Genomic DNA, 144,179 nt, shown 5'->3' on the forward strand with positions numbered 1-144,179 from the left:
ATTTAATCTGCTAAAAGGTTGTCGACCATTCTAAATCAGACAATTTGGTTTCCTCTTCCTTTTTGGACCACCGAAGAATTCGGCGTTTACTTCGTCTTGATGTGTAGGACTTCAATTTATTTCTAGTCTCGAGGGTGGTTTTTCTGTCCAAAAAAATGCCCCACACTCTGCTAATTTCTATGTGAAGAGTATTACTTGGTGACACAAACTCCTTAACATATGATAATTTTCAACATATAAAACATGTGATATTCTAAATTTGGACATAAAGGACACATATATACTAAAGTCCTTTATTCATACAATTTAGTAGAAAATGCAATTATTTTCATTTATATTCAAATTTTGTGTTGATTTAACTTTTAAAGATGTGGTTTACATGGTTGATGATGTGTTTGCAACATATAAGCAAGTTTTTCAAGGGTTTCAAACAACAAGTGGATACAATGTACCAAAAATTAACGACTAAAAAAACTTTGTTTTTACGTCAAAATAAAATGATCCAAAGTGTGATCACATGCAAAACCATGTTTAACACACATTTTAAGCCAGATTGAGTAAATACAATTTTTTCCTTTGAATTTTCAACAAGATTTTACATATAGTTGATAGGATTTTTTTGTTTTCCATTGATAGTCAAGCCATGTGATAACTTGATCGTATTTGAACCCTAGTCCCTTCATTGATAGTCAAGCCATGTGATATGTCTGAAAAATGAAAAGGATGAAAATTACAAAAACAAAGAAATTTATTAAGGCATGTCGATAAAAAAAGATAATATGAAACAACTGGGAAGACATATAAGCAAAATAATACCATGAAATTGCATATAAAACCAAATTACAAATTGCAACAGAAAGTGATCAATCGAGTTCGTTTAAATTTTTTATCGTGATTCTTGTGTAGGCAATGCCTTCGATCTAGGTTGGAAGGTAAATGTGAAAAAAATCTTTATTGACCAATTAGGTAGAAATTGATTAAAATTACAAACTCAACTTGAAGTCAGTGTCTATGTTTTATCATCTGGTGGAACATTAGTGTGTTCTATATGACCGGCATAATCTTGAACTTTTGTGATCTTTGAATCTCCTACTAGTAGAAACGCCTAAACTGTTTTTGGGAAAGATTTTCAGCAATATCTATAGCCTATAGGATAGTATTGACTGTTCTTTTATAATAACCAATGTTTTCCTCAAGATTAATCTTGTTAATGATGGGAAATTTGGGTTTTAATCGTCATCCAAGTAAAACCTAACATTGAACTTCATATCAAAATCAAGGGCAGCCCATGATTGGTGTTGTCTAAAAGCAAAAGGATAAATGGCCAAATTCGTCTACGTTAATGGAAAATCTTTTTGGCCAATGGTTTGGATTTGTAATTGATAATTATATTCTTGGCCATCATTATGTCAAACTTTAAAGATACTTTGGTGTTATTAATATTTGTAGGGTGAGAAGTCTTAATCAGAACAAATAAGTCCTTGGAAGACCCTTCTTCCTCGAAAAGTTATGGGGAGTTGCCGAGTTGGGACAAGATCCTGTTCCCATTAGATCTCTAGGATGGGTGGTTCTAGATTCTATGTGGGATATATATGGATAGTGAATTGTTAAGACAGCCCCACAAGATCATTGCTGAAGATTGGCATATGTCCTCAACAGTACCAATCTAGCGTTTTACCGTCGGTGGCTTCTCAACAATGAAAACATTGAAGGCACACATGATGGCCCATACGTTACGTGCTTGTCAAACAATGTGATGTTTGATGTTTGTTAGGTCAGACTTTGCTCTATATAAAATACTGGCTCTAGATTTTTTTCACACGGGCACGTCATGTTTAGGGGACAGGACAGGGCACCACACATCATGATAAGTTAACAATATTTTAATATTATTTAGTATTTTAAAAAGTATATTCAGTAATAAAAAAGTTTTTTTTTTATAGTTCAAAGGAAAAAAACCCGTCAGTGGCCGCACATCCGGATCGTAAAACCCTTGAGATCTCCCTGCCCACCGAGGAGTACACCCAGCGTCGACCTTGATGCTACCCATAGTTTTTGAACTTGTGATGTCCCATCAACTTGGTGACATTCATAAGTCTCCCTTACTAGATGAGCGAGTCTCAGTTTTTTTATATGTTTAAAAATAAAAAATTATATAATGTTTAATAAAAATCCCTGTCCTTGTGTCTTAGTTAGCATCCTAGTTAAAGAAAAGGAAAAAACTCAAATTCATATCGAGTCCCGGTCTGTTTTCGTGTTCGTGTGACAGTTTCTAGGTTACAAATGGCCGCCATTTTTTTTTTTTTGTATCTCAAATGTATTTGTGATCCCTTGGAACTTGATCTGTTTCATAAAAAAACACATTTCAAGGGGTAAGCCTACAGAGCTTTACGCTGCCAGGACAGTGATCGTAAGTATGGCAGGCAAAGCCATCGCGGCTAGGTCTCTGATCCTTGGGGAGGTTTCTTCATCTAAATATCAAAAAGTATAAAAGCTGTCTTCTAGTTCCCAAAGGAACTAAGTTGGATAGGGCCCCTAAATGGCCACATGTATGTTTCTAACCACCGTAAGGAATGCCGGTCTGGGGTTTTCTTGGTGAGGGAGAATCTTGCCATTTTTAAAAAAAATATATATAAAAGGAGGGATCTACAAATTCTACAAAATTGCAACATATAAAAACAAGAAGAAACAATATAAAAATGAAAAAAAAAATGCCGTAATAAAATTATGATTTATCTTGAAATTATCTCATCTTTATCAAGATTTTGCCATTTTTTCAAACTTATTGTGATAAAAGCAATTTTTTTTAAAGTTTTTTTTTTTTGACAGAGAAAGCTGGGGTTAGGCAAACCCCTATCAGTTATACAACCGTACCATTTGGATTCCAACTTGCAACGTCCCAACACAAGGTGACGTGCACTAACTGCTTCTGCCGGACAAGGGGAGCCCCGTTGGTATTTTTTTTTTCAAACTTAGTGTTAGCAATACTTGTGACTATGGTTTCGTGAAGAATGAAGCCATCCCAGCCTCTGTCCTCTGGCAAGAGATACAAACGGTTGAAGACAGACCCAGGTCCAACATTTTATAATGTGCCTAGGGATGTCGGTGGATCTGAATTTTATCCAATATCTGACGGATTTGGTAAGCTAAAACCGTATCCAATTATAATTGGATGCAGATATGGTTTTCATTTTTTGTTGAAGAATCCAACAGATATTCATATTTGATGGATGTCCGGAGCTGATTACATGTAAAAAATTGGATCTGGTATGTGCTTTTCACCATTCGAATAAGAATCTGAACCCAAACTCATATAATCAATACCGGATTAATCAGATCTGGTATTGGCAACATCTGACCTGAATCCAAACTGTTTACATCCACAAATGTTGGATATTGGATCGGATCTAGGACAGGCTACCAGTTTGAGCATGAATGGTCCCGTGAGATTTAAACCGGCCAATGAGTAGAGATTGCGACAAAGTATCGCATCTGATGTTTCTGCTCCGTACGCTAAACACTTGGGTTTGGTCCACTTTGTCCACTAGATCCAGTAGAGGTGTAGCTGTATTCTTAGTTTGACACTCATAAACATAGGGGTGGACATGGAGTCAAACCAACCTGGCCCGCCGAAAGCCCAAATCCGCTCTTGTCGGATTTGGGTTCTGCCGGGCCTTGTCAGGTAGAGTTTGGGTCAGGTCAGATCGAACCCTTTTAAAATCGATTGTCATCGGTCAGGTAGGTCAGACTTCCACTGTCACGGTCATCTGTCCCCTACTTGAATCTAGGCCTATTTTCTATCCAGGCTGGGCTAGGGCCAAACACTATCAGCATTCCTGCCACACAAGGAGCCCAAACCTGGCCCATCTCATTGGGTACCCTCTCTCTCTCTCTCTCTCTTCATGATGACGAGGAACCCTTGTTGAGACTCAGGTTACTTAATGGGCCCGTGGGAGTTGAACCTAGAACAAAGAGGTCAGCACCTTCTCCCCAAGCCTGCCACTCAGGCGACCTGGACGTGTGTTTGAGCATATGCACGTGGACTGGATGCACCAGGACATCCACTGCCGTCGAGTGCGCGGTGGTGTGTTGCTGCTGCCCGTGTGGGCTCGTGAACTTGGTCTTGCTGGCCGTGGTGAGGCTGTCGATGGGGCTCTGCCAAAGGGCCATGCGGAGGAAGAAGAGGCGGATGGTGGGGAAGAAAAGGTCGGGGCTCCTCCACGAGCGAAAGTGCGACGACTCGGCAACATGAGGGGGAGGTGGGGATCAATTTTTTTTTTAACTTCGTTCCCTAAGTTCATGTTCCTTTTGTAAAGGGGGGAGGTGGATCGAAAATAACATTCGTTAATGAACACGGCGGACATGCGAAACGCCTTCCGCCGCATTCAATGTTTGTGAAAAGTATTGTTCTCGACATCTTTTTTGTCCCGCGGGATGCACCAAATCCTTGTGAGTGTGTCCCCGCTTTTGTGTATGTGGGGACATGCATGGAGCCCGCACTAGGTGCTTCCCGCGGACGAGAGTGGACGGGGATTCAAACGCCAATGCATTTATGTACATTTGCGGATTTCCCGAGCGTGCCGTCTGTACTGCACATAACGACACGAAGCCCGCCCTCGTCTCTCTCTCTGCAAAAAGAAGTCCTTGGAGTCCTGAAAAAAAAAAACACTTGCAGTCTTGAAATTCCCAATCGTCCTGGCGTGTATTTTCTTCCTTGTTGTCTTCTTGCTTCTTTGGGTCACCCACCCGAGATCCGTACCCACCATGAGCCAGGGTTGAGTCCTTTGCAAGCCTGTAATAATTGAACGTGACTTCAGGACCAAGGTCCTCCTTCGCTCTTGGTGGGGCTCATTTGGATCAATGTCCATTAGGACTGTCAACGGGGTTGGGCTTTCACCAGACCTGGGCAGGTCGGGACCCGAAACCATAGGGCAAACCCATACCTATGTCCTATAAGGATAACATAAACAAAACCTAGTAAAATACTACTTTTTTAGGTTTTTAAATTAAAATTTTATATATCTTAATCCGAACACTTTTTGGACTTGGATCTGTTGTGAAGTTTCATAAACCATACGCAGCTCCGTATATAATTGGACCCTATGAGTCAACCCAATTTATTAAGAAGACCTCTTTTTTTATTGCAAACCCGAATCCTGTGGATCTAGTACGGCTTTTGATTGAGTCATGCCTGATTATTGACACCCTTAACATCCGTGTAAGATTAGTCAGATATGGACATGGTCTGGGTATTGGTTGGGTGTGCTTAACACTCTGGTGAAGTTAGTTTGGGCATCTGAGCACTTTCGCCGGAAGGTCTTCAGACTGGTGACACGCCGCCCACCATGGTTTAAAAATTCCCCGGATTGACCCGGTGACTCTGTTGACTTAGCTTTAACAAAACTGGGCCGAGTCACGGAAGAGTCATGCATATATACATACATAATATATTTTATATATAATTATATATATTATATAAAATATAATATAAATATTATATAGTATATATAAAAATATAATTATACATGTATTAATATAATTTTACATTAAATATATTATAAAAATATCATATAATATATAATATATATAATATATTAGTAAAATACTATATATACATATATTTTATATAAAATAAAAGTTAACATAACCCGGCCGAGTCACCCAGTTGATCTGGCCGAGTCACAAGTCACTCAAGGACGAGCCAAGTGACGAATCACTGAGTTTTTAAACATTGTTGCCGACCTTAAGGCACAAATCCCTCCATGGAGTAACCAAAGGCTGATATTTTGGGAACCATTACTCAAGCATATGTGTGGAGAAGACGTATGTGAAATCAAATATCGCATTACAATACTTTCCTGGTCGTGGTTTGATATTCTTCTGCACAATCATGTGGGATCACTTAGTTCAGTTCATCCTACCACCGGTGGTGCCTCACCGAGCATAACTTATTATGTCTTAGTAAACGTTCAACTTAGTCCATCGAATTGTGAACTTGTGAACCACTTGATTATTTAATGCATTCCTCTATGGATCTGTATGTGCTGAAAATGGACCGGAAACCAAGGAAGACTCCTAAGCACTGTTTGGATTTTAATATTCCATGCACTTGTGATCTACAGCTGAATCATGAAGCAGGTTGGACCCGGAGCACTGAATTAGTAGGCTGCATATTAATTGGATTTGGTCCATCAAATTGAAAGCGTATAAAGCACCTTGACCTCCCAGGTTTATCCTCTGTGACAAATATTGCAAGATTTTTAAAAAAAATTGCCATAATATCATGAGAAATTGCTTGAAAGTTTAAAACGTTTATTTTTTGTGAGATTTTCAAAGCCTGACAAATATCATGAGATTTACATTTTTAACAGATATTGATCATGAAAAACTTCAAGATGTTCAATTTTAAATGTATTTTGTTTATATTTTTTTATAAAAAAAAAAAGTGCATGTTTTTATGTTTTTAAATTTTTTTTTATTGTCAAAATTTTGCCAAATAATGTGAGATTTATGAAAATTTTCAAAATCTCCCAAGTTTTTAACTAACTATATTTTATCATTTTTAACTTTTATCACTATGAGTCTATGGAATCAAGCCGAGTGTTGCATGTTCTCTCAAGAACACGCACTGTATGTGGTGCCGCGGCGCTCAGTTGAAACCCCAAAACATGCAATGTAACTACAGTGCATGTTTGGGAGGAGGGTGAAAGATATAACATGTCCCCGTTATAGGCCTAGTCAGGCTTTGTCTGCCATAAATTAAGGTTATTGTCCTGACAGCATAAAACTTCGAGGGCTTACCTCCCACCCCCGTGAAGTCACTAGAAAACAAGTTAAAGAGTGTTTAATTGCCTTGGATTGCAGATCGGATTTGAGAGATCTTAGGATCTGAAATCGCAATAGATCTCAGATCCGGTGTTTGGAGAGGGGAAAGAGGGAGACGTAGAGAGAGTGTTTGCGCAAAAAGTAAGTCAGAGATTCGTGTGTCTTTGGTCAAGACCCGATGCACTAAGACTAGGGGTGGCAATTTCTGACCCGACCCGCCAACCCGCCTCTTAGGCGGGTTCGGGTTCGGGTTCGGGTTGGGCCAACCCGTTTAATAAATGGGTCGACCCGCGTAACCCGTTTATTAAATAGGTCGGGTTCGGGTTGGGGGTATGCCAACCCGCCAACCCGGCTGACCCGTTTAATAAATGGGTTAGGGGGTGGGTCAACCCGTCTGCCCGACCCGTCAACCCGTCAACCCGACCCACCAACCTGCCAACCCGATCCGTCAACCCGCCAACCTGACCTGCGAACCTGAAAACCCGTTTACCCGACCCAACCCATTTATTAAATGGGTTGGCGGGTCGTGTCGGGTTACCCGTTTATTAAATGGGTCGGGTTTGTGTTTGCCACAGCCGACCCATTTTCGGGTTGAGGTATGCTGACCCGCCAACCCGACCCGATTGCCACCCCTAACTAAGACCATGCTCCGACCCACTTAAAACTGTACGGACATCCGCCAAGGTTCATTGAATAAAACAATTAGTAGATGATTATCTTGGTTGACTACATTGTTTGAATACTCACTGTTCTCATGTATCACAGTCTTAGTCAATTAAAATATAATAAAATAATAATAAATAATAACGGCTGCTGTAAAGATTACAGAGGCACTAGTTTTGCTTTTTTTCAACAAATTTTTCTGAGAAATTGCGTAAATGCAATGAATTCCAGTTTCTACCCCTAACTTTTTTACAATGACGGTATTGCCATTTGACTGCTTTGAACGCCCGATAACGCTTACATTGGGTTAATTGTGACTGCTTCGAGTGCTGCTGGATCATTTTCTGACTCTTTTGCCCTTCACAAATACAAAATGTCCAGTCCATCCTAAAGATATCAAAATGTCTTTTTGCCACGATATACAAGTGATTGAGACTTGGGAACAAATTAGTCATTTGGTAATTTCACTTTTTTTGCTTTTTTATTTCAACTAAAAAATGATCTCCATCAAGCGGGGCGTTTGCACGTCACGGCCGTGGATTTCACTGCCACAGAAATGGAATTGGACCTCCACCCCCACCGGAACCTTTTCTGCGGAAAACTCACCTCCAGCGTGTAAAATAGCCCATCTGCCCAAGGTTTTCCACAGAAACGCACGATTCCAGCGTTTGTGTTGGCACTGTAAGCCCACAGAAATGCACGCCCATCGATGCATTACCGCAAAAAAAATAAAACCCACTTTCTGTGATTCAAACGCACCCCAAAACAAGTGGCAATCGGTTATCACCTTCAAGCTCTCAATGCCTTGGCCCTTGATTACCAAAGGTAAATGGGTCGGGTTTGTATCGGGACCTGAATATTATTGTGATCAACCCAAACCGACCCCAATAATATGCTCGGTGGATTTGGGTTATAATTTTTGCTGGATATCCGTCTTGACCCTGTTTTTGTCATTGGATGTTCAACCCGATAGGACATTTTATATATATTTTTAGCAAAAATAAGCTTATGAGATTATATGAATCCAGGTATAGAATTTCATTTTATTGACCTGGTAAAACCTGATCCTGAACCGGACAATTTATTATTTGGGTGGATTCTGATACACATTGAGTGCAAGACTGCAAGTAGGGGTGTAAACTGGTTGGAGTTTTGACCCAGGCGTGAATAAAATATGATCCAAATTATCAGATCCTAAAGATATCTGAATATGGGTTGGATCCAAAACAAACATGGACGTTCTCATCTGGGTTGGAACCAGATAGCCAAATACTGTTGGTCGGGGTCAGTGATTCAACTTTTTCATTTCATTTTCACCTGAAAATCAATATGTTTTACCCCTTTTCCGTGCATGATGCAGCGACGATACTGCCACTGACAGCCACCATGTCAACATTTCTCTTGCTGGAGACCACGCTCATCTCGATAAATGTCAAGATGGGTGGCTGTGTGTGCTATGCATGATGTCAACATTTAATATGTTTGGTTGCATCCAAGTTTCATTTTGAATCTCATTTGCACAACTAATCAAACATGTGATTTTTAGCAAAGAATATATCACATTTGATTTGAAATCATATTTGGGGCATGGTTCAATGACATTAGATTTACTTTTTAATACACTTTGAAGTGAATATAATTTGAACAATACTTCAAAGAATCGTAAAATTTTGTTTGGATAGAATTTTAAAATCATACCTCGTAAAAAGTGACTTAATATATAACTCAAAAGTGAGTTTTAAAAAGTCAATCTCATTTATGAAAGATTTGCCAAAATGAATCTCTTTTAAACAATATTTTCACTTTTCAAAAACACAATCAAATCAACCCTTAAATTATGTTTGGTTGCTCGCGAAGTGTTGTGCAAATGAGATTCACTTTATCATGATGATACTTTTTAAGTTTGGTTGCTTTTGATAAAAAAAATCAAGATCGAACTGAAAGTTGTGAATCCAGAACACTTGAGATGCAACCAAACATACCCCAAATTTATTTTTTATAAATAATATTTATTGTATATGCAACATACCACTTCCAAATCTAGAATTTGGCATGGTGCACTGAGAGCTTGTTTGGAATCAAAACGTTGGGATGAGCGCTTATGTGTTTAGTGTTCTCCGGGCAAAATCTTGGTCAAATGCCCATGATGATTCGGTTTGAAATATCGGCAATAAGATGGGCATTTATGCATTTGGTGTTCCTGAGGCAAGGGTGACTGCCACTTACAATATTGATGAAGATAAGGGAAGTCAACAACCATTGTTTGTTAAGTTTTCTAAATCTCTCTATCCCCCTTTTGGGATAAGATTGAGTTTCCTCTTTCCTCTCATAAATATCCTCTTTCGGTTAATTAGCTTTGTTATAAATATCATGATGTACCTCATATGATATAATTGAAAGAAAAATAAAGAGTTGCAGTGGTTGTCTATCATGGACGTTGGTCTTAAAGACCGAACCACGTAAATCGATATGTCTGCAAATTGTGATAGTTACAAATCGCAGTGCCAGTAAATCGTGATGCATGTAACTCGTAGTGCCTATAAATCGATGTGTCAGTATATTGTGGCATCTGCATATCATTGTGTACCTATAAATCGTCATGGTATTAGAGTGACAATTGTGATCCTATCGTTCGCTTCGTGCTAATCACCACAATGTGTTGTCTGCTTCGTCATGGCCAACACATCAGAAAAGATCGTCATTCAGGAGCAGGTATCTCCTTCTCTCAATATATCCTCTATCTTAATAAATGGTTTAAACTATATTTCTTGGGCCAAATCGGTGACTCTATTCTTAAGCGGTAATCCAAGTTAGGTTTCATTAATGGGAAAACTCTCAAACCAGATAAAGATGAAACACAAATCGCTGAATGGCAAATACCAGTCAATGACTTGGTTATGTCTTGGCTTCTTAATTCTATGGAGCCTAAAATCGTTGAGAACTTTTTGTTCCTTCATACCGCTAAGGAAATTTGGACTACGGCTAAGGAGTTGTACAATGAGCAAAATAACATAGCTCGCATATATAAACTCACCCAGACCCTACACAAACACAAAAAAAATAAATCATCTGTGAGTGAGTATCTTAGAAAACTCAGAAGTATGTGGGTTGAATTAGACTCTATGGCCATCTCTTCTTCAAATGTTTGCACTATTCAAAAACTTAAAGAACAAGGAAAAAAAAATCAAATTTTAGTTGGGCTTGGATCAAACTCTGAAACTATTCGAAGTTAAATTCTCGTAGGGCAGGAATTGCCATCTCTTAGTAATGTTTGCTCTATCATCTTGAGGAAAGAAAGTCATAAAAAAGTAAAGATGAACAATACCAAGCCATTCACCGAAAAATTGGGTGAGAGAGTTGCCTATAACATGTACTCCACACCTCAAAATACGAAGAATAAAATCGATCGAATAAACACAAAGGAAAATGTCTTGTTTGCTCTTATTGCAAAAAGAAAGGGCATCATAGAGATAAGTTTTGGGTTCTTCATGGTAAACCTAACAACTATAGGGATGAAAAGAAATATATTACTAGAACTAAAATGACCTATCTTGCTAAGGATGGTAATATATTCTCTCTGGACTCTTTACGAGGTTTTCTGAATTACATCGAGGGAAGCAAGAAGGATGTCTCTACTGTTGTTGCATCAGTTGTCATGTCTGTCGAAACAAGTATGTGTTCTTCCTCCTCAAAACAAAAACCAAATATTTGGGTTATAGACTCAGGAGCTTCATATCATATGGTTCAATCTACAACAAATATCCAAGACATGTGGCCAATATATGAGAAAGGTTCGGTAACCATAGCCAATAGATCCTCCATCCAAGTCGGGGGAAGAGGAGAAACATATCTATTTGATAAAAAGAGTTCAGTCCTTCACATGCCCGAGATTTCTTCAAATTTATTATCTATCTCTAAATTGACACATGACCTAAATTGCAATGTTGTATTCTCTGCATATAATGTTATTTTTCAAGATCGTCTCACGCACAGAAAGATTGATGAAGGGTGTCTTAAGCAGGGCCTCTATGTGATAAATAAAGAAAACTCGACTGTGATCTCCAGTCGAAGCGTGAATAATGGTTAGATATGGCAACTCAGGTTGGGACATCCTTCCAACATGTCTCTTTCAGTCTTGGTTCCTGATGTTACTTTTGACACTCATATGTGTGATGTTTGTCGATATGCAAAGATGACTCGACCTCCATTCCCAATATCTCACAATATTGCTAGTAAATTGTTTGATCGTGTTCATTCAGATGTCTGGGGTCTTGCACCCATGACATCACATACTGGTTTTAAGTATTAATTAACATTCATTGATGATCACTAAAAAATGACATGGATATACTTGCTCAAATCCATGGATGAACTTTTCAAAAATTTTAAGAATTTTTACAATATGGTTTACACGCAGTTTGATACCTGGATTAAGGTTTTGAGATCTGACAATCGGATAGAATTCAAAAACAAGAGTTTTGAAGAACTTGAAGACCAAAATGGCTTGGATCATCAGTTTACATGCGTTTAAACTCCACAACAGAATGGAGTCGTCAAGCCAAAAAATAGGCAGCTTCTCAAGGTAACTAGATCCTTACTTTTCCAAACTCATATGCCAAAAATATTTTGGAGTGATGCTATCATGACAACATGATATATTATAAATCGCCTCCTGGCGATAAAACTTCAAGGAAGATCCCCATGGGAACTGCTGAAAGAAAAAAACCGAGTGTTGAACATTTGTGAGTTTTTCGTTTATTAATCCCGAAAGGTGACCGAGACAAACTCAGTCACTGAGCTTGAAAAGATTTACTCTTGGGTTACTCCATGACGAAAAAGGGATACAGGTGTTATAATTTAGAAGAAAAATACTTGTACATCTCGCGTGATGTCAACTTTGATGAAGATACACCTTTCTTCAAATATGTTCCTAAAGAAGAAGATCATGAGAGGGAGGTGGTTCTCCCCAATATTGATGCCTATGATAATATGTTGATAACCAAAGTTACTAGATCCATTAATGAGCCCCAAAGAACGGATGATCTACCCCCCAAATTATACAGGCTAGACTTCCAATGAACAAGTAGTGGTCCGCCATCCAGATGTAAGAAGATCTAAGTGAGTCTATAGACCTCTTGATCACTTGAAAGATTTTATTACCTTTACTGCCACTAAACATCCTATTGAAAAATAAATTAGCTATGAGCATTTGCCAAAGGCTTTTGTGGCATTTCTCAACTCTATTGATGTCAGTCATGAACCGACATCATACAAAGAAGCCAAAAACGAGTCAGTTTGGGTTAAGGCAATGAAAGAGAAACGTGGCGCTATGCATAAAAATAAAACAAGGGAAATTGTTTCCCTTTTAGAGAAGAAAAAAATTATAGGGTGTCGATGGATTTTCAAAAATAAATTTAAAAGTGATGGATCTATCAAAAGACACAAGGCAAATGCTCATAGCCTGTTTGTTAACTTTCCTAAATCTCTCTATCTCCCTGTTGGGATAAAATTGAGTTTCCTCTTTCCTCTCCTAAATATCTTCTTTCGGTTAATTAGCTTTGCTATAAATATCAAGATGTACCTCATATGATATCATTGGAAGAGAAATAAAGAGTTGCAGTGGTTGCCTATCGTGGATGTAGGTCTTAAAGACCGAACCACATAAATCGATGTGTCTGCAAATCGTGATAGTTACAAATCATAGTGCCAGTAAATCGTGATGCCTGCAACTCGTAATGCTTATAAATTGATGTGGCAGTATATTATGGCACCTGCATATCACTGTGTACCTATAAATCGTCAAATACTCCATTGCACTGCAAAAAATCCAACATATTGACCTAGAAAAATTACATTTCAAGGCTACTTGCGTGACTCATCTACCACACAAGAGATCGCTAATGATGTGGGCTCTTAGGAGCATGAGGCCCCTACTACGGGTCTACACATGGATGGCAGAGACAAGCATCACTTTTTATCTTGGTAACTTAGAGGCATTCAGTCATAATCCAGCACATGCTAGCTTCGTGCCACTGGCTTCTCAACCAAACACAATTGGGTGATAGATTTGGTAGTGGTTGCCACATCCTCAAATGCATAAACTCTATGAACGCCCATCCCAACTACCTATCTCAAACATGTCCTAAGGCATGAAATTGACAACTATCACCTTTGGGTAGGGGTGGCAATCGGGTTGGCGGGTCAGAATACCTCAACACGAATACGGCTCGTTTATTAAACGGGTCGGATGTGGCAAACACGAACACGATCCATTTATTAAATGGGTAACCCGACATGACACGGTTAACCCGTTTAATAAACGGGTCGGGTCGGGTCGACACGACATGATTACACGACACGGCCACCCGTTTATTAAACGGGTCAACCCGATAACATAGATACGATAACCGCACAGGCACACATTTCGTGTAAACGGGTTGACCCGATAACATAAACTCGATAAAAGAAGGTTAATATATATATATATATATATATATAAACGAGTTGCGGGTTGACGGGTTTGTGTAAACGGGTTGACCCGCCTGTCTAATCCGTTTATTAAACGGGTCAAACGGGTTGGCGGGTTGGCATACCTCTAACACGAACACGACCCGTTTAATAAACGGGTTAGGCGGGTCAACCCGTTTACAACACGAACCCGTTTAAGCCAAACCTCAACCCGGCTAAGAAGCGGGTTGGCGTGTCGGGTCAGATTTTGCCACCCCTACCTTTGGGAGGAGGCAAGTCTGAAATGCCACTTCCCATCCCAGCTACTGGTTTCCAAAAGGGCCTTATAAACCAACAAATTTGCATATGGGACCAGAGACATAGTTACTGTTGAACCTAGGACTCTCATCCCTCGGGCCTTTTGAATCGTATTTGGGCCGATTGCCAATTCAGGTTGATTTTGACAACATTGGTAAAAACCATATTCTTTTTCATTTTTTTTTAAATTTACCATGACTTTGTATGATTTGCATAATGTTTTTAAAAAAGGAAGTGCTTTTAATTATGCTACTGTGATGTATATTCATATTTTCAAGGAAAAAAAATTGATGGCCTACAATGTGTTAAAGTTTCACTATCCAACAAATCTCGATACAAAAATAAGCTCTCAATTGCCAAATTCATTAACTCCTGTCCCAGTTCTTAGATTCTAAACAGGGCCTAAAATAAAAAAATGCTAATAGATACTAAGAGCTGCAAGGGCAATCAAATGCGCCTTGAAGGTGCAACTGAATCCCTCATATTCAGATCCGACCCATCATCTTCGACATTGAGACTACACCAATTATGAACTTGAACCTTCCATCCTCGAAATTTGAAGGATTTTCCAATCAAGATTAGCAGATCTCTAGCCCAACCACCCGAGGTCAGGTCAGAGGTTAATGAATCTTATTTTCAATTCCAATCTCTTTAATTTAAGACTAGGGCTAGTAAGCAAACTGATCAGCATATGATTTGGCTCGGTTCATCTCATGACGAACTTGTTCGTGATTGATTCGTATAGCTGGCGTGCTGAGTCACAAGCAGCGTGTTTAGCTTAAATGTGTTGAGCCCGAACACAAGGTGTTTGTCTCAATTCAGCTGAGCTCGTACTGATAAAATTATACATATTTCACGTGTGATCTCTCTCTCTCTCTCTCTCTCTCTCTCTATATATATATATATATATATATATATATATAAAGAAAAAATGCATTATATACATAAAAAAAAGATGCATAAAAAATACATGAAAAGCTATATTTTAAGTATGATATAAACAAACATATATTATATGTATAAATAACATGAAATATTTTTTATACGAGCCAGCTTGTGGTTGCCTTCTCTTATTCAAGGATAAGCCGAGCTCGAGTGCCGCTGAGCTAAACACAAATACAATGATGTAGGGCCTTTGCTGAACGGTAAAATTATTTTATGTTTGGTTTGTTGGGATTGTTTACCAATCATTGAGTAGGGAAGGATCACAGGGACGCGTCGTGTTGGTAGTGTGTCTCCAATGACACGAGCGGATATGCTCGCAGACACATATCAATATTATTTTAATATTTGTAATGATTTTAAGTATTATTTTAATAAAAATCTGTTTTTTAATATTAAAATAAAAAAATATTTTTTAATGAAAATTTATGTGTTCTCGTGTTCTATTTTTCAAAAAAAAAAACCGAACTTCCGTGTCGAATCTGCATCACGGGTCTGTACATAGATTCAAAGTATGCGCAGAACGTACCATGTCTCTACACTTGGCAGCGAATCGTATTGTGATTTGATTTTAAGATGCACAACGGAGGTCACCACAACTCACAGTAATTAACCAAGCCACAAAAAAGAAAGTAGCCTAGTGAGAGTTCGAGAGAGTCCTATATCCGTAAATTAATCAGGAACGGAGGGCGCTTTCACAACCATCAGTCCTCCAGGTTCACTCCTTCACCCGCTTCCCTTACATTTCTCCTCGATTCTCAGTTGCGAGGAAAACAATTAAAACGAAAAAAGGAGGAGGGAAACAAAGAAAAAAAACTGAACGATCATCCATTTCTTTTCACCCCTCTCATCTACTTCAGATCTGTTTCAGTCTCCCCCTTCCCCGACTCTGCAACTCTTCCCCTTATTTTTCTCCTTTTCCGTCCGTCCGCCCGCTCGCCGGCGAGAGGAGATCCGAGAGGAGGAAACCCTAGCGCCGGCCGGAGAGGGGTTGCGGAGATGGAGGAGCCCTTAGAGATGGCGAAGTCGAAGGACACGAAGATGCGGATGGCCGGCGCGGAGCGCCTCCACTGTTACCTCGAGGATTGCCGGAGGGGACTCTCCTCCGGCGAGGTCACCTCGCTCGTGGATTGCTGCCTCGATCTGCTCAAGGATAGCAATTTCAGGATCAGCCAGGTCGCGCTGCAGTCGCTGGCCTCCGCGGCCGTCCTCGCCGGCGAGCACCTCAAGCTCCACTTCAACGCGCTCGTTCCTGCCGTCGTCGAGCGCCTAGGCGACGCCAAGCAGCCCGTCCGAGACGCCGCCCGGAGGCTTCTGCTCACGCTCATGGAGGTTCTTCGCTGTGGCCCTTATCTCCGTGGCGTTTGCCCCGATGGGTGTGATTTGTGGTTAATGATGTGCGAGCGAGTTAGGTTTAATGTTTTTTTGTTTAGTGTAGTGGTTTGGATCAGCATTGCCGTCTTCTTGTTCTTCTTCTTAACGGCCGTCTTCGTCTTCTTATAATTGCCGTTGTTATTGGATAGGGCCGATAGGCTGATTCAAATCCTAGCTTTACGGGAAACGGAAGCAGTTTCTTAACGGGCGAGCACTCCTTTTTATGTTTTTTTCTGTTCCATCCGAGTAATTCGTAGATTGATCTAGGGTTTACAAACGCGGAGAGCTTTTTCATGTAATTTTCTTTCTTTTTCGTTTTATCTTTGTATGCGTTTCGGAAGGAAGAAAAACCCTCGGTTTAGTAGAGAATGACTTCCATATAGTTAATTTCAGGAACTTCCGTGTGATTTCTTATATTTTTTTCTGAAAGATCATGGTTTCTCTCTCGTTTTGCTTCATTCTTAATCGCGTTTGTAGGGAAAATTAGGGTCTTGGAGCGAGGAGTGTTTCTATACACGTCTCGGTTCATCATATTTGCTACTCCACACAAAAGAGAGGGAACACAGTAAATACTAAAAAAAATGAAACTAATTTGGCTATTCGAGAACTAGGTGTTCTCATTTCATAGTAAGATTCTACATAGAGTTCGATCCTGACAAACTCCTGCCGTTCTATGGGCGTCTTTGGTTCTGTAGAATACTTGTGAGATATCTGATCTCAGGGTGGCCCTTGTACCTGGATTTCCTGAAGAATGAGCAAAATTCGCCTTTTCCTCACCTTTATAGTCGAGCTTTGTACATTCTGGTCCGGGTAATCTGATCTTTTATTTTGTTAATTTATTAATTCTTCTTCTTATTATATAGCCATCTGTGGGGTGTTGATGCCCAAGTGGCTTAGGTTTTATTAAGTCGCAACTATTTGCTGATGATTTAGTTATGACAGCAGGGGAGTGACTTTTCTGGATTGATCCTGCTGGCAAGCAACTAAGTACCGCGCCAACTCAACTCCGTTGACTTCACTTCATGCCTAATATTTAAGACATTATGTAGTTATTTGGTCAAGGCATTTGATATTGTTTATAGCATCACATGTTCATGTTCGTAAGGGAATTTGGTTTTTAGTTTTTGTTATTTTCAATTCTAAAGTGCTCATGGGTCTTTACAAACATGCTTGGAATTGAGTATTTATAGATGTTAACTATCACACCAGCTTGAAGATTGATCTGTATCACAATGCTACATCTTTGTAAAAATGGTGTTCTAAAACTTCTTGATTACAGATCATGTTTCCATTCGCTTCATTTTTTTTCCTTTTTTTTTTAAATAAAATTAAGTGGGCTGGTATGCAATTATTAGGTCTCTTCGCCAACAATAATAGTTGAAAGAGCGGGAAACTATGCTTGGACACACAAGAGCTGGCGTGTTCGTGAAGAGTTTGCCCGTACAGTTTCTTCCGCTGTTGGACTTTTTGCCTCCACTGAGCTCACTCTTCAGCGTGTCTTACTTCCTCCGGTATGGGGGTGACACTCTTTTCTTTTTTACTTTTTTTTACTCCCTCACCCTGGTTAGAAAAGGGGAAATGAAAGGGAAAAGTTGTATTTTTTTTTTCTTGAAAATTTTTATTGGACTATAACAGATGTTGCAGCTGCTAAATGACCCAAATAATAGTGTAAGAGAAGCTGCTACATTGTGCATTGAGGTCAGTGATTGATTTTGATCTCAGACACTATGGTCAGTTTCTTTTTAGCCACTATTTAATATTTCAATCCTTTTTGCATCCTTTCTTGTCATGTTTTCCCTACATTTGAACACATGCTCTACATTTCTTCTGCATGTGTCATCAGATTGACCTGCTTAGTTCTCCAGTCTTAATTGTATTGGTATATCAATAGTCTTAGCATATTCATAATTAGAATTTCTGTCTCCTCTTGGATTTGTCTAATGAACTTGAAAAACTTGTATGAGAGCTGATGAAAGAAAAAGGAAGAGTATGCATCTGAATGAGAGGGGGTCCTCTGTCAACGTTTTCCACTGAAATTGCAAAATATTACATGTAGCTTAGTAGCACACAGCCTGAATTTAGGTATGAAAACCTTTTTCTTCTTATATGGGGTTGGGTTCAATGACTATTCATGTTTTTTTTGCTAACTCAGGTTTACATTAGATGGGAAAAGTTGGGAATTACTTAAAGCAAAGAGGAAGAACTAAAAAGAATGAAATGTAAGGGAAAATAAACTAAAGAGCCATAAGCTCAAATGCACGCATGGAAAACAACAAAAACAAAGTGCAGCCACTTTATACCCTGCCAACTTCTTTCCTAGCTTTTCAATAATGCACTTGTGAAAATTTTGAGGCTTCAACCTTATCAAAATCATCATGGTCACCACGTCAAGGCTGTGAGGGCTCGATCTCGGCATCCATATCTTTGTTTTCCTGTTTCTTCTTGCTCACATCCTTCAGCATTTGTTGGCATTACCACTTCATGGCTTCTGGTAGGTTTCTCGATGGGTAAGGGGCAGCATTCTGGTGTGGTCCAGCCAAAAGATGCTTTGGCTGAGAAATTCACATGGGAACAGGCTTTGTGCAAAAGTTACATTGAATTTTTAGTCAGTCACCCCTCTTGATCTGGATTCTGGGTTGCCATGCTGTTGTTGGAGGCCATCTCACCCAAAATATCAAAATACTAAAGAAAAATAATTTTTTACCTCAAATGATTTAAAGAAATTGTGAAAGTTGTGAAGATCACCTTTCTTCACTTGAATGGTTGGAAATAAAACCCCTTTATACAAAATCAGTTTCTGCAATACAAAATACAAAAAATCACGAATTTCTTGCTCTTGAAACTCTCAAATCCCATGCTAAGTTCTTTCAAATGCTCTAGGGTGTGTTTGGGGGTCAAAAAGATCCCTTCATAACTTTTGGTTGGACCTCGTAAAAAAGAAAAGTCAAATTGGAAAAACACGTTTTCAATGGTACATCCCATATTTGTGTTTATCTTACAATATATTTGTATACTGTATGACATACGATGCAGAATCGATGTACCCCTGAAACTCATTTCATGTGTGTATTGTATCGGTTAAGGCCCGATAAATTCCTGTATCATAATGTATTATCCTGTACAATACTTGCAGCCATCTGTTAACTAACAATTAATAATTAATTAATTGGTAACAGTGGAGACTTGTGACCTTGCATGTTGACTAGATCATAAAATGGATAAAACGGGCGGGTCTGCTCTAAAACCTAGTTAACCTGTGCCTAGGAATACCCATTACCTCTATGTCATTATGCGGGCTGGGGTAGAACTAGAAGTAAATATGTTGCATAAGAAACATAATGGTATGTGCTTCTTGGTTTCTTTCATCATATCACTAAGGAGAAGGTGTTTTTTTGGTTTATGTCTTCAAGAATTTTGTGTCTACTTCTTCCCTTTGTATTGGAACTCTTGAAATTGATTCAGGCTTGTCTTCTTGATGGAAATATTTTGGGAGTGCACCTTTTTTAATAACGTTGCTTTATACAAACTACTCATGGAAGAACCAATTAAAATTTTGAAAGGGCCTGTAGGCTGAGTTGGTGTCTCACTCTCTTTTTTGCCCCCACCCAGGAGATGTATACTCAAGTTGGGCCACAATTTCATGATGAATTGCAGCGGCATCATCTTACCCCATCTATGGTAAAACTCTAGCAGCTAAACTCCCCATGAATTGATTAGAATGCATGAATGCATGTCTATATTCCGATGTCAGGCTTGTTAACTGAATCAATGGAGATATACTGTTAACTGAGGTGTTTAGGACTTGGGGGTTTAAATCCTCCTGGAAGCTGTTTGCCAGCTTGATTAGCCTCATCATCCCGACCCCTATATGGATTATTAGTGGCTCGGTGATTGATTAATACCAATATTCCTATAGAAGAAAATTTGGAAGTTATATGTCATTGTGAACCTATTTGTTTTTATTTCCTTGACTATGTTGTAATATATACTACAGGTTAAGGAGATCAATGCAAGACTGGGGAAGATTGAGCCCAAGGTTTGTTCCTCAGATGGTCTTTCCAGCCATTTTGGTTCATTAGAAATGAAGCCTGCAGCTCTACCTTCATTCAACCAAAAGAAAAGCAGTCCAAAAGCGAAGAGCTCAGCGCGTGAAAATTCTCTGTTTGGTGGTTAGTGATGCTATGTTTCTTCCCTATGTTGTTCTGTTCTTTTAAATTGATAATATGAAATTATTTAAAATGTAATGCTGATTTTTTTTGGGGCTCATCTATCATCATCTGTTATGTAGCTTTTTGGTCGTGCTTCAGCCTAGCTTTTTCCGTATTTCTTCATTTGTAGCAGTTTGTTAATTAAGCATTTCATAGATATTAGTTGTGTTATACTGGCCAATTGTAAATGTATATGGTAGATCGTGCCTTATAGTATTGTTGTTGCAAAGTGGTAAAACATCTTATACTTTTTGCAATAAATGTACTGAAGATGCACTTCTAAATGAAAGAAAAGTTAATTAAAGCAAGTACAGTTTCAATTTGTATGACAATTTCATATTTTAATTGCTGTCGTTGAATTTCTTTTGTTTGGCCATTGATCTCCGCTTTAAATTCTTTATCATGATCTTGGTGGAATTGCTTGGTCTACCTTATCTGAAGTGTGGTAGATTGTTGTTTATGGTTTGTGGGACTTGCCCTCCCATCTTTCATTGTGGGAGAGTGGCTGTGTGGCTACTAATTTTAAGTGGTTCTTATTTTTGTATTTTCTAAATTTCTTAAACTACTGCTCTCTTTTGACGCGGACATGCTGAGTTACGAGCTTGGCTCGGCCCAGTTCGTTAGTTCGTATTGAGGTGCTGCAGGTGGTCCGGTGCCGGTGGTGGTGGAGCGGTGGAGCCTGGAGGAGCTGAGTCGCCGCCTGAGGAAGGAGAAACCCTAAACCCTTCTGCTAAAGGGACCTTAGGGCTAAGGGATCAGAAATATATATGTTGTCTGGACTGTTGATCCGTTTGTGAACAATGGTTCAGATTTAAAACTTTATAAATAATATTTTAATTAATAATTATAATATATATTTAATATTTTTTACGTAAAACTGAACCCAGCCTAATCGAGCTACTCAAGATCAGTAGGCTGACCAAGCTCTGCTTGTTTGCTCGACAGAGCCTCAGAACCATGTTCGAGCTCGGTTCCTTTACTGGTTCGGACGCGTTACCGAGCTGAGCCTGGACCAGCTCAGTTCGTTGTGCATCCCTAGCCATAGCTGCACAATAAATAAAAAAAATGATTTTGCAACGTTTTAGAGTTGATCTTCTTAGGCACACAATGAGCAGCAAGAGGTTGTTGAGGAAAAATTAAAAATAGTGCAACCGAATGACAAACTGAATTTTCAATAAGATGATTGAATAATCACATCGATTAACCACTTGTGGCTAAAATGTAATTCAAACAAAATAGTTTTCATGTACTGATTGATAGTCCGTGTTGTCAATCAAGTAGCCTTGACAGAGGACCTTTGCTGCAATGGAACTCAGAATACATATATGAGGTAGGAAACAAAATCCACTTGTTTTTTATTTCCAAGAAATAGTTATAATCTTAGGAAGTACAGAAGCCATTGGTAGGCTACATTTTTTGTGGCACTTTTTATCCAGTTCTCTGCTGGCAATAAACTCCATGGGAGAAGCAGTAAACATACTTTGAGGAATGTACTCTCTAAACTAGCATCATGTACTGAGACTGAATTACACAGGCAGTGTGTATGGTGTAGTGTAGGACCTAAGCTGTGGTAGTGATCCTATTTGCCATAGCAATTCCAATTACCTTGTAATCAACCTATTTGCAAATGAGAACCAGCAATAACTTTCCTATCAAGATAGTGAATGCTCTTGGGAAGGTTTAGTAGTCTTGCTACTTGGAAATACTCGGAAATGCAAAACCGAAGATGTAATTCCTCGTTGGTTATGGTCACTGATGAAATTATCACTTGGTGAAGATAATATCTATATAGGTGAGGCAAATATCCATGTCCTATCGAAAGTGTAACTGTGTTGATGTGGCTATTTTCTCTGCGTCATGAGTCAATGACTTGTCAAAAGCTTCTCTTGGCTCCAGAAAAGAGGCTTGGAAAGCTGAACATGGACTTGGTTCCCTGAGAAAATATTGTAACTATGTTTGAGCAGCACTCATGTGGGTCAGTTAAGCTTTGCTTGTGTTGATTATGCTTTTAAACGATTCAAATCTATATAGTAAAATGCCAACTATATCTTGCATGTTTGGTTGAGGCATGTGGCTGTTATACAGATGGTTAGAGCCTCGACACTTGTCACTTCCCTTTGGTTTTATAACATCAAAATGTTCTCAAACTTGGCTTGAGCAAAACATGCAGTTGGTAACAAGCAAAGCTTCTCAAACTTGTCAACTCAGGCGAGTGCTTGAATGCGCTAGCTTCATCTCTCATGTACTGCCCTATTGTGTTCCCTTTTCTCTATCGTTTATAAATGATCACACTCATAGTTGCAAAAATTCTTGAGCTTTCTTGTGCTCGTGAATCTATGTTTGTGTCACCTCTCAATACTTGTATTGTTTTGCTTAAGATATGTATGCATATGTGCATGCATGTGTTCTTAATATTTTTTGTTGCTAATCATGGGCTTTGGTTATGCTTACTCTCTTGAAAGCCTGTGGTGAAAGCAGCAACTTGATATGCAAATGAGCTCAAGCTGATTTAATGATTGTTTTTTATTTTATACAGGTGAAAATGATATTCCAGAGAGGCCTATTGAGCCGGTTAAAGTTTTCTCTGAGAAAGAATTAATTAGAGAAATTGAGAAGATCAGCGCTACGCTTGTGCCAGAACAAGATTGGTCAGTTAGGATAGCTGCAATGCAAAGACTTGAGGGCCTTGTTTTTGGAGGTTTGCACCATGTTTGTACTCAAATGCTGCATTTGCATGACTATTCATGTAGATTTCTTGTTTCCCAGCTCCTATTATTGTTATGATTGCCACAACAATAACATTTCAAAATTTTAAGGGAATAACAAACGAAAAATTTGGAGAAGCTTTATCTTTTTCTCAAATAAGGAAAGACTAGAAACACTTTGAAGTCCCATCGTATTTGTTGCATGGCTTTTATTTTTAGGTGGTGTGCATTTTTTTGGGGCGAGGGTCGGTGATATACGTTGAAAAGTAATATAGTTTTCCATATTTCTTTTGTGCTTCCCCTCATAAGTGTAAATATCTTTAGTTATAGGGGTATTGTATTTTAACTTTCATTTGTTTTGCACAGTCAACAAGTTTTGTCCTGCAGTGTAACAAAGGTAACATCCCCTTTAAAAGAGTTGTATTCTCTCATTCTTTTCAATGAAGCTTTCTTTGGCTCCTCTCTTTGTTTCCTTCTCCTCTTGTGCCCTAACCATCTTGAGAATATATTTTCTTCTTAGGAGTCTTGGTAATTGTTAAAGAAATGCACAATAAAATAGCATAAAAATATTTCTTTTCTATTGAACCAAAATCTAGAGCTAGTGAAAGGTTCAACAAACTGATGTCATTTTTCATGGGGATTTAAAATGCGCAAGAATGTGTTAGAATGTTTTTTTTTTTTTCTTTCCGAATACTGGTGCATGTGGATTTATGAAAATACACTATAACTTACATGTATAAAACATATCCCTGAAGTTTGAAATGTTGATGTAAGTTGGTTGAGGAGGGATGTAATGAACTCGGTGTCTCTTTTGCTATCTTATAATGTGGAATAGAACTGAAAACTGCAATCAGCTGCATAAGACGTGTTCCATGCTATTCAGTTTTACAAGGAGTCCATAACCTTATAGACACTTCATTGGCATTCAGTCCTGTTAGATGGTAAGGGTAATGTAATTGATGACAAAATTTAAAAGAAAAAGAGCTCAAGCAAATGCGAAATAAGTAAAAAAATCATAAAAGAGAATAGATGAAGCTAATGACACAATATTGACTGTGTGAAAAACTGGTTTGACTATGTCCATGAAGTGTCGTATCGTGAAGTGCCTAAGTGTCGTGTTGTGCCGATACAGGATACACATGCTAAGTGAAGTGTCCGTGTGACATAGCCGACAATATGAAGTTATATAAGGACATGTATATTATGAAAAATATATACATTTATAATATATAAATAGATTATTAGATACATAAATAATGTACATATGCATATGATGTGGCTGTCATAAATTGACCCAACCAAGTCATAGCCGAGTCATATGAAAACTAGGCTGACTTGGCTTCAACTTGTGACACGGCCAGGTCTTGTGAAAAATCTGATCATTCAGCTTTTTGACCACGTAAAGGGCTCAGTCGAGCCTGGTCAACTGAATTCTTGAGTTGACTTGGCAAGTTTTTAAGCTTTGGTTTAGAATGCTTACTTATGCATCCTTGCCTTCGACACCAATTTCCTTTTAAGGTGTTGGGAAACTTTAGGGCAAGTTTGCTTTGGTTATAGGTGAGACAATCTATCACACTTGAGAAAGTTCAAGCTGCGATTGTTGGTCACAAGGTCAGTCTTGTGACCAACTTTCACAAGTTTCAACTTTCAAGGGGAGTGTTCCGCTGGGGGGTATTTCCCCCGGGGAAAAAGTCGCGTGGTCCCCCACACAACTTTTTCCCCCTTTTTGGGGGAGAAACTCCCTCCAAAATGGTGCAAAGGTGGGGGAAGTTTCTGCCAAATTTGATTCTTTGTGTGGGCCCCACTTAAAAAAGAGCGGGGGGGGGGGGGGGGTCAGAATTTCCCCTCTGGGCATCAAACGTGCCCATAATGTCCAGTGGTTTGGTTTAATTACCGTCTATTTGATTTAGATCATATTGATAATGGTATCAATTTATTTCTCTTTTTATTTGTTTAGATCTTAAATAGAAATGCATAACGATTAATGGCAAGATGTCCATGCTTAAATTAGAACATCTCCTGTGTGTGCCATACTTATGTTGTCATGTCGCATTTTGTGACAAATTAGCTATTTGAATTGATATCTATTTTTTTCTCCTAGTATAAGTGCCTGTAAGCTTGTTGAAACTGCTGCTCATTTTTTGGGGTCACTTTACCATCTTTGCCAGGTGCTACAGACCATGCCTCATTCCCAACCCTGTTGAAGCAGCTTGTTGGTCCTCTAAGCATTCAGCTATCTGACCGACGTTCTAGCATTGTGAAACAGGTTTAATTTTTCTCTTGCTATATCCTTTTGAGAACAGGCTTTTTATAACCATATTCAAATAGTGGTTTCCTTAAGAAAGAAAAAATTCAATGGTGGTTGTGAATTTATGGTATTCAACTGTTCATGAAAGCCTGTCAGTTGTTACTGGCTAAAAGGTCATGCAGAGACACACTTTTGCTTGTTGCTAATGGATCTTTAATTGCCAAAAGTAGTCCATCATTCAAGTGTGTAATTGTGTCTGTAAATGATTGATAATAAAAGCAGCAGAAATGTTAGTGGAGAAGTGATTGTTTCTGTCACATGTAGAGGTACATTTCTTCATTCTGGTGACTGTCCGTCATTGGTCTCCCCACCTTGATGATTAATGACTTTCGTCATTCTCTAGATTTGTTGTCTTTTCATCACTGTTGACCTTTTTTTCCAGTTTCTGGATATTTGGAGCATTTGTTTCATGATGATTTTCATACTCATGTTTTCCAAATATATATCCAGCAATTTCTTGTTTTTTCAAAATTTTACCAGAAATTTAAAACTCCTTGTTTTCTGTTGTCACTGGGGCACACACACACAAGCAAATTACTAGTGTGATATGATGATAATTGTAATAGGTACAAGTGTTAAGTTGTGTGTATGTGTGTACCTATATATAATAGGTAAATACCCATTAGGGGTATTTTTGTCTTTTCACAGCATTGTAATAGGCTGTGCCCATTAGGGGCACTTTAGTCTTTCTTTCTTTTTTATTTTATTTTATTTTTGTCTTTTTGATTTGAGCTAAGGGCATCATTGTCCTTAGCTCTTAAAGCCATTGGGACCTCCCCAACGGCTGTATTTATAGTCATTGGGGGTGGTCCCAAGGGCTCTAGTGCTCTCCTTTGTCTATATAAAGGGGCTAATCCCCCTTCTTGTAACTAATGCTTCTCTTAAGCATTCATGCTCAATAAGATGTATATTTTTTATGCTCTTGTGTTCCTTTTTTGACTGTTTGATGTCTTGTATGCACTTAGTGTTTGTGTAGTGCCTTAGTGCTCTTGTATTGTTCCTTAGTTTGACTTGTGTATGTGCATTGTGCACTTTGTTTTGTAATTCCGCATACTTCATGACATGATATCAGAGCGAGGGATTCTTGATCTTGGTATCTTGTTTGAGTGTGTGCTTTGAAAGGTAAATTTAGATTGATATATGACTTGGACTCGAGGCTCTCGAATATCGGTATGTATCTCTTGTTTAACCTTTAAAAGGTATTTATGATATATATTTTTCAAAATTTGTTTGAAATATTATGGTTATTTCTTGGGTATGTAAAATGTGTTTTTTTTTAAATCAATTGGAATTAAAGTTTGTGAAATTTCTTTTAATAAAATATTGTTTTATTGGCCCTTGTGTTTGTATTTTAGCATTAACTCGTAAGTAGTCTATTCCTGAGCTGTTTATGGTAAGTTCTCCATTGTTATTATTTAATTAAAAAAATATTTTTTATGCTCTTGTGTATGTCCCTTAGTGGATTTGTGTATGTATTCGTTCAAAGTATATATATTTATTTTGGGGATTTTAACACCTTTATGATTATTGGTGACTTCATGCATGTGTTAAACCATGTTCTTTGAATTCTATGTGGTGCTTTCATTAAGATGTGCTCCTTAAGAATTTTCAAATTTTTGTATGTTTTATATCTCGAGTCATCATTCTATGGATGTTTTGTATGCTCTATGTATCGTGCACATATGTCTATGCATGTTTTCATGTGCCATTAATGATTGTGTGACATGAAGGTTTGACTTTAAGATATTGCCCTATTAAATAATATCTCATTGTGCAAAATTATTTTAAAAGGCACCCTTCATTGGTTATGCTTGTATATGTTTTTGGATTTTTATATATGGATAGTGTTCATTCCTCCTTGTCCATAGTGTAAATTTTGGATTAATGAGTTGAAAATGGTTCTTGCATTTTGTTGAATGAATAAAATATTTATTTTATATTTGAGCCTTCTTGTATATGCCCTTTAACAATGCCGGTCCCAAGCCCGGATAAAGGAGGGTTGCCGTAGGCAAGTGACAACCAACATAAAAACTTAGTCATACTCTATGAATATGAACCATTTTGAGAATTTCGTTGGGGCGTTCCCTACTGAGCGACGCGCTGTACTCTATAGGCCCGAAGGCAGTGATAAATGGGCAAGGGTTGCTAGGTCGTCGCTCAGAAGCGACGCGTCACACCGATGTCCGGGCGTGGTGTCAAATAGGCAAGGGTTCCCTCACTTTGTTTGACGGGTGGGGGTAAAGAAGTTAGTCCAAGACCATAAAATTAGGTTAGCCACTTGAAACACAGGGTCTTTAACTGGTAAGTTGGTAGAGTTAGTAGATGTTATGTGTAGGAGAAAGATTGATATTTTATGTCTACAAGAAACCAAATGGGTAGGTGAAAAAGCAAAAGTGATAGAACCTTGGAGATATAAGATTTGATATATAGGAATAAATAAGAATATGAATGGAGTAGGGATTGTTATGAGTCGTGAGTTCATAGATAATGTAGTTGAGGTCCGTAGGAAGGGTGATAGGATTTTACTTATTAAATTAGTATTAGGTACGAATATTATTAATATTCTTAGTGTTTATGCACCTCAAGTAGGTTTAGATGATTTCATTAAGCGTCAATTTTGGGAAGATTTAGATGGAGTAGTACAAGGGATATCTTATGGAGAAAAGCTTTTCATCGGCGGTGACCTTAATGGACATGTAGGCATTAGTAGGGATGGATTTGAGAGTATCCATATAGGCTATGGTATAGGAGAAAGAAACGAAAGTGGAGAATGGATTTTAGATTTTGGTTTGCCCTGTGATATGATCTTAGCAAACACTTGGTTTAGGAAGAGGGAGTCTCACCTAGTAACATTTAAAAGTGGGGTTAATACGAGTACGATAGATTTTTTCCTACTTAGAATGAGAGATAAGAGTTGTTGCATCAATTGTAAGGTTATACCGGGAGAAAGTGTAGCTACACAACATAGAGTCTTAATTTTAGATCTTAGAATTAGACAATGTCGCAAAACAGATAGACATAGGATAGATCCTAGAATTAAGTGGTGGGCACTGAAAGAAGCTAAACAAGGAATGCTTGTAGAGCAAGTAGTTAAGGAAGCTGATTGGTGTCTCGAGGAGGATTCAGAATCAATGTGGAATAAGATAGCGGGTGGCATGAGAAAAGTGGATAAGGAGGTATTGGGTGAGTCTAAAGGCGATGCACCACTAGGTAAGGATACATCATGGTAGAACGAGGATGCCAAATTAGCTATTAAGGCTAAAAGAGAGTGTTATAAAAATCTAATTAAGGGTCGTGATAATGAGAATTTGGAGAAGTATATGATAGCAAAGAAGGAAGCTAAAAAAGTAGTTTGAAACGCGAGAGATAAGGTATATAAAGAGGTTTATGACAAGTTGGATACCAAAAAGGGCGATAAGGATATTTATAGGCTTGCAAAGATGAGAGATAGAAAATCGAGGGATCTAGGTATGGTTAAATGTATCAAAGATGAAACGCAAAGGGTTTTAGTCAAAGATGAGGAGATTAAGGAGAGATGAAAAGATTATTTTGATAAGCTATTTAATGGAAGTCATGCTCAAGATCTTGGAGACTTCTCCTTTCCTTTTCAGGAGATCAATCGTGACTTCATGCGCAAGATTCAAAAGGCGATGCACCACTAGGTAAGGATACATCATGGTAGAACGAGAATGTCAAATTAGCTATTAAGGCTAAAAGAGTGTTATAAAAATCTAATTAAGGGTCGTGATAATGAGAATTTGGAGAAGTATATGATAGCAAAGAAGGAAGCTAAAAAAGTAGTTTGAAACGCGAGGGATAAGGTATATAAAGAGGTTTATGACAAGTTGGATACCAAAAAGGGCGATAAGGATATTTATAGGCTTGCAAAGATGAGAGATAGAAAATCGAGGGATCTAGGTATGGTTAAATGTATCAAAGATGAAACGCAAAGGGTTTTAGTCAAAGATGAGGAGATTAAGGAGAGATGGAAAGATTATTTTGATAAGCTATTTAATGGAAGTCATGCTCAGGATCTTGGAGACTTCTCCATTCCTTTTCATGAGATGAATCGTGACTTCATGCGCAAGATTCAAAAAAAAAGAAATTGCAGAGGCTTTGAAGAAAATAAAATCAAGAAGGGCAATTGGCCCAGATGGTATACCTATCGAGGCTTGGAAATGCTTGGGAGAGAAATGTTTAGAGTGGTTGACAAATCTTTTTAACAAGATTTAGCGGACAAATAAGATGCCTAATGAGTGGAGGAAGAGTACTTTGGTGCCTCTATATAAGAATAATGGTGATATATAGGATTGCACAAACTATCGTGGTATAAAACTCATGAGTCATACTATGAAACTTTGGGAGAGGGTGATTGAGTGTAGGTTCAGGAAGGTTGTCATGATATCGGAGAATCAATTTGGTTTTATGCCTTGAAGATCAACTATGGAAGCTATACATCTTCTTAGACAACTTATTGAGAGATATAGAGAGAGGAACAGAGATTTGCGTATGGTTTTTATTGATTTGGACAAGGCATACGATAGAGTACCTAGGGACGTTCTCTGGTGGACAATGATGAAGAAAGGTGTTTCTCTCAAGTACATTAGTATAATTAAAGATATGTATGAAGGAGTAGTAACCAATGTCCGCACTTGTGGAGGGGTGACAACCAATTTTCCTATAACGGTTGGGTTACATCAAGGATCTGCTTTAAGCCCTTTCCTATTTGCTATAGTGATAGATGAGCTTACGAGATCAATTCAAGAAAATGTGTTGTGGTGTATGTTGTTTGCTGATGACATTGTTTTGATTGATGAGTCTAGAGTTGGGGTTATTGCTAAGTTAGAATTATGGAGACAGACATTGGAAGCAAGAGGTTTTAAGTTGAGTAAGAGTAAGACAGAATATATGGAATGTCGGTTTAGTAAGCAACGAAGTAGTGATGAGAGTGTAGTGAAGCTTGGCGAGCAAGAAATGCCGGTGGATGATTGTTTCAAATATTTAGGATCTATCATTCAAAAGTATGGAGAAATTGATGGAGATGTAAATCATAGGATAAAGGTTGGGTGGATGAAATGGAAAAGTGCAACTGGAGTGTTGTGCGATCGTAGAATGCCATTGCGGTTGAAAGAAAAGTTTTATAGGACGACTATTAGACTCGCTTTACTATATGGTACAAAATATTGGGCTGCCAAGAGACATACAACAACAACAACAACAACAACAACAACTACGCCTTCATCCCAAAACAATTGGGGTCAGCGATATGAACCAAAAAAGAAATTCATTTTGGGTCTTCCACATGAATCCTTTTCCTCCAATCATTTCTATCCAACGCCATGTCCTCGGTGAGGTTCAAAGCATTCATATCCTTTCCTATCATCTCCATCCAAGTCTTCCTAGGCCTACCCCGACCTCTTTTAACTAATATATTTTCCCATTTCTCCAACCTTCTAACTGGAGCATCATTAGGCCTTCGCCGAATATGTCCAAACCACCGTAAACGATTCTCTCGCATCTTATTTTCAATGGGTGCAACACCTACCTTCTTACGTATCTCTTCGTTCCGAATCTTATCTTTTATTGTATTTCCACACATCCATCTAAGCATCCGCATCTCAGCTACACTCATTTTTTGAATATGATGTCTCTTGGCAGCCCAACATTCCGTACCATATAGTAAAGCGGGTCTAATAGTCGTCCTATAAAACTTTCCCTTCAACCGCAATGGCATTCTACGATCGCACAGCACTCCAGTAGCACTTTTCCATTTCATCCACCCAACCTTTATCCTATGATTTACATCTCCATCAATTTCTCCATACTTTTGAATGATGGATCCCAAATATTTGAAATAATCATTCACCGGTATATCTTGCTCACCAAGAGACATCATATTCAAAAAATGAGTGTAGCTGAGATGCGTATGCTTAGATGGATGTGTGGAAATACAATAAAAGATAAGATTCGGAACAAGGAGATACGTAAGAAGGTAGGCGTTGCACCCATTGAAAATAAGATGAGAGAGAATCGTTTACGGTGGTTTGGACATATTCGGCGAAGGCCTAATGATGCTTCAGTTAGAAGGATGGAGAAATGAGAAAATATATTAGTTAAAAGAGGTCGGGGTAGGCCTAGGAAGACATGGATGGGGATGATAGGAAAGGATATGAATGCTTTGAACCTCACCGAGGATATGGCATTGGATAGAAATGATTGGAGGAGAAGGATTCATGTGGAAGACCCAGAATGATTTTCTTTTTTTGTTCATATCGCCGACCCCAATTCATTCTTGCACGACTGCAAACTGGAGCATTGTCAGTAATGATTTGCACCACACTTTCTTCACCCACTTCTTTTATCACTTCGACAAATAATCTCTTTAAATATTCAACATCTTTATACTCTCCAGATGCATCAACAGTCTTCAAAAAGATTGGCCCATTAAGTGAGTAAGCAATGAAGTTTATCAGTGATCGCCTTTCTATATCAGTCCATCCATCAGAAACAATCGACACTCCATGTCGTTTCCATGCAAATTTTTGGGTCTCTAACAAGTCTTCAATTCTATTTTTTTCCTCTGCAAGTGTGATTGTTCTTAGTTTTTCTGAACTAAGAGGCACATAACCACTCAAATTACAATTAGCCAAAGATATAATCATATCTTTCCAGTATGGACTTCTAGCTACATTAAAAGGAATTGAGCTTGAGTAAAAGAATCGATCAATCTTTTTATCAATTTCTGCTCTTTCCATGTTTTTGAATGACGCTTGTATTGTTTTATTGCTTTTCAGTTTTCTTTTCCTTAAAAGCTCTTCTTGTATATCACTAGCAATAGGAAAAAACAGATTAATCGAATCATTTCTGATCTCTGCAGTTTTCTTCTTTTCAGCTTCCTCTTGTTCTTTCTTTAATTGCTTTAACATGTCTCTGTCAACCCCAGAACATGCCCTAATTCCTTGACCACGAATATGCAAAAGATGTGCTTTCACACGCGTATAAGAACCTGTGAAAACAGTCTTACATAGATTATAATGAAACTGCATATTCCCTCCACCACCAGCAGCTTTTATCCCTTTTGTCACAAGCCTCCAAAGTGGTTGAGAATCTTCTAATTCAGGGTTAGAACTTGAACTAAATGTATTGACACTACCGCTAGAACTTGCCATTATATCTGAAAAGTGAAAACTGAAAAGAAAATAAGTAAATAAAATAGAATCTTCTAATTCAAGCCCCTGCTGAATCTTGCCGAGCCCCTCTTCTGCGAGCAGAGGGTGCAGGGGGGGGGGGCTGTCGAAAAATAAGAACGAGGTAGGGGCAGAGCCCGCTGCCTCATTATTTTTTTTGGCAGGGGTGCCCGACAGGTGTAAGAAGGAGGAGTGGGGGAAGGAGGAGGCTCGGCTGACAGGCCGAGCCGAGCCCCCTCCTTCCCCCACTCCTTCTTACACCTGCCAAACAAAAAGGAAACGAGGAGGGCCCCAACCCCTCCTCGTTTCCCTTATGTCCGACAGGGCAAGGCTCGACCTGTCAATCGAGCCCCCTACTTCCCCCACTCCTCCTTACGCCTACCGAACAAATGGGAAACGAGGAGGGGCCGAGCAAAGGGTGCAGGGAGAGGGGGGGGGGCTGCCAAAAAATGAGAATGAGGCAGGGGTTGAGCCCCTCCTCTGTGAATCGGAGGCACATAGACCCCTCTTCTGCGAGCAAAGGGTGCAGGGAGAGGGGGGGGGGGCTGCCAAAAAATGAGAATGAGGCAGGGGTTGAGCACCCTGCCTCATTTTTTTTCCGGCAGGGGGCGGAGGCAAGGGGCTCCGCCACCTGCAGGAAAATGAGGAAGGGGGAGCCTCCTGCCGGACGAAGAGGAGAGAGTGGGAATGGGGGGCATACCTGTTGACGGAGGAAAGGGGGAGACGGTGGCTGGCGTCGCCTGCAGCTACGGTCGTCGGAGTGGATCGCCGGCATGAGGAAGCTGCAGGGGATGGGGGGAGGCAAAATCGACAGGGTAAGCCCCTCCTCCTGTCTTAAACCCCTTATAAGGTTTGAAAGAAAATTTGGATTTGGGTCGGGTCCAGATCCAGACCCGACCCATATCCAAAACATATTTCAAAAATGGACATTTTTGGACTCGGTCAACATTGACCGAGTCCAAAACGAGGACGGACTCGACCTCGACTCGTTGATCGAGTCTGACTCAGCGTTGACCGAGTCCGGGCCGTGTCCTAAGCCGCACCTGTGTTAGGGCGTGTCGACTCGGGTGCGACACCTCCCTAGCCGAGTCCGTGTGACACACACACACACACATATATAAATCATTGTAATAAGTAAATACCAATTAGGGGTGTTTTTGTCTTTTCACAACATTGTAATAGGTCACTTTAGTCTTTCTTTCTTTTTTATTTTATTTTATTTTTTGCTTTTTTTTATTTGAGCTAGGGGCATTATTTTCCTTGGCTCTTAGAGCTGTTGGGACCTCCCCAACGACTATATTTATAGTCGTTGGGGCTATGTCACACGGTTACTCCATTTTTTCTTTCCATACCCATGTCGGCACGCGTGTTCCCATGTCAACACACGTCGACACCTTGACACGCCATTTTATCCTCCGTAGATAAAAGTTTGTATTCAATTTATAATTATATTTTCAATATATAATATATATTTTAAATATAGCATATATATTTAGATTATATTCAGTTTATTTTGAATTTATTTTGTATTTATGTGATATATATATATATATATATATAGTTGTGTCCCTTTACTTGCATTTTTTGTATATATATATATATATATATATATATATATATATATATATATATATATATATATATATATATATATATATATATATATATATATATATATATAGTTGTGTCCCTTTACTTGCATTTTTTGGAATTATTGTGCCGTACCCTCCGTACCTGCACTCGCACCCGTACCCAGGTGGCATAGCGTTGGGGGGACTGCAAGGGCTCTAGTGCTTTCCTTTGTCTATATAAACGGGGTAATCCCCCTTCTTGTAAGTAATGCTTCTCTTAAGCATTCATGCTCGATAAGATGCATATTTTTTATGTTCTTGTGTTTCTTTTTTGACTATTTGATGTCTTGTATGAACTTGGTGCTTGTGTAGTGCGTCAATGCTCTTGTATTGTTCCTTGGTTGGACTTGTGTACGTGAATTGTGCACTTTGTTTTGTAATTCCGCATACTTCATGACAACAAGATGGTGATAACGTTATAAGGAGTGGAATTTTTTTATTTTTCATTAATATTGGTTTAGAAGGTGATCTTGGTGCTTATCTCTACTTGCAGTTATTGGTCGATCTAGGACATAAGATGGTGTTGGTTATGTTTGGGTGTATTTTTCAAGCAATAAGATCTAGGAGCCACGGGGCTGAGGAAAAAATTTCGAGCCTTTGAAAATCTAAAATTTCCACATTGTAGTGAGTTGGCCTTAAAAAAGATTCAAATTGTTCATTCTGGCCTTATTTGAAGATGGTATACAAGATGGGTTGAAAAACATGTTTTTAAGTTCGTTAATTGCATGCTCTCACTTTTTTCTTTTTCTCCACCAATACCTTTTTGGTGGTTAGGATGAACATGGAACAGAAAAAAATTGCAGATGGACGGTTGGATGACTTTGGCTATCTGGTTGTTCTTCTGGCACCATGGTGTTGATTCTGGTGTGATATCTATTGACACTGATAAAGACCCGAGACTTCTGCTAATAGCTCAAGTCCTGGCATTTACTACTTGTGTGCTTGTGAATGAGTTATGGCTTTGTTACTTTGTGTTATTATATACAATGACAACACACCTTTATCATTTAAGTGGAGTGTTCTCCATTCAATAGGAGTGTGTTGCCAAAATGGCTGTTCTGCTGCTGGCAACATGGATGTAGGTCCGCTGCTGGTATCTAATTTCCATTCTGATGGCCATATATCTTGTAGATGGATGACTTTAGGTGGTGTTCACCCAAAGTAATAATATGGTGGTTCAACTGGGTAGCGGGGGTTTTATGGGTACTTTTTTCTTGGTGATTGCATGATAACTTGTATGCAGTTTTACCTTTCAAATGAATCATTATGATATTTTAGTTGTATTGTAGGTCGTTTATTAAGAATTCTCCTGTTCAGGCATGGTATTTCTGCTGCTTCTTGGTGATTGTGTGATAACTTCTATGCAGCATTCTTACCTTTTCAAGGGAATCACTATGACATTTAGTTATATTGCCTCATTTTATGGGTAGCTTGTTAAGAATACTCTTCTGTTCAGGCATGTAATTTTCTGCTTTACATGACAATGATGTTTGAGGCAATTCTTGCACTGCTTAACTATAGTTTTTCCTCAGGCGTGCCATGTGTTAAGCTTTTTATCAAAGGAGCTTTTGGGGGATTTTGAGCCATTCACGGAGATGTTTATTCCGGTAGACTCTTGGATTTTTTTCTTTTTTCTTAATTTTGCAGTTTAATTTTTTATTTTGCTTGAAAACTTCCGGTATCTGTTACAACCTATTGAGCTTACTTTTGATGTGCTATCTTTTGATCCCCCCACTTCGTGTCTAATTTCCTGCAGGTGCTTTTCAAGTTGGTTGTGATAACGGTGCTTGTTATAGCAGAGTCTGCGGATAATTGCATAAAAACGGTAGGAGTGAGTCTTTTACTTGTGTTATTCATTTTTGTAGGCCTTTTTAAGAAGTTTTGCAGCTTACCAGATGTTGCGCAATTGTAAAGTTGCTCGTGTGATTCCTCGTATTGCGGATTGTGCAAAGAATGACCGTAGTGCAGTGCTTCGTGCTAGGTACGTCTTTTCAGTTCTTTTCAAGTTCATATTACAGTTGTAATTTTGTTTCTGAGATCAGTTTTTTTTTCGTGGTGTAGGTGTTGTGAGTATGCACTATTGATTCTCGAATACTGGGCTGATGCACCTGAAATACAGAGGTCAGTTGACCTTTACGAGGATCTTATCAAATGCTGTGTAGCAGATGCCATGAGTGAGGTATATCTTCGATTTATTCCCTCTTGGTGAAATTTCACTAGAAAGGTTGGCATGTTAAACTGGCTAATCAATAAATGCAAAAAAAAAAAAAACATGGGTATTTGATGAGCGATAGCTGGTACCATGGATATCAGAAATCCATAATTTTTTGGTGAAGCGAAGCTTGAAGAATATAAATGAAAGCAGTGGAATTGTGGATTATAGAACAATCAGTTTGTTCTAATAAAAGGAGCGTCTAAGACTCTAAATCAAGTTGTGAGGTGGAATTGTGGTCTGAATCCCACTTGATTGTTTGAGCACAATGCATGTAACACATATGAAAAGTAAAGTACTGCATTTATTATTGTTTTTTATTAAAAAGAATAAAGAACATGGCAATTCGTCATGTTATGCATTTAGAGTTACTAGTTTATAGATTTATGTGGCAACTGGTTTGCTGTTTTTCTCAGGTGAAGTGAACCATCAGTGCAAAGAACTTAACATAATTCTGTTTATCAATCTATGCTGATGTTTAACCAATGTGCATGCTTGGACACACACAAATATGTGCATGTATGTGTGCGAACACATGCAGATTGCAGACACATGGGAACACCTGATTTTCTTGCCTTTTATGATCTCTGATCCAGAAAATGAACTTGGGGGGTCATGCTGTTGTTTATATTTGGATGTGAATGATTCCTTTTTTAGTATGCCCTCAGCAAGGAAGTTTTTGTAATTCTGGTGGATGCAGTATGTTTTCCACGTCCATGTTTGGTGAAGCATTTTTGCTGAGGTTCGGCCATGTTTATGCCTTTTATCTGATGTTTCCTGTCTCATTGTGACTGTACAGGTGAGATCCACTGCAAGAACATGCTATCGAATGTTCACCAAAACCTGGCCCGATCGTTCCCGGCGCTTGTTTTTGAGTTTTGATCCCGTGATTCAGAGAGTAAGCCTGCTTTTATCAGTTTTGATGCATTCAAGTAGTTTCTTCTCTTGTTTCTGTGATTTCAAATTTGTTTCCTGCTCTCTGAACTATATACAGATAATCAATGAGGAAGATGGAGGCATACACAGAAGATACACATCACCTTCCCTTCGCGAGAGAGGTGCACATCAACTGCGTGGTTCGCTGCATACATCTGCCCAATCAAATGTTCCAGGTTTTGGAACTTCCTCAATTGTTGCGATGGACCGGAGCACAAGTTTAGCTTCAGGGACATCTCTACTCTCTGGAAGTCAGCTTTTATCACAAACAAAGGCAATAGGAAAAGGTACACAAAGGCGCCTCGAAAGTGTTCTGCAGGCAAGCAAACAGCAGGTTACGGCTATTGAAAGTATGTTGAAGGGTTTAGATATCTCGGAGAAGCATAACCTAGCAAGACGTTCAACTAGTCTTGATCTAGGTATTCAAGGATACACCAAACAAAATGGTGGATGCAGCAGTCATGTCTTCTATTTTTTGTTTTACCCACCATAACAGTAAATCTGTCGTGAATGACTTCACAATAACTAAAAGAATAAAAATTACCATATGGAATGACTATATGAACGGCTAAATCCAACTTTTGTTGTCCCTAGTGCAGGAGTGGACCCTCCATCAGCTCGTGATCCTCCATTTCCATTGGCTGTTCCTGCATCTAATCACCTGTCAGCACAGAGTTCTGTACTAGCCAGCTCAGCTGCAGGCAATATAATTAAGGGTGGTCTTAGAAATGGGGGTTCCATGACATCGGAACTTATAGTGCCCCAGGTTTCAGCCTCCAAAGACACAAGCAACTTGTTGTATGCAAACAATATGACTACAGATCCATTGTCAACCCTTTCTCTCGCTCATACAGCAAGGAGGATTCCTTTGTCTTCTGAAAGATCAAAAGAGGGAGTTGAAGATATTATTGATATTAAGTCAACTAGGCGGTTTCCTAACATGAAAATTGATAGACAGTACCTGGATACACCTTATAAAGATCCAACTTACAAAGACACACAAAATAGTTATGTTCCCAATTTCCAGAGACCGCTTTTGAGAAAGTCTGCTTCTAGCAGGGTTTCTTCAAGTGGTAGAAATAGTTTTGACGAAAGTCATCTCCAAATTGGAGAAATGTATAGCTACTCAGATAGTCCTATATCATTGAATGAAGCTCTAACTGAGGGACTAAGTCCTAGTTCCAATTGGTCAGCAAGGGTATCTGCTTTTAACTATATCCATGGTTTACTGCAACAAGGACCTAAAGGAATACAAGAAGTTATGCAGAGTTTTGAGAAAATTATGAAACTATTTTTTCAGCACTTGGATGACCCCCATCATAAAGTGGCCCAGGCAGCTTTTACAACACTCACCGAGATGATTCCAGTGTTCAGAAAACCTTTTGAGGGTTATCTTGAGAGGATCTTGCCTCATGTTTTCTCACGGCTAATAGATCCAAAGGAACTTGTGAGGCAGTCTTGTTCAGCAACCTTGGAAATAGTTGGTAGCACATATGGAATAGATTTGTTGCTTCCTGCATTTCTTCGTTCATTGGATGAGCAGCGGTCACCAAAGGCAAAAATTGCAGTCATTCAATTTGCTATTAATTCCTTCAATGCCTACACAATGAATTCTGATGGTTCTAGTTGTGGTGGAATACTAAAATTATGGCTTGCTAAGTTGGCACCAATGGTTAATGACAAGAATTCAAAGCTTAAAGAAACAGCCATCTCAGGTATTATATCAGTTTACACACATTTTGACTCTGCAGCTGTATTAAATTTTATTGTTGGGTTATCTGTGGAGGAACAAAATGCAATGAGGAGAGCACTCAAGCAGTACACTCCTAGGATTGAGGTGGATCTCGTGAACTTCCTGCAAAATAAGAAAGAGCGTTCACGGCCAAAGTCTTCATATGACCAGTCAGATGTTGGAACATCTTCTGAGGAAGGTTATGTAGGAACAACAAAGAAAAATCATTTCTTCGAAAGGTATTCTGCTGGTTCTATTGATAGCAATGGTGGGAGGAAATGGAGTTCCATGCACGAATCCATGTTGATGGGATCTTCTGTTGGTCATCGATCTTCTGATGAGCTGCAGGAGAACTATCGAAATCATGAGGCTGGTTCAAAGTCCGGTCTACATCTTAACACCTTCAGTAAAGTTTCAAAAACTGTTACTACTCTGGAAAACAAGGGTTCCTGGAGCAATCCATTGAATGCTGATAGTGTAGATGGTGAAACAGACATTAAAAATTCTGGTGTGACTCCTTGTTTAGAAGTTCATGGACATCAAGGGGCACAAGAGGCAGGACCTAACAGCGAAGGATGTGCTGGTACAGAGGTAAATCAGGATAAATCTATTGTTCTTAGGAGCACCTCTTTGTTGGATTCTGGTCCTAGCATTCCTCAACTTCTTCATCAGGTATTTTCTTGAACTGTTTATTAATGATGGTGTCATTTTTCTGAAGCCTTTGGCAAGTTGAAGTCTAATACTGCTAGGGAATTGATTGCAGATATGCAATGGCGATGATGAAAGTTCAACTGAAAGAAAAAAAGAAGCACTTCAACAGTTGGTTCAAGTTTCCATGGAAAAAAATCCTTCTATATGGACCAAGGTTTGACTAGCTTTTATGTGGTCTGCCATTTTCAAATGATTATGTGAGATAGCATTCAATATGAAATATGTTGGTGGTGAGAATATCATATACTAGATCTGCTTTTCAGTTACTTTAGTTGGTTTCGTCCATGCTTTTGTAGAGAAATGCAGTGCTTACTATTTCAAGTTTTAGTGAATACTGAATAGTAAGTCTTACGTACTGGGAGAGCCACTTTGGGAATATTGTGTTTGCTTCTTCCCCGGCGGGTACCAGGTCTTTCTGTGTAGGAAGAAGTGATGAAAATAACTTTAAAATGCAGAACTGTATAAGCCTGTTGCTTTCGGTGGTCTTGTTTCAATTTGGGCGCTGGTGGGAGAAGTGCAAGGAGAAACATTTTGAAAAGGTTATCCAACCTGAACAGCTTCAACCAGCGAGCACCTGTGTTCCATTGTACTATAAATGTGAAGCTTTGCAATTTTTGCAGTATCATTTATAATACTTCATAAGGACTTCAACTGGTGCTTATTTTCTGTCTATGGTTGTGAAACATAGTTCCTGTTTTACTTTTTCATGGTGTCCCTTTTCTTTTCTTAGAAAGATATTTATGAGATTTTTAAAATTAAAGGCCAAGCAAATTCTTCTGTTTGTTAACCTGAAAACAAGTGATTTTCCATGTATTTGGCTCCTAAGTGTTGCAATCCATGTTGGTTCATTTCTGACCTGATGGCTCACATCAATATTGTTGTTTACAGACTAAGAGCAACACATTTCTTGGGGTCGGGCTAGGTGTCTTTTATCTCTTTGAAATTAGTTTTCTCATTTCAATTCGCATGACAGTGTGGGAGTGATGACAGTTGATGTGTGTTGCTTTGGTTGAAATGGCTGGGGTTCTTTTCTGATTTTTGATATTTTTTGTGTCTGCAGTATTTTAACCAGATTCTAACAGCAGTACTCGAGGTGATTGATGATCAGGATCCTTCTATCAGAGAACTTGCACTTTCTCTGATTCTTGAGATGCTTAATTACCAGGTTGGTGGTTAGTTGGTTTTTTGTGTTTCTTTTTGCCTGCATGCTCTATGTAAGCCTGGCCTCCTTTTAGTGCCGTTCAGGCATTAATGATGGATATTTTACTTCTCTTTGATTATTTTCAGAGGGATTCAATGGAGGATTCTGTTGAAATTGTTATTGAGAAACTGCTCCATGCCTCCAGGGATGTGGTTGCAAAGGTATTATTTAACCTATTTTGAGGAACTGTTACCTTGTCAATCTTCTATTCTTTCAATTGTAATAAAATGTTGCTTTTACTTTCAGGTTTCAAGTGAGGCTGACTGCTGTTTGTCAGTTGTATTGTCCCAGTATGATCCATACAGATGTCTTACTGTGAGTGCTTCTTAAATAGAGCATTTCCTGAAGTTAAAAGAGTATTTTTGCAAAGATGCTTGCAATTCTTTTCTACGATTAGTTCATTCTTTTCTTTTTTTTTGCTTTTACAGGTTATTATACCATTGTTGGTAAGTGAAGATGAGAAAACACTTGTCTCTTGCATTAATTGTTTGACAAAGGTACGGTTCTCATGCCTTCTGTTTCAAATTCCATTGACTTCTTGATATGTCTGCATTTCAACTTCACATCTGATGATGTTGCATCTTGTTGCTGAGGTAGTGTATGCCTAGTTAACTTCTAGGAGAGCCATCAATGTCCATTGTAGAACTCATCTCCTTGAATCAAGTTTTCTTATGAGCACGAATTCCTTGGATAGTCTACTCTTGCTTGTCTGGAAGTTGGACAAAACCTAGGTTTCTATGTTTTGGCATCTGTGCTAGTGATGATTAAAATGATCAAAGGTATATAGTGAAACAAACTCAGATCTTTTGGCAGACTCTTGAGGCAACCATTGTTTTGAATTCTTCCATAATATGAGGTCTTCTTGGACAGTGAGCCTAGGAACACTAACTGTCAGATTTTTTAATTACATTTCAAGTAATTGTCATCAGAAGATCAATTTTCATTAGTCTAAGAGATGAACAATTATAAATATGGTGGACATAAAGTTCAAAGGGTCTTGGCTTAATGACAAAAAACAAAAAGGTAGATATCATCTTGAAGATGCCGAGGAGGTTGGTTGCTTCTTGGTTAAATCTTGCTACATGTGATGGCATCCCTCCCTCAAAAAGTGCTATTTTATTAAAGGCTTTTTTTGCCTAGGGCTGCTGGCTTCCTCTGGATATTATCCTACTTTGAACTGCTTACCAAGGGATCATCATGTTCTAAAACATTATTTCTTATGCCATCAGATTGTTGGATTGGTGCCCTATATCTTTGCACAAATTCCCTTTTCTATTTAACTTTATGGATTAGCATGGTTAGATGAAGGGGAATTCTCTCTTTGGACTTTAGTGATAGACACCTTATATTTTCTAAACAGATTCAGAGGAAGAAATGGTTTTTCAGTTTTGTTGCAATGGCAATTGTTGCTATCTGGATGGTTTGTATATCTAAAGGAACTATTGAACACTTTCTGGGTATGTGTCCAGTGTCCTTTGGTTATCTTGGACAGATTCTTCAATAAAACGAGACATTTTTCTTTCCCTTTCTTTTTTGTTTGCTCTTGGGTGTGTTTGTCAACTTGTTGCTTGAATGTAAATAGATCTTTCCTTTTGACTGGAATGTATAAAAAAGAAAGTGAAAAAGGAAAAGAGGATCCTGGGGTATAGGTAGAGGTGACCATGTATCCGTAACTCGTGTAATCATGGAGTTTATCTCATTTATGTCATTCATAGTTTCATGCTTTCTTGAAGCTTCAGAAGAGAACATCTTCAAAAGTTTCTTGGTGGGCACCATTGCCACTCTGTAACAGATCAGAAAAAAGAACCAGGTGTAGAGTATAAGAAGACCCATAGATCATCACGAATTGACTTACTGATAATCCAATTTATTGCACCATTGTAGGTAAGGGCCGTCAATTGGTTTGCTTGCCATGATTATGAAGCATATCGTCACTACTATTTGCGTACTTTGCTAATCTTTGTGTTTTCACGGTGCTTGTGGCCATTAGATAAACAATGCAGCCTATCAGTCTGATTTATGAGTCGACTAGATTTGGCATGCCTTCTATATTGGGGATGAAAATGCAATATTTGGGAAAGTCCTTTAGTTTCTCAACACCTAGAGTAACATATTTGACATTTTGCAAAATTCTTCAAACTGATTGGCATTGAATTATATTATTGGATACCTATCCTGAACTGGATCAAATCTGTTCTATGGTCAAAATTTGAATCATAATCCGATTCTTTTTTGGTACTTCCTATTTTTGATTGATAAGCATCTTGATATGGCTCCTGGAGTTTACTATGCTCATTTATGAGATGCTTCTTTTGTCTGTTCAGCTTGTTGCGCGGCTTTCACAAGAGGAGTTAATGGCCCAGATGCCATCATTCTTACCTGCTCTGTTTGATGCTTTCGGGAATCAGAGTGCAGATGTTCGTAAGGTGAGCCTTGATGATGTCCATTATCTGTTCACCGTGGTGTTATTTACTTACATAATATGAATAATGATGACCATTCAACTGGAATTTTTGCAAAGCATGATCAAGAAATTTTCAAATACAGATAATTGAAAAGGATATTTGGGAGTTCAAAGATGTACCCATATCTGGCTTTCATTTATTCTCAATCCTTTATGTGAGCACTTTTTCTAATTGCCTTGTTTGGTCTTGATAAAGACATGTCCGGAAGTAAGCCTGGCAGGAAAAATTGAAAATGAAACCGATCTTTTTGATGTTGTGGCCCTTATATAAGTTGACAGGGGACCTGATATGAATCAAACTTATGCAAGTCCCAATAAGCTCTGCCTTCCCAAAAACCCATCCAAATTCCTTTAAAAAAATCTCATCTGAAATAACTTTAGTTTTGCAATTTTTTATGGAAATATCCTGAAGATTTTTTTTTATAACCAAAGTGCCACTTCTTGTGTTGACTTTTCACAAAGTGGTACTTTTTAACTGAACTTCATGTAGCTTTTAGATTGATCCTTGTTTTTCTGAATCAACTTACGTCCTTCAGCGTGAAGTGTTTGTCTGCAAAATATCTTACTGTCTAGTGGTTTCTGAACAGCCAAAAGACAGCTTCCACACGTTTCTGCTCTCTTGAATTCCTCCATGTTATTTGCTTCCATTTTTGCGGCTGGAAGTTGGTGGTCGTTGATCTGTTACACGCATCTTCTTGTTGGTTTTGCAGACTGTTGTCTTCTGTTTGGTTGATATCTATATCGTGCTCGGTAAAGCCTTCTTGCCGTACCTTGGCGGGCTTAGCAGCACCCAGCTGCGGTTGGTAACGATCTATGCCAACCGCATTTCGCAGGCGAGATCAGGAGCTGCAATCAATGCGAACCAGGGGTGAAAGGCCGGTGTTGGTTGAGTGGATTCATCATTGTACTCGGGGCGTGTATGAATTGGTGGTGGTGGTTCATTTGTGTATTTGTATAGTCATTGTTCATTCATACGAGAGTGGGCGTTTGGTTTTTTTATTTGGGTGAGTGATGGGAGGTGTCCTCTTGAGGAATTATTATAAATGTGAAATTGTACCTCTAGCGAGATGTTTTTTCACGCGAAGTTGATGCCAGCCACAGCATTTTTGTTCCATCAAGGGGAAAAGTTGGAGATTTCATGACATTCTATTTCCTTTAATTACAAACCCTATCCACATGTCCTCCAAATGGCTTCCTTGTTGGGCTCTTTGGAATATAAACTCTAATTCGGCTCGACATCTTGCTTTTTTTCATATTTACACGGAGAAACTACCCCTAGGATTTGAGACATAGCGGCCCTGGCTCTGCCTGCCTTTCTTAGGGTCACTGTCCTGGTAGTGTAAAACTCCGTGGGCTTACCTTTTGCCCTTGGGAGTCGTCATGCTTTGGCTTGCTCAAGTTTGTGACCCACATGACATTTGAATCTAGATCGCCTGCCTAGCGGCTTAGGCCCCATCCCACTACGTCAAACCCCTTTTGAGAGCCTTTGGCGAGTCGCTTTGTTTTTATTTTTTTGATGAAAATTTGCAGTTGGTCATTCTTGTAGGTGTATATTCTTAGTTTAGAATATATTTTGTCACATGAAAGGGAAAATTCTATTTAGTGTCCTACCTTTGCCCCTAGTTTCAGTTGTGGAATCTGCCAAATAGAGGCATATCTTAACTCAGGTTAAATAATAAGTTAAATCACAATAATAACCTTCATACTCAATTGTTTAAAATATTTACCCTTTTCTTTTTTATGAGGATGATTTTTTTTTTTTGAAGAACAATATCGGAAACCAGGGAATCATGTTTTTCAATATGATGGATGTTGACCGAGGTGCATGCTTGACGGTTCCCATAAAACCTATAGTCCATTTCTGGAGTTTCAAAAAAGTGAGGTCCGTTCTTTTAATTAGAAGCAAAAAGTTGGCCCCTGAATGGAATTTTCTCCAACATGAAACGTGTTTAATAATGAAAAAGGCTCCAGCATGAGCGATCTTGGTGGGAAATGTGCGAATTTGGTGTAAATATTTGGAAAATCAGTCTGCCACTAAGATGAAACCGTCGAGCTGAGTTAATGCTAATATGTAATTCGTGGGTATGCATTTTCATGGGAGACTTAGAATGGACAATGGTTCCAATATTCCCTTTGATTTCCTGGTGGTTGGACATGGGCTCTGGAAAACTTACCTTTAGAGGTGCTTCTGTGAAATCCACAACTGCAATAGAAAGTGGTGAATTCTAGCAGCTCCCACTGGCTTGTTTGGATGAACCAGTTGTGGATCCACCAGTTCCCGCCTTATGCTGTTTGGGATGGAGTATGATCAGCTTGTGCCTTACTGAAAGAGACCACCTCTTCACAGTGTTTGTTGGTTTGAGGAACTGGCGCTGGCAAATGCTACGCTGGTTACTCTTTTTCTCATAATTCCCTACCTCCCAAACACAGTAGGGTGGATTTCGCAAAACCTCTCTGGTGACCTCCAATGAAGGGTTTCCAAACAAGAGAATTCTGTTGGCAGATGAAACAAATTCTTCATGCCCCTTTTGCTAAACTTATTTATGGTTATCTATGTTTGGTTTGAAACTTTTTTTTTCCACCAAAACATTGGAAACAAGAAAATCTCCTTCTCTCGAATGCAATAAAAAGTTCATTCTTTTTGGAGAATCGTTTTGAACATGAACAATTATATTTTAAACCCATAAAGACCTAGACGGGCACTAGCCTTTGGACAGAATACCGAGATTGATCTCCAATTAGAAAATATGACAAATCTGGCCAATTATTTTTTTTAATGATTTTGCCCTATTCTTGCCTGAATAATTAGCTGCCTTGGTTAAAACTATTTTTTAAAGTTTCTCACCTAAAAAATCAGGCGCCATGTAAGTTCTCGCCTGAAAAAAATCAGACACCATTTAAACAGGTGCCATGATAGGATCATTGGGCAAGTGGTTTTGATCAACGTGTCTGACCTTAGGCAACAAAAGGGCAAAAGTGTGAAGAAAAAAGTGAATTGGCTAGATGTGTCATATTTTTTTAGTTTGCTGCCAGTTTCAGTATTGTGCCAAAAGTTGATGCCATTTACTATTTTGAAATGACTTTTGGGGAAAAAACATTTATACTATTGGATCTGTATTTTGTCTTCTATGTTCTTTCTAAATGGAAAAATATTTTGATAAGGAATTATACCCTTAACTTTTTCATGCATTTGGTCATATTAGCCATTTTTGGCTTCTACGAATGTGGGAAAGTATCCTGAAGGCAGATTTCACTGGGGTATACATATCCTCGGAAAATTTTATAGAGTTGCAACTTTCCCAACATGATGATTAGAACACTGAACTTTTCCAGTAGGGGAACGTGCTCCAATATGCAACTATGGGCATTTCTACGTACGATCGGATGAGAATAAAGCACCCAAGTGTCTAGTGTCTTGTGAATAATGGAAAACCAAAGGACCTTTCTCATGAACCAAACTTCAGGTTTTACTACAAATGAACAATTACATTGGTTTGCCTCACTAACCAAAACTTCAGATTTTAGTAGTACAACACAACAGTTTAAATTAGTTTGAGCTCGGTGGTTAGGTGGTGCTTGGTAAGATTGTGTAACGCCATCTTGTCCGGGATCGGTTCCCGGAAGGATCATACCGATAGCTTACCTCATGGGTGTCTAGGGATGCAAATGGATCGAACCTTCTTTTTTTTTTTTACATGAAGAAACACCCTCAGGATTAGAGACCTAGCTGTACTGGCTTTGCCTACCGCACTGACGGTCGTTGTCCTAGCAGCGTAAAACTCCATGGGCTTGCTCCTTGCTCTCAAGGAGTCGCCATGCTTTGACTTGCGCAAGGGCTGACGCCCATGGAATTTGAACCACCTGCCTAGCGGCCTAGGTCCCATCCCACTATACCAATCCCCTTTGGGCCAAATGGATGGAACCTAGGACGGAGGTTTTGTAATTTTTGGCTGTCCCAAATCCAATTTGAATATGAATTCTCATGTATTTAGCTGTTCTGGATCTGAATCCTTATAAGGTGTCCTTGCAAACTAGGGCTCTCATTCTGGGTTTACTGTCTAGGACTAGAGGAACACCCACCAAGCCAGACCTGTTCCTTGGCAGGTTCCCCGTCATAAAAAAAGACAATAATTACATCTGTTTACAACATTGGTAAATGACCACGTTATTTGCAGTGTTGCTGCATGGTGAAGATGGTTACAATGTTCATTTCGAGAAATGTCAAGATGGATGGTTAGCAGTAGTGGAGCTGCATTTGCAACACCATGGCAAGACCTCAACCTGAGTATTTTTGTATACATTTTTAGTGAAAATTATATATTTCTTGTGCTTCCTAAATTATGTGGATTGGGTTTTGGCTTCCATGCTTCCATTATCTTGTCTGGAGATGTAACCTGAACCTGGGTGCAGTGGCAGAGCCAGGAAACTAAATTAGGGTGGACACTAATGCACAGTAAAAAAAATGCAAAAAAAACCCTTAAAATCTAATTAAATATTTATGTTATATAAAAATATTTAAATATAATACCTAAATCATAACAAATATCATTCATATGTATAATAATTTAAAAAACCCTAAAATTCTAAGTTTAGATCTACAATCAAGCATGCGAAATCAAGTTTAATGGTGATTAAAAATAAATAACAAATAAGTACCTAAATGTTAATTAGAACAAAATACAGAAACCCTGAAACCTAATGAAATATTAATGGTTCATGCTATTTAAAATAAATAAATAAATAACCTAAATCCTAAACAAACATCACTCTCATGTACGTGCTATTTGAAAAAAAGACAAACCCCAAAAATGTTAGGTTTCCAACTTAAATTAAGCGTGTAGAATAATGTTTAATGATGATTACAAAAAAGCAAAAATACCTAATTAAATATTCATCTCATTTAAAAAGCTAAAATCAAGCACCTAAATATTAATTGAAAAAAACAAAAAAATCTAAAACCTAATTAAATATTCATGCTATTTAAAAATAAATAAATATAAAACTTAAATCCTAACAAACATCATTCATATTTGTAATAATTAAAAAAAAACCATAAAATTTTAAGTTTATGACTAAAACCAAGTGGAATCAAGTTTAATGTTGATTGAAATGAAAAATACGAAAAATACCAAAATGCTAATTAAAAAAAAACACAAAAACCTTAAAACCTAATGAAAGATTCATAGTTTATGCTATTCCAAAAATAAAAACTAAATAAAACCCTAAATTCTAAAGAAACACCATTCACATATATACCCTAATTGGAAAAACATAAAACTTAATTAAATATTCATGGTATAAAAAAACTATAGGTTTTGTTTAGTGGGAACCAGCTTCTGGATAGATGGAATCTGACTTGTATATAGGTTTTTGGGGTTATCCAAAATCAATGGCTATGAAGGTGCCAATTTTTCCTGACTCATAAAAATATGTTTTTCACCGAAAAATATGATCCAAGAATCGATTCTCACTAAATCGAGCATGCTAAACACATCTAACGGTTCATATCTATCATAAAACACTTAAAACCTATGGGGAAGAACGAGAAATGGGGCCTAATATGTTCAATTCTCTCTCTATATATATAGTAATGTGTTTCTTAGGTGCCCTCTTTTTCGTTAGGTCTCGTTAGGCTCCTTCAAAAATCATAGTTTTAATTATTTTTTACACTTAGTGGAAACCAGCTTCTTGGATCACCCAAATCTGATCTGTATACACGTTTTTTCAGTTATCCAAAATCAATGGCCATGAAGGTATCAGTTTTTATTGGCTCATAAAAACATGTTTTTTGTCAAAAATAAAAAATAAAAATCCAAGAGTAGATTCACACCAAATCATTCATGCTAAACACATCTAATGGTTCGATCTATGCATAATAGGGCAGAACGAGGGCCAAGCCTGATATGTTTAGTTCTCATATGTATATATACAAGCTCTCTCGAGTCGAGCGAACACAAAGTGTTCAAACTTGACTATTTGGTAAGTCAAAACAATATCCGATTATAATCAATTTCAGATATGGTTTTGATCTTTTGCTACTGAATCCTAAAAATATCTAATTTTGACAAATAACCAAATTTGTTTACATGTAAAAAAAGCGGATATGATATGAGCTTATCACCATTCGAATCCGATTAGCCAACATCCAATTAATCGAATATGGTACTGGCCACATCCGATCCGAATCCAATCCATTTACATCCCTTACAAACATTGTTCTCCAGTTTCTTTGGCATTTTATTTAATAAGTGAATTTCTAAACATTAGAATGACAATAAATTTATTTCATTAAAAAAGAATATCACTAAATTTCTCATTAATTAACCAACTTGGGTCCCCCAAGTGGTAGCAGACTTGGGGAGAAAGTGCATGTACCTTTCACTGATGGGCTCTGTAAGGGCTTGGGTGTCGGTAGGGGTGGTAATTTATGACATAACCCGCCAACCCGCTTCTTAGGCGGGGTTGGGTTTGGCTTAAACGGGCTCGTGTCGTAAACAGGCCGACCCGCTTAACCCGTTTATTAAACGAGTTGGGTTCGTGTTAAGGGTATGCCAACCCGCCAACCCGTTTAACAAATGGATTAGGCGGGCAGGTCATGTCATTGATCCAAAACCCAAAAAAAACACCTCAGCGTCATCCTACCCTAAACCTTGTGCATTTAACTGCCCCCTTTTGCGTCTCTCTCTCACTCTTTCTCATAGAACGATCACCTCCGCTAGATGCCCTCTATCCCCCTTGCCCTTCCCTAGTTGCACCCCTAACCCTAACCCCAACCATCGTAGACCCTCCATCGTCGTCCTATGCAGGTCGCGATGGCTCGAGTTGGAGACCCTCAAGGCTAAGCCAGCCCCCGTCTTCTCCACCGTTCGATCCTTCGCTCCTGCCACCATCGCTAACCACGGTTCGGGCTTCGACTTTCTCGGCTGCGCTGTCTTGGGGCTCGGTGACCATGTCACTGTCGTCGTCGACTATCCCGACCGTATCGCGATCGCCACGTCGCGGTCGCCGCCGTCCACAACTGCACGGGGATCGCGGCGATGGTAGCCCTCTGAGCCATCAGTGTTCGGTCCGTCGGCATCTCGGTCTCGCTTGAGAAGGGGCTCCCTCTCGACAGCGGCCTCGGCTCGAGCGCGGCCAGCAGCACCGCCGCCACCTTTGCCGTGAACGCCCTCTTCGACAGTCGACTCTTCGGCCTCAACATCATCCTCGCCAATCCATTTACCCGAACCCGACCCACCAACCTGCCCGCTAACCCATTTATTAAACGGGTTAACTGTGTCGTGTGGGGTTACCTGTTTAATAAACGGGTCAGGTTTGTGTTGAGGTATGCTGACCCGTCGACCTGCCACGCCGACCCGATTGCCACGGTCCCATCCGGAGATTAAGAGAACTACGTCATAACAAAATAAAATTCTTATTAATTACATAATAAAAATGTGTAATGTCCACATTATACTGAAAAAGCTTGCCTTACATTGCGGTACGGTTGCGTTGGTGGATGTTACATCACTGTTTTCAATCCAAGGCTGTTGTTTTTTATAACCCCAAGAAACTGTACCCAATTTGAAGACCTGGTCGCACTGGATCAGCCTGCCATACCTACGATCACCTTGCCGGCCCCGAGACTAGGACCCTGTCCCCCGGGCTGCTTCCTATTCAATTGAGTGGTCATGCAAGGAATTAGATTCAGTGTGTGTGTGCCATTTCCCTCGCACCATGCTGCCAGATGTCACAAACCTTGATATCAGGATTTTCTCGGTGAATAATTTAGAGATAAATTAAAAGTTTTAGTTTTCAGCAAAAATATTAATAAATGAAAAATATAAATTAAATTGGCACTTTGCTTTGAAAAATAAAAAAATGCTCTTAAACTTTGTTATTGTTAATAAAAAAAAGTCCCAATAAATTTATGTCGAAAACTAAAATACGACCTTAACATTATATTAAACATTTTTTTTTTCACATCTCTTTCAAACTTCAAACCGTATTTTCTATAAGTGGAAACAATTTGAAGTAGCATGATGGCAATAATGATCTAAAACTAAAAACGAGGGGAAAAAATATCAGATCAAAACCCAATTTAACATTCATAAGGTTTGTAAAACTAAGTTGGGAAATAAGGCCAAAAATATGTTCTAATTATTGAAGGGTAAAATAGTAAAATATATTCATACTAATGCAAGATAATTTAGTAGTAACTGCAACTAATAAAGTTTTTTATCTGGTCCACCAAAAACAAAGCTTCGGTGTCTTTTTGAAAAAATTACACACTCAGCTGATTTTTTTAATTTGCCAAACGGTGATGCCAATTTGGAAATTTCTCAAGATATAAAATTTAAAATATATTAATAATATGACAAATAAAAAAAATTAAAAGTGGTGTTGATCAGAGAAATATCAAGTTAATATCGTTATATTTTCAAGATAAGAGTTGTTTAGAAAAATTCATGATATTTTCAAGATTTTATTGAAGTAGGAAATATCTGTGTGCAAAATAGCCAAAGGGGATCTTACAGAAACAAACTTACAAATTTTGGGCGGCATATTATCAATCAGGACACGATTAAGAACAACAATAGATGCAAGTCTGTCAAAGTTCTCAGACCCAGATCTGAACCAAATCCGACCCGTATTTTCTCTCTCTTTTTATTTTTATGATGAATAAACTCTCACCAAGAACCGGGTCACTAGCGGGCCTGCCTCACTGCAAGGTAAACTCCGGGTTGGAGACACGACCACCCAGCCTTACGTGCCCCCAACCGTGTAAAAGCAACAGCAGCCTCATGTGACAGCGGGGTTCGATCCTTGGTCTTCAAAATGACTCAGGACCCCGCTTACCACATGGGATACTACCTCGGTGGTTCCGACCCATATTCTCAGTCAGACAAGTACACATCCAAATCCGGGTTGGATTCACAACAACCATCCTGGGGTCCAGCTGAGAATCGGGTTGCACTTGGCTCTCATTTCATCTTTCCCAAGTTAAAGTGGATAGATTTTTGCCCAATTTTCATGGATTAAATACCCAGAAACTCGCACCATAGATCTGGGACTTTTACCACGATACCTGAGTTGGATCAAAATCTTGAACCGGATCCATTTATTTTAAAAAATCGGATCCAGTTTCCGATCAATCATGACCTGACCCAGATCTGACCCGTTATGAACATATCTTTCTAGATCCAATTCTGAATCCAAAATACAAATAGTAGATCCGATGAAGTAATGTTGAATGCAAATCTGAAATACATGTGGTAATACTGGATCCGAAAAAATAGAAAAAACTATTTACATGTAAAAAATGCAACCGGGTCGTATTCTGATTGGGAACAATTCCAGATCTGACTTGAAATGATGATCAAGCAATCCGATTGAACAGATCGGAATCCAATCCGAATTAACATCCGTATTTTACTTAAAAGATCCAACCGGAAAGAACATGTCGGACTCGGATCGGATATCCGATCGATCCATTTGCAGCCCTAAGATTCGGTAGGAACAATTTTGTAAAATTACACGATTTGAAGGGTATAATAATCATTTTTCACAGTACCACCTTTGCAATAAATGCGACCCTTTTGCCTTTTTGGTTTTCGGTTTCTCTCTCTCTCTCTCTCACGTGCCTATATAAAAGGCGTAAGGCGGGAAGATTTCGCGTCAAGGTGGGCGATCAATTCGAAGAAGGGAAAGCAGATGTAGAAATATGGCTTTTCTCGACGATTTCTTAGCTCGTAAGATCCCTCTTTCCCTCTCCATCGATGTCTTGTCCCTTCGTTTTTCTCTCGAGTAACCCTAAATTCCATGCCCTAGAATTCTACTTGATTTCAAAATCTACGGTGGATATGGTCTCGTCTTGCTGAGTTCGTGCGGGTTTCCTTTTCCGTTTCGTCTCTCGATGCCCTAGCACGAGATTTCTGTTTGAAACCCTGGGAATTCTTGTTACAATTCTGTGAAAATTTCTGCGATTGCTTATTTGAATGGGTTCGTTGACTTCCTGATTTGTATCGGCAGGTCTTTTGTTGAATTTCGTAGTTACTTGATACATTCTTCTTATTTTAGTTTGTAATCTTTCCTTTTTGTGCTTGATCCTAGGAATTTTTGTTGCGATTCTGTGGAAAATGTGAATAATGTGATTCGCTGCGTGCAATTGCTTATTTGAATTAGTTCGTGAACTTCGTGGTTTGTATCAGCGGATATTTTCTGTATTTTTGTGTTCGCTTGATGTGTTTTCTCGTGTTCTTGTCATGTTGCTCTTATGACTTCCTCTCTTTTTCGTTTTCTTCTTTGTTTATTTCTTTTGATTCTTTACTTTTCCTATTTGATGGGATTGGCGGAACTGAAGATCGGCTCTCGTGGTTGGTTTCTGGATGTGATTTTAGTGCCATGCTTTCCCCAAAAGATTATCTGGTAAATGATGTCATTTGAAAACGACAAATTCAATTGAATTTTGATGGTCTCTTAAAAGTAGAATGAATGATTTGTAACGCAGAAAGCAAGTTTTTTAGAAAACGATGCATAATTGCAAGATGATTTCAGAAAGTTGGAAGGGTTCGTGAACAAGTGGAATTACATATATTTGAAAACGTCGTTGTTGGTTTGTCATAAGCTTCTTCATGTATTCATTTCTGTGAGTGCCTCATGTATGTGCATGTGCCTCTGTGTCATTGTTTTACGGGGCATGTTAGCATCAGGATCATTTTGCTCTTTCTTCCATTCTTGAAGTGTTATTATGAGCCTGAGCATATAACAGCATAGTCGTGTAAACTGTAAAGTGCAAGACTGTTGGCTTCAATAGAAATGGTAATTAACCAATGAAAGCCTGCAGCTTTGAGTTTCCTTTGTCATAGTTAATCCATTTTTTAGGCATGGATGGTGTTTTTCATTCATGAGGTGAATCTGCCTCTTCAGTCCACTCCATGTCTATGGCCTTTTTTGGTGTTGATTCACTAATTTCCTTCAAGTTTAATGTCTTCTATGTATTTCTGGTTGAAACTTTCATGATAAAAACTCAATATGTTGGTTGGAAAAGTTACAATTGTAAAAGTTGAATTGTTTGGAAGTTAAGGCTGTGAAAGAAACATGGGGAAATGGAAGAGGAGATTTTTAAGACTGCAATATATGTTAGCCTGTATAAAACTTCCCCTGTATCTGTTTGTTGCCTGACTTCTTGACTTAGTTCCGAGTATATCTTTTTGATCACAAATGGCAGCCATTATTCTTTAACATACTTCTACATCTGTATATTCTCCAATGTTCACACCTTATCTGTTATTGCTGTGGGAATTTCAGATTCCTAGAAGAAAGAACTACTATGAGAACAGTATGTGTAGTATAAGAGAAAAAATAGTGCTTGTCTATTCCTCTGTGTGATACATATGCATATATGTAGTTATCTCCATTTTTTCAACGCTTTAATTAACATTCTGTATGTTTGAAATTGTGCACAATGTCACTTCATCGTGGTTTTATGCAGGCATAGACTCTTTACCATATGATCTCTACTGCAAATACTCCTTGATGCAAAATTTGGATAACACTTTGCAAGGTATAATACAGTTGGTAAAGCCATTTATACTTTGTGAGTATGATGATTTATTGCAATGGTGTCATTGTGTTTTCTTCTGAGCTATTAAATGCTGATTTTTGCATTCTGATGGCTCCAAAAAATAACACAGTTAGATTCTTTGTCTTTGAAAATGCCAAAATAATTTATTTTTTGGAAATCATGATCTGACCATGTTTCCAACATATGATGCTTGTGGAATCGGGATGCCTTTATACTATCTGTTTTTATATGAGTGTTTTTTTTTTCCGTTGTCAGAATGTTATCAATTGGACTGTAATAATGACTGGCAAGCTTTAAGGTCATAATGGTGTCATAGTCATGGGAGTTCAATGCAATATTAGTATAACATAATGCAGTATTTACATTTTCCTTTATTTGTTTAACAAGTTTTTTTGGTACATCTTTCTCGCAGTGGTCAAAGTCCATGATCACTTTAAATAGTGCTCTTTTGTTCATAGAACAGATCATTGAATGAGCACTACACTCTGTCACCAATATCAGTGTTATTATGGAAATATTGCAATAAATACCGATACTTTTAGGTAGCCGACAATATCGAGAAAATCTCACGTTATTTTCAAAATATCTCTAAAACGAAAATATCGTGATATTTTTGCAATTTAAAAAAACTTATTTTTATATATTTTCAGTTCAGTTTTTTCCCTTTTTTTATGTTGTAATTTAAAAACTTGTTTCTTTATTCTTTTATAAGAAAAATAATAGAAAACCTATTCTTTCTTACTAATATTTATATTTTTCAATTTTTATTCTTCCGAGATTTTCCCGATGTTTTTTCACCTTTTGAAAATATCTTTGAGAAAAACCCTCGCTGAGAAATTACCATGAACAATACAGGTGACTATGACTCTACATCAGTGTTGTTAAAAGCACGCCTTGAGGTGCAAATGGCGCGCCTCAAGGCGTCGACCTAAGGCGTTCTTCATAAAAAAATATGTTTTTAGTATTTATTTTAGATTTTCTATTTATTATTTCTTGTTGCTTCATCAATAAAGCATTTTATTTATTTAATTGTATTTTTAGATATTTTTTATAATTTAATCATTACTTTTTTTCTAAGTTATATAATCAGTTTCATGTTAATCTTTCATATTTTTTAGTATTTATTTTAGATTTTTTAGTATTTTATTTTAGATTTTCTATTTCTTATTGCTTGTTGCTGCTTCATCAATAAGGCATTTATTTATTTATTTGTATTTTAGATATTTTTTATAGTTTTTTCTTTAGTTAAAAAAATAATTTGAGGCATACATTTTGCGATCAATTTCTCAGTTACTTTTATATGTTAATCTCCTATTTTTTTAGTATTTATTTTAGATTTTCTATTTCTTATTGCTTGTTGCTTCATCAACAAAGCAAATTATTTATTTATTTGTATTTTTAGATATCTTTTATAGTTTTTTTAAGTTTAATTTTTTTTTTAAGGCTTATGCTTTGCGATCAGTTTCTCAGTTACTTTTGCATGTTAATCTCATATTTTTAGTATTTATTTTAGATTTTGTATTTCTTATTGCTTGTTGTTTCATCAATAAAGCATTTTTTTTATTTATTTGTATTTTAAGATATTTTTTTATAGTTTTTTAAGTTTTCAAAAAAAAAAAAATGAGGCTTACGCCTCGCCTCAGTTTTTGGTGTAGCATCTCTCTACGCCTCAACGCTTTTCACAACATTGTTCTACATACATTTTGTAGAAGAGGAGTTCTGTTGCAACAAACTATTTAACACTTTGTTATCAAGTTTTTCAATGTAATAGGAGGAATGTCCCTTTGGCATTGAGGTTCAAATTCACAATTTAAACGTTGTTTGGTGACTGGTTTTAGTTCGCATATGCTCTTAAATATACTATTGATACACTCTTGCTGTATATGTAGCAACAGATGAAAATTTGGTAATGCACTTTTCAAGTGTACAAGTGCTTGCATAAGAAGTGTGAAGATGCTTCTGCTATGTCTTCCAGCCTTTGAGATGGTTAGCTGCTGTGTGTGTTTGGAAGCTGGTTTTGGTTGCCATATGCTCTTAAGTGTACTAGTGCCATTGTCGCACTGCATGTGTACAAACAAATGAAAAATTCAGAATTCACTTTTATAATTATAAGGTTGTGCTTGCACAAGAAATGTGAAGATGGTTCTGCTTATGTGCTATATTTTCCAGCCAATGAGATGGGTAGCTGCTGTGCATGTAGGATTGGTCCTTTGAACTGAGAAGTGTTCTATGTAAGTATGATACGAGCAAGGACTGTTTACATCAAGCGGTGTTGTGAAAAGCGTTGAGGCGTAGCGAGGCGCTCCACCAAAAACTGAGGTGAGGCGTAAAGCGTAAGCCTCAAATTTTTTTTGAAAACTTTAAAAAATTATAAAAATTATCTAAAAATACAAATAAATAAAAAATACTTTATTGATGAAGTAACAACCAATGAGAAATAGAAAATCTCAATTAAATACTAAAAAAATATGAGATTAACTGTAACGACCCCAACTCATACCCCTGAAAAGTGTATTTTTTTAAAATCAATTGTGGAAAGTTTCTCAGAAACCCGGGGCCTTTACAATTCCATTTCATATCCATAAAACCACAAGAGATCTTACACCCCATCTTTCAAACCAAACCCAAACTGAATCAACTTTATTAATTCAAGAATCCAATAGTAGGAGATAAGTGCAAAATAAAAGAATCAAAGTAAGCAAATGAGTAAGTGAAGGAGTAGAGCCACATTGTCTCTAAGTGATCTGTCCAACAGTCGTAATGCACTCGTAGCTCTCCCAGAAGCAAGTCCCGTAACTGGGTGTTAGAGGCTGCAAGATATAAAAATGTGGGTGTCAGAACCAACGATTCTGAGTGCAAGTCTCTCTAATGAAACAAATAAGTATAAAGAATATATATATGATTCATGCAATAATTTAAAGGGATACTACTAGAATAATTGAACCATATCAAGTAACCAGTAAGAATATTCATCATGCAACAAGATGCAATATCATGCAATTAATCTTACAGGACAAGTAGAGAAACAATTAAATAGTCTTGATCTAATGCATAATAGAAAAATGTATGATGTCAGTGTACATGCATGAATAATTTATTATCTTTAATCAATTTCTCTTTCATATGTATGTCCCTATTAAGATGTAAACATATTTAAGTTCCACATTTTATTATTACCATTGTTCGTGGATACTCAAAACGGGTAAGAATTCTCGAGGTTAAGTAGGGTTCTCAGGGTAACTTAGTACACAAGTTGTATTCTAATACTGAGTTCCAAACTTAGTCCTCTACTGATAACAGGAAACAACACCATCCATCAGAACATTAGAAATCAACATCTAATGTTGGGACACTAGAAAAATCAACATCAACAAGTACCACTTTCTTGGTATACCAAAACAATAGCGGTATCTACACCCCCCCAGGCAAAGTGATGAAAACTCTCTAAAATCGTGGTCAGGAGAAGAACCCCAATATCAGGTTTAGGAGAAACAACAATGCACATAGAGTTTTAGTATCCTCACGATTATTCAAAACTGCAATGTTCAAGATTCCTACACTATAGAAGGGATATCAAGAAAATGGAGATTACACTGTTCTTTAAATTTTTTTATCTTGTTATTAATTCATCTTTTTTAATTTGCAATTCAACATGCAGAATTAATAACACAAACTCGCATATCCACATGCGAAGCTTTACACGGGACCACAACCCGCGACAAATATAGAACAGTGCAATTAAAACAATAATATTATATTTGATTTTTGCAATGTATAAAACAACTAAAACAAAGAATAACTCAAGCTCAAGGCTCACCCGGCCCATGATGAGTCATTTTGATCATCGATGCATTCATATGCAAAAATCATAAATATCATGCCGCTATGCATTTCTTTTTAAATGCTTCTCATTGTACATTTATTCATGCCAATTTAGATATGTGCTTGAAACAATAATATTCATATGCATGCGCATGATTTCACGTAACCATACCAAGTGCATCTTTTATTCATGAACCATTTCAATTAAAACATGCTAACAATCACACCATTTTGATCATGCAAAAGCATCTCAATTTCATGTATGTACATGCACAGGTAAATATGCTTACAACAATATCTCGAAGATGCGTCACATAGCAAGTCTAAACACATGAGAAATATCACCCCTTTGTATGCATAGGATTAAGTCTAACACACTTAGCATATTCTGAATATTTACATGCACCTCTATACTAGTTCAAGTAGGTGCCAACGGTATGCACATGTACATGCAACAATTTTGTAATAATACCATGAACATGCATAACTTAACCAGTTTATTTCCATGAGCAAAAATCTGAAAATATCATGCCAAACTGCATATACTTATTTTTCTTTTCACGTTCACATAGGCATACTACATGAGCACAAGAAGAGATTTGCATATATCCAACCGATTTCCACCAACGCATACCTGGCCATACCAAACCCATAGAAAGTCTGAAATTTTTTCCAGACAAAGCACGACATGCATAAAACCCTTTTCTTTAAAAAGTTTCCTTTTTTTTTTTGTAAAGCATAATCCAACACCCAGTCGACCACACGGCCCAGGCTTGGCCTATGCACCACCTGCCAGGGCCTGGCAGTCAGCCAAGTGCCACTCGACTGGCTGCCAGCCAACCGACACAAAAAAGTTTGCTATTTTTTTTTTGAAACAAAGCCCAGCAACCACCCTACACAGGCTGATCCTATGCAAGCCTGCCGTGTCATGATAGGCTTTAAAAAAAATGCACAAATACTCATGCTTAACTCTGATTTTGCATGCATGAACCTAATACACATTTAGGTTGCAAGTATACGTAGAGCTTCTTCTTTCAAGCATGTATCCCTATTCATATTTTCATCCGGTTTTACAAACATGTACAGATTACTAAATCAACAAGCATAAGCAGTCGGAATATTACTTTAAACCCATGCATCACATTCTCGTTTAAGCATGAATGACCATGGGATCTCATAATTTAATAATACATGCTTGTGAAAAGTGTGATACCACAGCCGATTCATATGACCAATATGCTTACATATTCAGATTTAAGAATGCTTGCAAACAACATTGATTTAACATATTTTTATATGCATCTAATCGGTTCATAGCATGATCCATCCATGGAAATCGATATCCATCAAAAGCAACTGCTAAATAAACACTCTTACCACCAATAAAAACTGTTTTTAGCCTGTACAAAATTTTATTTCATTGAAAAGATGAAAAGAATCAAGAATACAACCATGGAGGAAGATCTATGAATCATCCTCGTATTTTTGAGGAAAATATACATATTTACTTTTTTTTTTTTATGGATTTTCATCAAGATATTGCATGGAAATCCAACCTATAATCAATTTCTCACTTGATTCAAGAGAAGAAACCCATACCATAGATGTAGATCACCCAAAAATAGTGGTGAAAGATAAAAAACGTGGATGAATGGAGAAAAAGTGTTCTTCTCCTCTTCTTCTTTCTCTCTCCTCTTCCTTTTCCCCTTCCGCTCTCTTTTTTTGGTTTTTATAGGCCCCATAGGGGAGGACGCCCCCTTCCTCCATCCCCTTCTAGATGGGCTGAAGAGGGAGTCTCTACTTCATTTGAGACTTTTTCTCCCTTTCGAAAATCTTGACTCTATGGTTGACTTTTCAATTTTTTTTTCCAAGAAAACTCTAAGTCTCTCAAACCTTCTAGAGCCTTGATAACTTCAATAAGGACTCTATCTAGGAGTCCTAAACAAACATACAAATTAAATTTCAGAATTAATAGAAATTAATTAATTAATAATTTAATAATAAAATAAATATTTTGAAATTTCAAAGATAGTTTAATTAATTTAGGAGTCTTTTAAAGCTTTAAATTGAATTTAAAGCTAAATATTCATTGGACATAGATTTGGATTTGGATCTAAAATCGAAATCCATGCCCAAAATGAAATTGAATTATGATATGGATCGAATCCAGACTAATATGGGTCTTGGATAAAGTCCAAATCCATTTAATTCAGATCATAAGCATTGGTCTAATATCGAGGTTCAAACGATTTTTCTCCCATAGCCAAATTTTTGAAAAAAATTTAAAAATGAAAAAAATCTGAAAATGACTAAGTATGAAAATACACGATATTACAACCCTAACCTCTTAAAAGAATTCCGTCTACGAAATTAGAATGTACCGAAAAAGTGGGGATAGTGTTGACGCATATCCACCTCTGGCTACCAAGTGCACTCATCCAGTCCGTGATGCTGGCAGTGCACCTTCACCAACGGAATCGTTCTACTCCGTTGCGCCCGCTCTTGGCGGTCCACAATCTCTACCAGCCTTTCCTCTGTCGTTAAGTCAGGCTGTACCTCGATCCCCTCATAGCAGATCACATGTGAGGGGTCAGGTACATACTTCTTCAACATCGAAACATGAAACATGTCGTGGATCAGCAAAAACTAAGAAGGAAGTGCTACTTGGTATGCGGTCTCCCCGACTTGTCCAAGAACCTCAAAGGGTTCAACATGCCGAGGACTTAGCTTCCCCTTCTTCTTGAACCGGAAGACACTCTTCGTAGGAGAAATATGCACGAACACGTGATCGCCCACCGTAAAACTGAGCTCTCTACGCCGTTGATCGACATAACTCTACTGCCTACTCTGCGCTGCAACCAATCTCTGTATGATCAAACGCACCTGGTCTGCATAATGCTGGATGATCTCTGGAGACTCCACCGCTCTAACTCCAACCTCATCCCAACATACTGGGGATCAACATGATCGACCATATAGAGCTTCGTACTATGCCATACTAATACTGGCATAGAAACTGTTGTTGTACGAAAACTTCATAAGCTTCACATGTTTGTCCCAATCTCCTGCTCAATTTAAAGCGCACACTCTTAACATGTCCTCGAGTGTATGTATCGTACGCTCTGTCTGCCCATCTGTCTGTGGATGGAACGCCGTGCTAAACTTTAATGTAGTGCTAAGAGCCTGCTGCAACTGGCGCCAGAATCGAGACATAAAGCGAGGGTCTCGATCTGACACGATCGATCGTGGCACCCCGTGAAGTCGAACCACCTCATCCACATACAAATCTACCAAACTCTCCAAGCTCTGACTGATCCTGATAGGCAGAAAGTGGGCACTCTTCGTCAAACGATCCACTATCACCCAGGTGGCATCTCACTGTCGTCGGGTTTTAGGCAGCCCTATGATGAAATCCATAGAGATGTCGTTCCGCTTCCACTCTGGGATATCAAGTGGCTGCAGAAGTCCATCATCTCGCTTTTTTATTTGCATTTTGTTAAGGACCTCTGTAAAAGTAATTTCACTTTTAATGATTGCATTCTTGGAAAAAATGAGGAGCTTTTCTTTCGAACAAAGATCTATGTTTACAAAAAACCCTTTGAACTTGTGCACTCAGATGTATGAGAACCGACACCCATGATATCTAAGGGAGGATTCACTTACTATGCTATTTTTGTTGATGATTATTCAAGATTTTGTTGGATATACTTCTTTTAACATAAGCATGAAGTCTTTGCAACATTTAAGACATATCATATAATGATTAAAAATCAATTTAATGGTAATTTAAAAATCCTTAGAACCGATTCTGAAGGAGAATATCTTTCAAGTGATTTTAAAAATTATCTTGACAACCATGGAATAGTTCATCAAAGATCTTGTCCAAAAACACCGCAACAAAATGGTCTAGCCGAAAGAAAACATAGGCATATTATTGAAACAACTAAAACCTTAATCATTTATCAAAACACTCTTAAAAGATTTTGGGCCGAGATGGCTCTTACATCCATTTATCTTATAAATCGTCTTCCTTAAAAAAATCTAAACAAAACTTCCCCTTTTGAAATTCTATACCAAAAGGAACCCGATTATAATATGTTAAGAATTTTTAGATGTAAATGTTTTATCCTTATCGACAAAAATGTCAAACTTTCACCAAAAGCCATTCCTTGTGCATTTCTTGGATATTCCGAAACTCGAAAAGGATTTAGATGCTATGATGTTAAGAACGACAAACTATATGTCTCTAGGAATGTGACTTTCTTAGAAAATGTGTGTGGTTTTGATAAAGATGAATCCCATAAAGAGAATATGGATTATTCTTTTTTGTTTGAATTACTATCTAGAGATGATGATATCTCTAGCGATGATGAACTCGATGACTTTAGTGAAAAAGAAAACATAGTTGAAAACAACCGTCTTTCTTATCAATCTATTGATCCACTTATAGAGGAAATAACATCTAATGACCCTATTACTTATACACATAGAGACACAAATAACTTTAAAAGTGCAATTGAAAAGTATAGTGAATCTTCCTCATTAAATAACTCTCGTAGAATCGAAAGAATTAGGAAAAATCCTTCTAGATTTATTTTCTATGAATCATTCTCGCCTAAATATCGAGCATGCCTTAGAGCTATTCATTCTTATGTAGAACCTATTTTTTTTGAAGAAGCCAATAAAATAATAGAATTAAGGGAGGCAATGGATAATGAACTTAGAGCCCTTAGGAAAGCCAAAACTTGGGAATTCCAAGAATTGTCTAAAGGAAAGAAAACTATAGGATGTAGGTGGGTTTTCATAGTCAAGAATATGATATCGACTATGGTGAAACCTTTGCCCCGGTTGCACGTATGGTTACTGTTAGGTGCTTAATTATAATTGCATCTATTAAAAAATGAGACATATATCAAATGGACGTTAAAAATGCTTTCTTAAACGGAGATTTACATGAAGAAGTTTATATGGATGCTTCTTCAGGTACGAATATACCTAAAGGTAAGTTTTTTCGTCTGCAAAAAGCTCTCTATGGTTGGAAGCAAGCTCTCAAGGCTTGGTAAGATCGATTTACTAGTGTAATGATAGAAAATGGTTTTGTTTCATGCTACACTGACACTGCTCTATTTGTCATGAATTCTGATACAGGTATTGTAATTCTGTTATTATATATTGATGATATGTTAATCATAGGTGATGATGCAACAGTGATCAAAAGTATCAAATCTACTCTAATAAAAAAATTTGAAATGTCAGACTTGAGTTTTTTGGGCATTGAAGTTGCCTATTCTCACACGGGGTATTTTTTGTCTTAAACTAAACTTGCTTGTGAGATCATTGACAGGTAAGGCATTTATACTCCTGAAGTAGTAGGAACAAAAATGAAGATTGATGATGGGATTCCCTTAGCAAATCTTACTTCTTACAGGCAACTTGTTGGTTTATTAATGTATCTTAGTATTATCGGGCCATATATCTCTCATGCAGTGCATGTTGCAAGTCAATTTCAACATGCACCAACAACCGTTTATATGAGTGCTCCGCTTCGAATCATCAGATATGTGAAAGGATCCATAAATAAGGAAGTATTTCTATCTTTATCTTCTGAGTTAAATTTAATTGCTTATTTTGACTCGGATTGGGGAGGTGACTCGAATAACCGTCACTCCACCACTAATTTTTGTATCTTTTTTAAGAGAATCTTTGGTTTTATGGAGATGCAAGAAACACCAGAAAGTGTCATTATCTTTTATGGAGACAGAGTATCGAGCCATGACAACCACCACTATGAAAATTGTTTGGATTCGGCAGCTACTGAAAGATATGGGGGTTAGTGTTCAAAGGCGTACAAAGTTATGCTGTGACAATAAAAGTGCCATATATACGGCAAAGAATCACACTTTTCATGAGTGCACGAAACATATCGAGATGGAGCCACTATGTTAGAGAAGAATATCTAAAGAATGTCGTTGATTTGCTTTACGAGACATCAAAATATCAACTAACTGATTTTTTCACTAAGGCGTGTTCACCGTGATTTTATTTTCTCCTTGGCAAACTTTCGGTTATCGCACCGTAAGCTTGAGGGTGTGTGTGTGTTAAAATATATATATATATATATATATATATATATATATATATATATATATATATATATATATATATAAGTACATTTTTTTTGTAATACCCGATAGGGGTAATTTTGTCTTTTCACTGTGTTTTACGCATATTCATCTTTTTGAATATGTTTGTAATTTTTTTTTCTTTCTTTTTCATTCATGAGGGGCCCCACAAATAGACGTTGGGACCCCTCCAACGGTTAGATTTCTAACCGTTGGAGGGGCTCCAACGTCTACTTTGGAGCCCCTCCTCTTTGTTCCTTGTGGATTATTTATAGGGGTGACCCCCCTTTGTATTCTTTAAGTTTTCTAGCAAAGCTCCTATTCACTTCAATAAAGATTCTTCTTATTTTTTATGCCTTTGAGCATTTGTGTTCTCATTTATGTGTTGTGACTTTGTGCACACCTGTTTCAAGTTCTCTTTTTGTGCCTTTGTGCACATACCATATTGAAGATTTAGTGCCTTTGTGCACATTGTCTCTTTGCAGACATTTTCACAGGAGGCAGAATAACTCTTAAATATCTAAGACCACATTTTTTGAGATAAAGGACAAAATTGGATGGATCTTTGATTACTATGATATATGAGTGGCTATGGTTTTTGGTGGATGTAGAGAGATGGAATGCTACTTTTATGACTGCTACAAGCCTGCAACAGATCTAGGTTCTGCCTCTTTATTGGGTCTAGCATTGTTCTTTGGATCTGGCAGGGATAGCACGGTTGTGAACCAGATGCAGCTTATGTAGTGGTGATTAGGATATGAAATCTATCATAAGGTGAAAAATATATGCATGCTTCATTTCATATAATTATAATCTGTCAAGGTCATACTGTGTTGTTCATAATTATAATCTGTGAAGGTCATACTGTGTTGTTCAGCATCTTGGACTAACCATCCCTTAGAAGGCCGTGTTAAAAGATCATGCTTTAGGTTGGCTAAGCTTGTATGAAATAGTAGAAAGTCTGCATATAACTTTTAGAATGAGAAGTCAAAACTTTTGTCTCAATAATTTTTTTTTTTTTTTTTCATTTCACTATTTCTTTATCTTAACTCCGCCTGTGTAGTTATACACTGCCGGTCCCAAGCCCGGATAAAGGAGGAGGGTTGCGGTAGGCCTGTGACAGCCAGCATAAAAACTTTGTCATATCCTATGAAAATGAACCAATATGAGAATTTCGTTGGGGCGTTCCCTACTGAGCGACGCGCTGTACTCTCTAGGCCCGGAGGCAGTGATAAATGTGCAAGGGTTGCTAGGTAGTCGCCCAGAAGCGACGCGTCACACCGGCGCCCGGGTGTGGTGTCAAATAGGCAAGGGTTCCCTCACTTTGTTGGACGGGTGGGGGTAAAGAAGTTAGTCCAAGACCATAAAATTAGGTTAGCCACTTGGAACATAGGGTCTTTAACTGGTAAGTTGGTAGAGTTAGTAGATGTTATGTGTAGGAGAAAGATTGATATTTTATGTCTTCAAGAGACCAAATGGGTAGGTGAGAAAGCTAAAGTGATAGAACCTTGGGGATATAAGATTTGGTATACAGGAATAAATAGGAATAGGAATGGAGTAGGGATTGTTATGAGTCGTCAGTTTATAGATAATGTAGTTGAGGTCCGTAGGAAGGGTGATAGAATTTTACTTATTAAATTAGTATTAGGTACGGATATTATTAATATTATTAGTGTTTATGCACCTCAAGTAGGTTTAGATGATTCCATTAAGCATCAATTTTGGGAAGATTTAGATGGAGTAGTACAAGAGACATCTTATGGAGAAAAGCTTTTCATCGGCGGTGACCTTAATGGACATGTAGGCATTAGTAGGGATGGATTTGAGAATATCCATGGAGGCTATGGTATAGGAGAAAGAAATGAAAGTGGAGAAAGGATTTTAGATTTTTGTTTGTCCTATGATATGATCTTAGCAAACACTTGGTTTAGGAAGAGGGAGTCTCACCTAGTAACATTTAAAAGTGGGGTTAATACGAGTCAGATAGATTTTTTCCTACTTAGAAAGAGAGATAGGGGTTGTTGCATCGATTGTAAGGTTATACCAGGAGAAAGTGTAGCTACACAACATAGAGTCTTAATTTTAGATCTTAGAATTAGACAATGCCGCAAAAGGGATAGACATAGGATAGATCCTAGAATTAAGTGGTGGGCACTGAAAGGAGCTAAACAAGGAATGTTTGTAGAGCAGGTAGTTAAGGAAGTTGATTGGTGTCTCGAGGAGGATTCAGAATCAATGTGGAATAAGATAGCGGGTGGTATGAGAAAAGTAGCTAAGGAGGTATTGGGTGAGTCTAAAGGCGGTGCACCACTAGGTAAGGATACATCATGGTGGAACGAGGATGTCAAATTAGCTATTAAGGTTAAAAGAGAGTGTTATAGAAATCTAAGTAAGAGTCGTGATAATGAGAATTTGGAGAAGTATATGATAGCAAAGAAGGAAGCTAAAAAAGTTGTTCGAAACGCGAGGGCTAAGGTATATAAGGAGGTTTATGACAAGTTGGATACCAAAGAAGGCGAGAAGGATATTTATAGGCTTGCAAAGATGAGAGATAGGAAATCGAAGGATTTGGGTATGGTTAGATGTATCAAAGATGAAACGCAAAGGGTTTTAGTCAAAGATGAGGAGATTAAGGAGAGATGGAAAGATTATTTTGATAAGCTATTTAATGATAGTCATGCTCAAGATCTTGGAGACTTCTCCATTCCTTTTCATGAGATAAATCGTGACTTCATGCGCAAGATTCAAAAGAAAGAAATTGCAGAGGCTTTGAAGAAAATGAAATCAAGAAGGGCAGTTGGCCCAGATGGTATACCTATCGAGGCTTGGAAATGCTTGGGAGAGAAAGGTTTAGAATGGTTGACAAATCTTTTTAACTTGATTTGGCGAACAAATAAGATGCCTAATGAGTGGAGGAAGAGTACTATGGTGCCTTTATATAAGAATAAGGGTGATATACAAGATTGCACAAACTATCGTGGTATAAAACTCATGAGTCATACTATGAAACTTTGGGAGAGGGTGATTGAGTCTAGGTTGAGGAAGGTTGTCATGATATCGGAGAATCAATTTGGTTTTATGCCTGGAAGATCAACTATGGAAGCTATACATCTTCTTAGACAACTTATTGAAAGATATAGAGAGAGGAACAAAGATTTGCATATGGTTTTTATTGATTTAGAGAAGGCATACGATAGAGTACCTAGGGACGTTCTCTGGTGGACAATGATGAAGAAAGGTGTTTCTCTCAAGTACATTAGTATAATTAAAGATATGTATGAAGGAGTAGTAACCAATGTCCGCACTTGTGGAGGGGTGACAACCAATTTCCCGATAACGGTTGGGTTACATCAAGGATCTGCTTTAAGCCCTTTCCTATTTGCAATAGTGATGGATGAGCTTACGAGATCAATTCAAGAAAATGTACCGTGGTGTATGTTGTTTGCTGATGATATTGTTTTGATTGATGAGTCTAGAGCTGGGGTTAATGCTAAGTTAGAATTATGGAGACAGACATTGGAAGCTAGAGGTTTTAAGTTGAGTAAGAGTAAGACTGAATATATGGAATGTCGGTTTAGTAAGCAACGAAGTAGTGATGGGAGTGTAGTGAAGCTTGGTGAGCAAGATATACCGGTGAATGATTATTTCAAATATTTGGGATCCATCATTCAAAAGTATGGAGAAATTGATGGAGATGTAAATCATAGGATAAAGGTTGGGTGGATGAAATGGAAAAGTGCTACTGGAGTGCTGTGCGATCGTAGAATGCCATTGCGGTTGAAGGGAAAGTTTTATAGGACGACTATTAGACCCGCTTTACTATATGGTACGGAATGTTGGGCTGCCAAGAGACATCATATTCAAAAATGAGTGTAGCTGAGATGCGGATGCTTAGATGGATGTGTGGAAATACAATAAAAGATAAGATTCGGAACGAAGAGATACGTAAGAAGGTAGGTGTTGCACCCATTGAAAATAAGATGCGAGAGAATCGTTTACGGTGGTTTGGACATATTCGGCGAAGGCCTAATGATGCTCCAGTTAGAAGGTTGGAGAAATGGGAAAATATATTAGTTAAAAGAGGTCGGGGTAGGCCTAGGAAGACTTGGATGGAGATGATAGGAAAGGATATGAATGCTTTGAACCTCACCGAGGACATGGCGTTGGATAGAAATGATTGGAGGAAAAGGATTCATGTGGAAGACCCAAAATGAATTTCTTTTTTGGTTCATATCGCTGACCCCAATTGTTTTGGGATGAAGGCGTAGTTGTTGTTGTTGTATTTCTTTATCTTGGACATAAGAATGCAATTGGCATTTCAGGTTTGATTCATCGCATTTCAATTTATATGACATGCCTTTTTTCCCTTTACGGCAGCACTTCAGCGGAAAAATGAACAGCGATGTGAATGTGAAATAGAGGAAATCCGTCGGGGAGTTGAGTCAGGAAACATAACACCTGACACTTCTCATATCAGATTCTCAAATGAGGCCCTTGATGAGCAAAAGCGTTGTATGACTATTGCTGATGAAAAAGTTTCTTTAGCCCAGAAAGCCTACAATATGGTATCTCAACGTTGTAATATGAAGTTGTTATTTGGAAATCCAGTGACTGTAAACAGAACCTTTTGCTATTGATCTAATCTGTATGAGTTGATTACTATGTTCCTATTATCATAAATGACTTGAAATGTTCATTTTTTGTGCTCACAGCTTGAAAAATGCTCTCTTTTGTATGTTCCATTCCACTTGTTATATTATGCAAATTTAGTTCTTGTGTATCATGCATATTACATAGATGCGTAGAAGAGTTTTTCTGCTTATGATGAACTTATCTTTGGTTATGTCATAATTTTATTTCTTTCACGGAGGTATGTATACTACTTAGACTGTGTAACTTCTCTGACCATCAACCTTAAAGGTTGTATATTGTCTTGGATCTGTTACTGGGTATTCAATTAGTTTATTATTCTGTTTTTGCATGTCGTACTTTGTATGGAGCATGTTGGATACTTGAGTTGGCAATGTCAAATCTCAAGTGGAAACAAAGATCTTGCAGGTAGAATTCACATTTAGAATAGTGGGTGCAATCTCCTTATATTCACCCCAATTTGCTCTATGTACCCATCTATTAAACTATATCATCCAAGTTACATATATAAACCATTTTGAAGTAATTTCTCATTCAAACGACTCATTTTATTAAAATAACAGGCTAACTTTTGTTAATGTGATAATTGTAAGGTTGATTGGATGATGGTGTTGATGATCGGTAGGGCCCATCATGGGCTACTTGATCTTGAGGAACCTTACTAACATGAATATGGAATTGTGTTTAGGCCTAACTATGTCACAAAAATACATGTAGATATGTGACTCAAACCCCATTTTTGTAATATCTATTATGATATGTGAGTGACTCTCTCCAATGAACCTTTTCTCTAGTGCTGTCATGTCTCTTTAATGACATGTCATCTCTCTCTCTTCTCCACGTGAGCTGATTAATGCTCCTTCCATAAAACAAAAGACTTGTCCTTTAAGGGTCAAATAACCATTAGACACAATTAATACGAGTCAGACATGTTTTGGAGTGTGTCATCGATATGTCAAGCACCAAAACGTGTTGGGCTTTGTGTCTGCACGTGTCAACCTGTGACACAGGCCCATTTGGGTGTGTCACTGTGACACAGGCCTAATTATGTGGCATATCCAGCTATTGATACTAGGTGTATATGAAACTGGAAAGATCATCGGATCCTAAAAGGTTAGTGTATGGAAAATTTGTAAAACTGGGATTTATGATCAGAGTTTCTGAATGTATAAGACGGAGGGTAGTTCACTAATTGTATTTTATTTTATTTTATACAGGTAGAAAATGGGCATTAAAATATAGTTAAAAACTGCATGGCTAAACTTTCAGGCTTGGGCGGACTCAGTGTTATTAAAAAAGCCCTCATTTGACCATAATTAAAATCTTGCCCTTGACCCTAACGAGGGTCGGGGGCCTTAAATAGTCTCTTGCAGCCCCTCTCGCTCTCGTCTCTCACAATCTCTCCCTCTCTCGCAGCCCTAAATAGGCGTAAGCCTCGAGGCGCAAAGCGTAAGCCTAAAAAAGGGCTTACGTCTCTCTAGCGTCTCTCCCTTATCGGCCTCCTCCTTCTCGCCGGAAGCAGCTGCGACGCCGGAAGCAGCCATACCCCAGGTAACCCGACCCCCTTCATTCTTTTTCCTTCGTGTCTGCCTCCATCTCTTGAACCTCTGTAGCAGGCAGGGGCACGACCCCTGCCGTGCGATTTATTCCGGCAGGTAGGGCCCATGGCTCCTGCCGATTGTGGTCCCTCCCTGTCAGGTAGGGGCCTTGGCCCCTGCCATATATGATTTTCGTTAGACTTTGTTTCTATCAGGGGCCATTCTATGGTTCAGTCAGGCAGGGGCCGAGGCCCGTGCCATATATTGTTTCGGCCCCTGCCATCTATTGGTTAAAGCAGGCAGGGGCCAAGCCCTTGCCTGCTTTTTGTTTCTAGCAAGGGCCATAGAATGGCAGGGGCCATTCTATGATTTAGTCAGGCAGGGGCCTCGGCCCCTGCCATATATTGCTATAACCAACAGATTTGCACGCAAATATATTTTTTGCAAATATGTTTTTTTTGTTTCTAGGTGTTCCCATATCAATCTTCTTGGTAGGTCAGATACCATGTGCGAGCTGCATTAAATTGGTGGGAGCTGGAGAGCTTGTATAAAAATCACATAAAAATCACATTTTAGTTAAAGTAGTTTTTATGTTTTTCATTTTTTTCTCTCAAGATATCCATGTTGCCTTGATTTCCTCCGGTTGATGTCTCTCTTATTGATGTTTTGCTTCAGTTTTTTCTCTCAACATTGCAAATATTTTGTGAAGTATGATTAGTTATTGTTGATATGAAATTCTGTGCAGAATTCTGTCTCCTAGTTCTGTTTCTCGTGAATTAATGTACCCCCGAAAAGATACTAATATAAGCTAAGGTTTTGTCTAAATTTTTCTTTCTATAAAAAAATATAGACATTATTTTTCTTTATACTAATTATCTCATATTTTTTCCGTATTTATTTGAGATTTTTTATTTCATGTTGGTTGGTGCTTCATCAATAAAGCATTTCTTATTTATTTATAATTTTAGATAATTTTTATAGTTTTTTTAAGTTTAATTTTTTTTTAGGCTTACGCTTTGCGCCTCGAGGCTTACGCCTCACCTCAGATTTTGGTGGAGCGCCTCGCTACGCCTCAACGCTTTTCACAACACTGGGCGAACTTCTCATTGATTTTGTCTGATTGGAGGCGAAGGTTCTGTGGGGAGAGAGAGGAAGGGAGAAGTTAATGTTAAACATTATATATATATACACACACTTATAGATTGTATTTTAGGATTATATATAGTTGAAGAAGTGTTTTGATCATTTCAACTCTCTGTTTATTGCTTCCAGTGATGATCATATCCACATAGAGAAGAAGCACAATGATTCCTGCATCAGAATTCTTAATAAACAAAGCAGTGTCAGTTAAACAAAATTGAAAACCAAGTCTATAAAGGGCTTTATCCAAGCGAAGGACTTTACCCTTAGGAATACTGAGACCTGGAGGGGGTGAAATGAAGAGAGGCGGAAGCACCAATAGAGCAAAAGCACTCTTTAAGAGTGACCACAAGAGCCAAGAACACAAACACTAAGAGTGTATACACAAAACTCACAAAAGTGGAAAATGACTTAAAGTCATAAGTTGAATATTATTGAAGAAAGAAAGAGGAGGGTGAAACCCAATGCTTTTACAAGGAGAGAGCCTTCTCTATTTATAGAGGAGGAGAACTAAAAAGGAGACCATAAAGGGGGCTCCCTTCTAGTCGTTGGGAGCCCCAACGGTCATAAATATGATCGTTGGGGCCCCAACGACTAGATGGGTGGGGCCCCTTATGGTCCTCCAAAGTGAAAAGTAAGAAATAAAAAAGAAAAAGAAAAAGGGGAAAAGAAAGAAAAAAAGGAAAAATAAAAAAGAAAAAATTACATGGTAATTTACCAGAACACCCCTATCGGGTTTTTGGTTGTACAGAAAAAGAAAATAAATTATGTATATATACATATATGTATATATATACTTATATATATACGAATGTATATATATATATATATATATATATAAGTATATGTATATATATATATATTAATATATACATAATTTAACACGCCCCCTCAAACTTTACGGGGAGAAGACCGAAAGTTTGCTAAGAAGAAACATGAATCGTGGAGTTGGGAGCGCCTTGGTGAAGAAGTCAGCCAATTGATATTCTGAAGTAACATATGGTAATGTGATAGTTCCTCTGAGATATTCGTCTCGAACATAATGGCAATCCATTTCGATATGCTTGGTCCGCTCATGAAAAGTGTGATTGCTGGCAATGTATATCGCAATTTTGTTATCACAGCAGAGCTTGGTGGGAGTGGAAATGGGGACGCCCATGTCACCAAGAAGACTTCTGAGCCATACGATTTCCATAGTTGTCATTACCATGGCCCGATATTCAGCTTCAGTGGATGATAGTGAGACCTTCTACTGCTTCTTGCATCTCCACGAAATGAGAGATTCACCTAAAAAAATACAAAGACCCGTAATTGAGATACGATCATTGGAATTTCCTCCCCAGTCAGCATCAGTAAAAGCAGTTAACTCAAGAGATGAGGAAGAGGATAAGAATAGTCCCTTGGAGATGGTATTTTTGACGTATCTCACAATTCTCATTACGGCCGCCATATGAACCGAAGTGGGTGCATGCTGAAACTAGCTTGCTGCATGAACCACATGAGCTATATCTGGACGTGTGATGGATAGATAGGTGAGGGATCCAATTAATTGACGGAAGGGGGTTGGATCCTCAAGAAGAACACCATCCTCAAGCCTCAGTTTTGCATTGATAACTTTAGGAGTCTCAACTTTCTTTTCATCAGATATTCCTGACTTGGTACAAATTTCTGCAGTTAATTTCATTTGAGATAGGATGTATCCGCGCGCGGAATAAGCTTTACTTCAATCCCTAAAAAATATCTCAAGTATCCAAGATCAGACATATCAAAAGTTTCTTTTAACACAATTTTTACATCATTTACCCCCTTTTTGTCACTCTCAGTGATGATCATATCATCAACATATAACAGAAGCATAACAATGGAGTCACCTGTCTTCTTAACAAAAAGAGCAGTGTCAGTATAGCAAGACGTAAATCCTAAATTGATTAATATATTACTAAATTTGTCATACCAAGCTTTAGGAGCTTGCTTAAGTCCATATAAGGCCTTTTTCAATTTTAAGATTTTTTCATTTAAATTCATACCCGGAGGAGGTTCCATATAAACTTCTTCATTTAAATTTCCATTTAAAAAGGCATTTTTGACGTCAAGTTAAAAAATTGGCCATTTTTTAATAGAGGCTATTGCAATAAGAGCTCGAACACTAGTCATTCGAGCAATTAGGGCAAAGGTTTCATCATAATCTACCCTATACTCTTGGGCATATCCTTTGGCTACTAACCTAGCCTTATATTTTTCTAATGAACCATCACTCTTAGTTTTTACTTTAAAAACCCATCTACATCCAATGGGTTTCTTGTCATTGGGTGGATCAATGATTTCCCAAGTTTGTGCCCTTTTAAGGGCATTAAGCTCCAGTTCCATTGCTTCATTCCAATGATCATATTGTTTTGCATCATTGTAATGAGATTATTCATGAAAGGAGTGAAGAGCTAGAAGACATGCTCGAAAGTTTGGAAAAAGGAATAATAAGATACAAATCTATTTGACACTTTAGAAATACGATTTGATCTTCTTTAAGAGGTTTCATCAATTGACTCACTTTGAGAGAATTTTTCAAGGGCACACGGTGGATTTCTTTCATTCCTTCTAGAGTAGACTTGTATTTGTCTTGAGACATTTTCTTCTAAATTTTGATCATTATTTGGATGTTCGAAATGATCTTCTATAAGAGATTCACTAGGATCAATATGATCATCTATGATGTTTTCTTGAGGCAACAAGTCAAATAAAAAGGAATAATCAATATTTTCATTTGGTTTGTGCGAAAAACCATTTTCTTCTTATAGAAATGTGACATCTTTTGAGATATAAAGTTTGTTTTTTGGAGTATGTCAAAACACCGATAACCTTTTTGTTTTTCGCCATATCTTAAAAAAATACATTCAATAGCCCTAGGGGAAAGTTTATCATTTTTGTGAGTTAGAACAAAGCATTTACATAAAAAAATTCTTAGTCTTTTATAATCGGGGGTCATATTGTAAAGTTTTTCAAATGGAGAAAGATTTTTCAAAGAAGACGAAGGGGTTCTATTGATAAGATATGTTGAGGTTAGAACCGCTTCGGCCCAAAAGGATTTTGGAATATTTTTTGAAATTAATAATGTTCTTGTGGTTTCTATTATGTGTCTATGCTTTCTTTCCGCAAGACCATTTTGTTGCGGAGTGTTGGGACAAGAACATTGATGACAAATTCCATTTTCTTTTAAATAGCTTTGAAATTCATTGGACATGTATTCGCCTCCCGAATCGGACCTAAGAATTGATAGATTTTCTAAAAATTGATTTTTAACCATCGCATGGAATTCTTTAAAGAATGAGAAAACTTTGGATTTGCGACTTAAGAAGTAAATCCATGTAAATCGAGTGAAGTCATCAATAAAAACCACATAGTACGAAAAACCTCCTTTGGACAAAATAGAGGAAGGTCCCCATACATCGGAATGAACAAGTTCAAAGGGCCGAGTGGTGAAATAATTTCTTTGAGGAAATGGAGTAGCCTTTGATTTCCCAAAAATGCAATCTTTATAAGTCATGTGATTGTCTTTACAAGTATTGTTCAAAAAAGGAAAAAGAGACATTTTTACAAAATTTGGATGACCAAGTCTCTCATGCCAAATTCCAATACTTTTGTCCTTTACAAGATTGCAAGATGACTTAGATGGAAGAGTAAAAAAATCCATAAAATAGAGATCACCCCTTCTATGGCCTTCCCCAATCAGCTTCCTTGACCGGAGATCCTGCACGGTGCAATCTTTAAGTGAAAAAGAGACTGGCATTCATGATCGGTGATTTGGGAAACGGAAAAAAGATTTAGATTAATCTTTGGAACGATTCTTTAGGAACGAAAAAATTTTGAGAGTTTTTAAAATCAAGTGTTCCAATACTTTCAATTTATAAAGATGTTCCATCGGCCGTTGAAACATAAGAGGATATAGGTTCGGAAAAAACATTAGAAAGAGAGTTTTTATGAGATGTCATATGAAAGGATGCATCAGAGTCTAGTATCCACATACCTGGAGGTGATGAAGAATAGGCGATGGCGGCTTCGGATGTTGAAGAAGAAGTCTTAAGAAGATGTTGGAAAACTTCGGAGATATGATTAAGAGTTTCTTTGATATCTCCTTCTTTGGCATTTTCTTCTTCCTTTTTAGGAGAATTTTCTCCAACCGCGGCTACCTTTCCCTTAAGCTTTGGACAAACCGGTCTAATGTGTCCCAGTTCATTACTATAGTGACATATCACTCCCTTTCTAGGCCCATTATTTTTGTTAAAGTGAGAAGGTCTATATGCTTTTACATTTGATCCGGGCCTAGTAACGGCCAAAACTTCATCACTCTTAATGCTTAAGCCAAGTCGAGTTTCTTCTTGGCATATTTCGGCAAGGGCATCTTCAATGGGTAAGGCTTTACTTCTATGGAGAAGGGATGCCCTAACTTGTTCAAATTCCGGTCGAAGACCATGAAGAAATTGGAAAAGTGCTCTTTTTCAATTTGTTCCCTTCTTAACTCAATATCTTCCGGAGCCACCCATTTAGGCTCAAGAAGAACAAGTTCATCCCAAAGAGGGGTTAGAGAGCTGAAGTAGTCCCGGACACTCATATCCATTTGTTTGGTGGAGCAGATTTTTTCTTGACAAAAAAATTGACGGGCAAGATCCTTTTGAGTATACATACCCTTAAGAAAAAACCACGCCTCATTGGCCCTCCTAAATTTGGCAATATTAGCATAATTTTTTAGGTCTACATTGTTCATAAACCATGTCAAAATTTTGGCATGGTTACTTTCCCAATTCTCAACTTTGGATTGATGGTCATTGATAGCTTTGATGCGCTCATCACCATCTAACGCTTTTTCAACCTCATTTTCGATTTTAGTGAGAACAAGAGAAGGTTCGGGAGTAGTTCCCATAACAAAACCCCATAGTTTCTTACCTCTTAGATGATTTTCCATAGCGGAGGCCCACATAAGATAGTTGGACTCATTGAGCTTAAAAGAAAGCTCAACTTTAGAATCACGTTCCATCGGCACCAAATATTCTTTCTTTCTTCAAAAGCTTGAGAGGCATACGTCCCAAGATAGCAAAGAGAAGCCCAATCACCAACCGAGCTCTGCTACCATGAAATGAAGAGAGGCGGGAGCACCAATAGAGCATAAGCACTCTTTAAGAGTGACCACAAGAGCCAAGAACACAAACACTAAGAGTGTATACACAAAACTCACAAAAGTGGAAAATGACTTAAAGTCATAAGTTGAATATTATTGAAGAAAGAAAGAGGAGGGTGAAAACCCAAGGAGAGAGCCTCCTCTATTTATAGAGGAGGAAAACTAAAAAGGAGACCATAAAGGGGGCTCCCTTCTAGTCGTTGGGAGCCCCAACGGTCATAAATATGATCGTTGGGGCCCCAACGACTAGATGGGTGGGGCCCCTTATGGTCCTCCTAAGTGAAAAGTAAGAAATAAAAAAGAAAAAGAAAAAAGGGGAAAAGAAAGAAAAAAAAGGAAAAATAAAAAAGGAAAAATTACATGGTAATTTACCAAAACACCCCTATCGGGTTTTTGGTTGTACATGTATACTTCTTCAGCTAGCTTTCCATTTAGAAATGCATTTTTGACATCCATTTGGAAGATGAATCATTTCTTGATGGAGGCTAAGGCAATTAAGGTTCTGACTGTTGTCATACGAGCCACAAGGGCAAAGGTTTCTTCATAATCAATGCCATATTCTTGGGCATACCTTTTGGCTACTAATCGGGCTTTATAACTTTCAAGGGTGCCATCACTCTTGGTTTTAATTTTATAAACCCATCGACATCCTATAGTTTTCTTGCCTGGAGGAAGATCTTGAATAGTCCATGTAGAAGCCTTTTCGAGTGCATCTAATTCAACTTTCATGGCTTCTATCCATTTGACATCATTTTTTGCTTGAAGATATGTAGATGGTTCTTCGTATGAGTGAATTAATGCAATGACAACCCTATACGTAGGTGAGAAGGACTCGTATGACACAAACTTTCCTGGAGGCCTCGAGACTCGGGATGACCGTCTAGTTGGAATGTTAGAATATCTTTCAAGTGCACATGGAAGATTAGGCTCTCGTCTCCTGGAATACTGTATACTAGTGTCTCTATGAACTTCTTCATTGTCAACATTTTGATCAAGATCAATAATTCCTTGATCATTATCAAAGTTATAGTCAAGATCATATTCATCAGATTTTGATGTCACATCTAACAAAAAAGAGTACTCAGTGATTTCCTGAACGTTACTTGGATGACCAAGTCTTTTATGCCACAGTTCCAACTCAATTTTTTGAACCTTATAGCAAAAAGCATTCTTCGGTATTTCAAAAAAATCCATGTAATAGAGTCCTCCTTCGCTATGGCCTTCCCCAATCAACTTTCCTGACTGATGATCCTGAACCCAACAACCATGAGAAGAAAAAAAATATTACACCCATAATCAGATATTTGATATACATTTAAAATATTTAAATTTAATTTGGGAATATGTTAACTTCTGGGATAGAAAATTTCTTAGTTTTATGATTTTTTTCGAAATTTCCTATTCCTTCTATTTCAAGAGAAGTTCCACCAACTGTAAAAACTTTTGACACACTTGCTTTATTTTTAACACATTCGGATAAACTTTTGATTATTTGGGGTCATATGGAAAGAAACACTAGAGTCAAGGAGCTAAGGAAAGTTACCTGGATCGAAAAAAGATGATCCAACTGCCCTAGTTGAAGCTTCAGATGAAGAGGAGGCTCCTTTGACGAGAGGTTGGAGAATCTCCATTAGTTGAGCCATGGAAACGGGTGCATCATGATCTTTGGGCTCCGATCCAGCAATCACAACTCTTTTCTCTCTCAGCTCCTTTAGCTTGGGACATTGAGGCCTGTAATGTTCAGGTTCATGACAATGATGGCAAATAACCTTTTTCTTGTCATAGTCACCACTTTGTCGGTTAAAATGAGGAGGTATATAAGATCATACATAATTCTCCGGTCTAGATACAGTTAAAACAGAATCATCTTCAGTCTTTGGAGTATTCTTCTTGATTTTGTTTTCTTCCATGGTTAATTCCTTTATAGTATCGACAATAGAGAAAACTTTTCCCCGATGAAGAAGGGCCGACTTAGTCGACTCGAATTCCGGTCTTAGACCGTTTACAAATTGATAAAAGTGCTCCATGTCAAGTTGCTTTTACCGGAGCTCAATGTCCTCGAGACAATGCCATTTTGGCTCTAAAATAGCCAATTCACCCCAAAGTTCCGATAGTTCATTATAGTATTCACGTGTAGTTTTATCACCTTGGGTCATAGATACTCTTTCTTGAAGATTGCACACATGTGCAATATCTTTTAGGGAATACATATTTTTGAGATATTCCCATGCCTTATTGGCATGCTCAAACTTGGCGACACTAGAGCATTTCTTTATGTCAACACTACTAATTAGCCATGACATAATTTTAGCATGCACTATTCGCCATTCCTTTCAACTTTTTTCAAAGTTGGCTAAGGCTTTGTTTTTCTCCTCTTCGGTTAAGAGAACTTCTTTATCACCTTCCATTTTGGTGAGGACAAGTTTAGGTTCCGAATCAGAACCATCTACTATGCCCCATAATCCTTTTCCCCATATGTGGTGCTTCATTATTGAAGCCCACATTACATAATTTGTGTCGTTTAGCTTCATGGGTATGATGATGATTTTATCTTGATCATCCATCTTTTACAAAGGTGATAAAAGAAGAAAAGTAGAAAGAAAAAAAATATAGGGGAAGAGAGATTAAAAGAAAGCAAACACAAGATTTTGATGCAACGAGCCTTCGTCTTTTCTCCTTCCTTCAAAAAGGGGCTTCAAAGAACCCAACCAAGGTGATAAAACACCTTTGTATGCTTGGCACGGAAAACGAGACAAGAAATTCTCATGACGTAGGATGGACCTTGCTCTGATACCATGAAATGAAATGATGATCTTCCAAACATGAACTTAGATCCACACGAGAAGGTGTCTAAAAAGACACTAAAGCATAACCCTTAAAAAAGGGTGTAATGGGAAGCAAAAGAAATAAAATATTCTTTTATTGATATGAAAAACATCAAATGCTTAAGAAGTATTAGAACTATTTTACAAGAGGGGCTGCACCCCTATATATACAAGTTTGAAAAGGGAAGAAGAGGAGAGTTCTTAAGGAGCTCTCCTTGTAGCCGTTGGAATGGTCCAACGGTTAGAAATGTAATCGTTGGACCATTCCAATGGTTACCTTTCTAGTTAAGTTCCAAGTGGAAAGGTTAGTCTAGTTCTATTAGAATTAGACACTCAAAAATACAAAAATAAATACAGAAATATATAATAATATAAATATTATATATATACGTTTTACATTTTAACACCTTGTTCTTCCTTCTTAGCAAACTTTCAGTTATTTCACCGACAATTTGAGGGGGTGTTAAATAATATATATATATATATATGTATTTCTTCTTTGTATATATACATACATGTATATTTATATATACTTGTATATTGTATTTTAGGATTGTTTTATGTATTATTTTATATTTTTTAGATTGAAATGCCATTAGCTGCATTTCTGTCATTATATTTTTAGCTGTTAGGTCTATCTAGTGGCTAGTTGAGCCCTTTTTTGGCTCACTTCCTCTTGTATACGAGGTAGAGGAAAGTTGCATACGAGGACAATGCCATACCACTTCTAACACACACTCACGCATATATACACACATATATATATATATATATATATATATGCTTTTAACTTAAAGGACGCAGTTTTGTGTCTCCTTGTCGGTTTAAATTTATGTCATTTATTTTGCCGTCGTGCTATCACGTTCACATGCTACTGCTTACGCATTTATTTAGCCGATATACGATTTTGTACCTCATGCACTGCTTACACATTTATTTAGCTGAGGTATGCTTTCGTACCTCGTGTATTGTTTACACATTTATTTAACTGTGGTCGATGTGTGGTTTACTTTGTCGCTGCGCTATCACATGCATAGGTTGTTGCTTATGCATTTATTTAGCCGAGGTATGATTTCGTACCTTATGCACTGCTTATGCATTTATTTAGTCGAGGTACGGTTTAGTACCTCGTGTATTGCTTACACATTTATCTAGCTTGATGTGTGGTTTCACACATCGAGTATTGTTTTATACATTACTGTCGCGCTGTAATGTGCACAAGCCTGCATTATGTTAAATATGTATTATACGTATATATGTACAACCTTGTAAGGTATGCAGTTTTGCGTACTCTTCCCTACACGATATTACACTTGTTCTTTTTTAAAAAGATGCAGATTCACGCATGTCCGCCAAAACTTTAAAGAAAAGAGATTTCTTGCAAAAATCTAGTATTCAAATATGCATGGTTTTGCAAAACAAATTCGAACACTTGAAGGTTGCCTAATTGCAACTAAGTTTTTTCCAAACCGGTGCAATATGAAGAAGTGTTTACAAACTTTTGTATGATATCCGATATGACTCGAATATCCCCGGTTGGGAGCATAAGAAGGTGAAAATTGTTAAGGTAGGGGTTTCTCTTTAAAAACCCACACCCCGTTTATCGTAAGCAGTATCATGAGACATGCACGACATGTTGATACTACGGTAATTGGATGAGAGATTCGTGGTAATCTCGTAACGTGCAAATTACACAATGATATAAAAGTGGTAATCACATCAATGGTGATAATTGCCTTCACAGGCAAGATGCTCGCGTTGGTTTGAAAGACTAGAGCATGCCAAATTAAACTAAAATGGTTACATCGTTTCTTTAACAACACAATAAAGTTGGGGTTTCTTTATGAGAAATCGATACCTCTCTCATCGTAGTGGTACTTTCAGACATGCAGGGCATGTTAGTACTACGATGATTGGATGAGAAGTTTATGGTAACCTCGTAGCGTGAAATCACACAATGATAAAATGAAATCACGTAAATGATGATAGTCAGACTTTGAAAATTCTAAATAATATTGGGATTTCTTTATGAGAAACCAATACCCTTTTCATCGTAATAGTACTATCAGACATGCACGACATGCTAGTACTACGATGATTGGACGAGAGGTTTATGGTAACCTCATAGCGTACAAATGCATAATGATAACATGAAAATCACATAAATGGTGATCATCGCCTTTACAACTAAGATGCTCGAGTTGGTTTGAAAGGCCAGAGCAGGTAGAATGGGTCGTCAGTTAAAATGGAACATGACATATCCATTCGTTGTTATGGTTCTCTCAAAAGAGAGAATAGGATGATACAAAAACTCTTATAGACATGTTAACAACTACCTTCGAGCAAATGACTCGGCGTCTCCAGTCATCGGAGTTAGGAGACGGGGTTACCAAAAATTATCATAGGTGGTAGTTTTCATGGACTTCTGCAGAAGTTGAATGCATCCCTTGAACGTGTAACCTCTCGAGAATTCTCTCTCGGTCATTGGTCGTCTCCTTAGAAGCAGACTGAGTTAGTTGTTCGGGGTATAAAAAAACATAGCATAACAAACCCTTGGAAAGTCTCATTTGTTTCTACATTTTTATTTTGTGTACCCTCAGGACAATTAATATCGAAACAAAGTTATCATGTTCATTTTGCTTATTTTGACTTGCACACCACGAAAGGAACAACATATATATGTTAGTTTGGTTATAAATTTTATTAGCATGCTCATTTTTACTTATGTTAAACTGTATATCACGAATGGAATTACGCATGTGTTAGTCTTATTCTGAATTATTATATCTATGCACCTACCAGATTTTTATCGATCTGACCCCGTTTCGTGGGTATAAGTGATGATTAGGTCGGTACGACAAACTATGATACGATGACGTGATGATATCAAGATGAGACTCTTTCTTTGACGTTTCACTCTTGATGACATTTTTTGTAATCCGGTAAAAAATTTTATTTGAAATTTCACTTTTCGTATAAACTTTAAAACTTCGTTTTTAATCTATTTGGTTTCAATGAATGTACAAAATTACATATCCGTTGTGTAAGGAAAAGGTTCGCAAGTAATGCGCTCAAGGTCCGTTGACTTGTTATTTCAAAACACCATTTTCTGCCGAATTACTATTTAAAACTCTGATAAAGGAATGATTACAAGGCTTTCAATTTTTTTTAAAAAAAGTTACAAGTTCGGGATTTTGGGGGCGTTACAAAAACAAGGCCATAAGTTTGAAACTTGTAAGGTTATTTTCACCGTATGGGAGCTTAAATGTAATGATAAAAGCTTTACACCTGTCACATTATCTGCCTTTTAAAAACGATCTAGTGTACCTTGCATTCAGGGCTTCAAGAGAAGCTTGTCAAACTTTTTTCATATGTATTTCTTTGTTTATTTGCATGAATACTAGACATGAAGTAATTTCCTATGGTGCTCATTGATGTTCTAGGTGGATTCACACATTCAGGAGCTGGATAAATATTTAAAGAAATTTGATGAAGATCTTCGACGAGGTACTCCTTTTATTGTTAATTTCTCTACCCTTTTGTGCTCAATGTCTTCAATATGTTGCTGGTTTCCTCTTTTTCTTCCCCTCATTTTTTTATCATGCGAGCACACATTTGCTTCTAAACAAAGATTCATGCTCTGAGCAGAGAGAGAGCTTACTGGTGCCCCTAGCACGGGAAAGCAGAATCTCAGTGGTGGTACTAGAACTGGGAAAGCTAGCGAAAGTAATAGAGGGCGGAAGAAGTATGCATCGTCCACATTGCTCTTTTTGAAAGCTTCTAACACACACCTTACTTTCCTAAAGCATATTTTCAGTTCTGTTCCTGTGCATCTTATCACTATGTAACATGGTTTTTTTTTTGTGTGTGTGAGTAAATTCTTTGAAGGCTTCTGGTTGAGTTTATTTTAAAGCATTAATGTGAATTCGACCTTGTGTTGTCTTCTAAATGCTATTTTTCATGATTGATTGTTCAGGGTTATGCTTAAGAGCAAGTTTGTAGTTGATGAATATGTTTGTATAAATAAATTTTTTGTTGGGACAAACTAGGGTTAAGAATTTTCCTATGCAAATATTTTGATGAAAATATAAATTTAATGCTACTAAAGGAAATTATTGTTTGAGGCATTCAGGAAAATATTTTCTGATTGTACTTTCGAGCCTCTTGTAATGAAACATGAAGAACACAACCAAGTGCCTCTTATGGGCAAGTACAACACACACAAATGGAGACCACTTATGGGTCAATATACAATCACAAACACAATGCCACTTATGGGCATGAGAGAAAGCATAAAAAATATATATTTATTGAGAGAGAGCTTGAGAACAAGCATTACAAACCAGAGGCGATTCAACCCCTATTTATACGCAAAAGGGACATCAGGAGCCATTGAGAGTACTCCCAACAGCTTGAAATATAGCTGTTGGGAGCACTCCCAACAGCTCTATTTTAAGGGCAATATAAAGTTTATAATGCCCTTGATAAAAAAATTAAAATACATAAAAACAGAAAACCCTAAAGTGCCCCTAATTAGCGTAACTGATTACATAGGGTGAAAAGACTAAAATACCCCTAATGGGTATTACCTATTACATCGATACATATATATATATATATACATATTAATGTATGTATATATATGTACATACCCAAAAATTATCTGTTTGAAATTAGTGCAGGGTTATTGGCTGGACTTCTTGTGCTGCCCTAATATAATACATCCATTGCAAGCTACCTAAGAAAGTAATTAGTTAGAATAGTTTCTACCTTGTCAGCTGATATTGAGAGAACAAAATTGAGATAAATACCAGTAGCATACAACTATATGCAGGTAGCTGAAAGTCTGTACTGCTTTATGACCGCCATCCATCTGAACTTCAAAATTCAAGATTAAGACTTTGCAAGATATACACAATAAGCACCAGAAGTTCGAAGTATAGAAATCATACAACTATATTGTTTTGTTTATTTGTTTTAAGGTGAGAGAAAGGTTTTATTGAACTCTATAAACCCTTAAGAATAGCTAGCACTAGCATGATAAATCACAGCTTTTTTTGTATAAACTCTCATGGTGGTGGTATTTATTTGCTTTATTGTGGTTATTGCAAACAAGAGATCATGATGACGAAGACCTACTTTTTGCACAACTTGTCACCTGGTTGTGTTATGTCAACAACATGAGTCCAGCTTAGATGGTATGAGAAATTTTAGCATTAAGATTACAGAGATACAACCTAAACTCCCATGGATAGATATTTGACACGTGCTTCATGTATTGAAATTTTTATAAATTTTATGAAACCAATTGTAATCTCAACTACAATGTATAGAAGGCATCCAACTAGTAGCATGATATTCTGTATTTGGAAGAAAGGGAGTGCGTCAGGTGAATGTGCTCATCATTTACTTTTGTATAAAGCCGAAACCTGAATCACTCCACAATCTTTATGTCCCTGTTTATTGTTTTCTTCCTAGTCTTTGTGAGTCGTCCATTTCCAAGTTCCTTGAATGCATTGCATGTCCTCGTGTGATGTGCTTAAACCCACTCAATCAGTAACTTATTATTCTGTTGGTGCCACCTCCTTATCTCCTGTAATGGATACTTCATCTACATTTTTATGAAAACATTTTTCCAACATACAAATCCTATGCCAATTGCCAGTTCATATCCCACATTACTTGCTTTTCAAATTCTCATAAAACTTAACTTCCCACTGGAAATACAATGCTTACCATAAAAAAACTTGTTGCTTATCCTGCAGAAGTTTAAGTGAATTATTATGTACTTAAACAATGCAAAGATTGGTTGTTCTTTATCTTGTACTTGGCATTGGAAGGGCATGAATAGTCACTTAGAAACAGGTTAGAAGAGAGAAAAGGGTCCATAGCAGATGATTATGGATTTACGTGTCAACGTGATGTAAGAGCATGCAATTGACAGAACAATCATACAAGGCGATGTACACTGTGTCCAGGTGAATGTCAATTCTTTGGCTTGGATTGTCCATATTTTCAGTGCTCAGTCAACAAACTTTTGGGCCTGTTATTTGCCCGTCATATCCAGTCTCTCTTTCACCACACATGATCAAATTTCCAAAGGACATTCATCTGCTCTGTGATGGATCTTATCAGATTTAGTGAATGTTTCTTTTCTCACCGATCAACTGCTCTTCCTGTAGGTCACGTTTAGCTGTAGCAGAGGTACCAACCATGGAACTGGAGTTGCCAGTTGATCCAAATGAGCCCACTTATTGTTTCTGCAACCAAGTGTCGTATGGAGAGATGGTTGCCTGCGATAATCCAGATGTAAGCTTGTTTCCCCTGCATTTTTTCCTAATTCCAAAATATCATAAGCGATTGTAATGTTATTTGCCTTTAAACAGTGCAAGATAGAGTGGTTCCACTTTGGCTGTGTTGGCCTGAGTGAACAGCCCAAGGGAAAATGGTACTGCACAGATTGTGCTGGAATTCAGAAGCGTCGCAAGGGAAGATGATTGGTGAGACTTTCCGCTGGTTTTTTGTCAAGGTTCAAGGTTGGTTAAGTTTTTCATGTGTCTTCTTTGTTAATTTTCACATGGATTACATCTTCAGAAAATTTAAAATTCGCTTTTTTGTTTTTTGAATTTTCAGGTTCCAGCTGGACTTAGTTGCCAGTGCTACTGCATGGGGATTTGATCATTGTTGAACATATTGTGAACAGCTATGGCTTTCCAAGGGTATGATTATGGTGCAGATGAACAAACCATGCAATGTCACCGTACATAAAGAGATGCATCAGCATGAAAAATTGTTCGTACAAGTATCATGTTTCCTTTTTAATCATAAAAGATAGAGTCAAGTTTGTCCCTTGTGTATATTGTGTTAAATAATGTATTGCAAGATATTTTCTTGTTTTCTTATTTTTCTTTTTAGTATTATTTGTATAGGTATTTTTTCCTTTTATTATTTTTATTTTTTGGATTTTTTTGGATTGTATTTGACTAGCCAAAGGTTTGACTAAAGTCAAATACATAGATTAGTTGGGCTTCCAACGGCTCTATTTAGAGACGTTGGGGCCCAACGACTCTCTTGTTCTCTATTGTGTATATATGGGGTGTTGCCCCTTCCAAATGTTTAGTTTTTTTTGTGTGATTTATTATCAATAATATTCATTTTTCTCTTAGTGTTGGCCTTTTTTGGGTATTTGTGTATGAGCCTCTCTTGGTTCTATTTTCGATATTTGGTTGGAGCTCCTTGAAGTGTTCGTTGTTGATGATCTTGGAGCTCATTTCATTACATGGTATCATTACCAGAGCTTGGTGATCAAGCTAAGTTTATTTTTGGTACGTCAAGAAATGTGCCATTCAAAAATTGAAACAGAGGTAAAGCTCTTTTTGCAATTCCTATTTCAATGTGAAAGATTGGAGAATTGCTCATGCCTTTTATTGGTAGTGGAGTATTCGTTATCTTTTATTATCTTTTCTACTTCTTTACTCTTATTGTCTTTCTTTTTTTTCAAACCTTGTAAAATGAATGACAATCATAATGTATTATGGGCTTTAATTATGAATCACTTTATATGGGAAAAGGGGTTGTGGGGATTAGTGGATGAGACCGATTTGAAACCCAAACTAATCCTTATAAAGGTACAAGGTGAGAAAGAGATACTTCTTACGAAGGTTGAAAAAAACAAGGCCATCTTCACTTACGAGAAAAAGTAGATGTAATGAAGAATGAGACATGCTAAGTTCATGTCTTGGCTCATTAATAGTGTTTATATCAAAAAAATGCTAAGTCATAAAATTTGAACATGCAAACGATTATCTTAAGAGAATGTACTTTCTTAAAGATATTGTACATGTGTGCAATCTGAATTATGAAAAGAGTTGCTTTTCTTGAGTCAAAATGGCATTGTATGCATGACATGAAATTTTATCAAAATCAAATAAATACAGAATACTTCTTTCAATTTATTAATAAATTGAGGTTAGAGTTTGAATAAACCAAATTTGTTTTTCTTTATCAAAGAAAAGTGCCTTCAATAAAAGACATGATAGAAAAATTAAGCATGAAGGAAAATAGGCTTAAAAAGAGAATCTTAGTGTGATCATGACTTGTTCTTATTCGTATCTAGATCAAAAAATTATGTTCGTACCTACAAACCTTCACTATGGGAGGATAAATGATGAGAAACAAGGAAATGAGTTTTAAAAAGAAAAGTAATTTGTTACTATTGCCGTTAATCGGGACATGGGAAAACATATTGTTCGAAATTGAAGAAGCCCTATCAGACTGCCACAAAAATCGAGTGAACCATCCATTAGAATAATGTCTTTAACTCAGTTAGTAGAGACACTTCAACTTCTATTCAAAGGAACATCTTCATCCACTGGAGTTGCAGTCTCTTCTTTTGGGATCTTCGATCTCTGTAAATCTCTTTAGCTCCTTGATTCAAGTGTTTCTTTTCATATGACATCAAATATTAATATATTATCTAAATATCATAACTCAAGTGAGTCAAATGTTTTTATTGGTGATGGAATATTTTTTGAGATAAAAAAATAGAAAGTTTTGAAAATATTTTTCAAAACTCAAAAGGATTTTGTATTCCACAAATTAGATATATTCTTAAACTTAACCAAAACCTTTTATTCATTTTTCAATTATCTGACCATGGATGTAATGTTTTCTTCTCCTCTTGTGGTTGTCAAGTACATGATTGTTAGTCAGAAAAGCTGATTGGGGAATGCCATAGAGAAAGAGGTTTATACTATATGGATTTTTTGGAAATACCCAAGAATACATTGTGTTGTAATGTTCAGAAAGTAGATTTGGATTTATGTCATAAGAGACTTGGTCATCGTAGTGTATCCAAGATCTAGTTTTTTTTCAAAGATGATTTTTTTTTTTTTTGTAAATTTGAAAACTTTACTTGTAAAAATTGTATTCTTGGTAAAATGAAGAGATTACCTTTTCAAGAATGAACCTTTGTCTCTTCACGACCACTTGAGTTAATACATTCGGATGTGTGGGGACCTGCACCTGTTATATCAAAAGGTAACTTTATATATTATGTAATTTTTGTGGATGATTTTTCAAGACATACTTAGATCTATTTTCTTAAATATAAATATGAAGTTTTTGCATGCTTTCAAATATTTTATAACCTAGTCAAAAATAAATTCAAGAATGATATTTCTATCTTTCGCATTGATTTAAGGGAAGAGTTTTTGTCTAAAGAATTTAAAGGTTATCTAAATCTATACATTATCACACATCAAAGATCCTGTCCCTTTACCCTTGAATAAAATTGTTTAGCTAAAAGAAAACATAGGCATATTATAGAGACAACAAAAACTCTACTTATTACAGATCAAGTACCTAAAGTTTTTTGGGTTGAAGCTACTCTAATTGCCGTTTACCTTTTTAACAGAATGCCATCCTCTTCTTTGAAAAACATATCTACGGTTGAAAAACTTTTTAAACAAATTTCAGATTATTTTAGGTTGAGAGTTTTTGAATGCAAGTGTTTTGTTTTTTCTGACAAAAATGATAAACTTTCTTCTCGTATTATTCCTTATATTTTTCTAGGATATGCAAATTTTCAAAAAAGCTATAGATGTTTTGATTTTAAAACTAAAAAGTTATGTGTCAAAAAATGTATCTTTTTTAGAAAATGAAAGTTTTTTCGAAAGTGAACGCTAAGAAAATATGAGTTCTTTTTTATTGGATTTAGTTTCAAAGATTGATGAATGTGATATTGATGAAAGCCAAGAAGATCAAGATGACATGATAAGTAAAGAATCAATTTGTGATAATCAAGATTGTATTCAATACTTTAGGCGAGGTAATTTAGAACAACCATGTGCCCTCGAAAAATATACTAGTAGTGAAGAAAAAAAAGAAATACAAATGAAAAAGTCATCCAGAGTGTCAAAGTTCTTGAAAAATTTGTCTTATAAGTCTTTTTCACCTAAGCATCAAGCCTACATTGCACTAATACATTCCTACATAGAACGTTTTAACTATGCTTCAACAAAGGAACACTCTGAATTGGTGAAAGCAATGACAACATAATTAAATGCCTTAGAAAAGGTAAATACATGGATTATTCAAGATATTTCATCAAACAAAAAGCCTATAGGTTGTCAATGTGTGTACAAAGTTAAAACGAAGAGTGACAAGACTTTTGAAAGGTATAAGACCAGATTAGTTGTCAAGGGCTATTCTTAAGAATATGAAATAAACTATGAAATGACTTTTGCTCCAATCGTTATAATGACCACAATTAGGATCTTAGTGGCTCTTGCCTCTGTAAAGAATTGTCCTATATATCAAATGGATGTCAAAAATGTATTTCTCAATAGACGATTAGTCGAAGAAGTGTATATGGAACCACTACCTAGTATTAATATTCTTAAAGGAAAGGCGCTTCGTTTAAATAAGGCTTTGTATGGTCTTAAACAAGCCTCCAAAGCTTGGTATGACGCATTTAATTAAGTTATGCTCGATTTTGATTTTCAATTTTCTTATTGATACAATTTTGTTTGTCAAGATTTCTGATGTAGATATTATTATACTTCTCCTCTATGTCGACGACATGATTATCACTGGAAGTGATAAACAATGAGTTAAAAATAAAAAAAAATCTCAAAAAATACTTTAAAATGAGTGATTTTGGTTTTTTAAAATTTTTCTTATTTTAGAAGTTTTATTCTTCTAGAGGCTATTTGTTGACTCGGTCTAAGTTTGCTTTAGATATTTGTTGACATGGTTGGTATTTTCGATGAGAAAAGGGTCGACACTCTTGAAGTTGTAAATGTCAAAATAAAGTTTGATGATGAAAAACCACTTGAAAATCTAACACCTTACATGCAACTTGTCGGGGTACTGTTTTATCTTTCCATTACAAGACCTGACATTACGCATGTTGTTCATACAACAAGCCAATTTCAACATGCTCTTATCACTGTTCATATGTGAGTTGTTTTTAGGTATTATTAGATATATTAAAACATTTTTTTTGAAGATTGTTCTTCTTTGCTTCTTTCTCTTTAGATTTAATTGTTTAGACTGATGCAAATTGGGAAAGATATCTAAATAACCGACACTCAACTACTGATTTCTGTGTGTTTTTAGGTGAATCATTAATTTCTTGGAGGTGCAAGAAGCAACAAAAAATTTCTCTCTCGTCAACTGAAATAGAATACAGAGTCATGACTAAAATTACTATGAAAGTAGTTTGGCTAAGGAGGTAGTTGCATGCCATGGGTGTTCAGAGTATAAGGCCATCACAACTATGCTGCGACAACAAAAATTCTATTTACATTGTAAGCAATCAGACATTTCACGAACGAACCAAGTACATTGAGATGAATTGTCACTATGTGCGAGAGAAATTTTTATACGGTACTATTGATCTTTCTTATGCTTCTTGACAGATTTCTTTAACAAATCTCTCGCAGTTCTTAGATGTAACTTTTTCTTAGACAAACTTTTGATTGTTCATTCGTAAGTTTGAGAGGGAGCATTAAATAATGTATTACAAAATATTTTCTTATTTTTTTTATTTTTTATTAGTATTATTTGTATAGGTATTTTTTCCTTTTCTTGTGTTTATACATGACAGCACCAAGAGAAAAATGAATATTATTAATAATAAATCACACCAAAAAAAAACTACAAACATTTGGAGGGGGTAACACCCCCATATATATACACAGTAGAGAACATGAGAGAGTAGTTGGGTTCCAACGGCTCTAAATAGAACCGTCGGAAGCCCAATGACTGTATTTGACTTTAGTCAAACCTTTGATTAGTCAAATACAGTCCAAAATTTTCGTAATAAACTGTTTCATCCAGTCAGAGGCCATGACTCATCCCGGCCTAGTTACTTGGTGAGAAAGGAGGGCTACACGAGGTTGTGCAATCGAGCTTTTCCAAACAAAGCTACAGTAGTGCTCCTTCTCTTTGGTATGAAAAATATTTTATCCCAGGTTCTTCAGAACATGTTTGCCACATCCAAAAAATTCTCATCGTCTTGAAGTCCTGTTGATCTTGTGCCAATCCGTACTTGACATGAACTCTCTGGTCAAAGTGCATGACAAAGATTTTTTTTTTTTTTATCTACCACAGCAAAAGTTAAATGTCAAAAATTACCCATATCCTATTCTTTCTATTTTGGGAAACAATTGTAAAAACTATGTATTATATAATATGAATAACTCTTATCGGAAAAGGGCCATGAATAACTCAAAAATCAATATGCATCATAGAATAACGCGGCAGTGAAAACTAGAGACCCCAAGAAAATTTAGGATATTTAAGAGGTCAAGTCCAGGTAGAGAGATGGCAAATTACATTCCAATCTCTGCAGTGTTACATATGTTATCATTGTGTATTGTTGCCCACAATGTCTCCACTCCTTTGGTAGGGGCAACTTTTAAATGTCACCAAGTTGACGGTTCGTCACAAGTTAAAAAACCCATAGGTTGAAACTGGGTGTATTCTCTGATGGGCACGAGTTTCATCAAGGGTTTACCAACTAGAGGCCAGCCAATTTGAGATCAGTGATGGGATCCAAATAAATGTTTTTCCTCGGATTATCCAAATAAAAAAATTTGTTGTGTAATGTCATTCTTTAGTATCTCAGTCACGGTAATCTTATTGAGGCATGGTGTACACTGTGGTGCACAAACAAAAGTATGCTGAAATGACACTGATATGATAGGATATATAAGCCCATAACCACGCTGAAATAATACTATCATATATATATATATATATATAGTAGACGATATAGTGCTGAAATAGCACAAGTTAATATAGTTCTTTTTTTGAAAGGCAAGCTGGGGTTAGGCTGGCCCCTACCAGCACAAGTTAATATCATTGATAGATAATTAGTATGCAATCCAGCCACTTATGAGAGAACAATAGACTTCCAATCCATATCCAAGCAGCATAAGAGATCCTGTACATTGGATCCACACATAGTAGAATCAGAACATCATTGAATCCAAATTTGGGTGCTACACATAAAACAAAATTCGGTCCTACAAATCTTCCGATTCACGGACTCATGTTTAGGCTTCAATTTGTGTATCCAATTTTCTGGACTGGTGTCGGATCAATATGTAAACCAAAAGTAAGACTTGAATTTGGATCATATTCCCAATACATATAATCAATGTCATAGAAATTATATGCAAAAACCTGTTTGATTGAGGTCTATTATGTGGACCAGGTTCGGTATGCCAACTAGCATGCCTTGCTGGACTTGGATCTGGCCTGTAGACCAGTCACAATATTAAAAAGATCAGACTTGGCCATAATCAATGGACATATGCTCAAGATCACTATCCAGGGCATTTGATGTTCAGGCTGAAAACAATTTGGGTATGGTTTGCTTTGTGGGTTCACCCACATCCACGAACCAGCCATCATGAGTTGGAATTGTGTGTGCATTGGTTGATGATTAGCTACATCATATCCAAATCCATATCCAATTAGATCAATTAATACCCAATATGTTTGTACTGAACATCATTACTATCTAGTTCTTGGAATTAGAGTGGCAGGTATATCATAACGATCCTAACCACTTCAAGAAAGATAGTTGATGGTGTTTTTTTGCTTAATCCGAATGTATATATGCGTTTGTCATTGCTTATTTACTAAAAATCATACTATAGATCAAATCAATTTAATTAGAATGTTTGATTTTCTTGATCACACAGTTTCAGTACAATATAGGCTGTTGATTTTGTTTTCCCACTCAAACACATCTGAACATGAAAAATTTATCATCTAATGCATGTTTTCAGATAGGCTATATAGAATACAGCTGTAAGTTCAGATTAAGCAAACACTTAATTTATGCTTTTTTAGGAGATAAGTCTGGTTAGGACCTACCTATTATTCTTTGAATTATTTGCATATACATATAAATTACAAAGGGCGTGGAGAGGGGTTGAGCTTACTATTGTTTTTGTGAACCAGATCCATACCCATACCCATGTCGGGTTGTCTACAAGATGCCAGTTTAACTGTACTTGCAAGAGGCCGCAGGCCCTTGAAAATGGACATGGTTGGTAAGGTATCCGACCCAACTCCATTTCTCCCACCCATTTTAAGCACTATTTATTTGTGTTGCCTAGTTGCATTTCTCTATTTTTGCATTTTATACTATTTAAAGTTTAGGTAGATCATGGAATCTGCGTTATCTTGAGGGATTGGATATGGTGCTGACGTGGCTGCATGTCACTGGTCCAACATTGTCTTCCCCAGTACCAATTCAGAAGATAATTATTCCATGGACGCCAAGAAAAAGAAAGGGATGGTCTAGAAGGTATAGAAAAATCAACTAATCACCTTGCACTCCCTCTATCTTCTTGGTTGAAGCTTGGTGGTGTTGTACCCATTTAGGAGTCAGCACAAGGGTTCTATCATGGCTACGTGCAGCATGGCATCTGCAGCCACTGGGTTCGTGCTGGGCTCAAGCCTCACCTCTTCTTCCTCACCCTCATCTCGCTCCTCCATTATCTTCACCAAAAAGAACCCCAACCATGCAAGGCTTGTGGTCAGAGCTAAAGAAGGAGAAGCCCCAGTTGCAGCAACCACCGAGGGAGAAGCACCTGCCCCCAAGACAGCTCCCCCACCCCCAATTGGTCCCAAACGTGGGACAAAGGTTAGCATTCCAGAACACCAACGTGAAATTTTGTTGGCCAATCTTCTCTAGTAATTCATTTGGCTGGCTTATGCTCTTAGATCATGATCACTGTGACAATTACTATCAATACCTTGTTGTTTTAACAGTGAAGTAACCATGTAGACTTAATGTTCTTAGTTCATGATTCATTATAACAGTTAGTATCAATACCTTCTTGTTATAACAGTGAGAAGTAATCCTTTTTTTATACAGTGAGAAGTGATCTACCATGTTTTTTTTTAAAGAAAAATAATTCATTCAAGAGCATGTGATAGGATAGAGTACATAGTATCATCTACGATATTGTTGAAGCCAATTAGGATAGTTAACCAATTAAGTGCTAAAGATAGCACCAGTAGTATTGGGATGTGATAGTTATTAGCACTTGTTATCTTACTATTAGAGGTTACCAGCAACCGTGATCTAATTGGTGACTCTTATTTACAGGTGAAAATCCTTAGGAGAGAATCCTATTGGTACAACGGCATTGGATCCGTGGTTGCCGTGGATCAGGTTTGGTTCTTTAATTCTTTCTTTTAGCCAATTTTCTTGACATTTAAGAGAGAAATATGGATGCCATCTTGGTAGGTTTTGTAAATTATAGATTAGTGGGTGTACCTTATATCACGCTGGCCAATTGCTGATGGTGAGTTAGCAAACAGTGTCACTATGATGGCCACAAGAAATTGATAAATGACGAGATCTTTTTATTCAATGCCTGGTTTCAGGACCCGGCTTCACGCTATCCGGTCGTGGTTCGGTTCAACAAGGTGAACTATGCAAATGTTTCAACCAACAACTACGCACTGGATGAGATTAAAGAGGTCAAGTGAAGCCATAAGACATACGTGCATGGCCTCATTTTGCAAAAGTAGCTAAGAAGAACCGTTTTCTTATTTGTATCATATCCTTTTTTTCCCTCCTACTGTAAACCTCATCCACTTGGAAAGTTTCCATTTAGTGTCAAGTAAGCATGTTTTCATGTTGTATGGATAGTGGTGTGATGAATGGTTCTAATTTTTCTGGTGCTTGCGTGAGTGAGTTCATAAGCAGGGCAAATGCCAAAATTCTTTAGAGAGAGAGAGAGAGAGAGAGAGAGAGAGAGAGCATGCATCATGCACATATAAATGAGGTCAAATTTTTAAGCAGCGGCGCTGCAGAGGGCAGATCAGGTGCAATCACGTTGCACACCAAAAGTGTGCCGCTGCACCTGACTGCTCTCCATCTCTTAGTACAGCCTGTCAGCTGTGGGGCCCAACAGTGAGATGAGGGCTGTACACTTTTGGTGTGCAATGTGATTACACCTGATCTGCACTGGGCGCTTCATGCTTAGCTTGCAGCTCCACTTCCATCTCAAGAAATGCCAAGATGGATGACTGTTGGGTAGGTCACGCTGCATATAATGTGAATTTGTTCAATTAAGGCAATTGTGCTATCTAAAGGTTTGATTGCAACGTGTGCTCTGTTAGCATAAAACTTAGTTACATAGAAAGAGCAGTAACTAACCAGCCAAACAAACGAAACATTCTTCAATTATAAATCGCCTATCTGGGCAGTGAATTTTACAGTCGTGAACATATGATGGCACACTATTAGCTTCTTTTAAGAAGGAAACACCCGACCTCTTCCAGAGGAGGCGATCACCTTGGAAGATGATCGATTACTGGATCCGTGTTTGCAGCCAGAGCGATGTAACAATGAATACCAAAAATGATGGTAAAGATGCTTAGAACCAATGACTGGGCAAGTCCTGCCATGACTTTTTGAACTTTTGCTGCTCCTTGGCTTGCCTCCAACCCAAGGCAACCGATTTAATTTCTGCATATAATTCTTCCAATCTTACCATAAACAAATCTCCTTCAAAATATGTACCATGCAGAAATTCATGCTAGTACTCTGAAACAACTAAAAGAAAGCATAAAAAAAGAAGATCGAAGTAACAAAGTCTTTACAGTGAAGTTTCTGATGCATGTCCCAGAAAGTAACTATTTTGTTCCTTTTCCATATCAACAACTATATTCAGTTATCATTTACACAATAACCTACAAAAATCATAGCCACATATAACACCAAGAAAAGGAAGCATCAACAGGTACAGCACGGAGATTAGTTATCCAATTCTAGCCTAACAGAACCTCTTACGCCAAACAAAATCCGTCTTTCATCCTCTTATCACCGCGTTTCATTTATTTATGATCTATCTTCCCGTTTTACCACACTGGAAATAGTGGCCCCGTGCCATCCACCTTATGGGCATCGGGGATGCTGGAGTAACTGTAGAGATGGTTGTTCAATTCCCAGCTCCAGTCCTGCCTTCTTGAAATGGACATGCGTGGCCATCGATTAATTCTAACATAATGCTCTCTGATCCTGCCTTCACCCACAAAGCTGGTAACTATCAAATATGTACATTCATGGCCACCCCAGACTGGGTCAGTAGGATCTGCAGTTTGAGTGCCATCTGGATTGAAATAACGATGCATTGGAGGGCCAGTACCTCTCCATGATGGGTCAAGATTCAACCAATACTCTGGAGCAATCTGCAAAGAATATTTTGATGATAAAAGCTCAAGGATGTGATACCTTGCATTTGTTAGGAATTCAGTATAGGAGAACTAGTAAACCAGCATAATTAAGCGTTCCATAAGAAAGTAACACCTTCAAAATTACCTTTTTGAAATAAAACTCCCATACATGATCACAAAGGTCATCCTTTGTGATGCGGGTCTGCAAAAGAAATGCATATCAAAAAGCACTCAAACTGTGTTGATAGACAAGAGACTCTTTAAAATGTTAAAAAGGAAGAACACTGCAAAGGTGATGAACTTAAATAAGCAAGTTGATTAAGCAAAACAGCAATTGAGAAGAATAAGAGGCGAGTACCATCTCCACATTGTCATTAAGCCATAAAAGTAATGTGAGACAGATCAACCATCAAAATCTTGTAGATGGCATGAAAAACAGAGAGAAAACACATAAAACCATCTGATAACAAACGACTCTTAGCAGAGAGAGAGTGAGAGCTGCTTCTATGTACTAAGAATGCAAAGTTGATTAGCACATGTAGACAATACTAAGACTCCTTAATAGGAATCTTCATCCCGGATGGAGGACACTCCCTTGATGCCCTGTATTGGTTGCATGGCTGTGGGAAAGATGCCTTGCTCCTAGTGCCTGATAGTTGCGGGGCAACATTTCTCACCCTTGACACACACCCGTCCATCACAGTGGCTGGCCACAGGTGTCAACTGTTAAAATGAATAATTAAAATGTATTTATATATATACATCTATGTATATATATATATATATTGTATACATATATATACCTTTGTAATTAGTCATAGACTCATAACTGATAAATCATAAGGGTATTTTGGTCTTTTTATTGGATATATAATTAGAATAGTCCACTATGGACTATATTATAATTACTTTTTTATTTTTTATTTTTTTTCATTTTGGTTTGACCAAGGCTATTTTTGGGCAACCCATAGATCCCTTGGGAGCCACCCCAATGGTCACAAATATGACTGTTGGGAGGGCTCCCAACAGCTCTATGGGAGCCCCCCTTGTCACCCTTTTGTGTATAAATAGAGGGTGTTGGACCCTTTTCATTTGATTGCTTTTGATCACTCTTCCAATAAACATATTATTTATTTTTATGCTTTTGTGTTGTGATCGGGTGCTTAAGCCCTTAGTTGGCTCTTTGTATATTGGCCGTTAATGGCTTTGCACTTATGTGATTGTGCACTCTTCATAGCCCTTTGTAGCATCTCGCTTGTGCACTTAAGGTTTTATTACATGGTATCAAAGCCCATTGGGTTCATTTGATCTTGGTGGCCTTGGTGATTGAAGATCAGGTGCTCGTGATTAAAGTGTATTGCTTCCTCTCCTTTATCCAACTCTTTTTTCGTCATAGAGCATGAAATAAGAATAAAGCTCTCCTAAAAACTCATTGGAACCAACTATATGATGTGGGCTTCCAACATGGAGAATCATCTCAAAGGCAAGAAGCTTTAGGGATTCGTAATGGGTACTATTCTTGAACCCTCTCTAAAGCTTACCAAAATCGAAGAAGGTATTGAGAAGGCCACAATAAGAGATGATCGTGATAAAACTATCCATGAACACCAAATAAAAATAGAAGATTGGGAAAGCAATCATGCAAAAATTTTAGCATGTTCATAAACAATGTTGACTTAAAGATATGTGTCAACTTTGCTAAGTTTAGAAGAGCCAATGAAGGTTGGTTCTTTCTTCAGAGTATATATACCCAAAAATATCTTGCTAGACAATATTTTTGTCAATACAATATTAGAACTACTAAACAAGGGGACATGTGTGTCGGTGACTATTTTAGTGCTTTGTCTTCTCTTTGGGACGAATTGGCACTACTTGAGTCAAAATAGGTGGCTCTCAAAGATGTTGAGCTTAGAAGAGAGCAAATTGGAAAAAAAACACATATTTTAATTTTTTCATGGTCTAAGAGCAGAATTTGAACAAGTAGGGTTCTCTCTTCTTTATAGGACCTTGAAGATGCTCTTGCCGAAGTATGCTAAGAAAAAACTCGCATTGACATGACTAATAAGAGTGACGATATTTTGGTCATTACAAGGCCGGGTACCAATGTAAGGGCTTATAAGTCTCTCCACTTTGTAAAAAAATAACTATAATAGTGCATCCAATAATAATAATGAATATAAGAAGGATGTCATTTGTCACTATTGTAATGAACCGAGACATATTAGACCGGTTTGCCCAATGCTTAAAGTCAAAATAGCTTTCGTTGGGGAAATCACACTCAAGAAAGAAGAATATAACAAGAATGGAGTATATATCAAAGATACTCTTACTTAAATATCCGAGACACTTCAACAACTCAAATCGTCTTCTACTTCGTGATAGCAGACAATGTTGCACATAAATGTGCAACCTTGTTCTGTCCTATAACAGTCCACCAAAATCATAAATGGGACACCTCTCATAGCATTAGGAAACAATACAAATTCAGCCAAACCATGACAGCATAAAGGAAAATATGATTCCAGCATGTTGTTAACATAAATAGATAATTCAGATTTTCGGGCTGGTTTGACACCAACCCATATTAATATTTTACTATGCTATGACAACTAACCTTTCACAACACGGTCTTAACATGGGCAGGCTTGAAAGGTAAACCAAACATATTATGATATACGAATAGACTGGACAACAAGTAAAACTTATGCTGACAGACTAATCCGATCAGGTTCATGCCCGCGGTTCACTATATCTGAACCCAAGATTGTGCATTGGCAGAATTAGCTTAATCAATCGGTCCAAGCAGTCAACATCCGGAACAATTTAATATCCGTCATGAACATAAAGTGTGCAGATTTAGCTACCCAACATAATATATACCCTGTTAAATAACTATAATGAAAACAACCACATACAAACTTTTAAGGAAAACCATAACTCTCTTACTGACAATAACATAGATTTTAGTCAAAACAGGAACACAGGTTTTTCCCTGGCAATGCTGAAGACTTCAACAAATGCACATATATATCTTTTTTTTTTCTATACTAAGAATACCGAAACACACAGTTACTCTGCATTAGCAGTAAGCAACAACCAAAGAAAATACTACTACAAGCATTTGAACAATGTGGTTCTCATAAATCTTTTATCAATCGATTTTTTTTCTTGAATGCTTTAATTAAGCCAATGCTGTTCTGATTCAACAGTTAAAATAAGATGTGCTACTGATAAGATTCAACAGTTAAAATAAAGGTGTATAAGTATCAGCACCTTCTGTAGTGACATAGATTATATACACTTCAGGTTTACTTTGTGTTATCTCATAGGCAAAATGCTGCAATAAGATATTATGAGCACTCTAGGCTGAGCTTGTACTATGTTACTTATAATGTACTAGAGTTGCATAGGATATATATATATATATATATATATATATATATATATATATATATATATATATATATATATATATATATATATATATATAATCAGGCCTTGCGGCAGGCCTGGCTGGATTGCTTGCATACGAAAAGAAATTGATAGATCTGGACCAGATTCGCGTACCCACAAAAATCTGCAGATCTATCCAATGGTACGGTGGGAACAGATTTGCCCACACGTGCGGTGGGACAGATCTATCCAAATCTATCTATATGCACGGTGGGACAGATCACACGCAAGTATGACAGATCTGTCTGTCCATATGGACAGTAGGATAGGTTTAGCTATACGCACAAAGTCAGAAAATCGAATACATGCCATGACAGAAAATAAATGGTTGATTTAGCATTACATGTATATATATATATACATATATATATATATATACATATCGGCTAAAAAAAAGAAAAATCATCTCATACATATGTATATAAATATATATACATAATCATTGTAATGTTATGTATATATATACATATTCTTATATTCTAAATCAGTTTTTTTCCCTTTCTTTCTTTTTCTTTTCCACCAAAAATATTACATAAACTTAATTTAGGCTATTTCTCTCCGTTTGAATCAAGAGAGGAACCCGTACCTTCGATTGAAGATGAAAAAGAACCGAAAGTATACGTCGGACGATCTAAACGGAAGGAGATCCTCTCCTTCTTTCCTTTCCTTTTCCTCTCTTCTTTTTTTCTTTCTTTTCCCTTCTTCCTTCTCTCTCTCTCCCTCTTTCTCTCTCTAGAAAATGAAATCTAGAGAGAGGGGCGAGTTAAACCCTTTTATAATTTTTTTATTTTTTATTTTCATTTTTTTTGGTCTTTTAGAGAGAGGGTGACATCCTTCTCAAGATTCTCACCCATCTGGCTATGAGATAGAGTTCTTCTAACGTAGAACTCTATCTCTAACCTCCTCTTTCCTTTTTAACTACTTTTTTATTCATTTGGTAATTTATTTTGTTTTATTATTTTACTTTAACCTCATTTGGGCTCTTCTAGAATCCCTACATAGGAGGTAGCTGCCCTATCCAAAATAATTTTTGAAATAAATTAATTTTTATTAATTAATTAATTAATTATTAAATAATGAATTTTCAGAAAGTTCCAGAGGGTATCTCACCCCTCCGAGAGTCCTTTTTAACTTGAAAATTCACTCAATTAAACCTTTATATTGAATTTAAAACTTTAAATTGGATTTTGGATCCGAATCCAAGATCCAAATTTATATCTAATATCCATATGGATCTTAGTCTGGACCAAATCTTAATTAATATGGGTCTTGAACTGGGTCCAGATCCATATTAACTTGGATCATACATATCGGATTTGATCCGATCCAATCCAGAATCGGTCACATCGAGGCGGGTCATTTTTGAAAAAATACGATTTTCGGGCCAACCGTAACTCGAATTCAAAAAAACAAAATATCAATGTTTTCCGAATTTTGATACGCATTTAATGATATATTACCTGAATTTTGTCTGAATTTTGCTAGAATTTTGCTTGAATTTCTCTTGATTTTAAAGGTAAAAAATAAAAAGTTTTACTACACCTTAGTTGGCTTGTTTAGGTCTTGTCAATGAGACATGGGCCAAACCCAAACTCAATTGACGCCACCTAAAATCGAGGATTTATCAATTTTTATTACAAGAAAACCAATTTTTCTAAAATCTCAGAATTTAACATAGTATAAAAATACACGATATTACATCCCTACACCCTTAAAAGAATTTCATTCGCGAAATTAGAACATACCAAATAAATGTGGGTAGTGGTCACGCATATAGGCCTCAGGCTCCCAGGTGCACTCGTCCAGTCCGTGATGCTGCCAACGCACCTTCACTAACGAGATCTTCCTACTATGCAATGTCCTCTCTTGATGATCCACAATCTCCTCCAGCCTCTCCTCTGTGGTCAAGTCAGGCTGTACTTCGACTGCCTCGTAGTGGATCACGTATGAGGGGTCAGGTACATAGTTTCTCAACATCGAGACGTGGAAGACGTTGTGAATCTGGAAAAACTAAGGAGGAAGCGCCACCCGGTATGTTGACTCATCAACACACTCGAGGATCTCGAAAGGTTCAACATACCGAGGACTCAGCTTCCCCTTCTTTCCGAATCGAAACACAATCTTCGTATGCGAGATCTGAACACGTGATCGCCCACGTCAAAACTGAGCTCCATACGCGACTGATTGGCATAGCTCTTCTGCCTGCTCTGTGCTGCGATCAACCGCACCTGGTCTGAGTAGTGCTAGATGACCTCTGGAGACTCCACTACTCTCACTAATCTCGTCCTAGCACACCAGAGATCTGTATGGTCTGCCATATAGAGCTTCGTACGAGGCCATACCAATACTGGCATGATAACTGTTGTTGTACGAGAACTCTGCAAGCTTTACATGCCTATCCCACTCCCCTACCCAGTCCAGTGGGCACACTCTAAGCATATTCTCAAGCATTTGTATCGTGAACTATGTTTGCCCGTCAGTCTGTGGGTGAAATGTCGTGCTGAACTTCAACGTAGTACCAAGGGCTGTAACTGGCATAAAAAACGAGATGTGAAACAAGGGTCTCGGTCTGACACGATCAAACGTGGCACCCCGTGAAGTCGGACAATCTCATCCATACAAAGATCTGCTAGACTCTCCAAGCTCTGATTGATCTTGATCTGCAGAAAATAGGCACTCTTTGTCAACCTGTCCACTATCACCCACCTAGCATCGTGCTGACGACGGGTCTTTGGCAACCCTACGATGAAGTCAATCGAGATGCCATCCCACTTCCACTCTTGAATGTCTAGTGGCTGAAGAAGTCCACCAGGTTTCTGATGCTCGGTCTTCACCTGCTGGTAGGTAAGACACCGCGATACAAACTCTGCGATATCCTGCTTCATCTCGTTCCACCAATAAGTCCGTTAGAGATCCTTGAATATCTTGGTAGAACCATGGTGAATGAAATACCTCGACCTATAGGCCTCACTTATCAGCTCCTCTCGCAGTGCCTTCGGAGCCCACCATCTGTCTCCGAACATGATGGTCCCGTTCTCCTCACGGCTAAACTGCGCATCAAGCTTCTGAGCACTCACGCACAACCTCTCGAAATCTAGATCGGCTAACTAAAGCTCCTCAATACAGTCTATAGTTTCAGGTTGCGCCTGCATTCCAGCACAAAGGATGTGTCCGAAATCATCTGCAAACGGTTGTCATCTGACAAACTCCTCGATCAAATCCCAACTGCGTCCGATCAAACTGGCTACCGTGACAAAAGTCTTCCTACTGAACACATCTACCACTACATTCACCTTACTAGGGTGGTAAGTGATGGAGAACTCATAGTCCTTTAGGAACTCCAACCACCTGTATTGCCTCAAATTTAAATCATGCTGCGTAAAAATGTACTTGAGGCTCTTGTGATAAGAAAGGACCTTAAACTATTCCTCATACAGATAGTTCACCTTACTAGGGTGGTAAGCGATGGAAAACTCATAGTCCTTTAGAAACTCCAACTACCTGCGTTGCCTCAAATTCAAATCACGCTGCGTGAAAATGTACTTGAGGCTCTTGTGATCAGAAAGGACCTTAAACTGTTCCCCATACAGATAGTGATGCCAAATCTTCAATGCGAAGACAACTGCCGCTAACTCCAAGTTGTGTGTGGGGTAGTTCTTCTCATGTACCTTCATCTGCCGAGAAGCATACACAATGACCTTTCCGTACTGCATCAAGATACAATCCAATTCGATTCCTGAAGCATCATTATACACTAGGAAACCGCTCGTCTCAGAAGGCAAAGATAACACTAGGGCTAAGGTCAACTTCTTCTTCAGCTCCTAGAAGCTCTCCTCGCATTGAGGTGACCAAACGAACTTTACCCCCTTTTGTAAAAGTCGAGTCATCGGAGCAGCTATACGAGAGAAGTCATTTATGAATCTACGGTAGTAGCCTGCCAATCCTAAGAAACTCTTGATCTCTGTAACTACCTTCGGCTGCTCCCAAGACAACACTGCCTCTACCTTAGTTGGATCAATCTCCACGCCCTTTTCTGAGACCACATTGCCGAGAAACATCACTCTGTCAAGCCAAAACTCACACTTTGAGAACTTAGCATATAGATTGTGTTCTCTCAGTGTCTGCAACATAATCCACAAATTCTCTCGGTGCTCCTCCATGCTCTTGGAATAGATCAGGATGTCATCGATAAGCACAATGACAAACACTTTCTCTAGGTAACCCATGGTTGCCAGTCGAGGAAGCGGGAGCGGGAAGCGAGGCACTTTCAAAATTTTAGAAAGTGGGAAACGTCGGACAACTTAGAAGCGAATCAAGAACCGTCTCGGAAGCGACCTAGGAAGCGAGGGGGAAGCGAAAAAGAGGGAAAAAAATAAAAATAAAAAAATGAAAAAAAAAATGGAAAAGGGGGAAGCACGCTTCCCCAAAAAGGAAAACGCTTCCCTGCGCGTTTCGGAAGCACGGCGTTTCGCGCTTCCGAAAAGCACTTCGGGGAAGCGCATATGCCTAGGCGCTTTCGATAACTCTGGGGTAAGCAAACATCCCCTAGATGTAAAGATGCTAGAATTAAAAGTTAAAACTATCCCTAGTTTCATTCTATTCAGATAGTTCACACAATAATGTGTTTTCCACACCCGCCCAAGATAGCCATCATGGTAGAGTTGATTAATAAATTGCACCAAGCCTGAGCTGCAAGAGGATAATTGCCACTGTGGACAGTCTAACATACATCCAGAGGCTCAACTGATGTCATCTTAAAGAAGCATGCACAAAGTCCATACCTACACCACACTCTTCATTCTACATGTGAGGACTCTCACTGTTCTCATTGTGAGTTTATGGGAACTCAGGATATCTATAACATTTTGAGTTGTTCTTTGAACTTTAGAACGGCAACCTTCCCATGCTACTTACCTCCTTCTGTTCTTACTGACAGACTTTTGTGAATTCTCTATTTTATAAACATAATAAACACTGGTTAGCACCTATTCTATAACTAATATTCCCTTCATTACGACGTTTGCAGGCTAAAATCCATACTGATGCTAAACAACAAAAACTATCAACTTCACAAGTTTATCTAACAATCACAAAACTAAAAACAGATGATATCAGTGTGCAAACTCAGGAAAACATCAACTTACACGCTTGCCATCCAAAAGGGAGATGGAATAAGCAGCTAATTTAGACAGTCCACGCATCATTGCCATACGAGGGATATGTGCCTTATCCATCCATAATTTCTCCAACTGAAAAAAGAAGACCATAATTTGAATATATTAGTCATCTCTAATTGTATCCACTTAATAACTGCATATACTAAAAGTATTGGAACTTTTTGAACATTATGTTATTGATAACAAACACTACAATCATTGAGGTGGTTTCAACAGTACTGCAACAGTCGCTGATATATTATCAACCAGGGACGGGACCTGTTTTAAACTTTTATTTCAAACAATTCAATGCCCAGATATCACCAGAAGTATCATAGGGTTGGATGCGAACTTGTGAAATATCTATAAAAATAAGAAATAGAATATCAACTGCTATGGAGATTGTAACAAAACATGATGAACATTCAGATGATCCATTTAATTTGTGAAGGTCGATTTTGCATGAATACCCTTGTGAAGTGTGTAAAAAAAGTTTAAACATGTAAAGTTACAGGAAAAGAGCCCCAAAAACATATGAAACATGATTTTTCTCTCACTGCTTTACAAAATTCAGAAAAAATATTAAACCCGTGAATGTAGGAAAAACTTAAAAAACCTAAGGTCTTCAATGTGACAGTAGGAAGATGCTGGATAAGCAATACCATCTAGAGAGTTTGAAAGTGAATAAAGTCAATGAAGGACTTCCTACATGTTTTAGCAAGAAAAACACATCACAGATTCACAATAAGGGCAATCCATATGATATATCACACAAACATTCCAAAAAGTCCTGATCATGCAAAATAAGGAAATTGAACCATGCAGCAAACATGTGTAAGTATTTGGTAGTGTTAAACCCTCAAAAGTTTATAAAAGTACTTTCCATTACATAAAACATTTTGACTTGCCTACATCAGAGTTGACTCAGAGTAATTAAGAATGCAGATCATGGTCTACCCTGTAATGTGAGTATCACTTGAACACACACACACATGTATGCATAGATACATACATACATTTATTTATTTATGTGTATGTATATACGTCTGCATGTATGCATGAATATAGCTTAGACACCAATTGGTGAGGAAATTTCTCAAAATATACTTGGTTTTCTAATAATCACCAGAAAATATCGGCATTTTAAGAAAAATATAAAAAAATATACAAGGTAAGAAAAATGATTTGCCATTTTTTTTGCAGCAGAGAAAATAAAAGGTAGAGAAGCTTTCAATTAATAGAAAACTGTAGAAGAATAAAAAATCGTATTAAATTATAAAACATAAAAAATTAGTGAGAATGCCATGATAATACACGCGCACACACATGCAAACACCTGCACATGCCTGCATGGTCAGGCGATGGTTGACATGGTTTGGATGTGCAACCTGAAGTTCTTGAAGGCTTCACCAAGAAACATAATTGCAATTAAACATGCCTCACAAAAACCACTCTTCTAACCATAAGCATCTGCCCTGTCAATTTCAACAGTATCTCACCTTGAACAAACTGGACGGGATGAGACCACTCAACTAGCAACAGCTATTGTAGTATGTTTCAGCAAATGTTGTCAGAATCAGTTTTCCAACTGAACTGTTTTTCAAAATGGCTCACAAAATCAGCCTGAATTGAATTGTTTTGAATCAGTTTATTTAAACAAAATGACTTGAAAAATAAGAAAATCATAAAAAACCAAAAAATAAAAAACCAGGAAAAATTATCTAGAAAACAAAAAAGACAAATCAAGTAAATGATAACTTAGACGTTAAATCAATTTTAAAATGTGTTTTTAATACTTAAAAAATATAATAGCAAAATTACAAAATATCAAAAAGAAAAAAGAAAACCGATTCAAGCTGATTTTCAATACATTCAACTCGAATAGGTCAACTCAAGCTGACTTGGTTTAATTTTAACAACATTGCTTTCAGCCCCAACAGCAAGTATGGGGCTCTAGGTCAATGTTAACCATTTAAGCTAGAAGCAAACCATTCAACCATCATTTTCAGATACAATCTCCATGCATAGTGTCATGTCCCCACAGATCGAAAGGACGCAACCGTCCATAACCAGGCGTTCAATCCATTTAATGCAAACTCTATTTGCATAGCCTATGCTGAACCAAAAAGGATCTTTTTATTCATAAAAAGAGAATCATGGATGAAAACATCGCCAGAATCATTACACCCCACAGATTCCAAAACTGGTTCTTCAGACGAATCAATTCCAAATTATATACAACAAAATCTACTCTCAGAAGCTTTTATGATGCACAGCTGCTTAGACCAATCTACAGCGCAACGTACATAAGCAAATCTAATCATCCATCATTCAACATTACATTCCTGAATAAGCAGCGGAACATAACATCCATTTTTCTGTTCAAACCCAATTTCAACGAATCAACGAAGCATCCCAACATTCCCACAAATTCAACAACGACAAAAGCACAAGATAAGAAAGAAAACAAGCGAAAACCCGAAGAATTAACCGAACACGATTGCCGATAAACCGAATGAACCAACAAACTAAGGACGACGACGAGAATTCGTTAGATCATACAAACGAAACCCAAATCCCTACCCATCTCGGAAGGAAATTCAAGCCCATGCGCAAAAAACTGCACAGAGAACGATTATAAAAACAGGGAGGAAGCGAAAAGAAAGGTAAAGGAACACCAGGAGAGAAGATTCAGATGCAGAAGACGAGAGAACGAGAAAGAAAGAGAGAATTTTGCCTTTTTACACCAAACGGCGTCGGTGCAGGCCACGCGGGACCACCCACGGGAGACGAGCAAGGACAGTGCCACGCTGCGTGCGTCCAGACGGTCGAGGATCATGGTGAAGATGTCCGGGCCGAGCACCACCAGAGGGTCCGCCGCCACCTCACCCTCTCTTTCCCTCTCCTTCCTCACCAGCCCCGCCACTTCCAATTCCCACACTACGGGCAATAATTTCGGTCGGTCGTCCGTCGCCGCCATCGATCACCACCTCTCTCCGTCTCTCTCTCTCTCGGACAGAGGCAAAAAGAGTGTCCGGTGATATCTGGATTCGGCCACACGCTTTAGTTTATATACCCCACCACCTCCTGCGGACAAAAGTGCCCGAATTTTACGAAAACACCCTCAATCTTTTAAGAAAAATACATGAATCCCGCGGGCCTGTATACAAAAATTTCTGTTTAAAGACACTTTTTTATCCGATATTCCACGAGCCACAGCAAGTTTTCCGAAACACACATTTCAGTGCATAAGAAACTTTCAATTTACGGCCTCAATGGCATTAACCATGAGTCACATATATTAAAATGAACCTATAGAGACATAATTGACATTAGCTTTTGATTACAATACTGAGATTCACTTCGAGTTACAAAATATGATATATATATATATGATTTTGCTCTTTTTGTTGCCTAAAAAATTAAACACATTTCTAAGTTTTTGTTTGGAACAAATCAGGCAGCATGACTTTGTACACCATGAAACCTTAAAAAGAAAAAAGTCTACAAAATGATGGATTTTCCTTCAAGTTCTTGTTTTTACAACTTTATAAAAAGTAGCATTGAAATGTCATTTAGAAAATACGAACCTGTTACTAAAATATCAGTGAAAAAATGAGTGCAATTTTTTCCTCTCTTTGAAAAATATCCGTTGGCTTCCAATACGTGGCTTGGTCCGGATCAGGCTGGGAATCTCACCCGATCCGAAATGTGGGATTGGGATTGATTGAGAGGGGTCCAGGAGGTGGGAGAATTGAGGAAGTGACGTGAGCGGATCAGATTTAGTTCGGTCATAGGCAGTAGCGGGTCCCACATAATCAGATATTACCTAAATCATGGTGGCTAAGCTCGGATCGGATTGTGACTAGGTGATAGGGATGGCAGTGTACGGGGGCTTGGGACAACGTCTTCACCCCCCGTCCCGTCTCAAAATCCTGCCCTCCATCTCCACACAGGTTTTGATTTTAACTTTTATCTTTGTCTCTATTTTATGAGAGGGTGGTATATGTTTCCCCCGATGATTCACTGAATTCAACGTTTGTGATTGGGGCTTTGAATGAGCATCACATATAAGCACATGAGGCTCGTATTTCCGTGTATGTTGACATAACTTTGCATCAGACTCTGGTGTTGTTGCAAAAACTTAATTTCTCTTTCTTACTATTTTTCTCATAAAGTGATGGTTTGAAAAAATGACAAAAATGCCCTTCATTCAAAAAAGAAAAAACAAACAGTTCAAAAAAAAGGACAAACATGTCCTTCATCCAGAAAGTCGAAGATGATGTTGACTCTTCAAAGTCTTTTTCTTCTTTCTTCGTTCAAAAAAAGGACAAACATGTCCTTCATCTAGAAAGTCGAGGATGATGTTGACTCTTCAAAGTCTTCTTCTTCTTTCTCCGTTCAAAAAAAGGCCAACATGTTTTCTATCTAGAAAGTCGAGGATGATGTTGACTCTTCAAAGTCTTCTTCTTTCTCCGTAAAACACTGTAAAACCCTCTCTCTCTCTCTAGAGAAGAAATCAAGGGAGACAAAGAGTTCTCCCTGGAGAAGGCCATGAACATCAACCCTCTCACTCTCTCTCCCTTCTCTCTCTACTTCTGTGCACATCCAACAGATGATCCTACATTGCTCCATCAAACACCGGCTGACCTGCACACTGACTGTAGCATCGTTCAACTTGAAGAGTTGTGGAGTCTGATTCAGAGTTTTTGCCCTTACAGGAGAAGGGTTTGGGGGCTCCTCCCAGCGTGAGTAGCATCGTTCAACTTGATTCGTTGTGGAGTCTGATTTAGAGTTTTTGCCCTTACAGGAGGGGGGTTTAGGGGCTATAAATCGCTGACCGCGGGCGGGGGTCCAGGGGGGCCGCCCCTGGCAAGGGGCTCGGGGGGCAGCGCCCTCCGGACCAATTTTTTTTGGGGCCTTCCAACAACGAATTGTAGTGTTATCGGGCTTTCCTACAGCGATTTGTAGTATTTTCGGGTCTCTAACGAGCCCCACAACGATTTATAGTGTCATCCGACTTTTCAACAACGATTTGTAGTGTCTTCCGCAAATCGCTATAGCGATTTATAGTGTTTTTGGATCTTACTATAGCGATTTGTAGTGTCTTCAGCAAATCGCTATAACGATTTATAGTGTTTTTGAATCTCACTATAGCGATTTGTAGTGTCTTCCGCAAATCGCTATAGCGATTTATAATGTTATTCAGTAAGCAAATCGTTGTAAATTGCTACCCGAATTAGAACCAACTTGTTAGGGTCATATCTCCCTAACCAAAGGTCATATTCAAAATCCGTAAAAAATTGTGTCTTCGTTATTAAGTCTAGTTTATTCCTGTAAAATTTAAGCAATTTCTATTGTCATTTATTCCTCATTTTAACTAAAAACCAGACCCTTATTATTTTGTGTTATTTGAGTTGCACAACACCATTCTCGCTTGACATCCACATCTTGATTCTGGAATGCACCCTGTTGGATTTTCCATTGATTTCTTCCAACCTTGCTTGGAACAAACATGTCTTTCTCACCACGATACTCTGTGCATTTTTTTACCACAACACCCGGGACGCGTGCCGGGGGGGAGCCCCCGGACCCCCCTCCTGTAAGGGCAAAAACTCTAAATCAGGCTCCACAACGAATCAAGTTGAACGATGCTACCCACGCTGGGAAGAGCCCCCAAACCTTTCTCCTGTAAGGGCAAAAACTCTGAATCAGGCTCCATAACGAATCAAGTTGAATGATGCTATCCACATTAGGAGAAGCCCCCAAACCCTCCTCCTATAAGGGTAAAAGCTCTGAATCAGACTCCACAACTCATCAAGTTGAATGATGCTACCCACACTGGGAGGAGCCCTCAGACCCCCTTTCTGTAAGGGTAAAAACTCTGAATCAGACTCCACAACTCTTCAAGTTGAGTGATGCTACCCACACTGGGAGGAGCCCTCAGACCCCCCTTTTTTGTAAGGGTAAAAACTTTGAATCAGACTCCACAACTCTTCAAGTTGAATGAAGCTACCCACGTTGGGAGGAGCCCCCAGACCCCTCTCCTGTAAGGGTAAAAACTCTGAATCAGGATCTACAACTCATTTAGTTGAATGATGCTACTCACGTTGGGATGAGCCCCCAAACCCTCCTCCTGCAAGGGTAAAAACTCTGAATCAGGATCTACAACTCATTTAGTTTAATGATGCTACCCACGTTGGGATGAGCCCCCAAACCCTCCTCCTGTAAGGGTAAAAACTCTGAATCAGGCTCCACAATAGTCAATGCGCAGGTCAGTCGATGCTTGATGGAGCAATGTAAGATCTTCTGTTGGATGTGCATAGAAGCAAAAATAGAAGGGAGAGAGAGAGTGAGAGGGTTGATGTTCATGGCCTCCTTTAGCAGAGATTTCTTTCTCGGATAATCCTACAGTGCAGAGACTGGGTCTTAAATAATCATCTTCGGGGCACTTAAGTCTTTACAACCACTCCTTTTCAAGAATCATTATTTTTTTTGGCACCAATGGAAGAGAGGGTACTTAAGTCTTTGCAATCGCATCAAACTACAATGCTAATTAATGCTGATAAACATGGGGATACGAGACACACATGCTTACATATGTGGTGCTCTTTGGTACCCCCGAACATGAGATGTAGCTAACTGCCCTGTTCGAAGGGGGGGGGGGGGGGGACATATAACCTGCTTCGCTATTTTATGTCTTCCATTCCTGATCCAAAACAGGGTGAGGCAGGGTTTCATTTTCCCTCGGTCCACTGCCATTCCTAAAAAAGGATCGGGGATGAGACGGTACAGGATGGGGCGGGGCAAGGCGGGGATTGGAGACAGGGACAGAGCGGTGTGGGGAAAAGCATAAGACATCAGTCTAACAACTAGCAATTGATACCTTAACCCACCTTTTAATCTTTTTTCGGTTTTCTATCTAAGAGGATGTGTCAACCTTTTTTTTTTTTTTGATGATTAAGGAACCCACACTGAAGTAAAGCTCCATGTTGAAGACACTATCACCCAGCCTTACGTGCAGCAATCATGATAAAGCAATGACAACCCCCATATGCCAACAAGATTTGATCCTAAGCCTTCAGCTTGACACATGACCCCACTAACCCCCAAGAGGTTCGAACTTGCAACATCCCATCATATGGTGACCTGAACAAACTGCTACCAGACGGCGACATGGTTTATCTCCTATTATCTAAAAAGAAAAAGTAAAAGTTAGTGCTTTTGGTTAAGCACTACATTATATATAGTTGGAGTCCAAATTAAACCTTGAATCATTGAATAATTTTTTATCTGGATCAAGTATACAAAATTGTGATCCTAATTCAGATAAGGCAGGAACCAGCCCCATATCCGATCGGTTTGCAGCCCTATTTTTTACTTTCTTATTCTCACCACTCAGGAGTGATTCTGACCTGTAATAATTTCATGCTTGCACCCTAAAAAATAATCTAGTTTTTGTCTTACATGTTTGATCTATAATAGTAAGAAATGGGTTTGAGATTCTGTGATTATGACATATAAGTAGGCTTTCTGAAGGCCACAAAAATAAATAGCACACAATGTTCAAATTTTTTATGGCTCAAAACATGCTTTTATATTGAAAAAACATTATTCAAGATGCATTTCTTAGCAAGACCAAATGGAATGTATCTATAAAGTTACATTGAATATAATTTACACACATGGGGTGCAGGTTTACGCCATCAGAAAAGCATCCAGGCTTATCAGGTGTAGGGATGGCAGTGGGCGGGGGTGGGAGGCATGGTCTCCACCCCCGCCCTGTCTCAAAATTTTGTCTTTCATCCCCGCCTTCATCTCCACATGAGTTTTGATTTTAACTTCTATCATCACCTCTATCACTACAAGAAACCTGTGGATTAGCGACAACCTAAATCCGTTGCTAATCTGACACTAATCCGTCGCTAAACAGTTTAGCGACAGATTAGCGTCAGATAACTTTCATCGCGAATTTTTCGACGCTAAGTAGTGCCACAACTTATCCGCCGCTAATTTCGTCGCTAATTTGCGACGGATTAGCGACGGATATGATCCATCGCTAGTCCTTCGCTATTTTAAATTAGCGATGGATAATATCCGTCGCTAATCCGTCGTTAAATTTTTTAAAAAAAATTGCTCGCTGCCAGCACGTTCTCTGGCAGGGAGCAATTTTTTTTGTACAGAACCGGCGTCGGGACGCTCTTCCGCAGCGAGCCAGTCATGACTGGAGACGGGATCCGACGAGGGAGACGGAATCCGGCGAGGGTCGTAGTGGAGACAGGATCCGGCGAGGGAGAGGCGGAACAGGCGGTGGAGACTGCCGAGGGGCACCGCCGGGAGGAGCGGTCAAGGCAGGCGGCGTAGCCAGGGTTCACGGGGGAGAACTTGCAGGAGGCGTCGGGCTGGACGACGACGCGGAGGATGGAGGTGCCATTGGTGCCCGAGCAGTCTCCACCGAGAGGTGCCTGAGAATGGAGGATGGAGGTGCCGTCGGGCTGGACAACGAGACGGGGACAAAGGGATCGCTGCAGAGCGACTGCAGAAGTTGCGCGTGGTGCGAGAGGTGCCGTCGGGCTGGACGATGAGACGGGGACGGAGGGATCGCTGCAGAGCGGCTGCAGAAGCTGCGCGTGGTGCGGGAGGTGCCTGAGAAGGTCGACCTCCGTGGTGTGAGAGGTTGTTGCGCATCGTCAGAGGAAGGTGGGGATGGTTTAAATCGAACGGGAGGAGGGAAAAACAGAGGGAAGAAAATTTTCGAACGGGGAGGGGAGGGAAAATTTCGCGCCTCAGGCGAGACGGGTTTAAATCGAAAATTAGCGACGGAATTAGCGAGGGAATTTTTCCGTTCCTAATCCGTTGCTAATTAGCGACGGATTAGGGACGAAAAAATTCCCTCGCTAATTCTGTCGCTAATTATCATTTTTTTGTAGTGTTTTGGCGACAAAAAAACATTGTCGCTAAATCCGTCGCTAATTAGCGACGGAGTTAGCGACAAATATATTTCCGTCGCTAATTTTGCAAAAATTTCAAATGTTAGCGACAAATAGTTTTCGCTAGCTGATCCGTCGCAAATTTGCGACGGATTTTTTCCGTCGCTAATTAGCATTTTTCTTGTAGTGTATCCCTGTTTCATGTCCTCTCTCTGGTCTAAACGGGGTGAGGCGGGGCGGAGCCCCATTTTTCCTCGGGCCACTGCCATCCCTAAAGAGTATTTTAGTATTTTACTAATGGGGATTGAGAACACAGCAGGGCAGGGGAAAGCGTAAGTACATCCCTGCCTCTATCCCTGTTTCATGTCCTCCATCTCCAGTTCAAATTTGGGCAAGGCGGGGCCCGACCCTTTCCCCTCAGTCCACTGCCATCCCTAATCAGGTGTGACTAGGTGGTGGTTTCCCCATTCCTGAATGGAAACTTATAGTCATGATTTTCACCTTTATTGGATGGTCAGATGATCAGATCGCCATGACAAAATACTACCCCTTTTAAGATAACTACATTAGTATATCAATACTACCATATGGTCGAGAGGCAGCAAATGAAGATTAACATTAAAATTTCTATCATCATAAAAATTGGAATTATACAAAATTATTAAAACAAAATACCTTTTTATGTTACTTAGATGAAAAACAATGTAAAAAGGATTATATAGACACGTCAAAATGTACCAAAAACTACTTTGCAAATTTATTTCGAATTTCCGGAACCAACTTCTCAAGGAAAGCACATTGAACCCAAACCAAGACAAATCTTGATCGAAAATTTGTATTTGAACCAAGTAAGAGCTTGGTCAAACCCTAAACTACTAGGTTCGACCTTAATCAAACCAACATCTGGCTAAACCAAGTAAAAACCTAGTTAAAACGGGTAAAGCCCCATCAAGTCAAGTCAAACTATGTTGAATCTAGGTTGAGTCAAGTAAAACCTAATAAAAATTAGGTTCCACATAGCTAAGCCAATATGAAACCCCTTGGTCTAGTGAAATTCAACGGAAACCCTTAGTCAAACAAAAAGTAGCCTAAGTCAAAGTTAGGATGAGCCAAACTCATACAAAGTCAAGCTTAAATCGGTTAAATAGGAGACTTTAAAGGTCATTTTAGGCTTATTTTAATAAGTCTTGACTAGGTTTGACTAAAAGAGATGTTTGTCATTTCAAACATGGGTTAAAAGTATGGTTATGCTAATTTGTCCTATTTGGCTTTTGTTTGTATGTTTTTTGTTTTTTAGGGTTATTTACATATTTATCTCAATTATTTTTTATAACTCAAATTCATACTCATTTTTTCATGGTTAACCAAAATACTACACGCAGTTAGTTCCTTTGTTAGCGGCTCCTCTTTTTTTTCTCTAAAAACCTTGATTTCACCATCATATTTATTATTAAAAAGTCAAATTTACCCTTTAAAATTAGGGTCCATGTCTTTTTTTTTCTCTTATCTACCTTTTCCCGTTTCTTATCTTCATATTCTAATATAACCCCATCTTAATTCAACGTATTACACATCCCACCATTACTCATGTCCACTGGTCGACAGAGATGCAAACAGATCAGAAATGGGTGTCATCATGGTTGATCTGAACCATGGTTCTAAGTAAATCGAGCCAAAAGTTAGATAAGTATAGTAAAAAAAGAATTATAATTTTTATTTTTTTTTAAAAAAAATTAATATTTTTTTTAACAAAATCATGACAACACGAAACAAAATGATGAATTGCACAAAATACAATCATAAGTATTTATCTATCTATGAGTTGTATTACACATCATCAAACATTAGGGATGGTAGTGGACCCGGGGGAAATGGGACTCCGCCCCGCCTCACCCCATTTGAATCATGGATGGACGACATGAAACGGGAATGGAGGTTAAAATCAAAACCTGTGCGAGGATGAAGGTGGGGATGGACTTACGCTATATTTTGCCTTGCCTCATCCTCATCATGATCCCCGCCTTGCCTCATCCTCATCCCGATCCCCGCCTTGCCCCGCCCCATCCCGTCCCGTCCCTAATCCTTCTTTAGGGATGACAGTGGATCGAGGGGAAATGGGGCCCCACCCCGTCTTGTCCCATTTGGATCGAGGATGAAAGAAGTAAAACAGGGATAGAGGTGGAGATGGAGGTTAAAATCAAAACCCATGCCGAGATAGAGGCAAGGATGGAGTGTAGAATTTTGAGACGGGACAGGGGTGAATACCTTGTAGCCTGCCTTTGCCCTAGTCTACTGCCATCTCTGTCAAACATTAACTAATATAGATAATATTGCATGCATGTCGAAAAAGAACAATGCAAAAAATTAAATATATTACAATTAAGAACATGCTAGGTGACTCATGCTTTCATATCACATAAATTAAAACAAAATAATCAAGTTTATGAATACTTAAGTGTTAAATAATCAAGTTTTTTGAAAATATAACATCTGTCATCATTATCTTCTTCTTTTTCTCGTATGTTATGTTAGGGGGTGTATGATCATAAAGAGTTCATTTTAGTCATACACATCCTCTCAATGCTATGCAAAGCCTCATTTCCGTTTTACTCATCTCTTTTTTTTATCTTTTTTCTCTCTTATCAATGAGTAATTTTTGGCATTACTATTTTACGGTATCTAACAAATTCCTTGACATGCAGAGGCAACATTGTGATTCAGCAGAGATACCACCCATGACACTCAATTTTCAATCAATTTTCACACGCTACTTGAGTGCCCTATAGCCATGTTGGATCATTTGATGTCATCTTTTCTTAAAAATTCAATGAAAAACAAAAAACATAGATTCGTTATCTTAACTATTCTCTTGAGTGAAAAATAATGAAAATGCACTCTTATATGAGAAATCCGTAAATGTCCTCTTTTTGCCTGAATCGACCCCCAAATCACTCTCATGTCACTTAAAGGTGTGTGGGTTCTCTTTTAATTAAGGACCTCTACACAAATGAGATAATCACCCCTAGGTTGGTCTTTAAAACCCAAAATTAAAAAAAATTGAGCTTGGGCCTTTTTAAAGTATGCTAAACATGTATGGTACCATATACCATGTATTGTATGATACAATCGATAAGGATATGATACACGAATGTGTATCATATTGAGTTAATCTATAGTTATGATATGTATCATATTGCATGGTACAATACAATACTTACAACATTGATCTAAACTCCAATCCAAAATATGTCTAATGGATCCAAATCTGTGATTGGTCCAAATGACATCTTTTTTCAAGTATGATTTGCATCCAGGTTCAACATGTAGGTGGTTCTACCGATTATGGTAAAAAAGAAAACTATGAAAATTAATTTTGTATGCGTAAAACCATAAATAGTTTGGATTTGATCCTCATGTAGGTATGAATACTCATTCGACTCGGCTAACAGTCTGGTGAATCGAACCTTAAATAGGTATCCTACCAAAGCCACTCCATTTTCACCCGTTATTGGAGTCCAGGATACAAGGTTTGTTAAGGATTTGGTTCACATTCATAGATCCAGATATTGTATAATTGATTATTAGACAAATCTGGGTATAGTATCATGTTAATTTAATCTTAGCCATATCCACCCTATTTATACCCTAATCGTATCCCAGGTTTGTGTTGATTATATGACTCAACTCAATTACCTGTATGAAAAGGAAGACCCAAGTATTATTTGGGCTGACCCAGATCTGACCCAAATAATAAGTGGGCCGCATTTTAACTATGATTTGCATGGGTAGGAATGCACCGCGATAGGTTGGATATTCAACCCATTGAGAGAGATAGAGAGATGACATAGTGACAAAAGTTAAAAAGCTGCAAAATCTCGGGAGACAAAAACTCTGGAGATTTTAAAATTTTTCATAAATCTCACTTTTTTCTAGCAAAATCTTGGCAATAAAAATTAAATTTTATAAAATATATAAATAAAACACATTTAAAAAAAAAAAAAAAAACATGGGGTTTTTTTACGATATATGTGGTTAAAGGTGAGACATTTAAGAAAAGCTAAAATCAAGTAAGGTTTTGAATTTTTAGGTATGAATCTGAAATATTAGGAAAAAACTAGGTACATTTTTGTAAATAACTATTTTTTTTTAAATTTCTGTTTTGCCTTTTCTTAGGCTAAGAGAAGCATGACAGCAGCATGCTGACAATTTTGACGTATGAAGCGATGCCATGGCAGCGCATGGGTGCATGACAGCAGCAAGTCCCCCTCAGCCCTCAGGGCACGTTTGTGTCACAGAAAATCGGTGCTTTCCCCGATAAACGCACGGGGACCCCATGTATTTTTGCGGGCTTAATTTGGTTTAAAGCATACGCGAAGCCACATTAAGGGCAAGGGCAGTGTGGCATGTGCCCACCTTAGAAATCCCTTAAATAAGATACAGGTACCCCACCCTGACTGGATAACGGGAGGGGGTGAGCACATGCCCACCCAGGACCATTGAAATCCCTTAAGAGGGAGATGCGCAATGGGTCACGTGCCCACCTTAACCCGCATGCAACATGAGCAGTGTTCACCCTGACCATACCCAAAGGTTCGTTCTCCAATCTCTTCCTCTCGATTTTGCCCTAGTCTCTATCATTGGCCCTTTGTTGGAGCCATAGTAACAAACATCTTTTTCTGCAAAATCTCGTTTGTCAAAAACTTGTGAGAAATTGAAAAATTTTCATATATCTTGCATTTTTTTTTCCGGCAAAATCTTTGTAATAAAAAATATATTTTCTAAACCTCGTTATGAGTTTCTTCAAAATTTATTTTTTTTATATCGTATATTCGATTTGTTTTGTATACTGTAGAAAGGAATTGCAATATAATGTGACAGACCGTTTATTGAATATTCTGCTAATGTTAGTGGAACATCTACAAAAAGGTGCTTGAAAACTCAGTAAAAAACTCCAAGATAACATCAACCGGTTGCAAGATAAATTTGCAAAAGAAAACACTATCAGTAATTTTGTATGTATGAAACCACTATCAGTTATATATTTACGTATGTCATGGGTATGTATGTTAACATGTGCATATTTGTTGCAAACAGACTATATATGATTTCATCATCTATATTCAAAGTAACGCGACAACCAATACTAGATGCATTGTCACCTCTTATTTCATGGTATATCGATTCTCTTATATGTTTATTTTCTTTTTGTATTTACTCTTGTTGCTTAGTGTTTTGACCTTACTATTATCACTATTTCATTCAACAGAGTTTCGTCCGCCGATTGCCATATGCCATTGGATTTCAAGATGAACTGCAATACTGGGGTAACGATGATAATTGTGAAGACTTTTGGTCAATTGAAAAGGTAAGTGAAGAAACCTGTTGTCCAAGGTTTATGAGGCATAACAGTCCTAACATGATTTGTACTATCGATTTAAGACATTGTTTTGATTCTTAATATCGATTTGTATGTTGATTCTAAGCTATCAATATGAATCTCTATATCGATTTGTAAGATATTTTATTATCGATTTGCAGATATTGATTCCTATATTGTGACAATCTTTTGAGCATTGGGTCTTATACGTGGTGGATTTACAAAAAAAACAACTATGGTACTACAACTCATTGGACTTTCACATTGGTATACAATGTGACATTATACATTTGGTAAGTTTCTATCTATAAGTGTATTGTATCTTGTACGGTGGCCCAAAATTTATTTGCTTCTGCATTAACCACAGAAGGGATTCCTCAAAGACGTCTTGGGTGTCAACATTGGCGAGTGGAGGTTTCACTGCGCATATGATGCTCCTTTACAAAATAATAGCATCAATTATGATGTATTTGTAATGAAGTATATTGAAGCAATATATATTAGACAAGAACCTGATTTCGATGTTGTATGCTCTACACTTAAACATGTTTTATTATCCTATATTATTGGGGACTCAATTTATATATTGTTGTCACATTACCTTTTTGTTGCAGGATGATATACCTGGATTCTGCACAGAACTATACAAAGATTTGATAGCGTTTCTAATTGTGGAAGAGAAAAAAACTCAAGCCGGCAAGAATACCTAAAAGGCAACGAACGACGCGACCCCCCAGAAGTAATATGATGTACAAAGATTTGTAAAAGATTTTATAGATTGTGTATACAAATTTTGTAAATCTCTCTGGGTTGAAATAAAAATTCTATAATTACCCTGATTTTATTAAACACGTCAATAAGTTAGACTGTTATTTATAGCAAAGGCAAATCGTTGTCTCTGACATAAATGTCATTGTGCAAATCGCTATAGGACACTATCTAGTATAACAATTCAAATATAGTATATGTACAATGTTTATCTTATCGTGATTTACACAATGCCTGATAAAAGGCGAAAAAGAGAAAGAAAAAATAAATCGACACGATGTTTATTGGTAAAGTATAAATCTAGGTAACTTGATAAATGGAAATCGACTTGCAACCATAATTCTTTAAGTTTCATACTATAACAATATTTGTCCTATCATGATTTGCTTTTATGAGCTTTGTCAATGTGAATGATATGTCCTATCGCGATTTATACAATGACTGATTCATAAAAGGCAGAAAAGAAAAGCAATAAACAAATTGACACGATGTTTAGACTTAGTAAACTGCAAATCGGCGTAATTTTATAAATGCAAATCGACATCGTTCATAAAGACAAACAAAGACTTATCGTTGTCGCGGTAACTTTATAACTATAAATCGACATGATTTACAACTACATTCATTTAAAAAAAATCATCATGGGTAACATTGGCATATGAATTATTGCACGTCCCAAGATATTCCTCCGTACACCCCGGAACACACAAATCTGTCTTCGGGGGAGAACACACAACCCCCTCTCTATTTCACTAGATCTAGTGCCATGAAACACTTCAAATTTTGGAACTAGGGTTGCAAATGGATCAAATATGCATTGGGTGAGGGTTGACCCGAGACTGAATCCGACTTTGAATGAGTGGTTATGAAACAATTCATATCTGACTTAGAAAATATGGTAGAATTCTGGATCGAGATATGAACTAACCTCTTGATATTGTGTCTGTAGAAAACAAGTCATGTATATTGGTTTTCATGTGAAATGGATAAAATGATGGGTCTGATGCGATTTCTAACCTATTTATTATCAAATTCTAACCCAAATTCAACTAAACTCTACACTTCCGACCCATTTATAAAACAAGATTATTATTTTGTACATAGGGATGGCAATGGGCCGGGACGGGGTGGGGAACAAGGTCTCCACCCCCGCCCCGTCTCAAAATTTTGCCCTCCATTCCCTCTTCCATCACCCATGGGTTTTGATTTTAACCTCTCCATCCCTTCCCTGGTCCAAACGGGGCCCCATTTTTCCTTGGTCCCATAGTCATTCCTAAAGAGTATTTTAGCATTTTACTAATGGAGATTAGGGACCGAGCGGGATGGGGCAAGGCGGGGCCGAGGAAACCATAACATTGGTTTTGTGTGTACAAGTCCATCGTTTTGTTTGGACGGTGGACAATCATGGATAACATTGATTACTTTGTTTTGGATTGTATGACCCGATCTGGCCAACCACATGAGTGTATATTAACATGTTTAGTATGGATTTTAACCTCAGGTATAGATATCTCTAAAGGCTAAAAAAAATTGTTTAAAATTTGGGTAATTTTAAAAAAATAAATCATAAAATAATAAAAAACAATTTTTAAACTCCTTAGAGATTAAAAAACTATGAGACCAAAACAAAAAAAATAAAGAGTATTTCTGATCCTCTATTTGTTGATATTTAACTCCCGTAAAAGGGGGGAAATTTTAAGAAATCTTCATAAATCACTATTCCTTACAAATAGTCGTTCTTTGCAACTACGAACTAGAAACTAGAAACCAGAACGGATTTCTTCTCCACATTGCTCCCGAAACAACAAATACAAAAAATCTTGGAAAGAAAAGTGAAGAAAACCCCCGATCATCGCAAATCTCTACGCGAAACGGGATCTATGCGTTTGAGAGATAAAATTTCCTCTTTCTTTTTCTCAATAAAAACAAGACCAGATTTTTCAAAAATCAGACACGAGCCACCGAAAAACACAAAAAATCAGGATAATCTCAAATCCATACATGAAATCCTGATATCATATTCGAAGATGAGACCACCCATGGCAACCACGATGCATGTGAAGACGACGAACAGAGTCACCTTCCCGGCGTAGTTCTTCACCTCGCCGGTGTTGACGAACCCACCGCCAACCATTTCTGATCCCTCTGAAATTTTTTTCAGAGAAGCAAAACGAGAGAGAAAACGAAGCACAGAAAAGAAAAGAGTTCAACAAAGCAGGAAGAAGCAGTCCGGAGCAAGAACAGGACGAAGGGAGACTGCTTGAAGAAACGATCCCGCCGGCCATTTTTCAATCCCTCTGCCGCCCTCACCTTCGCCGGCCCCTTGGCCTGGCTGCTGCTCCGCCTCTCTGGCCGCTGCACAGGAGAGAGAGTCGAGTGCACCCGTAGATGAAATTTTTTTTTTAATTGTTTCACCTGTTCCTTTTCTTGGTGGAACATTACACTTTTATGGATGCAATGGACGACGTTCTGCGCATCTACTGTTTGTTAAAAATGATTTTCTTTTTTGTAATTTTTGTCCTGCGGAAGGCACCATCAAACGCACCCTTAGTGTTTGTGCCCAATGTGCTGTGTTTGTCAGACATTTGATAATGCTCCTGAGCATGTTCTTCATGTTGATATATGTTTTGCAGCAAGCATATATATATATATATTGCACTTAATCAAATTAATAGGTTCCGGCTGCCATAGATTTTAATTAGAGTTAAAAGCCTCAAAAAGGACTCAGTCCTTTGACATATGTCAATCCTAGCCATTCTCTTGAAGCATCTGGATGGCTAGGATTATTCCTTATCCAGGTGAAAATGTGAACCTATCTTAACCGTTGATTGGATGGCTAGGATTAAATGTAGGATGGAATCAAAGGGCTGGATCAGTGCTCTAAAAACCTGGAGAAGACATGGCTTGGCTGTAGCTGCTCTAGTCCAGAATGGAGTTGGATGGAATGTTGTCAGTATCTGTTCAAATTCGTTTGTCAAAAAGATTCAAAAAATTTGGTCAGAATCAAACCAAAACAAATTTTGATGAACCGTTTTATTTAAAAAAAATGTTTTTTAAAAAATAAAAAAATTCAAAAAAAATCAGCAAGTTTTATTTAAAAACCAATACAGATGTAGATGGTACACGATACTAAGATGGGCTGCAAATTAGAAAATGTGACAAATCTTGCCAATTGGTTTGTGCTTTTTATTTTTTATTTTTACAGTTATTTTCACCGAGGACATGGCATTGGAATGAAATGAATGGAGGAGAAGGATTCATGTGGAAGACCCAGAATGATTTTCTTTGTTGGTTCATATCGCCGACCCCAATTGTTTTGAGATGAAGGCGTAGTTGTTGTTGTTGTTGTTGTTGTACAGTTATGTTCTTTTGTTGCCTGAAAAATAGGCGCTTTGATCAGACTTGTCAAAGTTGTCTGAAAATAAATGAAGTATCACGTAGGTTGTCGCTAGTGATGGCAGTGGACCAGGGCGAGGGCAGGGGACAAGGTCTCCACCCACCAGGTCTCAAAATCCTACCCTTCATCCCCACAAGGGTTTTGATTTTAACCTTCATCCAGGTTTCATGTCCTCCATCCTTGGTCCAAACGGGGTAAGGTGGGGCACTCCATTTCTCTTCCGTCCACTGCCATCTCTAAAGAAGGATTGGGGAGGGAAGGGATTGAGGATGGGGATGGGGATGGGGTGGAGAAAAGTGTAAGTCCATCCCCGCCTTCATCCCTGCACGGGTTTTGATTTTAACCTCCATCCCCGTTTCATGTCCTCCATCCCCATCCCAACGGGATGAGGCAGGACATGGCCCCATTTTCCCCCTGATCCACTGCCATCCCTAGTGAAATCAGATGTCATGATTTCAACAGAGGCGCTTGATTTTTCAGGCAAAAAAAAGAGCAAAACTGTCAAGAAAAAGTAAATTGGCCATATTTGTCATATGTTTTACTTTGCAACCAGTTATGGTATTGTGTCAAAAATTAGTGCCACCTACATCATTACCTGTTTAAAATAAGAAAAATACAGAAATGAAGCAAATGATAACTTAGAGGTTCAATCAAATTTAAAGATAACACTTACTACTCTGAGAAATATAATAGCATACAAACATCATAATTATCACAAAATATTAAAGAAGAAATCAGGGTTAGACTGGTTTTCAATTAAATCAGTGACCAAGCCGATTCGATTCGATGCTATTCTATTCTAACACTGCATAGCATGCAGAGTTGGTGTACTTGCTCCTGCAACTCTGCCTCCATGTTAAAACTCGAGAGTGGACAACTCTCACCACCAGAGATACTTTCTGTGTTTTTATCACTAGCCATAAACGGCATTCATGATTACCTTGAGAATGTCTTGCGGTTGGGATGTGGAGTTGTTGGATGGTATCAATGTTATCAGTATGGTTTCAAATTGGCCCATTCTTATCGTATCAGTCAGCAGAAATCGGTGTAAAGCCAAGCTGATTCGGTTTATTTGTATATATTTTTACAAAATGGTTTAAAATATTTTTAATACACGTCACCTTGTGTTGGGACGTTGCAAGTTCGAATCCCAATGGTATCGTTGTATAACTGGTAGGGGTCTGACTAATTGCCTTTCAAAAAAGAACGTGTTATCTGCTTGTTAAAAATTGGTGGATTCAGTTTTGAAAATCAATTAGATTCTGGCCCGATGCCGATTCTGAAAAAAAACTTTACTATTATCTTGGCATGAAATCTGATAAGTTTAGCTAGGATTTTTTTTTTTATTTGGAGAAACCACCTTAGGATCATAGACCTAGTCATGCTAGATCTGCCTGCTGTATTTAAGGTCACTGTCTTGGTGGCATAAAACTATGAGGGCTTACCCTTCGCCCTGGAGAGTCTTTAGCCAGGATGTTGGAAAGGATGTGCAATAATCAAAAGCACCAATGCTTTTAGGGATGGCAGTGGACCGGGGTGGGGGACAAGGTCTCCACCCTTGCCCCATCTCAAAATCTTACCCTCCATTCTTGCCTTTATCCCCGCACGGGTTTTGATTTTAACCTTCATCTCCACTTCTATCCCTGTTTCATGTCCTCCATCTCCGGTCCAAACGGAGCGAGACAGGGTGGGGTCCCATTTTTCCTCGGTCAACTACCATCTCTAAAGAAGGATCACGGATGGGGCAGGGCGGAGAATAAGGATCGGGATGGGGCGGGGCGGGGCGGGGGAAAGCGTAAGTTCATCCCTGCCTCCATTCATGTGCAGGTTTTGATTTTAACCTCGATTCCTGCTTCATATCCTCCATCCCCCGACCAAATGGGGCGAGGCAGGGCAGGGCCGTTTCCCCCGGTCTAGTTTCGGGTGTCACGAGTAATCCTCAATGTTCAAATTTGAACTTTGTATGAAGTACAAAAAAGAACGGTCAATGAAACAGTCGTGAACAGGACATTAACATATTCAAACTTCGGTTGTACTTTTTGTGTTTTCTCTCACCAGTCACGTCCCACAACCAAAGATGAAGCCAAATAATATCATGATTTTATTGCTATATTTTCAAAAGCTGATATAATGCCCAGAAATATGTGACATGGGATTTCGTGGCAATATTAAATCAATAAAAACATTTTTGTTAAGTTTTTTATATTATTTATGATTTTACATAGTTATATATAATTCCTGTTCTTACATATACCTATATTTTCTCAAGAAAAAACAGATTTGGGTCTATTCATGTTTAGATTTGGTGTAAGTTCACATTGAAATCTGATAAAAGAATGGTAGTATTGTTTAGGGCATCATCATTTAAGTCCACGATGACCATGGTGGATTGCCATCATCATATGCATTCCAGGCGTGAACTGACACCAACACCATTAATATATAAAGGGTATTTTTTATCAACATATGGTCTCCACTATCTACCACCAACTCATCTCATCATGATCATGCTACCATCTTCATTATTATCATCACTCTTGAATTCAAAAGTGTACGGCTTGTTCAAGTTCTTCTTCAGCCAAATCGTAAGACCTGTAAAATTTTGAAATATTAAATAAATAAAAAATAGACTTATCTTTGAGTTAAAAATGTATTTCTATCTTTTAAATGTCAAATTTTGGGTAATTTATATGCTTAATTATATCTTTTCAACCAATAAAAGTAAAATGGTTAGTTCAAGAATATCTCTAGATAAAATATTATTAAATTATTTAAATTGTTCTTAAAATTAATTGTTTTAGAGGGTCACAAACTCATCTAGGCTTCTAAGGGGTCTTCGAAGTTAACTAAATGCATTTTGGTGGTATTTTAAAAGAAATTTGATAGAAGGGTATTTTAGTCACATAATAGTTAATCGACTATTTAATTTTGAGGTATATATTGGTTATTTTAAATATTTTTAAATTAAATAATTGAATAGAAATTAGAGGTTCTAAACATACTTCAAAGATTTAAAATACAAAGGGATTGATCCAAACATAGATTTTTAAGGGTTTTAAATAATAAATAAAATTTTAACTAAATTTAAAATTTAGTTTAGACAATATTATGAATAAATTTGATCTTTGGTGTTACTTAGTTTGGACAAAATATATATGTATTTTATTGTTATTTTATATTTTGTTATTTACTTTTATTTTCTCTTTTGGGTTTCATTTTAGTGTCGGGGTCGATTTAGATTCAATTCGGATCCAAATTAGACCCGGTTTGAGTAAAGGTAAGAATTTTCATGGGTGGGGCCCACCAGGGCACCCAACCTCTCCTTGCCCCATTTCCCATTATGCAAACCATATTCCCCCTTTAACATGAATTAAATTAGTAAAGCAAGTATCATGATAAGATATAATCGACTTAAGTTTTGAATTAATTAAATTAGTAAATTTTGCAACTTAAGTTAGAATTGCCTAATTAGATGATTTGACATTAATTAAATTAGTAATTTTGCTTATCTTGTCATTAGCATGATTAATGTAGTGCATTAATATCGTTAAGTATGTGTTTAATATCGATGTTGGGTATGTCTTGATACATGTATAGATAGACTTTTAACTTCATAGTTTGCATTGTAAATATGCATTTGAGAGTGCGCAATAGTGTCTAGTTAGCTATATTAACACGTACATCGCTAGTGGGATTTTTCCACGTGCATGTGCATGGTTTATTATCGCAAAAAGGAAGATACTTAGATGTAAGTATCCATTTAGTATAATCACATAAATGTTTAGAGTTACATGTATATTGCATTGTGATAATTGATTTAGGATAAGAGGCGCCTTTAGACCTCGAAAACTCAACATGTCCCACGAGGCTTGTACCGCCTGTCCCTCTTTCGGGAGGACAAGAGATCGGGACAGACCCAGCCATCTCAAAGAGCCCAACTTTACCGACGCCTTAAATAGACCCATGATCCAGGGTTATCTTTATTATTAAGTCATAAGTCAAAGCCAAATATTATTATCTCACAGGGTAACCCTCTCATGCCCTCATGCATGATATCAATAGTTCATGCCTTCTCGCATGACTAAAATAGTCTATGTCATATGCATGACTTAATCTTACATGCTCTCATGCATGTATATGATATAATTATTTTCACTTTCATGCATGATCTTATCATATCATGATTTATTCTACACATGTTCTCATGCATGATTCATTTCTAACAGACTTTTATGTATGATTCAAATTCAACATGCTTTATGCATGATTCTCTCACATGTGTTACTATGCATGAACATGTCATAGATGATTCAATTTTTTATGCATAATATATGTCACATCATGACTAACACACAAATATGATATGCACTAATATGTATTCATATTCATGCACATGATACCTTGATTCAAAGATGTACACTCCTGATACATGCTTCATATAAATGATATGCTTCAATTAGTTATTAATTCACATAAGTATTTAATATGATCATGTCAAACACATCAATTTATGCACGTACATTTCACATAATGCATATTCAAAACATGTACCTACAACAAACACACTCCATACTCCACTAACTACAATCATGACGTGCAATCTTGTAGGCGCTAATTGTATAGGTGCTTATTATTTGCCTCATCTGTCAGTTGAGTTGAGTAGGCAAAATCTGCCTGCTAATCTAGTTGTGCTTGACATGATGACATTCGATGTTATTCTGGGCATGGATTGGCTCTACGAGCATTATGCTGTTATCCGTTGTCGTGAGAGCACAGTGGTCCTATTCATGACCTAATTGTCTCGAGATTGCTTATCTTGTGTTTAGACCTTCTCTGGGACATCATGTGGTTTCATCTCTAAATGCTCAAAAGTATGTGAGCAGATGAGATATTGTTTTTCTTATGAGTTTGACTTCTAAGAAGCCTAAGGTCTCATCTTTGGAGGAGTTGGTGATAGTGCATGACCACTCAGATGTTTTTTCGGACGAATTGCAATGACTTTCTCTACTTCGTGTCGTTGAGTTTGGCATTGAGCTTTTGTCAGAGACTACTCCAGTCTCCAAGGCTCTGTATCGTATGGCGTCAGCTGAGTTGGAGGAGTTGAAAAAGCAAGTTCAAGAGCTTTTAGAACGTGAATTTATCCGACCGAGCATATCACCTTGGGGAGTGTTTGTTCTCTTCATAAAAAAAAAGATGGATCTATGAGGCTATGCATCGATTATCGAATGCTTAACCAGGTCACTATTAGGAATAAATATTCATTACTCCCACCTATTAAGAATAAATATTTGAATGCTTAACCGGTGGTAATGCTCCCGGAGTACCTACTCCCACCTAATAGGAGCTTTAGATTATCAAATTTCTTAGCTTTTTTAGTTGATCAGACCCAATAGATATGATCTATAAGTATTATTTAGTAGAAAACAAGTTTTGGAACATGTGATTATAACGTATATGTATGTCAACTGCTCACAATGTATCGAAATTTCAATATTTAAAAAATCTTACCTTTGTGTCCATGAAACATGATACAATATGTTGAGTACATCCATGAGGTCTAATTGAGAATATACAACTTACATCCATGATTTCTAGTATGTTGGAGTAGTTTCTCCTCGAGCACCTAGCATTACTCTTTTTTGTAATAGGTCACATATGATTTGAAAATGAGACCCTTCAGTTATGATAGCACAATCTAATCATCCAGACCCAAGGGGTTGGCGTTCTGGGATGGGGCCTAGGTTCAAATCTCATGTGCATCACTTTCGAAGCTTGGTGACTCCCTGGGGTTGAGGGGTAAGCCCTCAGAGTTTTAGGCCGACATGGACAACAACATATATAAGTTTGATAGGCTAAGCCAACATTAGTCCTTCACACACTGGGGGATTTGAACCCGAGACCCCTTCATTACGATAGTGTGACCTCACCATTGAGCTACTTCTTCACCCCTTTTTACATCTCTTCTTTTCAACATCTTAACCTGAGTTCAATCAATGGTTACTTATTTGATAACCTACTATTGCTGTTTGTCTCAAAATTGTGTGTATTCTTATGCACCCATCATTTATCTTGGAGGGAAAACTATATTTTATGAAAATTCTTTATTCCCGTATTGATTAAAAATGGGAACATTCATGGGATTCATATTAAAATCGATAGTCACCTTAGAAGGCAAAGCCTTTTGGGTGTTTGTTAATTAAACTTTGAATTTTGCACTTAGATTTGGATACATCTTTTGCGTTGGCTTTGGTTTTGTTTTTAGCCCAATTTGACAATTCACCTTAGGTGTTTGACCATCCAACCAGGGCCCATATATCCCTGTAGACTTCGGCCCGCATTGAGTATTCCAGTCTTTAAAACCTTTCTTCTCTCTTGTTCTTAGACTAGCTTTATTGTGTCCTGTAAGCTAAGTTGCAGACAACCCTACTGCACCCAGGAACTATTCTTCAAAGGACATCTATCGCTTTAAAGAAAAGTGCCCCAAAACTTGGTTTTTATCATCAAATTTGCCATACATTTCTGGAGTCCAATCAACATCCACTATCATTCATTGTGAAGGCAATACCTCTGGTGAGAATATGGAGTATGTTTGTTGCATTAATGATGTCAAATCCACTCCACCAACCTGTTCATAAATTGAGGCTCTTGTTGCTCCATATTAAAGCCTACCCCAATCATCTTTTGCAACGGTCTCCATGATATCATACCTCTGGTCCCTCACATCTTTTTCATGTTTGAAGCCAACAAAAGAGACAGTAGTGAGTGTGGATGTGGTTGTGCCAGTAGCTATGTATTTTTGTTACCTTCTTCAAGTAGCCATGATAGAGACTGTAAGTACAGCAGGCAGTGGGGTACTGTACCAAGCTGAAGGCCCAGGTTCGAATCCCTCTGCCATATGGGGGGAAGAGAGATCTGGTAGGGGTCTGCCTAACCCTAGCTTGCCTTTAAAAAAAAAAAAATAGGTAAGTACGGTAGGCAAACCCAGAGTGGTTAAGTCTTTGATCTTGGGAGTGGTTTCTTGTGTAAATAAAAAAAAAAATAGACATGTTTACTTAATTTCCCTCCGCTCAATCTTAAATCTATCGATTGAATTTAGGTGCAACCCATCATAATCAAACTTGTTGGAAAAGAGGCATTTGTTGGTCCTGACAGGAAACCATAAAAGTTTATTCATGCATGTTCCATTGGCAACACATCAATTTCATCATCACTTAATCCATAAAGTTAGTTAAAAAATTTAATTCTCCATGGCTATTGTATTTTGTTGCATAATAGGTGGAATATCTATTCCTTTTAAATTCAGTTTACTCTTTCTCTGAATGCAATACTCGAACTATTGGGCACCGCTTGTGCACGTGCACACACACACGTGTGTATATATATATATATATATATATATATATATATATATATATATATATATATATATATATATATATATATATATATATATATATATATATATATATATATATATATATATATAGGGAAACTGGAATATGTTTACCAACCAAATATGTTTGCTGGTATGAATCTAGATTTTCATAGGTTTTTAGCAAATCTAACTCTGTAAATGCATTCGGCATGGTCCATTTGCTAGGAATTTGTTGGATCATCATTATCCGATCAAGAAATATGATTTTTTTATGCTTGAATATTTATGAAAATTCTAAGCCATTGATTTTCAACCCTTAAAATATTTGTCTTATACATCGTAATTGGATAATCCAAGAATCTATTTCTATAAAACCAAACGTGTAGATCACATCGATGTACAACAAAATTTTCAAAAAAAAAAAAACTATGAAAATCTTGGTTCATATAAGTAAACATATTTTAGTTACCCATATATATATATATATATATATATATATATATATATATATATATATATATATATATATATAGAGAGAGAGAGAGAGAGAGAGAAATCACTAGAATATGAAGACTGAAAATATGAGAACTAATTGTGAAGCACTATTTTCAAGGATTTTTTATCTTTTTCTCTTGAATCTAACCGTACAGATATGATCTACATGATTGGATTTATAAGAACCTGCTCTTGAAACATCCGATTTTGATGCATAAACCTGATTTTTGTAAGGTTTTAAAATCAATGGATCATAATCTTCATAAATATTCAAGCATTCAAAAATCACATTTTTTTCATGGAAAATACATCATCCAATGGTTGATTCCTAGCAAATTCACCATGTGAGTCCCATCCACATGGTTGGATTTTCAAAAAAAGGTGTTGAAAATGCCCATATTTGTAGTTCTCGTATTCTAGTTTTCATGTTAATTTCAGTTTTCATATTCTACAGGTTCTTATAAATCCAAGCATGCAGAAGAACAAAAAATCCATGAAATTAATGGTTCATACATTGGTTCTCATATTTCCAATTTTATATATATATATATATATATATATATATATATATATATATATATATATATATATATATATATATATATATATATATATATATATATATATATATATGGGGAACCATCCAACCAAGGGAAGGTCTAAAATTTACAGCAAAGGAATATCGGACAGCTCCTCTTCTCCAATGCTTGAGCATCTCATTGAACAAACTTCATATATTTGTTCTTTATAATTTATTTAGTAAGAAATATGCTTTACTCAATGACTTTATAACATATAGACATGTTTTTTGAAACATGAAAATTCAACTGCTCACATTGCATGTAAAACTTTATAGTGCAAAGTATTGTGGGCTATTGATTTTTAGCACTTTTAAAAACACATTCAAACATAAAAAAATCATAATCCAAAACATGCCCAATAAATTAATAATAAAAATCCAAAATGTAAAGTCAGATCCATAAAAAAAAAACTCAATTGTTAGAGAAGGAACACTTTCAATTTTCATCTGTTGTAGATTTTGAACCTTTTTTTGGTTGGATTTCCCTATATATATATATACCAAAAAAATTGCTTTGTCAAAATGGTGTGGACATAGACTTTCATGCAATGTACAAAGTAGCATTAAAAAAAACAATTTTCTGGTGATCAATCACCTACTAACTATATCAATGAATCCTGCAATTGGTTGTTTCTAAGCAACAAGGTTGCAGTTGCACTGATTTCGTCCTCGAACAGAAAATTTAAAAAAAAAAAAGACTTGTATCAAGTTTAGAATTTTGTGAAAAATTCCAAGTATTAAACTTAATTAATAATTCTCAATCAGGAAAAGGAGTAGAAATTTTCTACTATTGCCTTACGAGAAAAGGTAGCACACTTCTCCATGCACGCACAAACAAAATGCGTTCGAGTCCCTTTGAGATTCAAAGATCTGACAATGGGGCCCCTCCCGTCCCATTCTTAGATTCATGATTTTCCTTCTCTTTTATAAGAGGGGTCTCAAATCCTCAATTTCAAATATCATGAAGGGGGTTGGCTTAGTGGGGTGGAGCCTTGGCTACTAGACTGGAAGTCAAGGTTCTATTTTCATGGGCGTCACCCCTCGGTGCAAGGCAATGCTTAGCATAGGCCCCCCGATGGCATGGGTCCTAGCCTCCTATTTTAGGCTGTCAGCAAGATGACCATAGGTATGGTAGGCTGAGACAGTGCAACCAGGTCTTCGTGTGCAGTTTCTTCGAGTTATAAATCCAAAAAAAAATATCATGCTTGAGAAATCTTGAATCTTGCCTTGGGAGGGAAGTGGAACTGGGAAAGCGGGGGCCCGCCCCGCCTCGCCTCGCCCCGTTTGGACCAGGGATGAAGGGTATGAAACGGGGATGGAGGTGTGGACGAAGGTTAAAATCCATCCCCGTTCGGGGATGGAGGAGGGGATGGACGTACCCTTTTCCCCGCCCCGTCCTGCCCCGCCTCATCCCCGTTTGAACCGGGGATGGAGGACATGAAACGGGGATGAAGGCGGGGGGTGGAGGTTAAAATCCATCCCCGCCAGGGATGGAGGTTCTAATCTTGAGGCGGGGCGGGGGACAGAGACCTTGTCCCCCGCCCCGCCCCACCCCACCCCACCCCACCCCAGTGCCATCCCTAATCTTGCCCCCACTTCACCTCAGATCCTTGGATTTAATATCTAAGGCTCTCGTGCTTCCCCTTAAAAGGTGCATTTGATGACCTCATATCTCAATTCCAAGTATGTGACGTGGTGTGGGGAAGTGCTAATATGCCAAAGGCCCTGGGTAAAAAAAATTGGTGGGATTTGGGCCAGATCTTTTTTAGATCCAAAATCCAATGTATAAATAGTTTCTGAATCAGATCCTATGAGGTAAAGTTGAATCTGAATTCCATATACATGTGGTAATAATACTGGACCTGGAAAAAAATAGAATAAGCTATTTACGTGTAAAAAATGCAACAGAGTTGGATTTTGATTCAGAACCAATTTAAAACCCTGATCCAAATCTGACACGAATCCAAAAGTCTTAAACTTAATGAACGTATCCTAATCCTATTCGAATGGACATTGAGATTTTACTTAAAATGATCCAAATCCGAAAATAACATGTCAGATTCGGATCAGATATACAATCATATCCGATCCATTTGCAGCCCTACCCATGCCCAGATCTATCATAATCAAACATATCTCATATCCGCTTATTGAGGATCTGGGGCACTTTTTTCGCCATTTAATTCACGGTTGTTAGCCGACCTGAGGGGTCGGGCCAAAGATCCTCAGCTCTCAAATCCGACCAAAGGATCTCAAATCGGATCCCTAAGACCTATGAACCAAAGCCATTAAATTAGTACGACCTTAATAACCAATAAGAGGCCCATATTTACTTCTGTCACTTCACCATTCAATTGAAATCTCCATAATGGCAACATCCCAACTACCCTGTCAACTGGTGGGGTTTGATTCGGGCCCAAGTAGAACCTTACTTGGACCCGATTTTTGGGTATAGTATTGGGTTCAGACCTGGGTCTAATCGGGTCCACTATAAGAGAAACCATACCCGGACCAGATAAGAACTACATCAACCAGACCCGGGTCATACCTGGTAAAATAATATTTTTTATCATTTTTACATTGAAAATTCGCAGGTCTTAATCAAAACTCAGGTCGGGGCCATGTCTGATATAAAATTTCACAAACTATACCTGGATCCATATATTAATTGGACCTTCGGGTCTGAAGCCGGGTCTTAATCAAGTCTTCATATTTATCACGGTACCCGGATCCTATAGAGTTTAGTTTGGGTCGAGTCCGGGTAAGACACCCCTACCCACTGACACTGTTCTTCTGGTTTATAAGAGTTTTGTACAATACGCACAGGACAGGTTTACAAAAACAAGCCAACCTCCAGAGCCTGAAATCTGAATTACCTCCATACAGACGTGATGTAGTTGCCTTAACTTTTAAGTACCACGGCCACGTGAGGCACGTCGTGGGGCCTCACCCAACGTTTTCTTGGCTTGGGCAAGGGTTCCTCATCGTTAAAAAATAAAAAATAAAAAAAATTAAGTACCTGTCACTAGACTCCACATCAATATGTGAACATATTAATCTTGCAAATTGGTTATCCTTGAAGCTTTGCAACTTTGCATTCAATTAGATTTCTTGATGGTGATGCCAAAGACTGTTGAGCAATTTTACTCGGAGAGATGGATGGATATGGGTCGTAGGTAGGGTCCAAATTAGGTCTTTGATCGTCAATCGTCTGAAAATTGGGTCATTGTGTTTGTGATAGCTAGTAGGGAGAAACTACCATATGGTTCTGATGTCCATTATGGGCCAAGTGGTGCTATGTTGATTGTGGCCTTGTTTCAATGTCCAGGGTGTAAAACTCTATGAGTAGGGATGGCAGGGGGCAGGGGACAAGGTCTCCACCCCCGCCCCATCTCAAAATCCGAACTTTCATCCTTGCACGGGGATGGATTTTAACTTTCACCCCCGCTTTCATCTCTGTTTCAAGTCTTCCCTCCCCGGTTCAAACAGGAGGCGAGGGAGGGTGGGACCCCGTTTCCCTAGGTCTATAGTCATCCCTTGAAGGATTAGGGACGGAGCGGGGCAGGGCAAGACGGGGATTGGGACAGGGACAGGAACGGGGTGGGGCGGGGGAAAGCGTAAGTTCATCCTTGCCTCCATCCCCGCATGGGAATAGATTTTAACCTTCATCTCTGCCTCCATCCCTGTTTGATGCCCTTCATCCCCGGTTTAAATGGGGCGAGGCAGGGCGGGGCCTCGTTGTCCCCCTGTCCACTGCCATCCCTATCTATGAGTACTTTTTCCTTCTGGAAGATAGTTTTTCATTGGTTTAAACCTTGCAGCAAAGGATGCACACCTCATGTACCTAACACATGATGTTCAACTTGAAGGCTTCGATACAACTAGGCAGGGATGCAAACAGATTAGATCTGGATCAGCTAAGAATCGAGTAGGAACAGACAAAATCCATAAAAAGTGCCATATTGGATCGGGTCCGTTTGCATCCCTACAGCTAGGTGGTCCTCCATGTCATTAGTTTATACTTTATAGTAAGGATTTTTGTGTTTCTTTTTTTTTTGGAAAATGGTTATTGTTGAGAACATGAAGAAATATGTATTCTCTTCAGGCAATTTAGCCAAGAAACCTGCAACTTGGAAGCACTTGTGGATGGTTAAGTCCTTTATTTATCATCACTTGATGATGATAAACTGAATGGACCTTCCCAATTATTGCATTTATATTCTTTTCTTTTCTTTTCTTTTTTGCTCCATTATGCATATGTGCTGGCCTCCGTGCATACTCTGTACAGGAAATATTAACTCAATTGAATCCAATTCCCAACTAAGGGACCCTTTTATATCTGGCTTCACCCACCTCCTGCTTAAAAATTTATCAATCATGTTTTGGTATTAGTTTTTTTGTTTTTGATAGTCTAAGTTGGGGGTTACCACCGTGGGGTAGCCAGCGTGGCCAGTGGGGGGTGGTTGTGAAGGTGCTGAGATGAAGGCACCGGATTAAACTCCACTGGGCGAGTGGGTGTGTCCGTAGCTTTCAGAGGCGGGCAACGCAAGGCAGGTGGTCGTGGGGCTCTACCAAGGGTTTACTTCGCTTTCAAGAGGGTTCCTCTGTTTGACATTTGGATCAGGTCCAACCCATTGGGTGACCCGTTTTGACATTAAATGGAGTAGTGGGTTAGTGGGCGTAATGGTGGATGGAGGATAGTTCATGCCATGAAGTGAGGTTACGTGAATGTGGGGAGTCGACATCCACTGTACAACCTCCCCTTCCTCTACTATATAAAGAGAAGGCAGGCTGCAATGGATGATGAGTAGTCATTGCATAGCTTTAACCTAGCTTACGTAAATCAGTACCATTGTGTTCAAGGTCCTACTCACCGATGACTTTTTGGCCTAGACTCATCGTGGGTGTCGTTCGACTGAGGAGAACGCTGAGTTTCTTACACGCAGCTGCAAACCATGGCAAATACAGGTACACTTTCTGCGTTTGTTTTACAAAAAACGCCAACATCCTCATCATAAAAAAAAATATAGTCGAGTTGAGGATTAGGCAGTTCATTAAACCAATATTTGTTTTGATTTACACAAAAAATCACCCTTCTGTCAATATGTGTTGCTTCATAAAATATAAGAACATAAAGTAATCAGAATATCTTTTTCTTATGGAAATTATACAAGCAAGAAACACATTTGGGTACAACAGCAATATCAGAGATATTTGAAGATGTTTGACGTTATCATGTTTTTTCAGTTTGTAACATGCAATGCCTTAAAGATTCCGGCTAGGGCACATCAAGGTGCACCCAAGCCCAGCAAAATGACAAGCACTCTGGTTCAAGTTCAGCTCTAGAAAATGGAATCTCAAACCTGACCCACATAATTTGTAGGGTATTTAGTGTATTGGTTTAAAAAAAAATACAAGAAAACACTCAGGCCAGCCTAGTTGGGTCGGATATCCAACAAAAATCATAGCGGTTCTGGTCGGCATTTTTTTTACATTGATACCCGGCGACATGTCCAGGTATGGGTCAAGTCGGATCGGGCACCTAAGACAAACCTTACCCATTGACAGCCCTTCATCCATCTTTGGGATATTCATAGATTTAACCTTTAACATCCAAACCACTACTTTGGTACACTTTTGGCCTCACATAAGACATGAGCTAGGCATGACCTCAAAAATACAAGGGGTGGCAATCGGGTCGGGTTGGTGGGTCAGAATACCTCAACACGAACACGACCTGTTTATTAAACGGGTCGGATGTGGCAAACACGAACATGACCCATTTATTAAACGGGTAACCCGACATGACACGGTTAACCAGTTTAATAAATGAGTCGGGTCGACACGACATGATTACACAACACGACAACCCGTTTATTAAACGGGTCGACCCGAATAACCTGTCTAACCCGAGTAACACAATTAGAAATACAAAAAAAAATACATATACTTTTACGACATGAACCCGTTTATTAAACGGGTCAAAGGGGTTGCGGGTTGACGGGTTCATGTAAACGGGTTGCAGGTTGATGGGTTCGTGTAAACAGGTTGACCTGCCTGCCTAACCCATTTATTAAACGGGTCAAACGGGTTGGCGGGTTGGCATACCCCTAACACAAACACGACCTGTTTAATAAACGGGTTAGGCGGGTCAACCCGTTTATGATACAAACCCATTTAACCAAACCCTAACCCAGCTAAGAAGCGGGTTGGCGGGTTGGCATACCCCTAACACGGACACGACCCGTTTAATAAACAGGTTAGGCGGGTCAACCCGTTTATGATACGAACCCGTTTAACCAAACCCTAACCCGGCTAAGAAGCGGGTTGGCGGGTCGGGTCAGATTTTGCCACCCGTAGATACAAGCATTATTTAAACATAGGCAAAGCATGAAGCAATGAAACAAGAAGCGTTTAAAGAATTTTTTTTATTTATAACCTGAGGAAACTGCACCCGTCACGAAGACTTGGTTGCACTGGCTCAGCCTGACATACTTATGGTCGTCATGCCGATAGTGCAAAACTTTGAGACTAGGATCCCTGTCCTCGGGGCCTATGCTATGCGTTGGCTTGCACAGAGGTGCAACACCCATGAGAGTCAAAAAGCTTAATTGTCTGTCTAGCAGCCAAGGTCCCACCCCACTACGCCAACCCTTTGAGGCTTGTTTAAAGAATGCCTATATACACAAAGGGTAAATTTTTTTAATGAGATTTAAGAAGCTTCCGGTAACTATGATTTTGACACTTGGCCCAATGGTCCAAACTTGAAAGAAACTACCAAACCCTTAGGGGGTTCATATGGAGCCTGCATGAATTGATTGACAAGTTCCCATAGGGCCGGTCTTCTGGATCTTTCCTTGTCCATCTCTATGGTCCTTAGAGAAATCGCCAAGAATCTCTTTGTCCAGACTGAGAGCCGAAAGTAATTCAACATTACCACTCATGAAGATCAACAAAATGTTGAACCCATGAACTGAACAAGAACAAAAGCCAAAACAAATAAAGAAAGCACAAGAGAAAAGAACATTAGACAGATAAAATGGGCTCACGCCATAGCCGCGTGCCCAGATTGTGACAAAGGATAGGTAGCATCAGCAGGAGGGAGTGGAAGATCACTAAGATGCATACGCAAAATCGCATAAACATCTACCAAAATTTTATGCACCAGGTTTTGAATGTTAACTCGAATATGACGAAAATGAGCATCGTTACGCGCCATCCAAACAAACCACCAAGAGGTAAGCAACCACGTTCGCCAGATGAACCTCCACCTCTTGCTGGGCCTAATACAAACCGGCCCCAAGATCAGATCTAGCGCAAAGGACTCCTCCTTAACAAATACTTCCGGATGCCTCCAGGTCCTACTAAAGATTTCCATAAATATTGGGCAAGACCAGAACAAGTGAAACATAGATTCTTCTGCAGCTTGACAAAGCACGCACCAACTCGGGAGTTGAATGCCCCACTTCTTTAAATTACTGTGGGTCTGGATCCTATCGTGCAAAATTAACCAAGCCAGGACTCGCGAACGGGGGGAAGGACCCTTCGCCCAAAGCACATCCTCGGGCAACCAATCAGCCCTTGGCGGTAGCAACGATCTATAGACTTTTTTGGTGAGAAACTCTCCGCTTGGTGCCAACGCCCACTGCAACCACTGACCAAAATTTTCGGAGACCTCAAAATGGTCTCTAAAGCAGGCTAAAGCCCTTAACCACGATTTACGCAAGTGCGAGAGCGCCAAACCTCGGGTTCCCAGACGAACCGGAATAAGAGTTGGATCCCCATATTTAGCAAGAAGAAAACTAGCACAAGGGTTATCCGGTTGGTGGGCCAACCAACATTGCTTGGCGACAAGAACAATGCTTCGCAGTCTGGGCACCGGGATGCCTAAACCACCCATACGCCGAGGTAGAACCACCGAACGCCAACCAATCAAGTGACGCTTACCTGTGAGTTTACACCCAGACCAAAGAAAGCCTGCCAGCAAGCGCGTCAGCTGCTTCTCTACTCCCACAGGCATCACAAACAGAGACATGAAAAATTCTGGAATAGTTGAAAGAACATGTCTGACTAAGGTTAGACGTCCAACGCTAGAGAAATAAGACGACTGCCACGAAAGCAATTTGCGCTTCACTTTTTGAAGCGTCGGAGCCCAAGCCGCTGAAGATAGAGGCTTCACTTGTAACGGCAAGCCAAGGTACATAATAGGCAAGTCAGAAGTAGTGCAATTAAAAATTCTCTTTCCAGCTACAAGCATATTGGCATTAACATTGAACATGGTAATAGAGCATTTGGTCTCATTTAGAGAAAGCCCAGACATGGAGAGAAAGAACTGAATGATAAGCTTGAACCTGAGCATCTGTTGAACATTTGCATGACCAAAAATGATCATATCATCAGCATAAGTAAGAATATGACCCGGGAAGTCGGAAACCTGCAAAGGATCAATGAAACCTGATACAACAGCCCGCTTAAGCAAGACCACAAGACCCTCAGCAACTGCATTGAACAACAAAGGTGATAGGGGGCACCCTTGCCGCAAACCCCGCCCTAGCTTGAACTGGTCTCCTCTAATACCATTGATATGTCCAGACTGAGAGAGACAGCAATAAAAAGAAACTATGCCTTTGTTATATATATTTTTTTGTGGTATTTGGTTTGGGCCAGGGGTACTCATTGATAACTAAAAACGACAAACACCCAAGTCTCCAAACAAATGTTCAGTGGGCAACTCCAAAACTTTCACTTTTCTCTCTATTTATTTGAAGAGAGAGAGAGAGTTTTCCTGCCAATAACATTCTTAAGAAAATGCCATGACAATGCTTTGAAATTGTTTGCAGAGCATTTTTTTATATTTATACGGAGAAACCACACCTGAATCAGAGACCTAGCTGTACTGACTTTGCTTGACGTGCTTATGGTTAGGGGTTAGGGGTGGCAAAACCCGCCAACCCGCTTCTTAGTCGGGTTCGGGTTTGGCTTAAACGGGTTCGTGTCATAAATGGGTCGACCCGCCTAACCCGTTTATTAAATGGGTCGGGTTCGTGTTAGGGGTATGCCAACCCGCCAACCTGGTTGACCCGTTTAATAAACGGGTTAGGCAGGCGGGTCAACCCGTTTACCCGAATCCAACCTGCCTGCCAACCCGTTTACACGACCCCGACCCGCCCGCCAACCCGTTTACTCGTACCCAACCTGCCAACCCGTTTACCCAACCCTGACCCGCCAACCTGACCGCTAACCTGCCAACCTGTTTACTCCACCCGACCCATTTATTAAACGGGTTAACCGTGTCGTGTCGGGTTACCCGTTTAATAAATGGGTCGGGTTCGTGTTTGCCACAGCCGACCCATTTAATAAACTGGTCGGGTTCGTGTTGAGGTATGCTGACCAGCCAACCCGACCCGATTGCCACCCCTACTTAGGGTCACTGTTGTAAGACCCGCAATTTTTCAGAAAATATTTGAATAAAATTCATGAGGCAATTACCGCTAAAAATGGCATTTTTCTCAGAATGCGAAACGAATCAATTCCTGCGAGCCAGTTACACTTAGGATATTCGTCGAATCGCGAATATATGCTCAAACACTCTGGAAGCCATAACTTCCTATCTGAACAAAATCAAAGGATTCCTGCGAGCCAACTTTCTTAGTGGCATCAATACGAAGATAATGGCGTACTCAGAATTTTTCGGAAAAAAAAAATCGCCGAAAACCCAAAATTCTTGCGGGACCCACAGAAATATGGGTGGGACCCACGGAAATATTTCTCAGAAAATATTCTAGAAGATTCTAGAATATTCCAGCACCTTCCAGCACCTTCCAGAGCCTTCCAGCACCTTCCATAGAAGGGATTTCTGAAAAGCCAAGGGGTATAAGGGTAAAAGTGAAACTTGGGGCCCAAGTTTCACTTCCTATAAATAGAGGAGCCCCCCCCTCTCTTTAAAAATCACCAACCCCTCTCTCTCTCCTCCTTTTCCCAAACCTCCCCTACCTAGCCTAGCCCACCTGAGCCCACCTGACCTGGTCTGAGCCTGCCTGACTTAGCCTGAGCCTACTTGACCTGGTCTGAGCCCACCTGACCTGGTCCTAACCCACCTGACCTAGGTCTGAACCTACTTGACTTAAGTCCAAACCCAGTTGACTTGACTTGAACCTGGTTTGGTTCAAAGTCAAAGTCCAAGTCCTTTTTCGTCCGAAGTTCGAAGTTGATCCTTTTTCGAAGTCGAGCCTCGTTCGAAGCGTTTGAAGCCACCGAAGCCGTTTCTTCCGCAAATTGAAGTAAGTTCGCTTCATTAAACCATCTCTCTCAAGTATTTGATTGTTTGTATATAGCATATACTTTCTGAAGTAGTATCTTGCTTTAGTTCTTGGTTGAGCCCTCTAGGACGCTTCGGTGTTCACGCGCTCGCCTCGTAACTATCGTCGGATATATATGTTCGAATACGCAGTATATGCGTTCTTCAAAATAGTATCTCACCCTAGTTCTTGGTTGAGCCCTCTAGGACACTTCGGTGTTCACTCGCTCGCCTCGTAACTATCGTTGGATACAGATCTAGGTGTATATCTGCTGATACTGCCGACGCGTCTTATATCGCACAGGCCATGTAATTTACCTTTGCCGTCGCGTCGTATGATGCCAAGGCTCCTGCTTTCTGCAATTTACGATTACTGCACTTCCGATTATGCAATGTATTTACTTACGCCGTCGCGTCGAACGATGCCAAGGCTCCTGTTTTGT

The 144,179-nt window shown here is 38.1% G+C and overlaps 4 protein-coding genes across 7 annotated transcripts; 3 read left to right on the plus strand and 1 right to left on the minus strand.

The window, feature by feature from the left end:
- Positions 1-15,985: 15,985 nt before the first annotated feature.
- CLASP (CLIP-associated protein) lies at positions 15,986-44,905 on the plus strand. 3 transcript variants are annotated; one of them, XM_089985296.1, is made up of 22 exons: positions 15,986-16,527; positions 17,925-18,080; positions 18,205-18,267; positions 20,179-20,247; positions 20,564-20,738; positions 23,314-23,475; positions 25,651-25,748; positions 36,141-36,215; positions 36,365-36,433; positions 36,504-36,589; positions 36,670-36,787; positions 37,620-37,718; positions 37,815-38,175; positions 38,356-39,894; positions 39,982-40,160; positions 40,252-40,353; positions 41,260-41,364; positions 41,487-41,561; positions 41,647-41,715; positions 41,829-41,897; positions 43,725-43,826; positions 44,575-44,905. In XM_089985296.1, the coding sequence occupies exons 1-22, from the start codon at positions 16,195-16,197 to the stop codon at positions 44,734-44,736; spliced, it is 4,266 nt and encodes a 1,421-aa protein (XP_089841422.1). In that variant the 5' UTR covers positions 15,986-16,194; the 3' UTR covers positions 44,737-44,905. The 3 variants fall into 3 exon arrangements, with proteins under 3 accessions (XP_089841422.1, XP_089841421.1, XP_089841423.1); XM_089985295.1 differs by having other exon boundaries at positions 38,356-40,160; XM_089985297.1 differs by having other exon boundaries at positions 37,815-38,043; positions 38,356-40,160.
- An 8,601-nt stretch (positions 44,906-53,506) lies between these two features.
- LOC149819319 (PHD finger protein ING1-like) lies at positions 53,507-87,807 on the plus strand. The gene is made up of 8 exons (XM_089985298.1): positions 53,507-53,595; positions 55,338-55,409; positions 69,752-69,939; positions 84,138-84,201; positions 84,343-84,439; positions 86,877-87,003; positions 87,081-87,230; positions 87,328-87,807. Exons 1-7 carry the CDS (start codon positions 53,568-53,570, stop codon positions 87,189-87,191), a joined length of 687 nt encoding a protein of 228 aa, XP_089841424.1. The 5' UTR covers positions 53,507-53,567; the 3' UTR covers positions 87,192-87,230; positions 87,328-87,807.
- Positions 87,808-95,001: 7,194 nt separating this feature from the next.
- LOC149819320 (photosystem I reaction center subunit IV A, chloroplastic-like) lies at positions 95,002-96,372 on the plus strand. The gene is made up of 3 exons (XM_089985622.1): positions 95,002-95,362; positions 95,831-95,896; positions 96,112-96,372. The coding sequence occupies exons 1-3, from the start codon at positions 95,123-95,125 to the stop codon at positions 96,214-96,216; spliced, it is 411 nt and encodes a 136-aa protein (XP_089841748.1). The 5' UTR covers positions 95,002-95,122; the 3' UTR covers positions 96,217-96,372.
- Positions 96,099-109,542, minus strand: LOC149819321 (uncharacterized). 2 transcript variants are annotated; one of them, XM_089985620.1, is made up of 4 exons: positions 109,255-109,542; positions 106,506-106,610; positions 98,054-98,110; positions 96,099-97,923 (listed from the first exon to the last, which is right to left on the minus strand). In XM_089985620.1, exons 1-4 carry the CDS (start codon positions 109,495-109,497, stop codon positions 97,594-97,596), a joined length of 735 nt encoding a protein of 244 aa, XP_089841746.1. In that variant the 5' UTR covers positions 109,498-109,542; the 3' UTR covers positions 96,099-97,593. The 2 variants fall into 2 exon arrangements, with proteins under 2 accessions (XP_089841746.1, XP_089841747.1); XM_089985621.1 differs by lacking the exon at positions 98,054-98,110.
- Between the last annotated feature and the right edge of the window lie 34,637 nt (positions 109,543-144,179).

Source organism: Nuphar pumila, chromosome 13, assembly GCF_984573655.1.
Source record: "Nuphar pumila chromosome 13, dmNupPumi1.hap1.1, whole genome shotgun sequence".
Lineage (NCBI taxonomy): Eukaryota > Viridiplantae > Streptophyta > Magnoliopsida > Nymphaeales > Nymphaeaceae > Nuphar > Nuphar pumila.

What these genes read in the sequence shown, in the direction of transcription:
- CLASP (XM_089985295.1), top strand. Translation starts at nt 16,195, where the DNA reads ATGGAGGAGCCCTTAGAGATGGCGAAGTCGAAGGACACGAAGATGCGG. An exon ending in TTGAGATGCTTAATTACCAG is followed by an intron (nt 41,365 to 41,486) that starts GTTGGTGGTTAG and finishes GATTATTTTCAG; the next exon opens with AGGGATTCAATGGAGGATTC. An exon ending in GCATTAATTGTTTGACAAAG is followed by an intron (nt 41,898 to 43,724) that starts GTACGGTTCTCA and finishes TTGTCTGTTCAG; the next exon opens with CTTGTTGCGCGGCTTTCACA.
- LOC149819319 (XM_089985298.1), top strand. Translation starts at nt 53,568, where the DNA reads ATGGCTTTTCTCGACGATTTCTTAGCTC. An exon ending in TTTGGATAACACTTTGCAAG is followed by an intron (nt 55,410 to 69,751) that starts GTATAATACAGT and finishes CCTTTACGGCAG; the next exon opens with CACTTCAGCGGAAAAATGAA. An exon ending in AGTAATAGAGGGCGGAAGAA is followed by an intron (nt 84,440 to 86,876) that starts GTATGCATCGTC and finishes CTCTTCCTGTAG; the next exon opens with GTCACGTTTAGCTGTAGCAG.
- LOC149819320 (XM_089985622.1), top strand. Translation starts at nt 95,123, where the DNA reads ATGGCTACGTGCAGCATGGCATCTGCAGCCACTGGGTTCGTGCTGGGC. An exon ending in GTCCCAAACGTGGGACAAAG is followed by an intron (nt 95,363 to 95,830) that starts GTTAGCATTCCA and finishes TCTTATTTACAG; the next exon opens with GTGAAAATCCTTAGGAGAGA. An exon ending in CCGTGGTTGCCGTGGATCAG is followed by an intron (nt 95,897 to 96,111) that starts GTTTGGTTCTTT and finishes GCCTGGTTTCAG; the next exon opens with GACCCGGCTTCACGCTATCC.
- LOC149819321 (XM_089985620.1), bottom strand. Translation starts at nt 109,497, where the DNA reads ATGGCGGCGACGGACGACCGACCGAAATTATTGCCCGTAGTGTGGGAA. An exon ending in CCCTTTTGGATGGCAAGCGT is followed by an intron (nt 98,111 to 106,505) that starts GTAAGTTGATGT and finishes TTTCTTTTGCAG; the next exon opens with ACCCGCATCACAAAGGATGA. An exon ending in GGGAGTTTTATTTCAAAAAG is followed by an intron (nt 97,924 to 98,053) that starts GTAATTTTGAAG and finishes TATTCTTTGCAG; the next exon opens with ATTGCTCCAGAGTATTGGTT.